Genomic DNA, 126,114 nt, shown 5'->3' with positions numbered 1-126,114 from the left:
CCATAGAAATACCAGTCATGGACATACCAGCCATGAAGATACCAGCCATGCAAGGATATACCAGCCATAGCGATACCAACCATAGAAATACCAGTCATGGACATACCAGCCATAGCGATACCAACCATATAAATACCAGTCATAAAGATACCAGCCATAGCGATACCAACCATAGAAATACCAGTCATAAAGATACCAGCCATAGCGATACCAACCATAGAAATACCAGTCATAAAGATACCAGCCATAGCGATACCAACCATAGAAATACCAGTCATGGACATACCAGCCATGAAGATACCAGCCATGCAAGGATATACCAGCCATAGCGATACCAACCATAGAAATACCAGTCATAAAGATACCAGCCATAGCGATACCAACCATAGAAATACCAGTCATAAAGATACCAGCCGTAGCGATACCAACCATAGTAAATACCAGTCATGGACATACCAGCCATGAAGAGAAACCAGCCATAGCGACGCCAACCATAGAAATACCAGCCATAGCGATACCAACCATAGAAATACCAGCCATAGCGACGCCAACCATAGAAATACCAGCCATAGCGATACCAACCATAGAAATACCAGTCATGGACATAATAACCATGAAGATACCAGTCAAGAAGATACCAGTCATAGTGATACCAACCATAGAAATACCAGCCATGGAGATTACCAGCAATAGCGAAACCAATTAATAAAGTCACCAATTTAAAGCGTATTTAACTTTGCAAAGTCAGTTATGATACTCAGTACTGGAGAAAAAAAATCAAATTGAGCGCTTAGTCATTCTCCCTATTTTTGGTTATTTTTACGTAATATATTGGCATAGAAGAATCAATGTGTAAAAGATCACCACATTTTATTTAAAAGCTTTAAAGCTTTAAAAAAAAATCGAGCATCTTTGATCCCGGGGATTTAAGATACGCGGCAATGACTTTAAAGTTCACCTTTCAAACACTTAAAACAGGAAGGAATCTGAAGTCATATTTCCGAACCAAACAAAATGTTGACTTTGTAAACATAATAATCAAATAATGCCTCGCGAAGTTAACAAACATTGAAAAGAATTCGAAATCAAGTTTTAATATATTCAGTAATCCAATATTTATTCTACCATATCCTATCAGACTAAGACTGATTTTTGTCAATTGATAAATATTTACTCCAGCAAAGTTACTCTAATTACATTATTGCCTATTCAAAATTAACATTTCATTTTGTCAATATCGGAATTTCGAATCCGCATGCGTCTATTTTTATATCTGGTCACGTGATCGGTGTTGACATCACGTGACAATTTGTCATAAGTCTGGTTTACTGATTAGTTAATCTGATGTGTTTAGTTTAAATGGTACTTGAACGCCGTAGTGTCGACAGTTATTTATATGTAGTTATGCAGTGAATTTAAGGAAAACCTTTTCTTTATCATGATTACATATATCTTTATAGGAATTTACGTCGCTCTGCAACTGTCAGGTAAATTTTTTATTATGTATACATTGTCTTAAATTTTCATTCACCCCCTTCTCTATGCTTGTATATACTTTCTTTTTTTTTAAAATAAATATTTCAATTTTAATTACATAGCAGAAATAAAAGCTTACATGAACTCATATTTCTTTTCTGATACACATAATTAATATTTTACCGGCAAGTTTTTTTAATGTGTTATAGGGTAAAAAAGCTAAGTAAAATCAGTGTTATACGTTACTGGTTTGGGATCAGTTTTCATTTTCATTTGTTTTTATTATCTTTAAGATTTGTTTGGGAGATTTTTCAAGACATTCGGGTCTTTTTGAAACACTATCTTATTTTGAAATGATATGGGCCATTGGTTAAAAAAACATAATTTATATAACTTCCTTTATCGTTACAATTTAATCAGTGTCGAGTGTCGATTGAGAAAAAAAAATAACATACACAAATGATATTCTGCCTTTCCATCTCTCCCAATAAATAAATAAAAATAAAAAATAGAGAGATAAATAAATAAACAAATAAATAATAATATGCAATAAATAAAGAATAAGTAAATAAATGATTTAAAAAAAAATAATAAAGAAAGAAAGAAGAAAGAAAGAAAGAAAGAAAGAAAAAAAGAAAAAAAGAAAAAAAGTAAAAAAGAAAGAAAGAAAGTAAGAAAGGAAAGAAAGAAAGAAAGAAAGTAAGAAAGGAAAGGAAAGAAAGAAAGAAAGAAAGAAAGAAAGAAAGAAAGAAAGAAAGAAAGAAAGAAAGAAAGAAAGAAAGAAAGTAAAAAAGAAAGAAAGAAAATAAGAAAGAAAGAAACTAAAAATGGTAATACAAAATTAATAAAAATGAGATACTTAAACAATCTGAAAAAAGTGGAATGGATCAGAATAAATGACTTTATAAATGTATTTATTATTTGTTGTCTACTGTTTATCCAATCGTAGTGATAGGTTTAAACATTTATTATACGACATAAAGTTTTTGTTTTAAGAATTAAACACAATTACTTATTTGTCAGTTTTGATAATAAATAACTGTATAAAATAAAGTATATTTACTTATGATTTTATTTCATGCAATACGTATCATGACATTATATTAAAATAGCTTATCGGATTAGGGTTAAAATCTACAGGATTAATTTTCCGTTGTAAAAGATTCCTAATGGGCGGTTACATACTATAACGTAAAAAATCGTCTTTAGTTTTATAATTATGTATAAATTTTTGAATCTATTACTCATGGTTGACTAACATTATTATTACATTGTAGTTTGTCCCATGAAAAGAACTTAAAAATCATTTAAAAAAGCAAGGATTATCTCCGACTTACAAGGCATCGATGTGTTCTATTATGTTTAAAAATGCCCAACAGAGTTTCAAATGTATCATTATTAAGGTTTAAATCCATGAATAGTCATAACTGATTTGTTATACAAAAATGTCGTAACTCAATGAAGATACTATCTCAAGTTATGTCAGCTTTGCTTTAAACTAATGGCTAGATTTTACTACTGAATTTAAAAACAATGGGAATTATGCCGTCCGTTTGTAATAATATATACAGTATACATGTACATGTACGTATATTTATAAACACACACCTTGAAGTTTAAGTGTAACGTACTCGTAAAAAATATTTTCATTTCCGAATGAATCTAATATGTAGCATTGTCCTTTGTTTACATCTGTCAACTGCTTATTGATACAAAAAGATACTTCGTTTTTTAACATCTGCCAAGATAAATAAATCTGAACTTCTTTAATACATTCAAATATTGAGGTTATTCATTATCAAAATTTGTCAAATATTGTATGCAAAACAAACATCGAATTTACCCATAGGTTTCTACGTAATAATACAATAAATAAATAAATGAATAAATAAATAAATAAATAAATAAATAAATAAATAAATAAATGAATGAATGAATGAATGAATGAATGAATGAATGAATGAATGAATGAATGGATGGATGGATGGATGGATGAATGGATGAATGAGTGAATGAATGAATAATGAATGAATGAATGAATGAATAAATGAATGAATGAATAATTGATTAATAAAAATAAAGCAAAAGGGTACTTAATGATAACGAGATTCGGGTGGGGAAAGGGTTTTTGGGGCTCAGAGGTAAAGACGCAGTTTGTCCCCTGTGAAGCTTGACATTGGTTTCCCAAAGTAAAATGCGTGTATATAAAAATATAAAAGAAGATTCAAAATATTACAATACTATGCAATATAACGAGCAGCGTCAGGGAAAAATTTCTTTAACTTAGAAACGTTTTGATGTCATGTATATACATATACATTTGTAGATTAATTATCATTAGTAAAAAAATATTTCATATAATTTTCTTATAAACATATGTCGATAATTAAATAAACGTTAAGACAATTCTTTTACAAGAGCTGTTTTCATCTATAATAAAGTGGCACGAGAAAAAATGTGTAAAATAGAACTAAAGAAAGATATGGTAGGGTAACTTTTTATCACCTTTACTAACGTAACGGACTGTCTTGTGTATTTATTCACCTGACAACATTCAAACCAACCGAGACAAATCTAGAGAAGTTGTGATTTAAAGGAGGAAAGGGTGGGGTTTTCTTGCGTATAACGCTCGACCTTAAACCAAATAATTGTGAGTTCGTTATTAATTTATCAATAAATGTACATGTATTCCTGTTTTAGATGTTTTAAATTGGACTATTTACTTGTGCTGTACACTTGCACAGAGAATAAAAAAAACACTTTTGGGGTTTTCCGTCATGAAAGGTCCTCCGAAGGTCCTCCAAATGAACGTTCTATGTAATAGAAATAAACTACAAATAAATCAAATTTGAACAAGGATATGTGTATGTATGTACCAGTACGTGACACCAAGAAACAGTGTCAAGATAGACAAGTTTTTATGTATGAGCATATACCATTATCATGTACATGCCATTTCGCAGATGTTTAATGTACTTAATCACGACTTCTTTGATGTCAGAGCACGTTCTGCCGTTGAAACAATTAACACACATGTCGCAGTGTCTACATTTTACAAAAGTCATCAAATGAGTACAAAAGATAATTGACAATGCAGTATAAATAAATGTTTGTTTTAAATTTGCGTGTACGGATCGATGGCATTTACATTTGGTTTGTATAAAAGAACAGTTCCACGGTTTTCGGATTGTTTTGTGTCTACGGGTCATGGGAACTTGGTTGTTTGGATATTTATCCGCATGGCCGATGACATTAAACAATGCCTGATATTGAGACTAAAATAATATTTTTGTTCCCGTTGAGAAAATATTAGTGCCATCATTTGATATTTTCGATATTTGAACTTATCAAATGTCGATAACGTTATAATTCAATGTTTTGATAAAAATTCAATAGCAAATATGAGTGACAGATGGTGCAAAAATGATAGTGCATTTTTCCAGAAGAAAAAAAACAAAACATTAAGGCACATTAAATATCTTTTTCTTTCTATAGAAAATGCAAACGTTCTTGTGTTTTTTTATTGCTATAATTATTTGAAGTAAATAGTGATGAGTGTAAAATGGTTTGTGGCAACAGTAGGAAACTCAAAACAACATTTTGACCTCCATACAAACAAAAATCACTAAATTTAATAATCGACAAAACCCAAAAGAATATTCAGGTGTATAACCAACTTTCTAGAAACTGTATCAGACATAAAATTATTTTTATCACCATTATTATCATTATTATATAATTTATTAAATAAAATTTGATAAAAAAATACAATTCATTTTTTGAAAACATCATTTCTTAGCTTGACAATCACAAAGATATTGGTTTAAGTATTTTCAAAGATCTATCGTTTATGAATTAAAATACATTTATGACATTTAAAACTCCTTTTAACCTCCTTTTCCCTTGTAAGCAACAGACACCAACTTCCCTCCGAATTCCCCAACAAAACAAACATTTTCACCATGCCTTTAAATTATTGGAGTGTTCATTACACAAAGACATTACAAGAGGGGATGGACATTTGTTGACTTTTTAAATTATTGAAGGTATATATATACTTATATGAACTAAAACACACAAAAATTCAATATATTTAAATAAGATCAAGTACAAAGTTGACATGACTTTAATAAGCAAGGAGGTACTAAATATAAAGACAAATTTGTCTTAATGCTCAAGGAGCGACTCTTAAACTAATCGCGTTTTTTTTTATTTAATCGTTTTTAAATATATAATATATTTTTAGATTTCATGACCATCTAAAATGTTTAAAAATATCTAAGGATATAATTTAACATGTGGAAGTTATTAGGGACGAGCCGCCGAATTAAAATACCCTACAGATTGGCAGAATATACAAGTTACTTAAATGTCGTATTAGAGCAAGTTTCTTTTAACTGATTGTATTACATATGCAGAAATTAGCCACATATTCATACTGTTCAATCCATACCATTGGTGTTGCTTTGACCAACATTATATTTTGCACAACTTTGCTTTCTTCTGCAGTCTCCCGTCTCTCGGTAGCTATAGTCTGTTTTACTAGATTGATAGGTTTCGAATTTGTCATGATCTACGAAAACGCAAGACTGCGTCACATCTTAGACTAAGTCACATCTGGGACCGTAGAAATAAAATTATTAATTATCGCGAGTTGAACAATATTCAGAAAAAACGAAGTTTGTGCAAAAAAAAGTGGATCCAGGGGTTTGAACCCTGAACACATCTTGCATCATTCACCCGTTTCAACTCCCAAGTCTTTATAGAGCTTGGAATCTGCGGAAATATAAATATTTATTTTCTCAGATGTATTCATCGGTATGGGAATTATCGAGATCGATTTAACACCTCTCTAATAGGCATTATTATGTTCTAGTGTAGAAAGATTGCAGTTAAAATGGCCAATGTACAAACAAGCCAATAAAATCTCCCACGAGAATCACAACACTTAAAGTTAACATCAGTTTTCCATTAGCTGTCCATTTAGAGGTTATGAAATATCTCTTTTGAATTATAATACATCGTTAGCGAAATCTTAAGAGGCTGCACCGGCGGGGCTCTTGTATCCATTACATAACGTGTATCGATGCAACAGTTTTATAAATTGCCTGTTGTGAAATTAATCAATTTATCACTTAATTGAGTGCTTAAGTTCAATAAAATGAATAATCTGGAGTTAATGAGTTACATTCATATAGTCTGGTCTTGTCTGTTCTTGTTTATTTTGTCACAAATTCGGTCCCGCATGACGGAATAATGATTTTCGTTGCGAAACATAAACCATTTACTGCTGAATTTGTGGAACGGATTTGTCCTGCTTTGAATTTGAAACAATCTAGATGAAATTTGGGGAATTATAATATGAAATACTAAAGAATTACAATATGAAATACTAAAGAATTATGATATGAAATACAAAAGAATGGGCTAACAGTATAGAGCCTGGTCAGACTGCATGATGGCTAACCACTTCCGGTTCCATCAGGGTGAAGCCGAACACGGAAAAACTGAACATGTTTAAGCTCGGTGTGATTTAGCCTGGTCATGAATTAATAGCAGAGGTAAATAGATGGCATAGTCTTCTCACCGCCCCCACCCCGCTAGCACCGGTTTAATAACAGATTTTGTTTTTCATAAATGGTACACTGACTGTATCTGGTAAAAAATAATTTAATATTTTCGAGTCCGTGCCTCATACCGATATGAACCCAAAGAAAAATAAACAGTTATATGAATATAAATCATTTTTTAAATATACAATGGGTGCCTAGATATAATTAAATGACTTGCATTAATAAAAACTTTATGCCTAGATATTCCCTAAAATAATTCTTTATTTTTCAGTATCATACAAATGGTAATCTATTTGTTAAAAACAACATACAAATGATATTCGTCTTCTAAGCCATATTCCAGACATAAAGTACATTTATTTTACTCGTTGAATAATCATTTCCATATTCTTTTCGTATAAATTTATGCTTTTGTCTATGCTTCAAGTCTTATTTTCAACCTTTTTATCGAGTTCTGTAAATGATACTGTTATACAAACGTGTTTGAAGTAGAAAAAAGCAAGCACTCTGTTCAAAGAAATCACGGATCTTTCGATCAATCTGAAATCAGTTTGAAATTGAGAAAAGCTCGTTTGCAATTAAAAGGCTCTCACTGCGCACGGAGACTGCTCATGAGCGCGTGCAACGGAAGTAGAACACAATTCGCAGCTTCCGGCTTGGAGACTTTGGTTTCCATAGAAACCACTTAGCGTCTCCGTAGTGGAATAATATTCGGGAAATGGCGGTAGTTAAAACTGACGTGACAGCACAAATATTTTCCATTAAGGAATGATTTATTTGAAAATCGATAGAGAAAACGACGTTTTAACTAGGTTTCTAATCTGAAGATAAGGGAATTAAGTAAGAACGGATGACTTTTTCCTAAAAGTCTTTTCTAGACTTGACATTAACTTGCTTAGATAAATATTGTAAATCACGAAATTCAGGAAATTCATCCGTTCTCCAATGTCTATAGCAAATTCAGGGACAACTTCATGTAATGTTCGCATTTATTGAGTAAATTACACCCATTCAAATCCGGAAAACGTTTGATGCTTTGTAATTTTAAATTCGTTTTTAGTTTTTTCTCCATTTATGACATTTAATGCTTGTATATACAATACCATGTGCAATTTGTATAATTATAAAGCTATAAGAACATGCAAAGCATAAATCGTGAAATTCCATCCGTTTTAAATATGTGTATCTAAACTGAATGAAGTACTTTGATTTTCATGGTTTACTTTTTTTTCTTAACCTCTGATCCTCTTTCAAAATTCAACTTTGTTTAATTTCGCCCATTGTTTTCTCGTTTAGGACACACGCATTCTTTGACTTTGGGACCATACGCCGCTTGTTTTGGAATGGTACGAAAGTGTCACGTTTTTAAAGGTTACATAAAAAAACGCCATATGAACACATTTTCGAATGTTTCTAAATTCAAAATTTCACCATTTTTATGTTTAAATGTTGAACGGTGCTAGGGGGCGTGAGCGGTATCTTGCACTTTCCATTACCGTCCATGAACAGGCTCAATTAAACCGAGCCGGCAACATTTTCAATATTGTCAATTTGGTAGTTCTTTAGGGATTCTGTTTTTCTCTATTATACTTAATAATTTATAATGTCAATGGTGGGCAGAATTGAGATGTTGCGAGGGTGGTGTTAAGGGTATGGGTGTAGCTCTTGCATACACGTTGTATATGAAAAAGTATACATGTACATGTATACATATTTGATAAATGGTCATAAATTCAACAATTTCATTGAATAAAGAAAATTCAATTTGCACAAGACGTATTTATAATAATTAAAGAAATTTAAAACTTTCATGAATTTGATAACGGAATCAGCTGACTTTTGCGATATGATTCAAACTTACCGTCTTTTAGCTGGGGAGCATTTTCTCTTATCATATATAAACACTAGAGTCAAATATATCGCGATACTATATAAATATACCGTGTGCTCTACTGTTTAAAATGCAAATGAGAGTGAATTGTGCCGCGCAATGATTTCTACATAAAACAAGAGTTGTACATTTAGATTTACATACAGGTAACCAACATTTTGTGGGTTAAGGTTACATATTAAACTGAATACTCTTTAATCTTTCAAGATATATAACTTTCAAAAAGGAAATTTCAGATAATTTTATCAATTTTATCTTTGATTTAATGTTTTTTTTATTTTGTTTGTTGATTTTATTTATTTATTTTCTTTTTTTTCTTTTGGAGAATAAATGTTCAAAGATTACGCAACTAAATTCTTTATGGCTATTAAACAAAAGTTACAAAACATTTTTTATTAACCATATACAACACTATAATTTTACATGCATGCATATGAAAAATAGAAACGTATATCAATCAATAAATTAATGAGAGTCGATTCAAACATTGTCCGAGTAAGCTAATCTAACTGTTATGGAAAAAAAATTCTAGCACATGTAGATGACTTTAAATAAAATGTTTTCCAGAGATTTTTTTTATTCGTGATATGTATCATTTTTACAAAATATTTTGTATTGAAAAAAATAATCTATTGTAAGTCATGGGTTATGCTGCATATAACATGTATTACAAGACGGTGAACAGAACAATGCTAATATTGTGGTGTTAAAACCATTTTCCTTTTTCACAAAATTACTAAACCCTGAAAAAATATCATGCCCATTTCAAACAAGAAAATAAAAATAAATATAAATAAATAAATATAAAATTCTTACAGTTAAGAAATTGATAATTGTCACTAAAAATGTTTGTTCTGATGTACTTTTTATTTTACATGTAGGATTTGATTTGAAGTTAAATATTTCAGGCGGAAAAAATATCGAAGAAAACGAGAAAGAGGAAAAACAACCACATTTACATTTATGAATTTATTATATGATTCACAATTTATAGCTTTTAGTAGAGTCAATGTTTAAACATGTCTTTTTTCATTCCATAGAAAATATCCTCGTTCTCTTTCAGGCTTAGCGATTTCTCAAACAAAATCTAAAATAACAAAACAACACTGTGGGAAAGGGACCCAGATGCGATAATGTAATAATATATATACCAGTTATAATAGCATCATTCATTACATGTCATGAATTCCTGAACAACTCGTATATTTTACATACAGAATGTAAAGATTCATAAAATGGGAAACTCTATCCGAAATCAATATTAGTCGAAAATATGTATTTCATCGCCTTGATTTAATGCTTAATTAATTTCCGACATCTGACATCTGTAATATTAGAAATATATCAATTGAACAAAAATTTATTCCGTCGCTTTAACATCCTTTGAAGTATATACGGTAAAGGATGAATATACGTATTCATAAATTCCTGCGTCTTTAAATACGTATCAATAACTCATGCATATTAATACGGCGACGTTTGAATATGACTTTGAATACCCTATTGATAGCATACCCTAATATCATATCCAAATAAATTATTGTGGACGTGAGATTTATGTGCTCAAGACGCTAATAAATTGCCGTGTAATTCAATTACAGCTCGGAGTCTATTTTCTCAGTGTAATGTTGCAAAGACTTGTTCGAGAAAGTTATATATTCTAATCGTTTTTTATACCCACTATTTCATCGTTTTTATCTAATCTGAAGTTCGCAGCTAAAACATATAAACATATAAATGTATTAACAATCCTTGAAGATAATTATTAGTGTTTACAACCAAGTAGATCCTCTAAACATTTTTTTAGAATTAAAATAAAAATAAAAATAAATACATTTTACAGGCTTAATCCTTGCATTTAACGATCTCGGCCTTAACTGCTTTACCTTTCGTCACTTGGCTACTAGGAGCCGTGGTGAGTTTTTCATCCCTATTCTGGGTGCGCAAATATTTTTGTGAAGCACTGTAGATTTTTTTTGCTGAATGAATTAAGCCGTTTCCTTCAATAGACCAAATCACAGGGCTCCTCATACATGGAAACGCATGTTTTATAACAGGACCAAAGAACACTGCTTCATACAGTTAGGATCCTACTTTACTCAAAGACCAGCTACTTTATAACCGGATAAGACCCCTTTGTAGCCAATTCCATTGTTGTTTTGTCCATTTTTCGAGTTCATCTTGTTTTGTCCGTTGTTTTTATTAAATAATGTACATTTTGTACTTGCAAACGGTCACAAAGATGTGAACTAGATACGTGCACTGTAACCGAAAATATACTTGCTTAGTAATTTGCCTCATAAAAAACTAATGTCATGCGTGGGGAAAATCTATTAATTTAAATGCATTTACACATAACTTTCATCTTATTAAATAGTTTGAACTATTATTTTGACTTTTTTCCCTTTTAAACTTAACTTTCTTTAACTTTTACTGTAACTCAAATACGACACGCATAGTTTTTATAGAATTCTTGTGTTTATTACATAGACTGAAACTTGGAAGTTAAATGGAATCGTCTGCTTTGTGACGGTCAGCATATATTTGAAGATTAAGGGCTGTATTTCATACAAATAAAAAAAAGAATACTTACGTGCCACTGCATGTAAACGGTTGATTAAATATGTAAGTTTTTTTTTGTTTCAGAATGCAATCCAGGTCATCACACACCGCACGGATATATGACCCACTATTATTTCAACCGCCGTAAGGTCGAGGTGAACGACTCTCTCGTGCTTGAACTCACCAACAGATTCTTACCGGACTACCGGAAAGACTTCCTCACGTGCGACATCAACATTGTGACGTCACCGACGCGCAAACTCCTTGTGCACTTTTTATCTTTAGAAATTTCAGACAACGAAGAAGATCTTGACAGGTAAGAACGGAATAGAAAAGGTACAATGTTCAAAATTATTTTCAAACATACAAATAAGATAAACGTACTTGATGAAGGGGTATTTTACAAAAATATACTAGTAGCTTGTTCCCGCCGCCCCTGAATATATTTAAAGATACAAAATGGAAAACTCAAATGCCCCTAAATAAAAACCAGTAACACTAGTTTGAAATAATGACAGATATCCGCACCCAAACCCAACTTTTTAACTGCCCTAATGCCATTAAGACAAGTTGATTTGTTAATGAGTTCTTGTAAACAACTCGATTATTCTCGTATTTCATTCTTATCAGTTACAACCAAATAGCACCTTATTTAGTGTATCTCGAAACGTCTTTTTAGTTGCTTTTGTTACGCTGTTAGTTTGCTTCTGGTGCATTGCAAGTGTTCATCAAACAATTCCAGCTGTTTTCTGAGAGTACATTTAGTCACCACTTATGTTGACAATGTTGAAACTACTGCATCTAATCGCCATAAACACAGAAAAAAGTCTTATCAAGAAGCAAACAAGCGGTTTAATATGCCGTGAATTGTTAACAAGCGATAGCTTTAAGTCTTCAACATGTCCTTACACACTAAACGATAATGATAAATAGCATTTCTGAAATATGAAAGTGAGAAACATAAATATAGATGTAGGGTAATTCATTCAGATTACCTATCGAGTGTCAACATCGTCAACAAATACTTTATCTTTGCTTTTGGTATTTTTTGTCTTAACAGAAAAAATACGAATTTAGATAGAATCTAGTGTGCTTTTAAAAGCGAGCATTGCTATGCTTCGAGCGAAGTTTCAGCGGACATTGGTGTATGCTTTGAGCGAACATTGGTGTGCTTTGAGCAAACATTGATTTGCTTATAAATAGCAAAAGTTTGCATTGCTTTCAGAGATTATAAGGTTTGCTCTTTGCAAACTTTGGTTTGTTTTGAGCAAGCATTGTTATGTTTTGAATGATCATTAGGTAAATTAATTGAACTTTGGTCTACTTTCATCAAACATAGGTTAGCTGTGAGTGAATGTTGCGTTTGCTTCGGGCAAAAAGTTGGTTTGCTTTAATTAGCATGTATAGGTTAGCTTTGAGCAAACGTTGCATTTGCTTCGTTTGCTTTAAGCGAACGTTGTGTGTGCTTTGAATGGACATTTCAATAATTAACATAAATATTCAACATATTTTTAATAATGTATTTCAGGTTGCATATTTATGATTACAAAGGAGGCAATATAGCTAGGAAAATATCCCCAGCCCAGGGACTTTATGGAGTTTATGACAAATACTATAGTAAAGTATCTGGTGGGTTGTCTGACTACGTCACAAGTGGCAACAAACTAAAACTAGACTATCAAGGCAAACCAACACTGGTGTATGATGGTTTTAGAATCCTCATCACTTCTTTCAAAGGTAAGAGAAAACGCCAAATCTTCAAAATTTAATGATTGTGTCGTTAACTGTTCGATATATTTTAAATCTTTGTCCTCAGACAAGAAATGATTGTCTGTGCTTAAACATTACCATACCATGTGTAAATTGCAATAAAATGGCACACATTATTTCGACTAATTTAGATCGGAGTCAAAAGTAGGTCACTGTACGGCGGTCAATAAGAATCTAAATACATTAACCTGAGACGATTATGAAAGGAGGTAGCCATTTAAGGGCCTGTTTTGCCCTCCCTTTCCCGAATTTCGTATCCCTTTCCCCTATATCCCTTTACTTTGTGGGCTTTTTAATCAATCATTTATTTGTTTTCTTTTAATTTCCTTGTCTGTTACTATTATTTCTTTTAAAGTATCATTTCAGTGATTAGTCTGTCCGTGCTCTGCCATGAGCCCTGTCCTGTTTTGTTTGGATTCCTCCTGGGCTCCTTGCCACTGGTTCTTGTTGCTGGGTCGTATTGGGGTTGTGTTCATTGAACTCCGCCTTTACTTGTTGATCTTGTTTACCATATTTTGATTTTAATTAAGAGTTATTATGTACACTTTTTTCTGTTCAGTTTAATTTGCAACGACACACAGAGTAAATAAATCATTATGTTTGTTCTATGATTCCTCCATAATTTAGAATATAGTTTGTGAATAATATTTAAAAATACCAATGATCTAATACAGCTCCGAAAATTGTTATCCTACGGATCGTTGTTATCATTTTCAGAGTCACGTGGCGGATGTGGACCAGGCTATTTCCGGTGTAACCGGAAGGACATATGTATTCCTTTAAGCACGTGGTGTGATGGATACAACAATTGCGGCAATAATGATCTGAGTGATGAATTAAATTGTGATAAAGGTCTTGCAAACGCGTGGAAACCATGGGGTTAGAATCTGGTTTTGTTCTGTTCAAGCAAGTAAAAATACAAAAAAAAAACTTCGTCGATTAATAATATTCAATGCAATATGCACCTTGCTATTTAATAAACATTACACTATACATAAGTTGGATAAACAATGAATACATGGGCAAACGATTACAGTGAACATATTTTTATTTGAGAAAGAAAATGAAACAAACTTTTTGAAATCCCTCTTCCAGTTCAGGAGATTTTTTCTTCATGGGTCTATCTAAATATAGTTATTTGAAATCTTCAGATGTAACTATATAAATACATACAATAAATATGATGTCTGTATAATTTTCAGATGGACAGATAACCGCGGTAGTGGCGGCCTCGGTAGCATTTATTGTGTTCCTTCTCACAGCAGGAGTTATAGTTTTTGTCGTGATGAGAATTAATAAGAGGTATTTGAAAGCAATTATATTTTGTATATATCGTAATAAACTAGCTGTCGAGCATAATCCTAACAGTTTGTCTTAATGCATCATTCTTGACAAGTTCTCCGTGCAAATGAGACCTATATATTCTCCATCACTAACTGAAAAAAGCTATTAATGGACAAGTCAACTGAATCTAAACATATTGCTTTTTGTAATAAAAAGTCACCGTCGCGTGACTGTGCCGTATGTATAAACTAGCTAAGGCTTGCATAAAAGTCCATACTGAAGAATAGATTTTCACATTTTAAAGATAACATCAGTATGGTTATCAAATTAATTTTCTCATGCTTTCAGAATGGTGATCAACACAAACATTACCGTTGAATTTAAAAAGAAACGCAAGCCAACCCGGAAGTCAACAAATGGTGACGTTTTGACCCGCCTTTATGCACCTCCGTCTTATGAAGTCGTTGTCGGAATGGACGAGGAGCCACCTCCGTACGATGCTGTTGATTACGACACAGAAACTGACGATGAAAACGACATTTTAAATGAACACGTGATAGTGAACACCGAAGGCGCATGCGCGTCTTCACCGGAAACGGATGTTCAGACTAAAATCCGCATCACGTCTGCCTTAGTAACATGTGATATAGAAGGGAATCATATAAAGACTGCTATAGATAAATCAAACGAAGATTATGCTAACAATCAAAGTAAAGAGTTTCAGGAACTTACTAACTATAAATTGTGTTCATCCGCTGGAGAAAGTAGTTCAAATAGTTCATCTAGTCTAAGTACAAGAAAAGCTCAATTACAGAAAAGTGACATTGAAGATGAAATAGAAGTTCTAGAGAGTGAGGACAGTGAATCATCGAAAGATGAAAACTGTAATAGTAATAGTCCAAAGAAATTTGCCAACGGTAATTTGTTAGGAAACGGCCATATAAGTTCAGAAAATACCAACGGACATTTAAAAGTAAAGTATAAAAGAAGTCCTTCCAAGAGAGATGGTGATAAAATAGATTATATGGACAGTGACTGATATTTAAATCAACTTTTCTTTTAAATATGCAAATAGCTGTATCATGCCAAATCCGAAAATAGAACTCATTTCATAAGTCCATGTGGCAACATATAATGTTGTCGCTTAAATATTGCCTAATGTAACAGAACATTTTGTACAAATTTTCTAGCGTATTTTTTTGTAGTTAAATTTGATTTAATTAACTTGTGTTTATCACAATAAAAGTTATCAAGTAAATAAATGAGGATTTTTTAAAGCCGATAACCTACGCGAGTAGTAACGTGGTTTCATAATTTTTACATTTATTATATACTCGTAACACAGTGCATAAATTAAGTACATGCGGAATATGCTATTGTATATATAAATAGCACATGAATTTATGAATTATATTACATCATACGTTGTGAACTTAATTTACTGTCCAAATAATCCAAGTCGGGTACTATTAAAAAAATCATAATAATAAGTTAATTACGGGAAAAATTTGACTTGTTTGTAAATTTTTTAAGATTCTTCATTTTGCAGTGATCTTCAATTAATTCAAATATGAAAATATATGAAAAATATGTATGAATCTGAAAATCACCTTTCTCATGGAATGTTTACGAAGCTTAACCGAGACTCATTTACGCATCATTTCCTTCATTTAATACGGGAAAATAAATGAATAAAGTCCGTTGCATCTAAATGTTTTTCGTCTAAACATTACCAAGAAACATTTACATATAAACGAAAATAATTATGTTCATTGGCCTAGCGATCAAAGGGAGGTAAATTATTTACCATATAGTACACTCATGTTTGCATTACTTCCCCTATTAAAGTTTATCATCGGAATCTGTTTTTGCATTGTTTTATGGTCATCTGCAAAATGTCAGTCTTTATGTACAAAATGAGGGATATGCCACACAGTTCCGATTCCCAGACCTTTTCTATTTCACTGGTCATAGATCTTTATTACTAATGCACATGTGCATCAATATTTGCCTGCTCTGTTCAGAGCAAAGCTATTGGTGCTACTCTTAATAAACCAGCGCCTTTTTGTTCCCAGCAAAAGAACTTAAAATTCTGATTGTTTGTTTCTTTTAAGTCACGTCATTTAATCAAAAGCGCTGTCTCGCTGTCACGATTCAAAATCAGTGACCCTTAAAAATCACAAAAGCCCTAAAATACTTGATTTATTGCTTCGTCAGTTTAAGCACATTTTGGTCATACCTCGGCGTTCAGTCTGACAGGATTTTCTGTAATTAACAATTTCTTTGTAAGAGTGACACATCGTATGCATTCAAAATATTCACTAACAGACATAGGATGTATAGAATCATAATTAAGGCACTCTTGGAGTTACTTATATACTCTAGAAAGGACTCAAACGAACAAGTCAAATATATACTTTTTATTTCTATATAAACACAAACAATATAAAAGAAGCAATGACACTTAACAATATAATCACTCATTAGTAAGTAAAGGATTGATTGAATCCCGGATCTTAATCATGGATCTTAATTACACTTGATTTATATCACTCAGCCTGCTGAAGCCTGTCAAAAATAATTAGCAGACGACAATTTTTCGTTGAGCATAACTGGTTTAGCAGACGATATATTTAGCAGACGACTAAATTTTTAAGCTAGAATGTATTGAATTACAGAAGTATATTAATTTACACTGATATTATGAAATATTAGAACAAACACATACATGTAGGCTGAAGCACTTTATAATTTCAGAATCATTTATAATTGATTGACATGATGGATTATGCAATCTCAAAAGCCTATGAAAATAGTTTGATACCGAACCAGTACCCCAGTATCTTGTCAGGAACCATGTTGTTCGACTGTTATTTTTTAATGTCCAGCATCATTGGATAAAAATACATAATTAAGCAGACGGTATAAATTATATAGCAGACGACATTTTTTCCAGCATGCATGTGGTACATGAATATAACCTTACACTGATGTGATCAGTCACTCTGTGCAGGACCCTGAAACATATTTTTTTATGGTTTTATATCATAAATCTAACGCTCAAATGAACATTTATCAATATTGTAAATTCCAAAAAGCATAATTTGGAAAATATTAACGAATTAAACATTTCATGTAAATAAAGGGAGGTAATGAGATTTTTTTTCGATAAAGTCTAAGCCAGTTTTTTTTTCAATAAAAAATGAATGCAATAATTTTAATTTTTATATAAGCAATTGTTGTACATATTTAACATATTCTTGGATGTTTGGAAATTGTTTTAGAAGAATAATTATTTTCATATATAAAGCTTCGCTTAATTGTATGTTACATCCTTAATTACCCATAAGCATCATTAAACAGTCTAAAATGCATATCAGCAATACCGATCTCTAACCAAACAATCTAATAATCTAATAACAGAATCAGAACAATGTTCGTGTATACATATATAAGTTAGTTCTTCGTAACAAGGGCATCAGTATATTACAGGTGACATATCCGTGCAAAAGTTAAAGTTTTTTTTTAAATTGTGTTGTTTTCTTTTCTGGAAACTTCATCATACAAGTACATGAAGTCCTCGATTTTAGAAATCAGTGGTCATACATTCAGATAAAAACAGTATGGATTTACTGTTACATGTATATTACTTGGAAGTTACAATGTGACAATATAATTAGCACAATAGCTATTCCTTCGACTGAAGAGTAAATGTTCCTTAGCACATTTTGAGGAAAGTCTTTTGATCATCCTGTGTAAAAATACAACTCATGATCTATGGCAGATTTTGCAGCTTGACTGTAAACTTTTGGATCTTCGCCGTGTTCTCCAGCGTCCTTCGCCATTTCATAACAAACCTGCACGAGCTTGTAACAGTGCTCGTCTCTATCAACTTCAACAGTTTTGGCAATATGTTCAGTCCAATCTTTATCAGTGAACTCATTTTCCGAAAGAGGAACGTTTAGTTCCGGTGACCCCACTGCAACATATACGGCAAGGAGTACGGTCAAGTAATCTCTTGCAGTTTTTATCCCGTTTTCTTTTGACATCAATGGCATAATCATATGCAGGCCCCAAGCACACGTGACACCATGGAGAAGGAAGAAATCATTTCTGTTTGCTGCCAGAGCATAAACTGTCATACTCAGATACACAAGTCGTCTGCCAAATTTAACTGGATCCAGAGACCCGTCAGCGGTTCTTACTTCCGGTCCAAACGCAAGGGACAGAACCATGTCAGTGAGGAAATCGCCATGGTCTGTTAACATGTAGAACACACGTAGCTGAAATCTTCCTAATTTCAAGGGCTTCCAGCGATCTTCTTTGATAGCAGCTTCCATATTGACAGAGAGATCTTTTTTCAGATGAAGACTTTTAAGGGCTTCAGTGATGTCAACAGTGCCTTTACCGAACGCTGCAAGATCCTCTTCCGACTTTGTCATGACGATTGGCCGATATGAGTGGTACGTATACGCTAAGCCTTCCAATATGATTCGTTCATTTTGAACGGAATAACCATACCCAAGATGGATAGTTCCATGCAATGCCGAACCACAAAGACCGTTTGACACATCAGGGTACTCGTGTTTGATAAGTTCGTCGACCGTTTTGTATTTCTCCCTTAGTAAGTTTTCGTAGTGCTTTAATATTGTGTAATAAGCAGAACGCTGGCCTTTCAGCTCTTCGAAAGGTCGATCGTCGATGACGTCAGATTCTGTCGACTCCAATTTCGGAGAATACCATTTAATGAATCTTTCGATTCTCTCGTTAGGGACTCCAAGCCTGTGAAGAGCTACAACACCATGCGCAAGATGGTTACTGAAGAATCCTTTATATTCAATGAAAAACTTTTCAGTAGAATTTCGATCTAATGTCGACCCAATTTCCAAACTAGACATTCTTAGGCCTCGTTTTAAAATAAAGTGATGGAGATAGTGTTTGAAACACCTGAAACGAGAAAAGTAATTCTCAATATCATTTATTCATAATTTTAACTAAATACTCCTTAAAATATACAAAATTAACGACGGGTTGGTAAAATGTTAAAATCCTTTTGTTGATATTTGAGAAGGTAATATTAACTTTACTGGTAAGAAAGTTCACTAGTTTTGTTATAAACAGAATTAAAACTGTTCCATAAGATTTATTTGAACTTTCCATGATTTTTGAAGAAGAATATAATAGAAAACATTTTAAGTTAACAAAATCGGGGAATGGGTTATCTGCATTTGAATTTGACAATTTTGCTTATTCTAATAGTCTTAGTTATTTTTAATATAGATCTATATATTTTTTTCATATAATAAAGCTATTCAGTCAGCTTACGAAACGTCGGTAGTTCTACATTAGTGAGGGGCACATGGGGTCTTCGATCCTCCACAAGTAAAATCTGGAATCTCTGTATAACGTGCAAGTTTCTCATTATATGTTGTATTTACAGGCTAACTTCAGATAATTTGTAAATAATACGTTTTGTGTTAGATAAACGTGGAATATGGATCCGTGCAGCTGTTAAACGTGTACGCTATACCAATTTTGATGTTAATTTATATATTCCGGAAAGTTATAATATCCGCAATTTATTTCTACTACAATTTTGTAACAAACGACAGATTAAAATTATGATATCTATCACGTGGGGAACAATTTAAACGAAGTATAAACTTCCTATTTTCGGTCTACTTAAACTTAACCTTAATAATATTATTTTGAGTACATCTTATCACATTACAAGTACGTATAGTAAATAGCATGTCAAAAAAGGGAACATTTATAACATATAACATGCATGCATATCATCAATATATCTATTATGATAATATAAAAACACACAACTGAGAATCATATGGATGAATATATGCAAATTAATACAACACATAAATTTATCAATAAAAGAGATAAATACAGAATCCCTGAAAACATAACCAACACAAATATCAAAACAAATACTAACCTTAAACTGTAGATTCTCCTAATAGTCTATAATTAGAACAACTTTTCGCAAAACGTAGTTCGGTTTTTATAACAAATTTAAACTGGGTTAAAGATAACCAGAGCATATGTTAAATGCAAGTGAACAAACATTACCTAGTATTCGCAACTTTTCCCATTTATTTACACCTCTTAAATGGCGCACATAAAACTAAGGGAAGTAATCCTATGATTACAGAACAACATAACTTGGGAGGCAAATGGTTTTGTTGTTGCTGAGAGGTGTTACACTAGAAAGGTTTAGTATTTTGAGAAGTCTTACTTTGGAAAAAAAATAAAAATGTTGTAGTAGTTTAAACATGGTTTATTTCAAACAAGTACAGCATACACATTTACAATTTACAAATAAAACTTAATACAAGACATGAAATGAATGAAAAAGGATCAGAACCGATATAGGTCGTCTAGTTTTTATTTGCTTAAATTTGGCAGTGTGTATGTATATGGATATGCTTGGAGGTACAATGAGTAATTACTTAATAAGAAGAAAGTTCGTAGTTGGTAAAAAAGTTTGAAAAAATTATAATGTAAAAAAATCAACTATCAGAAATAGAGAGGAAAAGAAGAAGTAAGAAAGCAGAGAAAAGACAATATTCCCAGACGGCACTAACAGTATGGCATTGATAGAATAAGAATATCGTTCTTACGGAAATCTCTTGCTTTTGCTGATATAATCTTAAATAGCAAGAAAAATATTACAGTTACTATTATTACTCATGTTACAGTCGCCATATAGTAGTGTTACAATACAGTAGTTTGATAAGATGTTCATGAAACCTTCTCTTATTCCATTATAAAGTGGGCAAATGAAAAATAAATGGGATGTAGTTTCAGTAAGACCACAGCTACATACTCGTAGTTCTGACTGAGAAAAAGTTTTGTTTCTGAAAAGTAGGTGAATAAGTGAACTACATCCGGTGCGAAGCCGTGTGTGTAAAACTTGCAGTTTTCTATTCCAAATGTAAAAATAATTGGACATTTTAAATTATGTTTCAATTTTCATTTGAAAGATAACAGTGATGAAGAATTCCGAATTTCGGAAGAAAGTTCATTCAAGTCCCGTGTTACAAAGGGTAGGAATGAGTATCCATGAAGCTTTGTTCTTGTGCGCACAGTTTGGATGTCCTCCGCATTACGTAAGTTATATCTAGAGGTATTGCCTACGGATGGTGGTACTAGAGAAAAAAGATGTTTGGCGTAAGATCGTGAGTCATCCTGTAAAAAGTATAAGCTTGTGATTTTTTCCTCGAGTATGGAGAGTTTCCCTGGGTACTTCCTTTTGAAGTTCATGGAGAGAAACAAGTTTTGTAGCCCAAGAAATGATTCGAGCTGCTTCGTTTTGAATTTTGTCTAGTTCTGTTTTTTCATATTTGGTACAATTGTCATATAATACGTCTGCATACTCTAATAAAGGTCTGATGAATGTAAGGTATAGGGTTTCAAGGGATCTACCTGAAATTTAAATGATCCCATTATTTGATTTTTTTATCAATTATCATCCAAGCTCGTCCTTTTATAGAATTGATATGTATAGACCACGATCCGTCGTTTGAAAAGGTAACGCCAAGTTGTTTTTGATCGGTATCAGAGTGCCCGTCATGGATGTATCGAGAAATGACCATAGTTTCTGATTTTGATGGATAAAGGGTTACTAGCCAACGAGAAGCCCAAACTGAAATTGTATCAATATCTGATTGCAAATTTTTGGCAGCTGATGATATGGATACTCGTATCGCCAGCAAATAAATGAACAACTGAACCTAGATTATCGCCAATGTCATTGACGTAAACAAGAAACAACAAGGGACCTAAGATGGAGCCTTGGGAAATTGACAATTAACAAATTTGGCATTGTACCAGGAAGAGTTACAGCTTGTCAACGATCTGAGAAGTAGTTAGAAATCCATGCAGGAAGGCGTCCATGCAACCTAGCAGTTTTTAATTAATTTAAAAATGAGATATTTTTGCCAAACTTTATCAAGAGAGCTTTGCTAATATAAAAGAAAACTGTCCTGATTTCTTACCTAGAGCTTAACAAAAGGGACTTAAGGTGATTGATGGATGAGTTGCCTGGTGTTAAACCGGACTGTAAAGTGGAAAGAAAGTTGTTATCCCGAAAGAAATTATAAAAATGTTTAAATACAACACGTTCAAAAACCTTTTTAGGACAGAATAGTAGGGATATTGGACGATAGTTATGTGGCATAGAAGGATCGCCTTTCTTAAATGCAGCACAAACATGTGCTTCCTTCCAAGACAATGGAACAGTGCTGTTGCAGTAAAAATACTCTACAGACATGCTGCTCTGTACTAAATGTCGCGGGAACTTATAAACCTCGTTATTTAATAACAAAATTGTGAAACAGCAAGTAACATTTTGACACCAGTGGCCGGTAGCGTCCATGGTTTGACTCTACGTTTTATCCCTCATATGTCTATAAAAAGTCGAGGAACAGAAAGAAATCCGCGACATTTTTTGCAAACGTTGTAGAAATTCTACAAACTGTCGAGGGGAACAATTATTGGCCTCGACGTTTTTTTTCTCAACAACGTTCTCAAAAGATTTTGCGGCGAGTAATAGGAATTTCAGCCGCGACTTTTTGCACAGAGATATTTCCCGAGATAAAAAGTCAAGACTTATTGCTTAAACTCGACTTTTTACGAGGTATGCATCAAAACAAAATATCGCGGATTATAATGGCCTCGATCGGCTACCTAAAGTAGGCATATGTTTGCATGACTTAGCCTACTATTTAGACAGAAGAAGTCGCGATTTCCTTCGTAAAACACCACATTTTACGACATAAAAACTCAAGTTTATATAAGCTGCGACATTTTTTACAATTTCAATATCAAATATCGCAGATTTAAAAGTTGCCTGCGACATTTTTAAACGGACTGTCAAATTTCTTGCTGCTGGAAAATGGACCCTACCGGCCATCACAGGATATAGTATTTATAGAGAGAATACGGTCCAATTGTCTGATATTTCTTCTCACTTCCCCTCGGAGCGTGCACGTCGCCGAGAAGGCACAGCACACCGGCAGAAGATTTGAAGAAATTGTGATAAATAAAAAAAAAGATAAACAAAGTCCAAAACTACAGACCAGCTGCCAGTGTCCCGACTTATGTCGTGGGGAGTGGCCCTAAGATTTAGGCAGAAACGACGAGGATGGTGTGCTAGGGTACGTGAGCCCTTAGCACAGATAGATGCCTTGTAACGCAGGCCCTTTGCTTGGTGCCATTTTAAGGGCTACTTCCTTTCATTATTGTTTCAGGTTTCTGTACATTTTCGTTGACTGCCGTACAGCGACCTACTTTTGGCTCAAAATTCATATATTTGGCTAATACTACGTGGAAATTGCATGGGGGTGGGGTGTAAATTATGACCAATTTGTGGTTCAAAGTTAACTCTTTAAGGGCATGATTCCGGGGTCCGTACTCAACAACGAAAGTGCCTTACCGGGCGGATGGACCCTCATTAAACATAGAATACATACATACATACATACATACATACATACATACATACATACATACATACATACATACATGTCTGATATTTAATGTTTTACCTTCAGTAAAGACCATGAGTGGGAACAGCGGCGGCATGGGTTCTGCATATCGCCTTGTTGAGTCGAGCATTTAAGCAAAGTTTGACGAAAATCTTTCGACATATATAAGTTTTACAGGGCGGACACGAAATTAATATTTGACCTTCAAATCACGGGTGAACCTGACCTTGAGCTGGTACAGAGGTGACATGGGTTCCGCCAATCGTCTTTTTGAGGTAAATATGTGAGCCAAGTTTGAAGAAAATCATTCTAGGTCTATACGATTTATAGAACGGACACGATTGAGACTGACGTTGATGTCGATTGAGGACGGACCGTCTGACGCACTGGCGGATGTCCCGACTGACCAACTGATCGACGCAACAAAGTGAGGTATAATTATATTCAATGACTAAATGACTAAGCGATCGAGGTAAATAATTTAGTTATATAGAACACTGCAGTATCTCTCTGATTATTCTCTCGGAAGCTTAATTTTAACATTGAACCGTTAGACTGCAAATTTATTCTGCAAGCCGTGCAGAACTGTAAGAAATATCTAGTGTGTGTTTGTATATGTCTATGGACAACCCGAAAATGTTCCCGATTGACAATTACTTTATCATTTGATTAAGTTTTCTTTACAAGTATAATTGTCTCAACTTGTCTGCAATGGAACTTTGAGGCATATTTTGAAATTCATATTAAATTATAAAACGAGTCTTGTCTTGTAAAACGACCAGTGGGTAAAACAGTGGATAAAACAATGTAAACTGCGTTATATTTCAAAGCGGATTAGCAAAACAAATGGACTTAATATGAAGCGAAGAAATGAGAAGAGTAATGGACTAAAACATAGATTTTGCCTTCCACTATGGCATACTTTTGTTTACAAAATGAGGGATACGACGCAGTCCCGATTCACAACTCTTTTTTGTTTACTTCCTATAACCAAAGGTGTTCATAACAAATTCTTAAGCAATGCTGAACATGTAAACTAATATTTGTCCGCTTTTGAGCAGTGTGAGGTCTTACTCTAAACAAACCAGCTACTTTTTATCCCGATAAAAGACAGTGTCTAATTGTTTGTTGCTTTTCAAGCCCCCCCCCATCATTTTTATTAAAAGAGTGCATGCTAGCAAGTGGGTAGAACGATCATCATCCCATACGCAAGCTACCTGATAAAAATATATAACTACAAGTATTGACAAGTTTCAAACCGACATAAATCAGTGCCCCTAAAAATATCACGAAAGCCCACTAATTTACACTAATTTAACTGTTGTTAGTTGTTGAATACAAAATACTAGCAACATATTTGGTTATGATTGTATTACAGACCTTCCATTACAGACCAATTCATTTTGACAAACATGGAGTCATATCCTATACAATATTCTAAGAAAAAACTAATATAAACAAGTCTATTACATACGTTTATTTCCATATAAAAGCAAATAATATGATCGATACACTGGACTAAAGAGTTAAAAACATAAAAGAAGCAATGACACCAAGCAATATGAGCACTCACAAGTAAGTAAAGGATTGAATGAACCACTTGATTATCACTTAGCCTGATGAAGGCGATTTCAGTAGCCTATCAAAAGAATCTTGATTCCAGGTCATTACCTCGGCGTCTTGTCACAAACATGTTGTTCGACAGTTCGTTTTTTTGTGTGTTGCATAATTGGATAAATTAAATACATAACAGACCATACATTTAGCTGATATTAAGTTTCTTTATCTACACTGATTTCATGAAAAATGATGAAATATTAGAGCTAAACATACATGTAGGCTGTTGCACTTAATAATTTCAGAATTATTAATTAATTGACAGGCAGGATAGATTTCGTATTCACTTTGCTAGGTTTATACAATTTAGATGGCAACATTACATATTTACAGTCGTAATTAAGAAATAATGAATATCTCATAAATGCAGTTGAATCATAATAAGGCCGATCTTTCATTAGCTGCCTATATAGATACTCTCATTTTTTAAAAATCAAAAAGAAAATCCTGATAAAATGTGTGCAGCATGTCATCGATCCGCGTCCTCAAGCATAAAGTAAGGATTTTACTATTGCATGGCTCGTAAGAAAGGAAGCAATTATAAGTTTTATCACCAAAGTATGCAGCATGTGCTTTAAAAAGCCGAACTTGCAAATCAACAAGTTTGATCTCCGGCAAAGCAATCCAGTAATCCTATATCAAATGTGTCTATAAAAAAAAAAACTCGAACAAATGTTTGTCTTTGTGTATATTTCGTAATAAGGGCATCAGTATTACATGTGATATAGCCCTGCAAAAGTGGACTTATCATTTCGGATTCATTATAAATGTGTTATTTTGTTTCTAGAAAAAATATTTTATCAATTGATGAAGTCCTCGATTTAAGTACAGTCGACATTGTATTAAGAGACCACTCAAGGGTCTGCCAAAAAGTGGCCTCTTAATAAAGTGGTCTCTCAATAGAATTCTGGAAAATTCGAGACTTTTTTATGTTACAAGTCATAGATATAATATAAAAACAAAAATTGTACAATATGATTTATTTGTATTACAGTTTCATAATTACATTTATGCCTTTCGTTTAAAAAAGTCATCAATATGTGTTTGGGTTTTTTTAAGTAGAACTTATGTACAAATGTGATCTACGCTCATAATACTATTAACAGGTCATTTTGACCTTGAAACAAAGCATATTGTCATATATTATTAATATGTTCATACACATCTCCTGCTGAACATACTTTCAAATCATCGCAATGAGTTTTAAACTTCTTGATTTTTTCAGCAATTAGTTTTCACACTACCCCGATTTCAAAAAATTAAAGTTTTATCATTATTTTTATTTTATTTTATTATTTTTTTTTGTCGAAGTGTCATATTTAATGGGGTACTACATGTTTTTTTATAAAGCATCAGATGAGCACCTACACCATCAGCAATGAAAGGCTCGGTTCTGTAATGTTTAGTCCACTACGTTTCACGATTTTATTTCGACTACAAACGATGGCATTTGCTATTTACTCAGACTCAATTCCCTGCACGATTTCCTCATTCAATTTATCCGGTATCATTGGGTATGTCATTTTTTCGCTCGTTCCGACGATTTTTTTTTTGAAGGGAGGTCACTCTGAGCACATGACAAAACTGTGCCAATGCGGTGTTGTGATACGTTATTGCTCTGACAAAATATGTCACAATAAATATTACTATCGGAAAACTGTTTCTTTCTTTCCGATTTTAAAACGATTGCAATTGTTATTCAATTCGTTTTTAAACGACAATTATTTGTGACGGTCTAATTGACGGCCGTTTAATAGATACTTTAAGACCAATGACCATGAAAAATATTTGTTTGTTCAAACCTACTCGCTAATTACACAGGTGAGAATGTCCGTAGGGACGATTGTTTGTCACGGCCGTTTAATAGATACTTTAACACTGAATTTTGTACATTTGGGCCGACATTTAGTGGCCGCTGGCCGCGATATAAAATCGTCGTTTAATGGAATTAATTTATATAGTAAAAATCATCGGGAGGGATTTTATGTGGCCGCTTAATAAAAATGTCGCTTAATAAAGGTGGACGCAAGTACGATGCCGACTGTAATCAGTTGTCATACATTCAGATAATAAAAGTATGGACTTACATGTATATTACTTGGAAGTTACAATGTGACAATATAATTAACACAATAGCTATTCCATCGACTGAAGTGTAAATGTTCCTTAGCACATTTGACGAAAGTCTATTGATCATCCTGTGTAAAAATACAACTCATGATCTATGGCAGATTTTGCAGCTTGACTGTAAACTTTTGGATCTTCGCCGTGTTCTCGAGCGTCCTTCGCCATTTCGTAACAAACCTGCACGAGCTTGTAACAGTGCTCGTCTCTATCAACTTCAACAGTTTTGGCAATATGTTCAGTCCAGTCTTTATCAGTGAACTCATTTTCAGAAAGAGGAACGGTTAGTTCCGGCGACCCCGATGCAACATATACGGCAAGGAGTACGGTCAAGTAATCTCTTACAGTTTTTATCCCGTTCTCTTTTGACATCAATGGTATAATCATATGAAGGCCCCAAGCACACGTGACACCATGGAGAAGAGAGAAATCATTTCTGTTTGCTGCCAGAGCATAAACTGTCATACTCAGATATACAAGTCGCCTGCCAAATTTAACTGGATCCAGAGACCCGTCCGCGGCTCTTACTTCCGGTCCAAAGGCAAGGGAGAGAACCATGTCAGTGAGGAAATCGCCGTGGTCTGTTAACATGTAGAACACTCGTAGCTGAAAATTACTCACTTTTAAGGGCTTCCATCTTTCTTCTTTTATAGCTGCGTCGACCTTAATGGAGAGATATTTCTTCACATGAAGACTTTTAAGGGCTTCAGTGATGTCAACAGTGCCTTTGCCGAACGCTGCAAAATCCTCTTCCGACTTTGTCATGACAATTGGCCGATATGAGTGGTACGTATACGCTAAGCCTTCCAAGATGATTCGTTCATTTTGAACGGAATAACCATACCCAAGATGGATAGTTCCGTGCAATGCCGAACCACAAAGACCCTTTGACACGTCCGGGTACTCGTGTTTAATAAGTTCGTCGACCGTTTTGTATTTTTCTCTCAGCAAGTTTTCGTAATGCTTTAATATTGTGTAATAAGCAGAACGCTGACCTTTTAGCTCTTCGAAAGGTCGGTCGTCGGCGGCGTCAGATGCTGTAGACTCTAATTTCGGAGAATACCATTTAATGAATCTTTCGATTCGCTCGTTAGGGACTCCAAGCCTATGAAGAGCTATAATACCATGTGCAAGATGATTGCTGAAAAACCCTTTGTATTCAATGAAAAACTTTGCAGTAGAATTTTGATCTAATGTCGACCCAATTTCCAGACTAGACATTCTTAAATAGTCCTCGTTTTAAAGAGAAATGACGATGAAAACGAGTGTTACACCTGAAATGTTAATGAAATTGTGAATACTAGTATTATCAATCTTATAATCTATAAATAATCCTTAAATTGTACACAATTTATAAAGTTAGAGTGAAATGTTTGTTTTGTGATGTATACAGTAAAACGGGTCGTAAGTAAAATGCCATAAAATGCATAAAATGTTTCACTTTATTGATAGAGGAGAACGTAGGTGTTCAAATAAGGCAGTTTGTTCAGTTTGCATAAAAACGTACAGATGAACCGAAAGGGTAGAAATCGTCCAAACATTTTACATGGTCATCGAATCTGATAAATGAAGCATTTTTAAGCGAATAAATTGTGAATCGAGGATCTGCAACATTTAAATACGTTTGGCAATTTATTGCGACATCACTGCTATACTAACTTGGCATGAATTCTAGTGAAATGATCTATACTTTTTAATAGTCAGTTTTATACCCTAAACATATTCTTGAAATATATCATTTCATTTGTTGAATTTAAAGTGTACTGAAGTTAGAAATTAAAATTATGAGCATGTCAAGAAACATAACATTTACTTATTGACAAATAACGAACTAAATATAGTTGATCTATATGCATGAATATAATTCATGCTGTACTCGGTCATCGTCGGATACCCACGGCCGAACCATTAACAGTTATGTGACATGTTTATCAATCGTGGGTATCCGACGATGGTACTCGGTGTACTTTAATAATTATTATATATACATATTTTTTTATAATATAGATATGCAACCGAGATTTTCTACAGACTGTATATATCTATTAGATATTTGGGTTCTTTCATTTCAATTCACCTAACACTGTGCTCGAATTCACAGTTGCACATTAACACAAGAACAAATACACCAATTAATCTACATTAATAGTAAAACAGATTGTAACATTATTCATAAAAAGCTAACGTACCTTTTATAAAAGCCGAGCTTGAAAACCTCCCAGAACAGATAGATAAGTTCTCGATCCTTTTAGGTTACGCTTAATGTAACGTACTTGGTATTTGTAAACAATTCAAAATGGGTCAATGATAACCAGGCACATAAACAAACATTAAATATCTGATACTTGAAATATTGCAACCTTTCATTTAATTAAACATGTATAAAATGGCGTACATAAAACAAAGGGAAGTAATATCCCAAACCGTATGGGTAATGGTGCCAATAGTGAACAATGCTAAAGGAAACCAAGGTTGAAAGTTTTGACCCCATTTTTTAACGTTTAAGAATCGACCCTGCCAACATTTTAACATTAAATTTTGTTTTAAAAGCCGTTGAAATATGACAAGAACCTCCAATGAATGGCATATTCATAGCAGAGGACAATTTTGTGTTGCATGTTTTCGCGAGTGTATATAGAGCTGTGAACTTCTTTCACATGATGTGTATTCAGTCACCTACGTTTTTCGTTGCCGACATGGGCTTATTCAGGTCTATTATTTAGTACTTTAATTGTTCGGGTAAATTTCTTATAATGGATTCACTTGAACTACAAATGCGAACAGAAAATAACTTACTAGGATGTCATTTTCCCTTGCGTCTTCGAAAAACGTCAAACGTCAACAGCTGATCTAACGTGTATTTGATAAATAGAGTCTATGTTAAATACTGAATTTATTGAACTTGTTGAATGTAATTGTATCATTTTTCAACAGCTTTAATAAATTCAGTAATGAACCTACCTGAATATGATATTCTTTTATTATCACATACCCAAAATATAACTGTTTAAAGTGAAAAACAGTTTTGATTGATGCGCCTATAGTGTAACGCTAATTTTTAGCGCGTCTGTACATTTTACGTAAAAAAATCGTAAATTTCAAGACCCCGGGTCAGTTTGAAGGATGATGACTAGCTCTACTTGATCGCTTGTTTCTTTTCCTAACAGAGAATTATACCAAAAAGGAAACTGCCTTTGTTCGTTTTAGATTATGGTGTAAACATCATTATTTGTGACTGAATCGCTCAAGAAAGTGATGTGTCCGTAACAGCGCACACAAGACATTTAAACAGTTTTTTCGCCCGTTTACCAATATCATTCTTAAATTATCATGACACCAGAATTGCTATTACATAGTTTATCGGCCCTAGTTTTCATATAGTTAAGGAGGAGAAATCGTTCCGAAGTTTTTCTGTTTTTTGCTTTGGAAGCCATCTTGTTTAGCTGACAGGAATCGATTATTCTTGTATAGTTACATCACTATTTGTGCAGGGGTTGATGAGAAGATATTCTTTTAATAAAAATGTTAACGACGGTGGCCGGTCACATGGGGTATCAAAATAGCTCACCTTGAGCATGCTGTACTCAGTTGAGCTAAAAAAATCAGACAACAACTCAGAATTCAGATCTCAGAAAAAACAATCTTTTCTAAAGAGATGGTCGTAAATTAAACAAGAACGATCAGTGATAACATGTGTCGCCTCAGCCAAATGCATGTTGCAGCTACTGTAAATCAGGAGACACAAAAAACATTAACAGGGCAAAATTCGATTCTTTATTCAAGGATCATAACTCAGCCACAAATCATTCGGATAAACCATGCGCAAGTACTTGAGCTACAGATCAATGCTGTAAAGTTTTCTTTGAAAATGCATTAGTGGTATAAAAGGTGTTGTCCGGACAAATTTTAAAAATAAAAATTGTTAAAGGGTTATAACTCTGACAAAAATCATTGAACCGGTGATAATGCTGACGATATGAACAACTAAATTTTGTATTGATCATTTTGTGAAGTTTTGATGAAATTGCACCAGTAGTTTTTGAGAGGTAGTCCGGACATGTTTTGTGACGGACGGACGTACAGACAGACAGAAAGACGGACTAACAGACGACGGAGAAGTGATCACTACTCTGTAGAGGCGACACAAAAATGAATTATTCGTACAGGGAAGAACAAAAGTCGAATCTGTCTTTTTCAAACTCTTTATTTCAACAATATAACAAACTTAACAACAATAAATAGTTATAAAAATATAATTACATATTCATCTCGTTATACATGTACTGCCTTTAAATCCGAACAGATTCAAAGAATTTCAAAATGAAAAGACATATGAGTCGCGCCATCACAAACCAACATAGTGCGTTTGTGACCAGCATGGATCCAGACCAGGCTGCGCATCTGCGCAGTCTGATCAGGATCCATGATGTTCGCTTACAAAACCCTATTACAAGCAGAGATACTGATAGCGAACAGCATGGATCTTGATCAGACTGCGCGGATGCGCAGGCTGGTCTGGATTCATCCTGGTCGCAAACGCACTATGTTTGTTTTGTCATGGCGCGGCTCATATTTCTCTAAAGATGAAATATTCTATTGCTTTACTTCAAAGTCACTGATTGTCATACTCAGAAAGTTAATTATAATTTCAGCAGAAATATGCTTGTAAATACACTATAAGACCATTCCAAATTTGCATGTAGATCGAAGTGAACTTGTATGCAACTTAATGTATGTTTTTTCTATATACTTTATTTACCAGGGAAACTATTAACTTTTCCTTGAATTTTTTCCTTGTCAAGTTTAGAATTTGATTTGTTTGAAACCTAGTAAACTAAATTTCTTCTTAATGTTACAGCCAGGTCTAAATTTAATATATAAAAGATTGTACATAAGACTGATTACAAATCAATTTTGAGTTGATCGATTGTATTCTAATTCAACATTTAATAACGTAAAAATGCGATATTTAGAATGGAATAAAATGTGTTTATTATAAGTTGTAAACTATGTCAGTGGTAGGATATATAGAAATGGTAAAAATATTATCTGCAGTTAAACTGTAAACGGTTGGATTAAAGGATTCGATTCGGTAGTAGAACGTGTCAGTGGTAAACATGTACAGTCAAACCAGTGAACAAAGGCCATCGCAATGAAGAACCAAAACATTGCTGTTATAGACAAGTGGTCTGTATTTAGAGATTGTTCTGATCTATGTAATCAATAAACGTTTGTCCGAAAGTGATCTTTATAAGGATGTCGTCTTTAACACAGGTTTAACTGTACATGTATGTAATCAGTAGTAAAGCTTATATTTCAACGGCGCCTTTTTGTATCCGTTTATATCCTATATATTTATCTTTTTTAAGAAAGAAAAAAATAAAGAAACGAGCAGTGTAGTGCTAGGTTGGTTACCCACGGTATATATTTCGTATTTGGTATAAATTAATATGTTGTATGTACGGAATACAGTATACCGTGGGTAACCGACGATGGACTTTGCGTTGCTTGTACTGAAATGATGATATATTCATTATAGGCTGAGTTAAAGGTTTGATAGCTTAAGCAGATTAACAAATTAAAGGTTTTGGATCGATTGCAGAAAACGCAAAATTGATAATAAACTTGTTCCTTTCATGACTTGAAGTGTATTTATATTTGTAGGAGCACATGAAAATCATATCTAAAGCATGATAACTTATGGTATCAAATTAAACCAATCTAGTGTCCCAACCATTAGAACAATTGTAGTAAACAAAGCATCATTTTAGCTTCAAAATATACATATGTGTTATGTGAAGTCTTGGACAAAAAGAAAAACAACATTCAAACAAACTTGCTTTGCAATAATAACAATAAAACTATAAATACAAAAAGTTTGTCTCAAACATGTAGCAAAAAAAATTATCACATTTGATGTAGAGAATCGCGTCCCCACAATGTACAAGGAAAACATGAAATTGAACTTAATGATTAAAGTTAACAATGCATAAAAAACATTTTAAATAATGCTGAAGTAGGAACAATACTTTGATATTTATTTGGGAAATAATGGCGTTGACCTATTCTACATCTAAGGCACGTGGCAAATTTGATTCAACAATATCTGTGAATAAACAGCATTTAAATTCCCTTCGACCGTGTAATGGAACCCTTCTCGCATTGAACCATGCTTATTCACCTAAAAATAGAAAGAACGAAAATAATATGATGGAATTTGTAGCGACTTTTGGTTCCTAAATATTATTTGGCTGACATTGTGCAGTGGATGCAGAATAGTCCATTTAAAATTAAAGGTATTTCAATATCAAAGTACAACGATTTAGCTACCAATAGTACCGAGCTTGGACGTGAACATTGGCCCCGGCTCTATCCTGGTTACAAAGGATAATCACTTGCGGTTCAAGCAGTGAGTTAAAATATACATAAATTAAGTGTAGAAACAAACAAATATATTGAAGACACAACATTTTAAGGCGAAGAAGACGAACATTAAAACGAAATTCTTAATACATGAATAAATCACTTGTCATAAAGAAATGCACAAGTGGATTAAAATAATGGAAAATAAAGCAATGCTTATATTTAAGAAGAGATACGAACAAAGCTTTTAACTTTATTTCATGTACTTTAAGATGTAAATGAAAATATGAATATTGTTCTTACTAAAGAGTTACTAATGTTATTAAACATACTAATGTCAGAAAAGACACAAAAATCATAATTATCTAGCTAATACTGGTGCATTTAAATCAAACAATCCATCAAAAAACATACCTTGTGAAAATGACATGCACAATTTCCTTCCAGGAAATCTTTATATCGTGAAATAGTCATATTAAATGTTGATACAGCATGAAAACCTTTGCTCTTTGCATAGTTTAAAACGTCAGTCTCTCTTTGTTGAAGTTGAACATGTTCCGACTTTGGAACGTATCGGACATTTTCTACAGGTTGGTGGAAGCCAGCTCCCAGACCTTTCACAGCTTTTGTGATGCCAGATAAACCCTTCCTGAAGAATTATGTATATAAAGTTTGTGAATTAATCTTACATTTCTACTCATTACACGTATATGCTCATTGGAAATATTTGAATATCATTATTAATGGAACTCCACTGAGGTCCAAAAGACTAAAATAATAAAATTTGATTTTTTTACATAGATCTGCTGGGGCACAGAAATAACTTCAAAAGATAATTGAGAAGTTTACCAAGAAATAACTTGAAAATTATATGTGTGTGCAATTCTAAACCCGATTTGGGTGAAAACTTTGAGTCATTTTTCACAATTAGAATAATTATTCTGGGGAAACGAAGAGGGCGAATGATCTGAAATTTTGTACAGAGTCACTTTAAAATTAAGGCTTTTTATACGTCATTTAGGTTATGTGAAGCTTCCAAACCTACAAAATTAATATTTTCAAGTATTAGTTTTATCTCAGCTTGTTATTAAGATGATTAAGAAAGGCTGTGATATATTCAAAGCCCACTCGAACCCACTTCATGGCATACATTAGCACAGATGTTATAACTGAGACATAGATAACATGTTCATCTCTGGTTATAATAAGAACATGGTCGTGGTCCAAGGAGCTACGGCTCCAGCCCACGATCCTTGGGCTATGAGTCAGACACCCTAACCACTTGCAATTGGACACTGCTCCTATCCAAATATTATACGTATCACCTCTGACTTTATTATTATTATAATAGTGTAGATGGTGTTTTAATTTTCATTATTTTCTCTTCTTTTTGTCCTTATTCAAAAACAAAACATTAACAACATAAAATATAAGGCATAATTTACCAATGATAAAGTTGGACTTTCATAAACTATTTATATCACCATAAAACCAGGCAATTTCCGCACAATATCTTTTGTACGATCTTCTTGCTGGCTTTACTCGTTGAAAAATGTTCACAAAATAAGTGAAGAACATGAAGAATCAACAACAAAAAGAAGACATTAATCGAAATAGCACATGTGCATCATATGTGCTTACCGTTGTAAAGCTTCTACAATAAGATCAATATGCTGTTTCGCAAGCCACTGGACACCGCCCACCACAAGAACTGTGTTCGAGTTGTTTTCCAGTGGTAAAGAGCTGAAAGTATAGTAAAATGAAATGCATTGATTTTGATTAAAGAATCGGTGAATAGGTATAAATTTTATTATCAACGGTATCTTTGATTTGTGAAGGTTGGTGTTAAAGGTCGATTTCATAAAATCATTATCACATAACAACCACACTTTAAAAAATCCAACACTGTTAAACATGTATATAATTACCACATATCACTTATAAGCAGTTCTTATTTTCAAACTTTCATGTTTACATGTATTTAATTCTATATCTTGTTGTTTTTTTATTTATCTATTTTTTAAATTTATTTATTTATTTGGTTTTTATTTTGTTTGCTTTATATTCTAGCTAACATTTACCTTTTAATAAGTTGATAAATAACTTTGCTGAACCTGGGTCGATGGTCGGCCGGCAGCCAAAAATGTGGATAGTATGCAAACGTAAACTGTGTTCTGTCGTGGTTTATATTTGAATAAACCCTTGTACTGTGTGTTTTATCCCAGTCATACAAGGACCCATTAATTTGCTCTATAATATAATTCGAGACCCCTCTGTTTGTAGAGTCCCCGATGAACAGAAGTTTCTTTCCTGCAAGGCACTGTTTAAGGCGAGACGCTGACAACTGTTCATATTGACAGTCACGTGGTTCCCATCTAGCGTTCTCCCAGAAACATTCTTTGTCATTGGAGCAACTTCTACAAGGAACAACCCATTGTGCTGTATCGGGAAAAAAAGTTGATGTATTATACAATCGGATAAAAAAGATATGCTTCAGCGTTTGGTACATGTAAATGTACTGGAAATATTGTACTTGCTTTCCGTGTAATAAGGACATGAATTGGATGAACAAAACAAACGAACATAAAAAGGACAGGAATTTAATAAAGAAAACAAACGAACGCAGAAACACAAAAACAAATTTGCATGAAAGAATACAATGAAAGAATTTACTAAGAGGTTAATATACATTAAGATGATTAGTACATATTAAGTAATAATTGCTTATTTATAAATATCAAAAATTTTATTGGAAATTTATAAAATATTCTTGAGGAAATGAGAATTAACAAACCTTCATGATCGCCAGATGAACACCTCCTTTGACTCAAACTTTTCCGGTTATTGCTTAGCCAAGGGCTTTTCAAATCAATGAGACCACATTTTTCCTCATTGTTAAATTTTAGAGAACAGTCCTGAAAAGAAGGTAAAATGCACATATCAGTACACCGGTAATAAAAAAATATCACAATTTATAGAAACAAAATGGAACAAAATGCGGCTGACACAGACTTTCAAAGCTCATTTGGACTACAATAATCTCATTGCACAAACTGTTGTGTGTTCATATGATTCATATATGCTTTCATTATTCCAAGATATATTTCTTTTTTTTCGATATTTATAAAGACAATTTAGTAATTTTACCTGTTTCAGACCACACATTTTCATCATCTTTTCATTATAATGTTGCTCGGTTATTCCTCGGTGCTGTCTCCTTATGTTAATTGTTACTGTGTTTACAATATTCATATCTGTTCCTGTTGTGTCAACTACATATAACATGATCTTATTATCCCCTAATCCTAAAGTTATATTACGTGCACTGAAATAAAAGGAAAAATCGTTTTTGAAAATTTATCTGAACAGACAGTGGTACATGCTTTTTCAAATATCACTCCACATGGATAGATTTTTTGTACTCAATTTATTTATGCATTTCGCATTTTATCCCAAAGTAAATGACAAAATACTTGTAGCTTCTGTGACCGAGTCGTCAACGTGACACATTTCTGACAAATTTGTGGTTTCGAGTACCGCTGAGGACTCTTGATAGCTTATTCATAGCCCCACAATTCTGGCGATGGGAGTCAAGTGGTTAGGAAAGGTATATCAAGAGTTATCCGATACCATTGATACTTGATTTTTTTAAATATTACTTTACATATTGATTCGTAAATGGTAAAAAAATTCTTACCCAGGGTCATTATATTTGTTCTCAAGCCTCACTTGGCATTTACAACTTTTAGAAACTCCCATTATTCTCACGAGGATTGTATTGTAGCCCACAGTAGCATTGTAATAACTGGTTGACACTTCGTCTAGAACTGCACTTGGGTAAATAACAATTTCGTCAATTTTACCACAGTCTTGTGGATCTGGAGAAAACAAAAACGTCAATTTTGTTGTGATACCAGTTTTTGTCATATCATATCATAAAATCATTTGGATCAAACCTTCTGAACTGCAGGTATTTCAGAAAAAAATGTAGTTTTAGGTTAAGTAATTTGTGACTTAAAACGCATCACTTCTAAGTTCAATAATATTTTATGAAATATAGGTTAAGTTTATTTGCATTAACTTTTCTATATAATATATGAAAGTGTTGGGCATAATACTTTGTTAACATTATTGGTGCACTCTTTTGCTCAGAAAACAAAAACAGAAGAAAAATGGTGGTTCTAAAAATGCAATACCTTAAAATGACAAGCAATGTATATTGCAATTTTAGTATTTCAAATGAATGTTAAATTTACACATATGTCAATTCCCTATCTATATTTTTTACATGAATATCAAACTTAGAGTATAAAATAGACGGAACTTAAGTTTAACTTACCATTACTACAAGGCACTGCCAGATCTGAAAAAAGAGCAAATCATATTCATAATAATATTTTGATATATATATTATACGGAGTATACTTACTATTGTTTAAACCGTTATGCAGTATATTACAATTTATATACAAATAATGTTTAAAATATTTCAAACACGTACGTTTATAACGAGGTAAATGGCCGCGTACATTAATAATAACATTAGCATGGTAAATTCGTGTACATGTTTCTAATAAAATATCATGTTCTTAAGATTCAAAAATTAATGACATTCATGTTTAATTTTATATTTAATAAATACTTAATATTCCTTGTATTTAATGCGTAAATATAACTTTCATTATAAATGTTTTTACTTCAAAGGGAGGCAACTCCACAAACCTTGTCACAGAAGTTTACTGTTTTATGCACTGAAGATTTTTGTCCCTTAGCTACACACATTACATGTCACCTTCGTTATATCAAAGTTATTCTTTTAAGACAATTTTGAATAAATACATTAACTAGACAGTGATCTCATATTTTAATGTCTAGGGAGGTTACCATACATCTGCTTTCAACAAGTCTCCAATTTAGCACGAAGTACGAGGATAAGCTTATAAGTTCTTACTATTGCCAAGGCGACACAAAGTACCATGATAGTAAATGTTCCCGTCTTTAACTTACCGCCGATATTTCTTCCATGTTTAGTTAATCTCATGTCAATATAATCGTCGTTGACCCTAAAATGGTAAATAAAATGATTGAGAAAATAGGTAAGTTTGACGTCGCATCAACACAGAAAAGGACATATGGCGACTGTCCAGCTTTACTGGTGAAGGAAATCCTCAGGGGTACCTCCGTGCATTTTTTCAGGTAAAGCAGGCACCTGAGTAGCACAAACGAAGTTCCGTTAGCTAGCTGGCTTCCTCACATAAAATAACCCATTGTCTCTGGCGGGATTCAAGCCTACAGCGTTGTTAGGCGGGTGGTTTGAAGTCAACCACATTTAACACTCAGCCATGAACGACCCAGACAAATAAGTATTATGATGTTAATATGGAAAGATGTACCCGACAATGATTCTGTTATACACGTGTACAAACATATAAAGGCTATATGCAAATTTACAAAGTAATCAATAAAATCCAACCATAAAAAAGGACATATGACACTCTATTTATAACATTACTAAATCCCTCTTCCAGCAATTTTTTTTGTAGTGAAGTGTGTAAACTTTTGATTACACTATTATCAAAGAATGAAATATACACTTTACAAATACGGTGCTGGACGACACGAACTAGATCTGTAGCACGAACTATAGGAAGAAAGACAACATTTCTTACTATAAGCAAGCTTAATCAACAAAAAACTGTAACATTTTAAATTTTTGCTGTGTCGAACGACCTTATTAGTTCTAAATTCATTGCAGAAGTGACACTTATTGTGGTATTCATTTTTGTTTGTATGTTAACTTTAGAAATAAATACAATATACATACTCGTCCAATAAATACTGAGATTCAGTGGATGGCTTATCAGCCCACAAAAATATCTCCCCTAGAGTTCTTGTAATAGCATTCAAATTCACCGTGTCACTTTTTACAACTGTCAATGGATCTCCTCTGCTTAATTCCTTGCATCCAAGTACAGATGGATATATCTGAAAAGAATGAATTATATCATGAGAGAAGATCTTTATAGCCGAACACCTCGACATTCATGCTATTTTTATGAAGATTTATTTAAAGGAATCCATTTCTGTTTATTGACATGTCGGGAGTAGAAATAATTTCCTGAGATTTGTGTATAAATCGAGGTCCTGTGCATAATCACTTGGCACGCTAAAGAACCAGGAGAAGCTTCTGGAATTGGGACATCTTCCTGAACATACTCCAAACTATCAAATGACTAATACTCTTCTGGACAACTCGAACATATGGGCAACCGGTGTCGAGAGCACACACACAATGAAGCCCTACACTAATATATTATCTACCCGGGAATTTGGCTGTTCTGGTAACACCGAAAGTGTTACCCTCCTCCTTTCAACATAATCACTAAAAATACAACATAAGGTTTTAAATAATACTTTTCATCTGAACATGGTAAATAAATCAAATCTTCGAAAGGAAATCTACTTACCGGAATAAACTCAGAAGCACTTTTTATCTCTCTCCTCGAATCTAAAAGATACATCAAATAATCTTCAGACACACAATCTAGCTGGCTATCTTGTTCTTGTTCATCAAATGATGTGCTTTCACAAACCTGGATAGAAATTCCAAAATAAACAATACATGTGTTCTGTGTCATTTTTAAGCTGATCATATTACATTCAATGCTGTGAATATAGCCAAGTTAAATTTAAATTTGTAATAAAACTGCTGCATCACTATTTCATCGACATTAAAATCCTTAGAAATTATTTTTTTCTTTGTTTCTAGTGACAGAAACACGAATAAGTCATATGGACGACTTGGCAGATAAACTTCAAGATTAAGGTAATAAATTGTCGTGCCTTACCTCTATAGATGATTGTTTCAAAGTACGCTCAATTTCTTCAGAAACCTGAATTTGCGAAGTTACCAACTTAAACGTGCTTGCCATAATCCCTGGATTCATGTTTTGATCATTTACGATCTGTTATATAAAGAAGACAGTTAAGACATTCGAATGCTACATGAAATAACCACAAAATACATTGTATATATGCCATAAGTATTAAGCCAATCTAGCATGTTCATTTCTACTAAATAATGCAATCGCATCTTCTCGGCCCTTTCCGTCAAACTTCGGATGAAAAGTTATTATTGATAATAGCTGAGATGTTCAGATTGCTACATAATGTATATGACCAGAGTGCCAAATTATTATCAGCTTGATTGTAAAGTAATTTGACCTGATAATTCCTGTAATAGAAGGGCATTCCCACATCCATTTCAAAGATATAGCAAGATAAAGGTAATAATATCTTTTCTTTATGATAAATGGCAGAGTAAAAATCAGTTTCTTCTCTAGTAATATCCTTTTTTCAAACGAAATTGTTTCTTTGGGTTAAAATTTTATACAGAATTTATTTTAGCTCGATTGTGTAGGAAGCTTTAGTCTTATTTAAGACACACTTTCGAATCCGTTACATACTGAGCAATGAGTGAATAGTTTTTTGCTCAAGGAAACAACGATTTGCCCAACCCATGCTGCCAGCGATCATAAGGTTAATAGTAAGACGCGTTAACCACAGAGCCATGCCGACACATTCTTTATAGTTGTTCCACCACCTTTCTTTTCAAGCCGTCCTATCATTTTCTTAGAATCAATTTGTCTTTTTTTACTTTTAACAATGTATTCATTTTCCAAACAAAACTGTTTTTTCCTAGCTCTTTAAGTTTTTAAAAAAAAGAAAATTCTCTATCTCTGTCCATTTCATTAAGGTTTATTATATACATGTATTTTACCTGGATAATCTGACAATGCTGTACAGACGGACAAACAATGCTGATACTAAGAGACTGGAAACATCGCTTACATCTGCAAACACAGTTGTTAATAATTGTATTACATAATGAAATAACAATTATATCATAATGATGAAAACTATACTTTGTAACATAGATTCATACGGTTTTTTAACATGACAAAATACATCGAGGGTTCAGATTCAGGTTCAAGTTCATTTTCATGGTTTGGCTACATTTAAGCACTAGCAACACATCTTTTTATGATATAAAGTATGATATGTTATGTTATTCATCTGATGTAATATACTTAATTACATGTAAAACATGTTCAAAACAATATGTTGGACAAATTTGTCAACAATTTTTCTCAACGTTATGAATGGTCATAAATTTGATATAACACCTGAAACAACTACAAATGTTTCTTAACATTTCAATACCCAAGGACATATATACTACCCAGGATTTCTCTTTTATGCCTATTGATAAAGTAACATATCTTTGGAAAAGATTTTTAAAAGAGACGTCCTTGATATATCACTTGGATTCTTCATCACCAAATGGCATAATTATTTTTGTATATATCTTAATCAGTTTTACCAGTGTTTTGGCTTAATATTTGCACCTTTACTCTTTTTGTAGAACGCTACACTTTGCGAACTTCCGTAAAGCGTTTTGAAAACTGGCATGCAAAAATTTTCCAATTTTCAAGACGCCACTCGAAAGTTCGCAGCGCCGCGTTTTAAGCTAAAAACCATGTTAAGGTTATTACAACTTTATGTTTAATCATTGTCACTTTGAATATAAATAATTAACTGACGTACGTTTTATATACGTTGTTATATTTCAAAATCTCATCTTCTAGATGTATGAGGTAAAGAAGTAATTTCCTCTGCACCTCCGTCCACCATCTTGATGATACACCAAGACCATAAACCTCGGAAATATACTGTAGCAAGTCTTCTATAGACAGCTGTAATAATTCGTAAGGTATGAATTCTTTAAAATAAGAAAAAAAAAAACATATAAGTTTCGCTGACACTGGTTTTAAAAAATGTGAAATTGAAAGTGTGAAATTGAACATCTTTTTATTATACTTTCGTTTGCACACTGAGTTCATAAGACATTCAGCCGCTACTTCCACACCATCCGTCTGATTCCGTTGCCGATTCAATTTTGTGTGCAAAAAGATTCTACTGTAATGCATTTTACAAAAAACCTTTGTCAGATGTCTAAATTCGGTGAAGTCTGGTTAACTTACTGGTGAATTCCATTTTGAAATTTACATTTTCTCGTAAAGGATTACTTTCTTTTCGAAAAAAAAAAAACATAAAAAAGAGTTATATTTGTTAAGTAAAACAAAAAGATCTACCTTTTTAAATAACGATGGATGCTCCAATGCTTGTAATGAACCAGTTAACATTTCAGGATGAACGAAAAACCTCAGTGGGGAGACTGAAGTTATAATACTATGTAGTCTTAGTACTTGTCCGTGTGGAAACAACATAGTTCTTCCTGGTAGATACCAAATATACGATTCGGGAGCACTGAGGGTGCCGACTTGTCTTGAACGAAAAATATATGATAAAGGCAAGACAAATAAACCATAAGTTTAAAAGAAACAACAAAAAAGGGTAACACTGAGAGAGCCGACGTGTCTTTAACGAAAAATATATCATAAAGGCAAGAAAAAAATCATAAGTTTAAAAAAAAAAACAAAAAAAAAAAAACAACAGATTTTTGTTTTGTTTTTCTTGCATGGAAGAAAATGTATTTATGTATTTAGAAAAAAATGATAGTGATATAAGCCAAAAACACATTTCTCATGAAATTCATGACATTTGTTTTGATTTGGAAAATAATCTGTTAAGATAAACAGAAACCAAAGATTACTTCAATGCATCACCTAGATAAGACTCTCATGCAAAATACCGTACCAAATCACAATAAATCACACTGTATGCGTATGAAATAAACAAAATGTGAGTGTTACCTTTGGCAGAGAACTTTGCTTGATTTATTAAAATGTATTGTGTTTCCAGTAATAACAACAGTGCTTTCATTTAGTTGACTGCTACATTTGAATGGTTCACATTGACCTGGAATATAATAAAGAATCAAATAGACTACATATACCGTGATGCTTGCAATTCTTTATTAATATAGTCTTATTTTTTATTTATTTTTTTAATATGATTTATTCGTGAGATTTTACTAATTGTAAAGGATCAATTCAAATGATTTTTAAAAAGATATTCAACCTTACTTACTCGTGTGTTAACAACAAATTACTTGTATTATATATTAATTTAATGAGTTACTACAGTGTATTAAAATTTGACTTTTTTGTTCTTTACACACTACCTCAGTTCAATTGCCATAAAAAGTTAGTGAACAGTTGTTGTTTTACACTTATATCTTTTTTTAAATATTAATAATATTCAGTAAAGCAACGGAAACATAAAATATTCTGAAAATACAGGCAAATGTATGATTGAAGCAATAGCAGATCAAAGGATTTTGAAACCTCATAAATAGACAAAACATTTAACTAAAATATTATCAACAAGATCAACTAGGAAGGGCGGCATCCGATGAACGCATCTCCAACACAGGACCACTGCACTGGCAAAAAGCCCAGCAGGACACCAAACAGGACAGTTCCAACGAGCAAAAAAACGGACTGGATGTTATAAAAATCAGAGTTCAATACCATACATACCATTATCTTTTTCAATTTTCTTGTTTATTGAACACATTATCTTTGGAGACTGTATAACAGCCATAAGAGCCGGTATTCTGTCAATCTATTTATAAAAAAAAAAGATACATGAAAATTAAGTCCACAAAACATGTCAAATACTAGTGAGTAAAGTACATGTAACGACATTTCTGATTGGTAAGTTAAGATTTTTGAAATATTGAGAACATCTAACTCTTTGCCTGCTGATTTTCTTGCTCAAATACAATATTTAAATACGTGTATTTTTATGTCAGTTGGGGCAAAACGGAAACAGATTGGATGTTGATCAGTCAACAGTGATTGTATGGCTCCAGCAAAGTAAAGGTGTTTGTGTTTTGTATCTTTGACAAGATGCTTCGATGAATTCAAATTTAATATCAAAGCAGCATACCTCATGAATCATGATTCATGCTAATTTTCATGGAATTTTTGAAAATTTATTAAAAGGTAAAATATATCAAGTGAACAAAGCGGGTTATTAACACATTGCAAACAGTACTTTCAATATACGTAAATTAGCAAATAAATCCAAATGCGCAAAAAGGAATTGCATTGAACAGACATACGTCAATCTTGAAGCTATTAATGGGCAAGTTGTACTCATAAGAGGTTAAATGGACTTTTAGAGTTTCACGATTTTCAAACTTAAGAGCCATACTCCTCACAAAATTGAACTAAAAGTTTTTACATGTTTAGCAGTGCTATTTTTCATTTAGCTGATAAAGGTAGAAAAAATCACAAAAAATACCTTTTGTGAAATATCAGTTTGAATCGTTGGGCACTTTCTGTCGAAACAAAATAGGACCGACCAATTGCCTTGTACAACAGTGTCATTATCGATCCATGAGAGGGCTTTGTCTGGAAAAAAAAGAACGATAGTATAACAAAAAGACGAGAAAAACCCAACCTAATCTATTTGTAAAATATATGACGTCAAAAATGGAAAGTTATGTATTAGGAATTTTAACATCACCGGCTTATATTCAATGAATAGGTTAAAATGGTAATATACAAAGTACACAAATTTGTCAATAACAAAATGTCTACAATTATAAGAGCAAATATCTCTTAGAAATATTGGGTAGTTTATTTACAATTTGCATGTACATAAATATATATAGTATTTTAAAATGTTTATCAATGTTAATCAATCTGAATTAAAGGTCACGTAGAGTGAGGCATCAAACTATTGCTACAAATACAAATACTTAGATAAGAAAAATATCTAACATATACGGAATTATATCAATTGCCATTGAAGAATTGGTGAATTTCAGTTACAGTTTCGTACCATTTTTCTCAATTTTCTTTATATCAAGTTGCCCGAGTCCACTTATCAGGCCGTTACCAGAAGTTTCAGCCCCATCATCTTTCACAGCTACAACATGATGATTGACCTTCAGTAATCTTTTCTCTAGCTGTTGATATAAATCATTATCCAGAATTGATATTTTAAACAGCAGGGCTGCGTTTCAGAAATATTTATTTATATTTAAAATATGCAAAAAGAGTCCTTTCTGTTTAAGTCACGCAGCAGAAATATGGTGATTAATACTGCAAAATCAGTCAATAATCGCATATTATATGTAAGTGTTACTTGAAGAATCTTATTACTTTTCTTAAAATCTTAGTAAATTTGTCTAGAGTTTAAATTTCTTGAAATATGTTGGCTCATCTGGAGGCATGCAGCTTTAAGACACAAAATGCAATGTATATTCTAAGAACTTTACAAAAATGTTCATCATATTTAGCTTTATATAGAGTTATAAAACATGCACTAATAACATGGTCCAAGCGATTTAACAAAAAGGGTATGAATATTTGAAGACTGCATATATAATAGATATACTAGAAAATATACTGAAAAAGAGTAATTTGTGTTCGACATATCCTGTACCGATTGCATGTGAATAAACATTGTCATGACTCTAGAAGGGCTTGAACCTGAGACCCCTCGATTGAATGGAGCCTTCAACACAGGACGACAATTACCCCTGGTAATTTAAGTTCATTTAATTTGACAATAAAAAAGAAAGAAAGAAAACGGAATCTAAAGTATCATATTAAAATCTCAGCGTTAAGCATTTAGTTGAAGTAAAATATTGAAATATGTGACATTTGAAATAAATGTAAATATTTGCTCTCTTGTTTCTTCTACAAGTTTTAAAATTTTAATAGACAATGCACGACTTCCTATGGTGTGACATGCCAAGCACCTAGTTCAATATCACCGATACCGACTGTCATATTAGTAATGTCATTCTTTCTACCTTTTTACTATTCAAGTCTGAAACATTTATCTCCGGTTACAGAACTGAACAAGTATGGCCACATGACACCACCCTGTGTGTCAGATCATTTGTTTTGTTGACCATGACTTTAAGAGGATGATGAATGAGGGATTAAAAGGATAAGTCACTCTATAGGTGACATCCTGACAGGTTAACCTATTACAACAAATAGACAAAATAAAACACTGGTTATCTTTGGTTATCTTGGGGAAAAAATCATTTTACATTTTCGAAAAAGGGTATGAGTCAAAGCTTCGAGTAAGAGTTCATACTGTAAAACTTCGTGCATATAAAAAATATTTATCCGTTGTTTTAAAAAGGGCAAATTTAAATGTTATTCATTATTTATTTAAACATGTATTTTTCATTCGCCGTTATAGGTAGCCGATATCAGCCTCACATAAAGTTAAATTACTTATCGGAAACGAAGTTAAGATAGCTTTTCATATACACGAAGAATAAAAATAGATGAAGAAAATTTTTAGCGTAAATAATAGAATGCTCTATTCATTGGACAGCGAATTAAAAGATATATATACAGTAACTATATATCCTTTTATCACCCTTTCTGTTGAATCAAATCAATAGTAATATTTGAAATGTATCAGTAGCGTGTATACACTAAAATGTACATGAAAGCTTACATTGTTAAGCATAACAAAAGCAGATGTGGACCGAATAATAAAATGTCAACAAAAAGTATTACCTCATTCAGTTTCGTAAGTAATTCAATTCTTTCAGCTGACCTGCTTTTCAACAAGTCAGCTTCATGTTGATTTAAGGAACGTCCAAATATTTTAACATCGTATCTACCGCTTTGTTCACGTACGAGCTGACCTCGAAGCACCTCGTCAAGTGGTTGTCGTTGGTCAACGAAGGTCTTTGAACCATAATAACTTATTTGGAAGTTGAAGAGGACAGACAACGAGGCCACACATAAGATGAAGATGAAAAGATCTCTCGATGAATGAGAGCATCTGGAGGTTGCCATTTGTTAACTCATTTAACTCTGAAAATAAGAAATACAGAATATAAAAACATCTAAAACATAGCATGAAAAACACACCAACACACGATACTTCCTCTGTGTAAAAGAATCAATCAACTCCTTAAAGTAATGCAATCGGATGCATGTTGTGAGAAGAGTTTTCGAATATTTACATCGTTCTTTCTGAGAGTAAATTGGCATGAATATACGTGAATACATTACGTAAAAACATAACATTAAATATCCAGTGTGTTAAAACATACCATGTTGACAATATCTTAAAAATATTAGTTTGAATTAATGAAAAAAATAACGTGGCGAGGAGCTCAATTGACCAACCATACTGAAATCCACTCTCTAAAAATGATTTTTGTCACGCATATTTACATACTCAATCCACATCAAAGTCATTATAACTCTATTTTACTTATATAGCATAACTTTTTATTCCTGTTAAATAGAATATAAAACATATCTCGTTTTGAGCTAATGCTTTATCAAATTTGTCATTAAAACTATTCCTTTAGCGAAACACACCTGGAATATGATCAACTTCCTTACACAAATAATAAAATTACGTGCGCGAAAGAAGATATAGCACATCAGGTTCCTGCAGTGAAAGACGAACCCAAACTACAAGCTTTGACAGTCAACGCCGTTGCTAGAATTAATAAACTACGCAGCAACGTGAGTGATGGCTGCCTCAAGACGCGCTGTTTAACGCTCGATTTCATTTTCAAAATCTAATTTGGTTACACAAAAACCTTTCCCTGTAACATGCAATTACTTTCGATATTTTACATTCTTTTTTGTCCAAAGTCTTTTCATTACATGTCTTTTTTATACAATTAAATGATACATGATCACGGATTTAATCATTTTTCTTCACGAGTATGGGATTCAGTTTCAGCGCCGGAGTAGTTTTTATTCACCCGATGAACAACTGCTTACTTTATTTTTTTCACGGTGCACGTGTTGATATTTTTCGTACGCCACCTTTAGGCAGCTTGTACATTACATAGTTGGTCACCGAAGCAGGGTCATGATATATGCAAGAACCCTGTATGTAAGAGTACATGTACTGATACCAGTGTTCATTACTTATTCTTATTTAAGATTTATACTAGTTTTATTAGTATTTCTAATTTAATACTACATGCAATACTAATTTTACTGCGAAAAAGTAGGCTTATTTCCATAGGCTTCGAAAGCGTATCATATTGGTAAAAAAGATTTTTTAAAGCAGCATGTTTCCACATTTATGTTAACTTTCATGAAAAATTTAAAAAAATGTATTTATAAGTAAAATTTTGTGAAGAGAACAAATGAAGTAATTTACACATTGCAAACATCACTTACAGTCCATGTGAATAACCAAAATGAAGTCAAAATATGCAAAAGTCTGAAACCATTTTACTACTTTAAAAAACTTAGTATTGTTTTCTCAAGAAACATTTTGGCTCATCTGGAGGCATGCAGCTTAAGAAAGTGTTGATTTTTTGCCCAAAACCCTATCGTTATATAACATGATAAATTATGCTGCAGTACTCTTTATATAAGATTACGAAACGTAAATGATTGTAATATATGTGATTTACTAAAACGAATTTTTATAAATGAGAAAATAAAACATTCTTTATTTTATAAGAGAAACAATCTTTATGGTGTAAAAAAACAACAGTGCTTAAAAAGATAAAAGTTACGGCTTTAGTGTACAATGATAAATTATACAAAAACATAACATGATTTATGTAAATTATGATTTATGTAAATTATCAACAACATAATAACTGTAACCAGGCCAAGGGACATTAATTTCTGTATTTAATTGTCGGAGAGTAATGTAACAAACGTTATTTATTGACCCTCAAAGAAAGATACCGTATACTTATATAATCAGTGACAAATTAGACAATTAGCTTAGTTTCCACATACGCTCCTGGATAATACAATTAATTTCATTTTTAACCCTTAACCTGTAGATAATTTTTATACACTATACTTCAGGGTCGATTAAAGAAAATGTCCAATTGAATACTATGATTAAAGTTTTCACGTTAGTCCGCAAAAAAAAGAAGCCTGGTACGCTAAAAATATAGAGCCTGGCACGCCAGAAGTATAATGCTTGGTACGCAAAATATATAGAGTCTGTTACGCCAAAAATATAAAACCTGGTGCGCCTAAAGTTTAGAACTTGGTACGCCAAAAGTATAGAAAGTAGAGCCTGGTACGCCCAAAATATAAAAACCTGGTACGCCAAAAATATAGAACCTGGTACGTTAAAAGTATAAAGTCTGGTACGTCAAAAGTATAGAGCCTGGTACGCCAAAAGTATAAAGTCTGGGATGCAATTTAAAATATAGAGCCTGGTACGACAAAAGTATAAAGCCTGGTACGCCAAAAATATAGAGTCTGGTACGCCAAAAGTATAGTGCCTGGTACGCCAAAAGTTTGGAACCTGGTACGACAAATGTATAGAGCCTGGTACGTCGAAAGTATAGAGTCTGGTACGACAAAAGTATAGAGCCTGGTAGGCAAAAATATAGAGCCTTGTACGTCAAAAATATAGAACCTGTTACGCCAGAAGTATAGAGCCTGGTACGCTAGAAGTATAGAATCTGGTACGTCAAAATATAGTGCCTGGTACGGCAAAAGTATAGACCCTGATACCACAAAAATATAGAACCTGGTGCAACAAATATACAAGCCTGGTAGGCCAAACATATAAAGCCTGGAACGCCAAAAATATAGAGCCTTGTCCGCCAAAAATATAAAGCTTGTACGCCAAAAATATAGAGCCTGGTACGCCAAAAATATAGAGCCTGGTACGCCAAAACTAAAAAAGCCTGCTACGCTAAAAATATAGAACCTGGTACGCCAAAAATATAGAGTCTGGTACGCCAAGAAAACAGGGCCTGGTAAGCCAGAAATATAAAGCCTGGTACGCCAAATATATAGAGTCTGGTACGCCAAATAAATAAGCCTGGTACGCCAAAAATATAGAGCCTGGTATGCCAAAAGTATACAGCTTGGTACACCAAGAGTAAAGAATACGCCAAAATATACAGCCTGGTATGCGAAAGTAAGGAGCCTTTTCAGACTTCAGAGACGTGAAGGCTAGCATTGATTTATACTGGTGACAAAGACTTATCACGATCTGGTACAACAGGTTATGGGTTAAACTGACATTATAGAGTACACAGGCTTTAATGTACTGTAATATACAGGCTTTAATGGACTGTTATATACAGGCTTTAATGTACTGTAATATACAGGCTTTAATGTACTGTAATATACAGGCTTTAATGTACTGAACATTGAGAAAGAGTTCAAACAATAACTCCTGATTATCAAAAACAAATCATTACCAAAACATCTAATCGATATGTTTATACATGTACTCGTATTATACAAAAGTTAAAAACAGTATCTTATAAACAGTCTTTTACTTACGTCCACTTAATACTATAATTTCCTTTATTATTAAAATTGTAAGCACACAATTTTCATTTATCCATCAATCTTATACAACACGCTAATGTTTTAATCTCAAGTTAAAGTAAATTTCAAATTTTTTAAATCCATGTTAAAACCGTCATCCGAGATTGACAATGGTAACGGAAAAGAGTTTTAAAACTTTGATGAATTTCAAGATACATTTCACAAGGTTAAACAGTTGTAACTTCACACTGAGAATGTTTCTATTGACAATTAAATGCCATATCCATTTACAAGTGTATAATAATAGTATATTGTTAACAGCACATAAGGCGCTTCTTTCGAATGTGACGAAGAATGAGAAAATGTAAATCCGTCAAGTCGCCCCGCTGACACCGTGATCCAAACATTTCAACATCTTAATTGTATTTGCTTTTTTATATAAACTGATGTTATACTGTTGAAATATGACGCCAGGCTTCAATTCTGATTTTGATTCCAGCTACTCTATTGTTAATAACTCTATAATAGGAAAACAACTTTGAAAATCAACAAAAACGAAACAATAAGTAAAAAGTAAAGACTTGGTAAGATTGAGTTATTTTCATAAGATGTAGTAATGAACGATTTTCACAAAATGTAGTACATGTAGTAACGAACGATTCAACAAGATGTAGAAATGAGCGATTTTCACAAGATGTAGTAATGAACGATATCACAAGATGTAGTAATTAACGATTTTTACAAGATGTAGTAATGAGAATTTTTTACAAGATGCAGTAATTAGCCATTTTCATAAGATGAAATAATGAACGATTTTCACAAGATGTAGAAGTGAACGATATCACAAGATGTAGTACAGTAATGAAAGATTTTCACAAGATGTAGTAATGAGCGATTTTCACAAGATGTAGTAATGAGCGATTTTCACAAGATGTAGTAATGAGCGATTTTCACAAGATTTAGTAATGAGCGATTTTCACAAGATGTAGTAATGAGCTTTTTTCACAAGATGTAGAAATAAGCGATTTGCACAGGAAAATCAAATCCACTAAGACCAACAAAAACAAAACAATAAGAAAAAACTTCAATAATTTACGATTCAATATTTTACTAACATGTATACTAATATTCAGTTGAGGTAAACTTTCATCAAAGATATTGACGTGTCCGTGAGATTTGCGATTAAGAGTTAAAATTCTAATATAAAACTTATCGCAGATGAAAGTGTGGTTTAACTGATCCCTTAACAAACAATAACTGACCACTAGGTGGCGTATCTGACAACGAGAAGGCATAAACCTTAACCAAATTACAATAAACGAAACAGTTGTCTTATGTTCAGAAAAAGAAAGATCTAACGAGACAGAAATTGGCCTTAAGCAATTCAAAATTGACATAGATACAAATTGTTTCATAATAACATACTATTTGGTCCAAATTAAAATCGTTTGCTAAAATAAGACATATACAAACATAAGTTTAACATTCTAAGTTAATCAATACTCGTAAGTGAATGAAATATAAGAAACAATGTAACACTGTGTTTCGTGTAAAATCCCATTAGCTATTTGTGACCAAATTAATCAAAATCATTAATTAACTAAAATACTTTGTAAAGGCCAAGGTCACTAAAAAGTAATACAGTATAGTGTTGCTCGGAGCGTAAAAAAAGGACATCAAATTCATAGTTTGCTCAAGGGGCGTGAAATCTCTTTAACTCAAACGCTACTTTTAATGATCAAATTAAATCAGCATGTCTTTATCCGCGTGCGCATCTTGTAAAAATAGACACGGTGTCGATGTATTTTTCTATACCTGTATAAAACACTTTGTTAATTAGACAGACATTAGCCAAAACTTCATACGATTACATGTCATGCATAATAAACTGCTCATTGTGTACACTGGCACAGAGGTGTATTAGATATAAATCTCAATTACATTGCTTTGGGCAAATGAGGACAAATATTAATTATCTATAGCTATAGGTGAATTCACAGCCGTTATCACTTTATCTCGATGCAATCTGTTTTTAAATGTGTTTCAATTAGGCCATTGAAATAAAACATTGATTCTTAAAGGCACATTATGCCACAAAAAACAAATATTTTCTTTCTTTTTTTAAACAGGGTAAACATGAGCAGTAAAATGTTTGAATAATGATTTTAGAGCTTGTTGGATACTTATTACTTGGAGAAAGTAGCACTGAATATGAAATCATTCGTCAGAAAGTAGCAAAATGTAAAGTAGTAGATTTTTATTTTGACTTCCATACAAAATAATAAATCACTATAACTGTGCTTAATTTCAGAAAGAAACGGAAGCAAAATATGATTCAGGTTATTGTCTAATGAGTAAATTGCAAAATTGTAAAATTAAAAAAGCTACAAATTATTTCTGGCGCATAATGCGTCTTCAAACTAATATTTGGTATCTACTAATTCAAGGATGTTTCGTACAACACTTTTGCGTTTCTGTTTAAAAAGAAATCAGGTAATACTCTGTCCACAAGCTTTGTTTAGTATAAAGCCCGAGTTGTCATAATGCACAGGGGTGCAGGTCGGCCTGATTATATATCGGTGGGCAAAGGTAATAAAGAATTCTTGAACTTGAAAACAATGGGAACATCAATCATACATTGATGAAATCTTACTTTTCTCATGACTTGGAGACCTGTAATCCTTTAATCATTCAATTTTTTTATAACGCTTTCAGAATTTCTTAATTAGCTAGGAAAGCAAAAATAATGGACAAAATCAGCAAGCTAACTGTTGAAAGATAAGCCTGCTTGCTCTATTCATCAACGTCATTTCATCTTGAAAACTGCATGCATTGTTAGGTATTGGTTACAAACTGTGTAACTTATAAGACAAAAACTAGCAAAATGATTACGACTAATCTCTCCAGGAATTTCAAATTCATTGCTTGTATGTATTGCTGCTTAGTGATAAAGATTAGAATTACATTTTTTGTGTGTGTTTGTGGAATTGTTAAAGTCAATTACACGTTTTGTGTTTGTGGCAAATAGTTTATAAACGCACAATATACTGAATGACATTGCTTGTTTGTTAACGTAATAACAATGAAACAAGAATCTAATCTTTGAATTAATGCAAATTGTAAATAGATTGCCATGCTGCGAATTATCAAGCGGTGCATGTGTGCGTTGATATTTACTTGGCCTTGGAAATGGATTTGCTTTTGAGCACTATCCGTATATTTACCTGGACAAGATTTGTTTTGTTTTCTGATTTAGATATTGTAGATGTGGGAAATAGTCTCGCTATTTTAAGTTTGTGTCTACAAAATTCCATTTTACGCACATTTGAAATCTATATTTAACAAGCAGATAGGCATACACTATTGGGGCAAACAAACAACATTTGATATATAAAAAAATATCCGCTAAATTACCTTGAAAATCAAAATTGTTAAGAAAACTTCTCCCAATCAATCAAATCAGACAATTTTCTTTAATTGTTTATCTAAGATTAACCCAAAAACACCCTATTATGTTTTTGTATGATAAATTGATACCGTATCTTCGACTTGAACATTTCAAATTTGTCAGGCGGTGACAGCCGGCTTAGAAAGAAAATAAACTAATCGAGCTAGAAAAAAAAACACCAAAAAGAAAAAGAAAAGAAGAAAAAACACGAAAATTTAGTACGTAATCTGAAAATCTCAGTACGACCAATCGGAAATTTCGGCTATTACCAATTATCCGAGGTTTTACGGAAAGGGCCGAGAAAATGCGATTGACGGCAGTGTATACATAGAAGCGTCATAATTAGTTATTGCTATTTATGAATAACATATTTATTAAAATATTAATATTGCTGTTTCATTAACAAGTACCATGAGATAGATTGAATATTAGAGAACATTTCCATTCCTTACCATATTGGTAATAAAAACAGATATATTTGTCATTTCACCCTTTAAACTGATTTATTTTCAAATTAGTTTTTACACATATTATATTATTATGTTCTATGCTATTCTGCAGAATAATATTTATTCAACTTTGAATACTGTACCACGTTGGAATAATTGGACCCGTCTATGTTTTTTTCCCCAAATATATTTGTGAAAATACATGAATATATCCACAAATGTAAACTATTTCGCTCTTTGATCTTTAGTACTTTTGTAGTGACCGAAAGTAAATGTGGTCATCAATTATAACACCATTAAGCAAATAAAATCGGATTGTCAATTTTGACAAATTTTATATCAATATAATTTCTACTGTATTCAACACTTATCAAACTTATTACTTAAATTTCTATTAAAAGATATCAAATGTGTTCTATTTGTGAATGTTATCTAAATATTATTTCAAAGTTTTTCTATGCAACATGCCGGCAAATTACCTCTAATTACAATTTAGAGCACACACTTATTTAAAGTACATTGTTCTTATTATACGTACAAACCATGCAGATAAAGAACTAAAATGTTTCATATACGTAAAAAATATATTTAAACTGCTATATCAAATTTATCAAAGAACATGTAAAATTTCAAAAACTTACCAAAATATTGGTAACTCCGTTTATCATATATACAGAAAGAACTGATAAATACACAGTTCAAACGTACACAAGTTTAAAAATCCTATACTTAATAACTTTAATCAAAAACACTTCGCAACACCGTGCCAAACTAGTTTGGTGTTTCTGCCTTATCGCTTTATGAGATTTGAAAAATTTTGATCTTCCAACTAGTATAATATTATGACAGTATTCAAGTTTCTCAACGCGATGTTTAAAAATTCGGTTTATACGATACCATGTTAAATAACAGTCTATCCGATTTCAATACAAAAGGCTATTAATTTAGGAACATGACATGGATATTGGGTTTGTTTTTCTCCAAACATCCAAGTTCAAACATCCTGTTTTGAAAAAATAAACCAAAAATCCGAATTATTTTTCGGCACATACTAAACATCACTTGTATCCGAATTGAATTATTCGAGCGATTCACGATTCACTTACGAATAAGAGATTTAAAAAGTTGTATACGCGATTTATGAGTAAGAAGACAGTATGTTTATATTTATCCTTTCACAAACAATGACTGGTCATCTATCAGCGTCACCTACTCCAGTGCAGCCAGTGGTTACCATGGTAACTATTTATATATCTATTAAAATGTATTAAAAGCGAAGAATAGGTAAACATGGCCAGTGATCAATGAATTTATATACATGTTATAACATACTGAAATAGTTTAAACTATACATTCGTATAACTATTGTTGTCGTCTGCTGTATTAATTAATTAAATTACCTCATTCGGCAAAGTGAAATATGCAGTATGTAAATTAACAATGACAAGTTAAAATGCAACATGAATGTATGTGTCTGCATTGGCTGCGTTTATTTCGAATTAGCTGACATTGTTTTAAAATAGTTCGGGATATCAAAAAGTTCGGGATATCAAATAGTTCGGGATATGAAATAGTTCGAGATATAAAATAGTTTGGGGTATATTTTACTTGTATACCAAATTAGATAAATGAAAAAAATAAAATGTTATTTTAAGTTACTATCAATTCATGAACATAATTATATATGTAATCGTAACTTAACTTAGAATTCAAAATATGATTTTTATTCAATTCATTAAAAACTAAAATGTAAGACCTTCATATTATGAAGTGCATTACTGTTGCTTCGTTTGAGGGAGGGCAGTTTATAAAACCTTATCTTATTGTTGTGCAGGTATTAAAAATGTAATCCAAATGATGTAAACTTACCAACAATTGTGTACGAAAATATCTAGTAAATCCTATGTTATTTATAAGTTACTTAACACACGTAATATTCAGTAAAGTATCCTTCTCAATAGAGATTAATGAATAAACCACTTTTATTTCCGTTGGGTTTATTAACACAAACAAATACATGTAGTATATTTTCCTTCAAGCCTGAAGAGTTCTTGCGCAATACATCTGCACTTATGGAGTTAAAACACTATATAGTAAGCGCAGTACTCTTTAAAAGTTTAAATAATACAACTCAACAACAGTTTAAACAATACACAAATGATGAAACTATTTGTTTTATTTTGTAGCTTGTGTATTGCGAAAGTAAAATGATAACGAATAATGAAACCGACAGAACGTGACCTAAGGCAGTTTTTGGAAAGGCTATGTTTGTAATTATGACGTAGAATGACCACACCAAATTACACCTTCAGCGTAATGTGTGTCATTTGTCAAGTGTAAGAGTGAAACTACACAGCAAGTATATCTTTAAGACATTTTCTTACTTTTCTTGCAAATGAATTAAACCATTAGACTTAAAAGATAATTGTTGCAGATTGGCGAATAATTTCTGGCATAATTTTACTTCTTTTTGTAGAACCCATTTAAATATTTATTTTGTAGCCGAACTTTATTTTTGTAGAGGTCATGAAGCTGAGCTTTATTTCATTGTATATCAAATTAAACTTAATACACCAAAGTTTAATAGGAGTCAAAAAAGGCACTAAAGAAGTACTGTTCAGCCATTGATTAAAAATCCCCGACGTATGTTTCTGGTTTATTTATCAGTAAACGTTATCACTTAAATATACACAAGGTTATCAAATTGAAAAAAAGATCAAATTGAATTAAAAGAGTTTTTTTTAAGATACGCATGCTTTTAGCACATTAACTGCATTTCTCAAACATAACAGCGAATCATATCCGAAAAATTCCACATTAACCAAACTAAAATTGGAGACGAAAAATAACATGTGTCATAGGTGACTGAAATGCAGCCCATCGTAAATAACAATATAAATGATAACTGCAAGAACAAAGACGTCTGTGCTCTTCTTAAACAAACATAAATGTTATCTTTGTTTTTTTAAGTATAGGGTTAAAGGGATAAGGGTTACAAAAGATTTTCCCGAGCCCAAACTCATATGCCAGGTACTTAATTTGTTTACAAATGGGCACAAAATGTAGTCTGACCAATAAGAAATTTGAAATTGAGACAGATCTACGTCCCGCCCCTACCACCCCCCCCACCCCAACTGTAACATTTTTTTTCAACTGACACTGAAATCATGTATAAGCTATTCTTATCTATGAAATGATACTCAAGGTACATGTAGCACCAACACACCAACATTTACCTACTTCACTTAAATATCAAGTGTATAATTTTCATCATATTTTACATCATCATTACAAAACTTCGACAAATGTATTTTATAAAAGTGCACTCACTGCCATAGTAGACGTTTGAATACCTTATCTTCCATAATCTTCAATTTTAGAGAATAAAGAAGAAAAAAACACACACACAATAGAGTCTGTATTTAAATCAAAACCGTTCCCCATATTACTGTATAGGTTAGACTAATATAAAACGAGTATTATCGTACATTATAGAAGATATCCTCTCACGGTCCGAGGGGTTTTTGGTGAGATATACAATATAATGTATTAATACTGTACCAGTTATGTCAACAAATGTAGCCTAAGTGTCACATACTGCCGTCTAATACTAGGTATAAAGTTGCATAGCCATTATAACAAGGAGATTGCAACAGAGGACAGTGTCTATTTTAAAAGTTTAAACGATTTAAATAGACGTTATAGTATTCAAATGCCTTAATGATACCTTGTTTGTACATTCGTCAATTCAAAATGTTTCATTGATTGAAATTAAGCCTCTTTCTTCTTTCCGACGTAAAGTACCTTCGATATAAACATCGCAAAATTGTAAGATTTAGTACAACTGTTAAAGTGGCTAATATTGTTCCATAAATTATTAAAATAAAGATTTTTACTATAACAATGTGTATATGGATAAGCTAAAAGCGGACGGAACAGTTTAAATGAATAATGCATGTTAAATGCAAAAAGATTTTAGTAAAGAATTGACTTGTTGAAATCTGTGATGGCAACATGCGTGGAATTATACAAACTGAAGAAATATCAAGGCATCTCTCTCAACGATAAGAAGCGGGTTTTCTGCAAAACTTTCAGATATATACGACTACTAAACAGCCCATATAATATACATTTCCTTGCATTTTCTCCAATCCCTTAAGATTTGAATACTCAAATATTGATGTATTCTATATAAAAACAAAACTTTAAAAGATGATTCAAAAGGAAATCTGGCTATTTCACGCATTAAGCAAGACAATGATTAAGACAAAGAAACTTATATTCATGTACGTTTAAAGTGAAAATCACATACGTTCTAAGTTTTATTTGCGTACGTTCTTTTAAGTTATGTTCACGTACATTCTAAATCATATTCACGTTCGTTTAGTTATATTCGTGAACAAAACGGGGAGATCTAGTAAATAACAATTCAATGACAAAGCTAAAAAATATAAAATAGACCGAAACGATATGAATACATCAAACTATGAAAATTATAAGCATGAGCTGTATTATGTAAGAAAACTAGCAGAGATTAATCACGCAAAAACAACAGTTTCACAAAAATATCAACGAAATTAAAGTAAGCACTAAAGCGGCCATGTGTTGACTTTACAGCATTAGTGATAAAAGAAGACTACAAAGTCCCTCCATGCATTGCTGCTGGCCTATAATTCGCATATAATCAAAGTAAATCTGCTTTATGCCTTTTCAATTCTTTAATACTTTAGCCTGATTTTTTAACGGATTTATTTCAACGGTAACGTCGTTTTAATTTTTAAGATTTTTTATTAATGATGCACGTTCAAGTTTTGGAAAGGTAAATGTTACATGTTATTCTGGCAAAAAAAGTTAAATTCATTGTAAAAATAACAGAAAACCCGAACTTCAACCTCACGTGAAGTCTTTGAAGTTAGGCCTGTTTCGCCGCTTCTTATCGACGCCAGAAATACTTGTTTATATCATGCCTAATTATACTTTAACAATGCATTGTTTAGCGAACGCCTGGGAAATTTACCTGAATTTTATCCTCATTTAATATATAGAAACGATCAAAGTTTCACTGAGTAGTTTTCCATATGATTCAAAATAAAATGAATTGATATTCACCGTGCAAACGCAACAAATCTATAAATGCTTTCTTTACGGTTCATATGGAAGAAAACAAATCATTTACTATTACTAATTTTTTGTTTTTGTTTTTATATTGCTGTGAACTCGTTTAAAAATTTCAGTTTTGAACAGTTTTTACACTCATTCAACTATTTACCCTCTACTATCTTGTGAAAAATTAATATTCTAAGATGAACCGTGTAATTCTTCGACTGTTATAAAATAGAAATATACGAACGGAACACACTTCTTAACTAGGACCAAAAAAGAACTTTTACATTTTTTACAGAAAAACTGTTTTAGAGAGGGAACATGTTTATCCTTTTAGCATAATTATTTAGTAAATTGAGTTGTTTTCGTCCGACCATGACAATGCCCCACACCTTGAAGCAAATTTTAGTACTATTTTATTGCTCCTTATGTGTCGTAAACCGAAACAAACCTACTATAATTGTCAATGACCACCAATCAAACATAATCACAGTACTTAAATATGTTAATAAAATGCGCGCGTTCGTCAAATTAGGCCCTGTTAAACATGCCAGCTTCTTTCTAATTCTTTTCTATCTTTAGGATCTCTTTAAAAACCATTAGCTAGCTATCTGGCAACCACTGAATCTACCCATGCGACCAGTGCAGACCATGACCAGCACATGGGTGCCTGCCCTGTTTGATATTCAGTTAGTACTTATCTTGGATTGTTCCTTTAAATGATAAATGGTTTCGTCATGATTGAAATACGGACAAGTCCATTTAAGATTGTTAGCGTGGTAAGGGTTAAGATTCCTCAAAATTAAAGAATCGCAGCAGACGCTACTCCATACGACAGAAGCTGAAACGCACGGTGTTACAACGCACTGGTCGTTTTTGTTTCGAGAAAGAACATTTGTATTGTATAAAAGATAAAACGAAAGTTAATAGAGACATTTTGGTCATATTCGACCTAACCGTCAATAAAAAATATATATCTACCAACCCGAATTTATTGAAATGAATAATGTTTCAGCATATGACCGACTACTAATCCAACATGATCCAACTTTATTTAGGAATCAGTAGTTAAAGCCAATTGACCATTGATTAGACTCAATGTTCGATGTCAGTTGTCAGGGAGAAATTTCTCCTCGCCCGAGGATGAAAACAGCGACTCTTGGAGTACAATGTTGATGTTCTCCCTATTGTGTTTAGCAGATAGACACGAAAAAGAATATACTCAGTAACAATCAAAATGTTTAATCATTTGTATTTTTGATTTTATCTAGTATTTTTAAAGTTGTATAACGATAGTCTCCTATAAATATGCGATAGATTGGCCATGTTTTTTTATATATGTATTATGTAAATGTTTTGTACTATGTAAATATGCATGGATGAGACGTAAATAAACAAATAAACGAAATGTTAATAAGAGTAAAAGTGATAATGGACAGAACTATGGTGTGAAATATAAAAATGAAAAAAATGTAATAATGATAGTAAAAATGATACAATTTATAATAATAAATACGTTATTTGAACGCTTACGTTCTTTTACATACTTTTTGTACATAGATTATGTTCAAAAGAATGATTTCGCTACTGTTGTTGATGCTTTTATTGAAATAGCCGGGACAATAACCGTGGATGTCACATTATTAGTGCTAATTACTTCATTATTTCATAACCAGGATCATCGTGGTTAATATTAATTATTCATTATCACAAATATCGGTAATGATAAAATCTATGTATTCGTTTCAATGTTGATATGGTATCAAACAATAAATTGGACGAAAAAGGTCCATGGGCAATTGATGATATTCGTAACGGTATGACGAAAAATAACCCTGGAGTGTTAAATTATGATCTAAAGGCAGGTGGTAAAATAGAATTAAACAAACTGCCCAATTCATAAGTATTTTCAGTATAAGATGAATATAAAGTGTGCAAGATCAATATCACGCATTAATTATGAGGTTTCAACTTTAATACTGGAACATTTTTTATGCAACTTATCGAAAAAAAAACCGAATAAATAATTCAGTGTGCGCATGCTTGCTTGAGCGTGTATAGCGCGCGTGTGCGAATGAGTGAGCGCGTGCGGGCGTGCGTGCGTGTGTGTGTGAGTGAATGAGTGAGTTTGAGTGGTAGGTTTTTTTTGGGGGTGGGTTTGAGAGAGTGAGTGAGTGAGTGAGTGAGTGAGGGAGGTATTTTGCTACCACTTTAAACGAAATATCACATCATTCATAAAAGTGATTTTCACATATGGATAAAACGTTGAAGTTTAGCGGTTTCTTTAGATACACTAATAAATATAAGGCGTTCTATGATTTCTCACTTTTTTGAACAAATAACAAATAAGTAGCTTCTTTGTTTCACAGTGAGAATTTTCAAAAGCTCTATTAATATCAATTATTGAGGAGAATGTAAGTCGTGATCTACCATTAACATTCACTCTACTTGTTTGATAAATTTGCCCACGCCAGATATTCTTGTACATTTCATACATGATTATATTTTTGTAGCAAAGGTTTGTTATTTCTTCTCATCAGATGTGTTTTTATTTTTCTCTCTCTCTGTCACTCAGATTACTGTTCACCACAATTTGCCGAGAACAATCTCTATTGTTTGTACCATTTCGTAGAACCTGTAAGATTTTGCTGAATTGTTATATGAATTATCATAGAATTCCAGTAAATAAGAAACGGATTGATCAAAAATGAAAAATTAGTGAAGCAAAAATGCCTTTATTCATTTGCTTAAAATGCTATGCATCAAATTTTTCATATCTGGGGTACATAACTTTTAACAGGGAAATTTTAAAAAAATCCAAAATTTCACTTTATTTTTATTTTTGAATAAAATCTATCAAAATTTATAAAATTTCTTCCGGGAAAATTTTAATTGGGACAAGGATATAAATTTTGAAAAATTTTATGCCCCAAATTTTTAATCGACCTTATTTTACGGATATCTGGTTTGTAAATTTCTGATGGCTTAAAAAGGAAAAAAAACAACAACAAAAAAACAAAACACCAAAAACAACGACATTCAAGGTAAGGACTTGAGGCAAAACAAAACAGATCAGAGGGTAAATGAAGCGTTTAAATATTATGATTTATCAATCAAACATTGACCCTTTGAACAACAAATCTGATAGGCCTTGGTAAGGATATAGTATTTGCATTAGTACATTTTCCGACAAATGGATCACTATGGGTCACAAATCAAAGTAGCAAAGTTAAAAGAACCATTGATGCAACCTGTTGAAGTTAACGCAGCTGATTTACAACGCGCACGTAGCGTGCGCACAAGAGAAGAGTATTCGAAGTAAAGAAGTAAGATTATTTGAGATAATGTATCCAGTAAAATGCTATATTACAGTCTAAATTATGGACAAAATTAATAACTATATAACGGGCAATAGTACTTCTAACAACACCCTAAATTAGGGAAACAAATTAATAATTGCCAATTTTGACAATAGTTTCTATAGATCGTTCTGCATCTTTTGGATGCAGTAAGTGTTATTCCGATAAACAGCTATACTTTTAGTACGCCGACACCATGGAGCTAAAAGTACATGGAGAAAAAAATGTGACGTCACAAGTTAAATTCAGTATTGGAGGAATTCTGTTCACGCAAGATATCATAATACGTTGCAGGATTTTCCGAGATTTGATGCATCCTGGGTAAAAGTAGCCAAAATACCGCCATATTGAATTTCTGGAAGTACATCAACAAAAAGACTCATTTTCAATTTATATACATGTAATCTTGAAGCAATAGTTATTTATTTTAAATGTACAATACACACTTTTCCATACAAATAATTCTCCGATGAAAATCCATGTCGGCAATGTAAACAATAATAATAATAATAATAATAATAATAATAATAATAATAATTAACATACTAGCGGGAAAACTCGATTATCACCGAAGCGCGCAAAGGATTGTGGGTCTGAATCTGACTTTCGTCTATTTTTGGATCTTCCTATCCGTTGTATATTTACTATACCATTAACAAGGAAATGAAAATGTGCTGCATTGTTTGTTATATTTAAAAAATATGAATGCATTTCTTAGAAACCCCTATTCAAATAACAAAAAAAATATTGATTTCTATAGAAATAATCACAGAATTCTGTAAACTTAATAAAATACCAGTATTATTTAATAATAGTTCTGATATATTTGCTATTACGCATATATCAACAAAACATGCAATATTAACATTTTCTTCCTTTTTTTATTCTAATAAAGAATTTAATCCTCATTAAAAGCTATAAAAACTCATATATATCTATAAGTAAAATAACGATACTTTCTAAAGTATATGTGTATACTTTCTTATATCATGATTTAATGGTGTAATAATCGTATATCTAACAATCATGCTATATCAAAAACACCATACGTATCTTTTCATTATTTTTTAAATTTATACTTGAGTGTGATTTATTAAATAACAGAGTTCAACCCGTTGGCTACAAACCTCTATTTTATGTCAGTGACTAAAGAGATCTACGTTTAAAGATGTTTTTTTCCTAAACTTAATAGTATTAAAAGAATTAGATTAGAATATTTAACTGTAAGAATGCAATAAATAACTTAAATAACTAAAAAAAAGGGAAACTATTATATTCTTCGAAACAGTAATTTTATGTCAATTGTATTGAATTAAACATTACAAAATAATACTTTTAGATGAAATAAATCTAAGATTTTACAGAAAATTTAATTAAATTTTATTTCTGCAACGGGGAAAGACGTGTTGTTTTCTAAAGGGTAAAGTTTTCGCAGAATAATATTATTTCAATTAAGAATTAAAGGGACTTCACAGTTTTTTTGTTTTGACATGACGGGTATGGAAATAATTTTTCGAGATAAATGCTCAATTTGATGCAGATATAGACCAATAATTTGTGTGAAAAATTTTAGATCCATTTTTCAAGAATAATTATACTTAATGTGCAAAATGACCCAAAATTGAAGAGCGTTGCAACGTTTTTCACTCAAACCGGGTTAAGAATAGCACAATGGTACGATTTTTAATTTAATCCGAACATATTAATGGTCAATTTCAAGTGTACCAGCTGATCTATGACGGAAGTATAATATTTATAAGCTTTAGGACCTCAGTGAAGTTCCTTAAATATATAAGAATAACACAAATCTTTCGGCATGCTTTTAGGGAACAAAAAAAAAAAAACTAAGAAAAAAAACTTAAGAAATATTTCGCCATCTAAATATTTATGAATCTGGATATGAATATTTGCCAAGCGTTACCAAAGCGTCAGGAACTATTCGTTCTAAAGAACCTCTAGTACAGAAAATCTAATATTCACGCGATCTTTAAAATATATATTAACGTTTTTTTTGACATTTTGTCACGCGGTGGTTTAACTAAATCTTTGTACATTTCAACGTCTCTCCCCCCCCCCCCCCCAAGTGCTTACAAACATTGCGATCCCAGTGTCGTGCGAATGCTAGAAACACAAATATCTTACCTTCCTTCACCTAGTTATATAAATATACTCTTGTTCTGGGAAAATATCATGAATTCATATTTTATCTATGCTTAAAAATTTCTGAAGCAAAAAAAAAAGATAAAAAATAAGCATTAACCAGTACTACATAGCATAGCTAAATTCTCACAATCAAATAAGATCATGGAAATTCACAGCATGTCTACAGCACCCACATATATAAATTGCCTTTTCAAACAGGTGAAACAAATAATGTGCAGGTTCGAAAATACCATTTTCACGTGATCTTTATATATAGATATTTATATATTGTATATATAATAATAATAAAATGAATACAAATGTATATTTAAAAAACATCAAATTAAAAAATATAAAAAAAAACAGCAATAAAATTCCTAGCTATTTAGACATAATTTCACGAAATGGAAGTAACGACATCTTGAAATAACAATTTACTTGTCAGTCACTTTATTTTTAATTCAAAGACAAAGTCTAACGATTGAAAACCCGTTTCAACACTTTTTCATCGCTATGTATACGTTTATAGAAACAAACCTGCTATATTTTTTTCATGCAATCGATTCATAAATAATTACTGTTACAATACTTATTTATCTTTTAGCCTGCTAGCGGCACCTGCTTCTATTCATATGACAAAGTGCAGATTAAGGACAGCTGACCCATGCGATCTTGCTCTGCACTGGTCGGCAGGTGATATGTAGAAAAGAGAAAAACGCAAATAACTGAATGTAGGTTATATCATATTTTATTATGTTATGTTATGTTATGCTATGCTATGCTATGCTATGCTATGCTATGCTATGCTATGCTATGCTATGCTATGCTATGCTATGCTATGCTATGTTGATGTATGAATGAGATGTGATGGGGTGATATAAAGTTGTGAAAATTGTGTGTGAGTGTTATTTTAACTGATGTAAATTGTTTGATAGTGAGTGCTGCGATTACTGTGAGAAAGGGTCTCTTTTTTGTATTGTATTATTGCATTGTATTGTGTATTATTGTATGTATTATATTGTATTATAATTATTATTATTGTATCGTATTATTGTATTGTATTGGGTATTTATTGTATTGTTTGTATTGTATTATTACATTTTATTGTATAATTGTATTGTATTATTGCAGTATATTGTATTATTGTATTGTATTATTGTATTGTTTTGTATTGTATTGTACTGACGACTTATAAACTGGATATTACAACATCATTTGTTGGCTTGTTTTTTTGTCATTAGAAGTAATATTAGTTATATTTCCGGTTCCTTTTTTAAACGTTTTGAGGTAATGCAGATTAATACATTTGTGAAAGATCTAACAACAATACTTAAACTCTAATAAATACAGTCTATTAACATATAAAATACTTCAAGTAATTTCAATTAGACAAGGCTCATAAATTTCGACACCATGTCCAATTTAAACGACCATACACATGCCAGGTGTGTAAACAGGTAATAATAATCAAGAGCGCAGAACGAATTAAAACAAACATTTAGAACAAGGACTTGACGTGAAACAATACACGTCTTCAGATAATTGAAGAGTTTTAGTGCTCTGATTATTCGTTTATCGATAATTTAACAAATAACAATTTGATATTTGTTGATTTGTTAACCAATAACAGATATATTAAGGGCCAATTATGTACTAGATATACTATTTTTTTCTAAAAAGCTTTTTATTTTGGTGTACTGCTAAAGTTTCCAAAAAGCTACTCATTTGCCAATTATCAGAAAAATCTTTTTTCTGCTGTTGCTTTTTGGAAATAAGTACACTTATAGCGATTTAGTATTTTGTATGGAAGTCAAAATACTACTTTGTTTACATTTTGCTATTTTAATGACAAATTATTACAGATTTAACGTCACTTTCTTCAGGTAACAGACTTCTGATATACTCTTAAACTCTTTTTTCAATGTTATAGAACTCATGTTTGCCCTTTCTAAAAGAGTACAATAGTAAAAATTTAATCGTTGCTGAAGCATAATGTGCCTTTAATGTAAAGTCCGTTTTTACCCATAATCCTCATCCAAGCATTTCCAAAACACTCCTCGACCAGTTCAATAAATCAAAGATATCACGGAACGGTTTTCCATTAAGATATCATTTAAGCAGATAACAGGGCTATTATAAATTACATATTTGCAGTTTATGATATACTTGACCAGCGTGTGAGAAATGATATACAGAAACAGGCACAGCAGAAACTATAGACTTTTTTAACAGAGTACTGCCAATATCAATTCCGAATTACTTTGTGAATGATGTCCTGTATGTCATTTTGTCAGTGTGAGTACTGTCTTGTGTGTCATGTCAGTGTGTGAGTTATGTCCTGTGTGTCATCATGTCAGTGTGTGTAAACTGTCCTGTGTGTCATGTCAGTGTGTGAGTAATGTCTTGTGTGTCATCATGTCAGTGTGTGAGTGATGTTTTGTGTGTAATCATGTCAGTGTGTGAGTCATGTCATGTGTGTCATGTCAGTGTGTGAGTTATGTCCTGTGTGTCATCATGTCAGTGTGTGTAAAGTGTCCTGTGTGTCATGTCAGTGTGTGAGTAATGTCCTGTGTGTCATGTTAGTGTGTGTAAATTGTCATGTGTGTCATGTCAGTCTGCGAGTAATGTCCTGTGTGTCATCATGTCAGTGTGTGAGTAATGTCCTTCGTGTCATGTCAGTGTGTAACTTATGTCCTGTGTGTCAAGTTAATGTGTGAGTAGTGTCCTGTGTGTCATGTCAGTTTGTGAGTTATGTCCTGTATGTCATCATGTCATTGTGTGTAAACTGTCCTGTGTGTCATGTCAGTGTGTGAGTTATGTCCTGTGTGTCATGTCAGTGTGTGAGTAATGTCCTGTGTGTCATTTCAGTATGTGAGTGATGTTCTGTTTGTCATCATCTTAGTGTGAGTAGTGTCCTGTATGTCATGTCCGTGTGTAAGTAATGTCATGTGTGTCATCATGTTAGTGTGTAAACTGTTCTGTGTGTCATGTCAGTGTGTGAGTAATTTCCTGTATGTCATCATGTCAGTGTGTGAGTACTGTCCTGTGTGTCATGTCAGTGTGTGAGCCCTGTCATGTGTGTCATGTTAGTGTGTGAGTAATGTCATGTGTGTCCGTGTTGAAGTAGTGCCCTGTGTGTCAGAGTGTCATATGTGTAAGGTTAGTCTGCTAGTAGTTTTTATGAATTAATTTTAATGTTTATTAATTTTTCATGCGAAAGAATATTAGTATTTCGTGGAGTAGCGGGGGGTCGAACTCGCAACCCCTAGACTTGTAGTCAGACAGTGTTACCACTGTACCACAGCGCACGCTCTGATTTATAATTATTTTGGAAGTCCTATATACATTATAACAATAGTAAACATGAGATTGAGTAATGTAATTGAATTTTCACACCTAAATTGTTAATATAGCTGTTAGGTCAAAAGTGTTTAACAATAACTATCATTGGTGTCCTTGCTCGAGTGGTTATGATAAAGGACCTTACACAAACGAGTAGTAAAAGGAAAATAAGTAAGACTGTTGCAGGTTATAAAAAAACATACAAGAAAAAGCCATGTTCCGCTAAATACAATCACAGTTCTAATATTGCAATAATTAAGCTGAAACCAATACTTGTTGATAATGATGGTTTCAAACTTCCATTTTATTTAGTTCTGCTCTTTCATTGTTTTTTCATTTAGAGCAGACGCATTATTTTACTTGGGGACCATACGCCGCTTTTCAGGGAATGGCACTAACGCGTCACATTGAAGTTTCCATGGTAACACATTTGCGTATGTTTCTCAATTCAAAATTTCGCCATTTTCACCATTTTCGTGTTAAAATGTTGAATTATTTTTGGGCATGTGTCAGGGGGCGTGGACGGTAACTTGCACTTTTCAGTACCGACTTTAAACAGACTCAATCAAACTGAGTCTGCAACATTTTCTAGTTTTGCCGTGTTGGGCTTTCTTTAGGGATTATGTTTTTTCTTTTATTTGAAACAAGTCTATTTAATCTAGTTTCACTAGTTAAAAATATTTCTGTTTGCGGACATTAGGTGAAAAAAGATGCCAAAGCAGCAAACCTCCAAAGTCATGCTTATTTTCATAAAAATCATTTGAGTTCAACCACAATTACCAACCAAAAGATAGTTGGTAATTCGAATTTTGTATGTATTCCCCTACAAAAAGAAGGTACTTTTCAGAAATAAATATAACATATATATAGCAAGATAGATGTGTTCTACCGAATGGTATCATACCGCACTCTACGTCGACCAGGGGACTGGCTCATGAATCCCTAACAACCTACCAGAAGCTAGTTGGAAATTATATATTACATATTATCATATCTACGACGGTATGTTTAGTCATCAGTTACAAATAAAAGAAGGAATAAAGAAAACAGACTAAATTGAAGACCAAAAAAAAAAAAAAAAAAAAAAAAAAAAAACAAAAAAAAAAACAACTAAAAACAAGACCTTTCTTACTTACATGCAATTAATGCAAAGAAAAAGGTATTTACTGCTTAGATAAATTTTAAAGATTTGTTACCCAAGTTTACTCAATATGTTTAACATAGGTTATTACCATTAATACAAACAAATATTACTTACTACTATTTTGTCAGCATACTTTAATCCTCATGTTGTCTTGACAGAACGTATTTTATACACATATATTTGTAAATTCGGTTATTTATTTTATCAAATTAGTCCATAAAGGCAATATGGTTTCGTAAAGTTTTATCGTAAAGAAATGAATCAGATCAACTTTCACACTGCTACAAAATGTTTCAGTTTTAGTTTCAGTTTTTATTAAACCAAGGCATATAATATGCAACTGGTTATAACAACAAACAAACAGAAAAATAACAGTCAAAAATCACTAATATCACAATATAAAAATACAATTATGACTAGCTTAATAAACAAAAAGGAGATCATATTGTTCATTTCAAGTTCTGAATTCAATACAACATGTATTTTATATTGTAACAAATGAGAACGGAGAATGAGAAGTATTACTTATCTAAATTTTAACATAATGTTTTTACAAAATAAAGATAATTTTAGAAGAATATTTTTATCACAACTATTCATTAATGTGTCAAGTTTAAAAATATTGGGATGAGTGTAAAACCTGGGAAGAAGAGATTTACGTCTTATGTCATTAAAGTACGAACATTCAAATAAGTAGTGAAATTCATCACCAATAGCTTGATACGGACATAAGGAACAGACCCTATTATTATGATCAATTGCCAAATGTCTGCCTTTTTCGATTGGTAATAGGTGATTCATTGTTCTAAATTTACATAAATATTTGCCTATGTCAAAAGGAAGTACATCTAGATATTTTTCAAAACAATGAGTATTTTTATATGTACGATACAATAAACACTTAGAGGATGTATCAATAGTACTATGCCAATCTTGTAAAAATTGATCTTGTAGTCTAAGCTTCACAACATTTTTAAAGTGATTAATATTATCTACCTTCTGTAAATGAAAATATTCTGACATGCCAAGATTACTAAGTGTTTCTTTCACAAAATTTATCCATTTAGAATTAACAATATTCCTAGAGGACAAAGACAACATTGTTTTATAAAGAAGTTTACATATCTTATTTTCCTTAGCATTTATAATTTTACTCCAGAAACACAAAACTCTTGCTTTCACTTGTAAGGCTAATGGGAATATGCCTAACTCACCATAAACCATACAATGAGGTGTAGAAGCTTTTAAATTTAAATACATTTACAAAAATACAACAGAAATTTCTCTAGAATTTGAACTTGTTTGAATCCCCAAACTTCACTTCCATAAAGAAAGATAGGTACAACCATAGAGTTAAATAAATGTAGTTGCAAAGAAATTGGTAAACATAATTTACGGGACTTTAAGATCACAGAAAACATTGCTCTTCTAGCATAATCAACAAGAATTTCTTTTTATTTCAAACATTTACCATTATAATTAAAAAAGTACTCCAATGTAAGTAAAGTTATCTACTAAATCAAGATTCTTAACATTGTACATAAAATCAAAATCATCCTTAGGTTTTGACTTACTAAAAACCACTACTTTAGTCTTAGCTTCATTTACAACAAGATTCCATATATTACAGTACTCACTCATAGCATTTAAGGCATCTTGCAAATCAGTTTTGCTTTCTGCTAAAAGCACTGTATCATCAGCATATAACAAAAGAAACAATTTAACATAAACATCAATGACATCGTCACTAAGACATTCCCGAGTTGCGTTAGAGATATTTACAAGTCCTGTATATTTATTAGATACAAATTCTGACAAATCGTTCAAAAAGATAGAAAACAAAATTGGTGAAAGATTTTCACCTTGACGTACACCGGTAAAACTACTAAAGAAACTAGTCAACTCACAGTTTACTTTAACACAAGATTTAGCCTTACTGTACATATTGTGGATTATACCAAGACACATACCATCAATATTATGTGACAAAAGTTTGTGCCATAAATGAAGTCGATTGTAAAATTATGATTTTTAGCAATAATGATTATTTTAACAAATTTACTGAACGTGCCATGCTTTATGTTTCCAATCTAATACCATTCTACTGTAAAGCAACAAAACTAGTATAAATAAAATGTTTACAGTTCATACGATATTTTACTAACGTGTAAAAAATGTGTAAAACATGGGTTTTAAATCTATTTTCTCGACAATGTTAGAATATGTCTCCACTGACATATATGCATATTAAATATTATGTTATTCATTATTAAGTGTATTTTTTTAAAATATGCTAATATATGTTGTTTAGAGTTGTAATGAATTTACGTCAACAAAATAAAATGTTCAGGAACAAAATAGTATGCTTAGCAATGATTTCGTGCATGCGCGATTTTTTTAATGAAATATAACAACGTATTTCTTTCTTGCAGTCACTTTGGACTTATAAATCCCTCGTAAAACAAATCTTTTTTGTAAACTAAAGGTAACAGAGATATAGCTTTAAATATTTTAAACAAGCAGAGTTTTGTGACTTAAAGTTTTGATATTTATTTAAATGTGATGTTGTCTTGCAAAAAATGCTTCAATATGATAACTACATGAAGACTACATGATAAATTTCATGACAACAACTTGATAACCACATGATATCTACATTATAACCACATTGTAACTTCATGATAACCACATGATAAATACATAATATCGTCATTGTAACCACATGATAACTGCATGATAACAACATGACAGCCTCGTGGTCACTGCTGTATAGCTACATGCTAATTACACGTTAGCTACATGATAATTTCATTACAGCTTAATGTAAATTTCATGATAACTACATAATTATAATCTATATGATTTATACATGATATCTAGTGTACGATAACTACATGTTACCATCCTAAACAGCACTGATAGAATACATTTATTTTTTATTATCAGACACTTATACAAGTATACATGTATAAAATACGTTTAATCAATGGATGTAACATTAAACTAGGCTGAAGGACCACATCAATTTGACACAGTGGAAAAATGCAAGATACCATGTGTGTAATTCTCACAGGTAAACTATACAGCTCGGACAACTTTGAACAATCATTAACATAAAGGGTATCATGATTATAGTAACACAACTCTTTAGATTAGTGAACCGCCTAATTGCCATGGCTATTCATTAAACCTTAATTAAAATCAGAAGATCCTATCCGCGTTTGATCACTCTAACAAAACAAGCACAAGTCCAAATACATCTAGAGTTGATAACATGTGTAACTAAAAGATGTTTAATATTCATAAGTTTAAAGGGACTTGACATAACGGGACTGGGACTATGTTTTCGAGATTAATGCTCATTTTGATGGAGGACTAAAGCAATAACTTGTATGCCAAATTTCATTTCATTTGCTCACTCCATTTTTTTCCAGAATAATTATTCTACTGTGAAAAATTGACCCAAAATATAAAAACGTTGCAACGCTTTTCACTCAAATCGAGCTAAGAAAAACACAAAAATAGGATTTTCAATTTATTTCTGAGTATATTTCTTAGTCATCTTTTGCATATCTTCATGTTTTAAGTGTCCCAGTTGGTGTATGTAAGAATATCAAATTTTTATGTTTTCAGGCTTTTGAACCACAGTTGAGTTCCTTTAAACCTTATTACTTTTAAACTCGATAGATAAAGCATGTGAAGAAAGCTTATACAGTAGTTCATTTTCGACTTGGTTTCCTGAAACTTACAGGTACTTGTGTCATTGCATTTATACATTTCCCTTCTTTTGCTCTTTCGCAATCGGTATAAGTATAGAGAGTTATATTTTGTTTGGAAGTCACAATACTAAATTGTTAACATTTTCCTACTTTTAAAACACATTACTACACATTCATCCATACTTTCTACCGTTATTTAAGATGTCTAAGATGCTCTAAAAGCATTGTCAAAATATTATAAAACACATATCAGACCCTTCTAAAGAATTAAAAGATAAATGATTTCTGAGGCATTATGGGTTTTATGGCAAAGAGTTCCATATTTTGTATAGGATGTAACAGTTTTGCAATGCCTACTTTCACACGACTGTAGCACCAGAACGTTGCTTGGTTTTCTTTGGTAAGCAATGTGTTTGCTACAACATAATAAATTTAACGAGAACCTGTTCTATGTGCTTACATACAGTAAGCAAAAGTAATACTTTAGTTTGTGCTTAATTTCACAATGCATCGTATTTAATCAGTACGTTAGTACGTTGCAATGGCTAACAGTGCAGTAGTTGAATTTCTCTTTTTCCAAAATGTACACATTAAATTTCATACTTCATCAATTACATCTCTTATATTGAAAAGGTTAATGCATTTCAAAAGATACATGTATGTAAACTATTAAAGCATAATAGCCTCTTGTACAGAGATGTTATATTTCAAAGTTTATCTCGACCGTCAGCGGATTTACTAAATGTATTTATTGTAACCTGTTTTCTCTCTTACGTCATATTTTAATTCTTTTTTCATGCACTTTACGATTTCCTCGCTACTTGAGTTTAAATGAAATGTATTTATCATGCCCCACAATTAATTTTTCCTGTTTTTCTTTTATATCCAAAAATATTTTGAAAATTAATTCAATACGCTTTCAAGAAGTAAACACACGTCTTGAACCGCTAGTCATGCTGTCGTTTTTGATAAATCGTTTTTTCACTTGGTTGACGTGAATTTTGCCAGACCTTTTGAAAAAAAAGAAATACTATTCTAATACTTCTGTAAGCGCAGGCATACAGTAATCAAGACCATGACAAATAACTTTCAGAGTAAGCAATTATTTTCAGTTTTTAATACAGAGTAATAATAACGTAGCGACATTTCTAGCATCGTTAATAAACATACCTCAGGTGGACTTTCTGTAGATGTCTATATTGTTTAAATGCACGTGTAATTTTCCGCTAGTCAATGCTAAGTTATAATTATTTTAAAAAGCAATACAGCATAGAGTATAGCTTTAGAAAAAGAGGAATTACCTGGTAATGGTTCTTATGATTGGGTCTTTATTTCAAGGTTGCCATTCACAGTGCCCTATCATTATGTTTTAATATCAAAGATTAACGGTGGTTTCTTTGTTTTACTACAAGTTACTCGAGCACTTAGATAAAACCAGCCATCTGCCAGTTTTATTGTTAAAAGCTCTTTCATTTGTAACATGTGCTTGTTTTCAATAACGGTAATAAAGATAATGTCAAAAGCTCGTTTTTACAAGCCATTTTATTATTATGAAACTGGCGTAGTTTATAGTGTGACTTATTCAAACATCAACAAATAATGGTTATAAAATGTGAAAAAAAATGAGAAAAATATTAAATATGAATGGAAATGGTAAGTTGTGATTATGACAAAATGTGAAAACAAGCAAACGTGTGTTAAAATACAGGGACAATTGTTGCTAATTTATTAGAGAATTGGTCCATAATGTTCTGGAACAAAATATTTAAAATCAACCATTCTAATGATCATATTAAATCATATAGAACTCTATCAATTTTTTTGCTATCCAGAAATATTTTATAAGAATATCCAAATGAAACTTTCTATTGGTAATATTATTATAAATATTTTAAAACGTGTCTATTGGCGTGTCCATTGGCGTGTCCATTTTAAACTAATCTACTTTAGGGACCGGGATGCTGATAGATATCTTGATAGTGTCAAAAACATTTTACGATTCTGTTTATTCAATGTTGGAGAGAAGAAAACATTTTAACAGTTGAAAAGATAGTGATTTAAAACTCACGATTAGAAGTAAAACGGACGAATTCGTCTTGCTGCTTCGTGACAAAAATATAATATCTAAAACATTCTACAGCCAATGCAGAAATTTTTTTTAAAAAAGTAATCTAGTTATCTGATATCAAACATGATATAGCTCTTATTTATCTTTAGATTTCAATGATGTTGATTTGAAAAGTTTTTAATCTCAATGCAACGTGTTTAGATGCGATAAACGGAAAAAACAACCTTGATACCAGCTATGTTTATCAAAATTTGATGTTAAACATAAAAAAGATAAATTTATATAACTAGATTTATTTAGTTGATAATTTCTTTAAAAATGTGTCATTGGGCAATATGACATTTATTGGGCATGGTGACATCTTTATTAGTCAATTATATCGGTTTATATCCGTTATATCACGTGAACATGATACACACATTGCGTGCATGATCAAACGATTGAAAGTTCTAAATTCTTCCAATGAAGAGATAAATAGCATGTTTGACGATACCTGTGACTTAAAGTCTCAGATTATACTAATGTTAAAGCAGTAAGTCGGTTGTTGTTTTGTCGCTAACTTCCACGATCTTTGTTGTAGAATGTGAGCAGTAACATCGTCTTTTTATGTAAAAAATAAACACATGTATGTTTGAGAAAATTCTACGTTGCGCTAAGAAAAACCAAAACAATTAGCTACAATTTGTACTAACACAATGTAACTAGTTTGCCCTCCAAAAAATATTGAAAACGAAACAGACTCAAAATCGACACATATCTGGTATTTTTTGTTAAAAAACACAGCGTAAAAATATTATTCTTACATATTTTAATTTAATAACAATATACTATTTCCGTCAAAATGAAATTGTAATATACTATCATTTTATAACATCAATTTTTAAAATGATAATATATACCTGACTGATTTCCCCCCAAATTTTTACAGCCCGCCTTCCCCAGATACCCATCCACCCGCCGATAATCGATATCATTTCTCTTCATGTGTTCATTTGAAAGCAACAATTTATTCTTAAAATCTATCACATAATTACTACACATCATAATAATGATCATCATCGTCATCATCATCTTCAAGAACAAGAACAACAACAACAACAACAACAACAACAACAACAACAATAATAATAATAATAATAATAATTATAATTATAATAATAAAAACAACAGCAAAAGCTTACCAGTGTGATAGTATCATTGATGATAAACCGAAATATCTGAAATGTAAATGTTACAATTTATATAGATTCAAGATTTCAAGATTTTCAAGAAATTGCTAAATACTTATAAGCATTTTCTAAAAATTTTATTTCATTAAAAAAATGTATTTTTTTTATATTTCATTGGCTTAGTTTTCTCTAGCACTTTCGTAAAGATTTGTTTTGTTTTGTTGTTTTTCTTTCTTTCTTTTTTGTTTTTTCGTTGTTGTTGTTGTTGTTGTTGAGTAAACAACCCTTGACATCAATTTTTCTTCCATTTCATAACGCCAATTGTGAAGGAATGGTTGAAGCCAAGTTAGTTTAACCAGTACGTATTGTTCATATTTTGGGTACTTGATGAACTCTAATATTTAATGCCAGTGATATATGGTGTTATATGCATTATACTGTTACAGTTCTAATAATGTGTTTAGCTATCACCAAAGATGATTCATACCCCCGCTCACCACTATAACTTTTGAAATATGAGTGGATTGAACCAAATTTGACTTTGGCCCATATTTTATGATGTTATACTTATTGCAAAATATAATAACAATCCATAGCTCCTTCTCATTCATAACTCTAGTAATCCATCAAAAGTTGTTGTTTTTTATTCTAAGTAACAGTGACCTTGACCTTAGGGACCACAAAAACAAAATCCTATTCCTAACTATATTTATCGATCGGAACCTATTCTTAGATTTTTAATAATAGTAATATTGACTCTTGCAATCCCAAACGACCTGAAAATACAAAGTTCCATTGCAATATCCCACTCCTGAGTTAAGTTTTTTACCGGAAACCATTTGTTAATGTTGAGTGTGTCCTTGACCCTTGGTGATCCAAAAGCAATCCCGATCGCAACTTGATATAAACTAAATTTAAGAACATCTCCTTGGAAACTATTTTCTAGTTTTAGTAACAGCGACATTGTCCTTAAGGGATCAAAAAGCAGTACCAGGCTAGCTAGGTATCTACATAAGCTTACTAAATACCATTGATCACTTTTCCTCATTTTTAATCTTAGTTATCATATGGATACCATTTTCCTATTTTAGTAACAGTGACCTTGACCCTAATCTTGGAGGGTCAAAAAGTAATCCCATGCAAGATCTTCACATAGGCTTGTTATATAGCAATTTTGGTTACAATTACTCATTCCCAATAATAGTTCTTGACATGAAACCAAACTTGTATTTTACGTATCAGTGACCGTGATCTTAGTGGGTTCAAAAACAGTCTAAAAGTAGGTGCTCACATTTGTTTGCTATATAATAAGATTGATGGCAACATTTCATTTCTAAGTCTAGTTATCGTCCGGAAACGATGGGATTTTTAATTGATTTTTTTAGTAATTTTTACATTAACTTCGACCCTTGGAATACAGATGCAACCCACATAAGATTGCTAAATACCATGTTTGATTAATATCTCATTCATTACTCTAATTATCGCCTGGAAACTGTTCTCTTTTTTTAGTAAGAGTAATTTTGACCTTGAACCTTTGGGTTCCATACGCAATTCCAAGCTTGGTCTCCACATAAGCCAGCTATATGCTAAGTTTGATTACCATTTATCATTTCTAACCCAAGTATCGTCAGGAATCCATTTTTCTATTTTTAGAAACACTGGCCTTGATTCTAGGATGTCCAAAAGCAATCCTAAGCGAGGTATCCCCATAAGCTTGCTATATATCAAGTTTAATTTCAATATCTCATTCAAAACTCTAGTTATCGTTCGTAAACCAAGTGGAGACATAGACGGACGGACGGGGCGGACCTACAGAGCGACAAGCTTTACTGCCAAATACCCTCATCCCCATTTACTTCTTAAAGGGGTATAATGGCCAAAATTATAGGTTTTTTTTTTTTTAAAAGATAAATCTTTTTTGAATGGTACAAGACTGATGCTGTTCAATGTATCTCATAACTAGTTCAGTCTCACTTCCATAATTTATCATGCATCATTAGTAGATAGGTTGTAGACATTTTGGCGCTATTGCTGTGTTTAAGGTTCATCAACAATTGTAAAATTGATAGCTATTATTTCATCTCAAGACATAAAAACAAAACAAAGCGCTACTGATTATGTTCTTCTTATCATTTTCATGAGTAAGATAGATGAAGTCTTGTTAACAAGACATAACATAAGACAATTAATTATTTTTGCATTAATGTACATGTATTGACATTTAACATGAACTAAGGGCACATAATACATATTCACATCAATTTCGCGGTCAACACAAGCGAGCTTACTCAATTGAAGCGTGCCTAAACTGCAATTTCGTATTGTTGGAAGAACCTCAAGGTTTCGACATCACACAATTGCAATTTGTATGTAAATGCAACATTCTTCAATCCTTCTTGACAATTCAGAGTGTATCAACGAAGATACTGCATTGTTATTACAGTTTCGTGACAAGGAGTGATTTTAAATCGTATAGTTTTCACATATACTCACGTATCAGTTTCTGCAACACGTATCTGCTTATATGATACATATATCGTGTTCCTTTTCATTAAATAACATGAAATTACCCTGGAAACTTTATCCTTGCAAAAACAAAGTCGAGATGAAGTCAGGGAGCAGAAAGGGTAGAAAAATATATTGGAAGGAAAGTTTTACATTAGTTAAATAACATACTCCATTTCAAATCGTAATGTGGGGCATACGATTTCTTCTCTTGATCTACGATATCATTATTTGGTTACAAAGCTTTACACACCCTTTAATTATATCTTGATATAAGGACGAATACGAAATAAACAAACCTCTAACCATGAAAAGAATAGAGCATTTAAAACTGATAAGACTTATAAAATATTGTCAAATGTTTTAAGAAAGGTCATTCCGCTGATCTCTTTTAGTATTTGAAAAGTCAGATTTATAGACAAATGTTAGACACAGACTAATCTATCAATCTTAACAGTTTTATTCAGGCTTTGTTGCGATGGATAGCAGCTTATAAAGTGTTGGAACCTCTTCTTCGAAATAACATGTTCGTGTGCTACATATGGTAAAATATGACTGATACCCAAGAAGGGCTCTAACCAACGATCCCTGGTTTGTTTGAAAGGAAAGCACCACCAAGCAAAGTCTCTCCTAATACCTCTGTAATGACAATCATTCATTAATTACTTTATCGACATATGGAATTTCAAACAAGACCAAGGGATAATTTCTATGAAATACGTACCTGGCTTATAGCATTTGCAGATAAGCTTAAAAAATGGAGCACAAAGATCAAAACGCAGAGCGACATTCAGGCAACGTAACCCCCGACTACATACAGTCACTTAAAATGTCATAAAACCACAATAACACAATGTCATAAAACCAAAGAACACAATGTCATAAAACCACAAGAACACAATGTCATAAAACCACAAGAACACATACAACTAGAGCACAGAACAAACAGGGGATAAACCAGTCAAAAACAATTCAAAGTTTATAAATACAAATGTATATAACATACAACGAACCAAAGTAAAGATTTGAATTGAAAGCATTAGAATAATTTGTTTTTGATGCATCTATCTTTAACTCACTAGTTATTTTTGCTTGCCATAAAAGATGTTTCAAACTTGTTTGTTATCCATTAATGTTTTCTTTTACGCTGATAAGATTTATAAAATATTGTCATATAAATATGTGGTTCTACAGAAACAAGCACTCTTTGATAAATTGGATTCATATCAAGCGTAAAAGAACTAAATGCTCAGAAATATTGTACGTTCTAACATAATATTTTTTTCAATCTATTCTCACATTAATTCTATTATTATCCAAACCAAAGGATAAAGTTGAATGACTTCACAATTACTTCCGGGAAAAATCATATATACAATTATGTTCAATTTCACATTACAATCTATTACAATAAACGACGTAAAAACAAACATTGTCATGAATAAATTACATAGAAATGATATTTTATAATGGCACAGAAATATTTATCTACTTAGTATATTTTGTATTTGCAATTTTTATCCTTTTACATTAATAACGACGTCAAAAATAAAAGTTATGAATAAATTTCGTATACATGTGTTATTGTATAGAAATATTTAAATATTTTGTATATTTTGTACAATATACAATACAATGTATAGTTTCTACGATTTAACTCGCATCCAGAAATCAAACCATAGTGTTTGGTTAAGGGCTAACATTAATTTTATAATGTTAGGATAATTGTTTTAAAGAATGTTAGATGCTTGGTACCTGAAGACAGTAGCGATAAATGTAAAATAATTTGTTATTAAAGTAGCAAAATGTATTTTAAATTCCATACAATATACTTATTTACTGTAATTGTACTTATTGCCAAAAAGCACCAAATGAAGAAAAAAAGGGTTTAGGTAATTTACCAATGAGTAGCCTTTTGGGTATTATAAAAGTACACCAAATTCAAAAAGCTTTAAAAAAACATTAGCATTTTTTTAGGCAAATAGGTCTTTCACCTATATGGTATGCATCACCGAATAAGGTAGCATGATTATCAATTCCTAATACGAGTATGTTTCACTTCACACATATGATGTAAAGTATTAATAATGTTATCATCATATTTTTTTAACTATAAGAATAATACTCATAGTACAAAATGATGTAAGCAATAATATAATGACATTCTTTTTAGATACCGCTACATAAGCTTAATCAAAACACATGAATATATAGTTACATGTGACAGAAACACTGACAACTCAATTATTTTCTGCCTGATTTTTCATAGAAAGACTCGCCTATATTTAAGAATTGATATCTTTATAATAAAGGCATCTGTGGTTCCATGTGCAATTTGTATTCTTATATTCAATCTTTACATGTACGTGCCTTACTCTCTTGTGCTTATTACATTTTATGTCGTTTCAAAACCAATGAAATTACAGTCCGCGTTCTAGTGAATAAATTTTAATAGGTTTATTGGACTCATAACTTTATAAAGTGTTATAACACCTTTGAGTTATTTTATGTTAGATACGGAATATCGAGGAAGCGATAAGAATATTAGTCATGAAACTTATTTTGTTATTATTCTGACAAATTGCAACGGTAGGGCGTTTTCAGTGCATCTTGCATCATGGACTGTGTAAAAAACAATCTAAATATATGAAATTTGTGAATCATCTTTTCAAACTTGGGACACTGACGTCTAGGAATAATGCAGATACATGTATTACTTTTTCTAAACATCTGAAAAAGGAAAGGTTCCCTTGAACAGAAAAGATATTAAGTGGTATTTATTTGAGATAAGTAGAACATTTCTACCAAAATAAATAAATCTGAATCAATTTATAAAAGTACAAAGTGTATTAACGAAAGACGAAAACATGACTTAAAAAATAGTCATACTATTTAACTGTTTTAAATTAAGTCATATGAGCACAGAAATAATGACCTCTTGTATTACTGGATGCTTCATAATCATGTTTAAATTTTTGGATAATCCTATTTTCTGGAAACAGCGCAACTTTTTTAATTGGAAGTAAGCGTATATATTTGGTACGATATTGTAAGTGATAACATATCTATAATGCTAGGTTCGTGTTCAGCATAAGATAAAAATAATTATCACAAAGTCAGACCTTTACTCCAAATAATTTGGCAATTGCTTTTTGGCACATAAATTCTTTTCTCAGTTAGATATGTTGATTATAAGCTTTTTTGTTTCAAATTTCAATCGGCAACTTCAAAATTAAAATAACATAACATGTTTAAGATATCAAGGTAAACATTTTCTAAAACTAAACATTAGTTTATTGAATTATCAGTCTCGGCTCAAGTGAATGAAAAAAAAATTGACCATTTATCTACGACGTAGTATCACTTGCAGTTATATCTAAACATCCGGAGTTGTTGATTGAAGCAATTTTATTTTATTTTGCACTATGAAACAACACCATCAAGTTTTGAAATATTTTTTATTCATGAAAGAGTTAGCTTAATGAGCAAATGTTGTATGATATTCTGTTGAAAATGTGTCAGACTTAAATCGTATCCATATACATGCAAACTGCGTTAACTTGAGTGCAGCGCACTCCAGAGCATGCCCGTTGATTGGCTCATTTTTTCTGTGGTTTACTTATTGTGACGACAGAGAACGGGATAGTGATAAAAATATCACATTGAGATGCTCAGTCATTGGTTACTTCTTTTTGGGGTTTCATATTCTGACAACAGGGAACGTGTTTCTATATTTGACTTCGATACAAAAGAGAAAGAACATCAAAATACTCGGTAATCTAATTTTCACTCGGGGTCTATGTCCCCTCGTACAATGCTCTTTCTATTACATAGATAAGGTAAATAAAAATATTTCTTTCATGCAACCCCAAAAAGTGATAACATGACAAAATGGGACTTTTAAACGTATTGCTACTACCGATCAGTCATTTTGCATTAAAGGAATAAGCAGTATAAACACCAACGTTTGGAATAATACATGTACTTTCTTTTGAAGAAATTATTAAGTACAATGCATTTCAAGAGTAGATTAATTCTATTTTTCTTTCCGCCTAATCATAACGTTTGTACTTCTCAATTATTACAACAGTAAGTATTTAATAAGGTCACAGCTACCCAAACAATAAATGATAAATCGTTAAAACCTAAAATTTTATTGCTAATTATATAATTGAAAAGTAAATATAGCATTGTGGTAACAGTTTCCCGGCTTATCAGAATTGATTATCTAAACGATAAAGATCACCATAAAACGAAAGTGATTGTTACAATTTCATTATGTTCATAAGAAGATTTAGAGAAATACGCCGGATTAAAAGTAAATTTTCAATTATTCCTGTTGATTTTTGCTAAACCGTATTTTGCTAAGTCGTAAACAAATTTAGAGAGGTTTAACAAAATTAAGAAAACTACTTTAAATTTTGGTCTAATAGTTCTTAATCCGTGACAGTGTGCATAGGAAAAGATTTTAAATGTGATTACATTTTGGATGTTTCAGATAGCATTAAAGTGTCGCTTAAGTTTAGAAGATACTTTAAGCAGTTTCAGCTTAAAATACTTAAAGTTTGAAAATCTTACCAAGATCAACTGGGGTACTAAGAATGGAAAACTATGAAAAAAGAGGGAAAAGGAATATACTCAAAATTAATTTAAAAATCTATATATAATTACATGTAAGTGCAACTATGCCAAAAAATGAGTTAAAAATGTTTTAATGCTTTTACATTGTAGGTCTCTAAGCACTATTAAAAATGATTGTTCATGAAAAAACAAACAATATATTATCATAAGTTTTGCACACAATGTATTGGAATATACATCTAACAAAATGATATAAAATCGAGAAAAAATGTTTCCAGTCCAGTCATGACCAAAACAAATCTATGGCCTTTTACACGATAGGAAGGTTAAATATATTCATGGAGCTATGTTATCAGAGTCTTATTTAGAACATCAACTAATGATTAAAATGAACTCCAAAATACCGTCAACAGCAATATCATTCGTTCTTCGGTTTGTAAAATAAGAAATCTACATTTAACTCAAATGTCATATAAGTTCATCTTTAATACGATATAATGAAATAAGATGCTTCAGTTATTTAAGGCGATTATTTATTACATGATATGTTTATTTTTTGTAGCCCACGATTAACCGAAGAAGTGTGCTCGAGATAATTATCCGATATTTTACGGAATTGGCCGATCGGAATGTTCCGAATGATCGAAAATGTCATGTTTGATATGAACATAAAAATATATATCAGTACATTAAAAGCTATGATAAAGCCATGTTCATAAGATTACAAAATTATTACAGATCTGTATATTAGATATCATCAAGGTTTATTTGACATTATTTCAACATTATTTAAGTTGATAATTATATATGAACATTTACTCTGGCTGTTTCAGTTAACAGTATTCTAACATACATTATTTTATTGATATTAGCCTTCATATAATGTTCTTTTATTAGGTCGGGTGATAGCGTATTGAAATTACACGCAATGTTCCGAATGATAAATTTTTATATCTATTCATTTTTTATGAAGTATAATAACATTTTTATGCACAGCAGCACATGTGCTTTTTAAAGTAACCATGTCCTATTTAGAAACCATCTACTTTTGTAATGTTTAATTTCTTCAGTCATACTGGCAAAAACACTTACATACCCCTTACCAATTTATATTATTCACAATATAAACAAATACATTGTAAACAAATATTTTCAAAAGCACCTAAAGTTATTTACATACATATGAAGTGCCGTTTCTGCCTATTTGTATCGTTTATGTCTTTTAGAAGTGTCAGTAACATTATTCACTCAAACAGTAACTTAGAAGACACAATCCTCTATGTCTTGGATAAGATATTTCTATGTTCTTTGAATTCTTAAAAATGGACAAATTACCAGAATTTTAAGAGTATAATACAAAAGGACTACTGCTTTTACTTTTCCAGCTGTCTTCGTTACACGAATCTAACAAAAGTTATAATGTTTCATTTCGAAACATTGACATAATTGTTAGTCTCTTTGTGCCTTTCTCGTCATTTCTCTTTGTCACTTTCAATCTTAGGTTGTCGAACTAAATCCCCTTATAATCAAAATATTAATCATGATCAATATGTATTCGATCTTCTATAACTTTAATTATACATTTAAATGAGTAAAATTATTTTCATCTCGTTTTATACATGAAGCGATACTTATATTTTTCATTAAGCACTGGAGTAAAAGACATATTAGAATCGTCATCATCATCATCATCATCATCATAATCATCATCATCATCAGAAACAACAACAACAACAATATCATCATCATATTAGATAATTATATTTTTCATTTAGCACTAGAGTAAAGGACATATTAGAATAATCATCATGATCATCATCATCATCATCACATTTATCTTTATCATCATCAGCAGCTGCAGCAGCAGCATCATCCTCATCATCCCTAATCATTTAATAAGGTATTTTTCTATATCACCATGCACAAAAGCTATGTTTAACTGTCACGCTCATTCACTCTGTATTATAGGCTAAACTTTATTTACAACATGCTGATTTGCTATTATAAGTTCATGGCACGGACAGATTTCTAATTAATGTATCATTTTCTAAAATGCCCGAATGTCAGCTTACGCAATTAGTATCAGTCTATGAAATACCTTATATCGTGTTTCTTTTTATCTCAATTGAGCGAAAGTACCTGGGAAATTTTATCGTTGAAAATACTAACATGGGCAGGAAATACACATGTGAGCGGAATATATTTAAAACTAGTAAAATTACTGATCGCGGTATACGGTGTATAATGTAGTAGTTTTCCCCTTGACCTAATACTAGATCACCATAATAATGTAACTTTGTGAAAGATTCCCTGTCATTACGTCATTATATAAGAGTTATAGATGAAAGTACAGTCAAACCTGTGAATAAAGGTCATCTATAGAAGATATCATACATGGCCTTTATAGATAGATGGTCTGTATTTGGTGTTTATTCTGTTGTACTTTTAAAACTGAAAGTAAAGTTTGTCAAGGAGTTGTCTTTATTTATAGTATGGTCTTTATTCAAAGAAGGTTTTTGACACAGGTTTTACTGTATAATAAACAGAAAGAACTTATTTGAAAAGCAGAAAATGAAAAGATCTAAATGTTGCCATTTTATGTATTGTATTTTTCACATTTTGCATATAACAGGCAGCGTCATTTTGGATTTTGAATAAATATATATTTCTTGAACGATTGAAAAATATCTATTTAATTTTATCATTTTGAATATAATTTTTACTCATCTGGAGGCAGTCCGCTTTAAATCAAAATCTTATTTGGCTAAAAAGCGCATGTAGGTCGTAGAAAATAATTGAGTTTACCATAATTTTTATTATGTGGATTCTGCAAGCCGAAAATACCACAAGTATTCAGTAATAATAGACTCAACTATTGGATAAGTTAAGAATAAAAATAAAATATCTAAATATTTAATAATACCAATAGCTTGCCCCTCCCCCATCACTGTTTTGACAATTGACATCGCAAGGGAAAAAACAATTTCATTACAATATATTTTTGCAATAGCGATAGGATATTTCATTCTCATTTTATAACAATTACAAGTTGTTATTGTTGAAGCAAAGTTAAAGAATTACAGTTTAATGTCAGTGTAATACGTTTGACCCGTGTCATACTCGGTATCTTAACAAGAACGGATAATTTAGGCAATACCCATTTATAAAATCGTAAAAACATCGGAATAAAATTAACATATCAAATTGCTAAGAGTTGTTTAAAATACTCCATGTTGCGAAAACAGTTCTTTTCAAATCCTCTTATCATAAAGCAATCACCACAAATCTATTAAATGTTTAACTCTCGCTAGTTCGAAAATGTTTCATGAATGAAAAAAATGATGTTTTTTATATATATATATCATGTAAAATATTATATTTCAGAAATTCTAAATAAACATGTAAATAGATAAGAAACAAACATTACTAGGTACCAACCTTAAGCTTAAAAACTTCTCTCGTTCAAATTGCAAATTAGATTGAAATTATTCCACAACATTTCACTTTAAATTCCGAATGAACATTGAATTTTATAAAGCCCGTGTCAAGTGAGAATGAAGTACGTCCTTTAAGCACTAACTATTGTCAATTTTCAATGACTATATAGTTACTTGAGGCTAAGCTATAAACCCAACAAAAATCGTTTAAATTTTTTCGTGAAAATCACATTAAAGAAACCAAGTTAAGATTACATTTCAAACGATTAGCATGGCGATGTGTCGCGATGAACAGAAATTTGATAACCTTTGTTTAAAACGAAATCTTGAAGTATTATTTGTGAGTATGCATGTGTTTTTATCTAATGAATAAACAAAAACAAACAAACAACAACAACAAAAAGAAAACAACATTTTGTTGAGTTGCTACATTTATATAAAATGCCCCATAAATGTACCTCTTTGGTTGATTATCGACATACGATCGCAAGTAAATGAACATTAATACTTATAAAGATTTTTGATAGGTTATATGGCATTATATAAGCGGTTGTTTGCATATACAATGTATAAACAATCTTTTAAATACGACCATATAACCTGTCAGGAATCTTTATAACGAATTTGTAATAAATTTGTACATCAAAACTCCTTTTTGAGAGAATAAAATGAGATTTTTTCATAAATTGACGGTATCCGTGTATATAAAACTATATTAACATCATGATTATCCAATGAAAAACGACGTATTATAAAATTCAAGAGTGGTTTACAGACTGTATTGCCATTACATGTATAACAAATGATGTTAATTTGCTCAAAATGATAAAAAGATTAGGGAATGAGCGAAAATATATACTCGTATATACCGGTATTTGGTAATTTTGTTTAATTTGACATTATAGCCTATTACTGTAATATGATCCTAAAATACACATAGAATATAACATATACCATCGGTATAATCATAGCTTGGCAAATATTTATGAATTCCAGGCAATTGTTTACAAAATGTTTACGAGTATGGTTTTACAAAATCAACTTTCAATAAATATTTTCTATTACAGACAAATATAAACAAAAAAAAAAACAGAATTTCGTCATTGAATATGACAGACACAGAAATACTGAGAGTCAAAAAGATTATGTGAACTTTGTGATAAGCGAAACGTTGAAGATGAATGTCATTTTGTGTTGGGTTTTAACTTTTTCAACGATCTATAGACTTGATCTAACAATAAACATATTTCTCATTGCCCCACATTGACTCATGTATTAAGCAATTATTTGTAGTTTACGATTATCCTTGTGCATGTTGCATTACACATGGTTTGTAAATATGGGCTTAATTTGTGATGTCGTATAAAACAGAAATATACAATGCCTGCTGCAATAAATTCATATTATACTTAGAAACTTAGCGAACAGTTGTTTTTTTTTTTTTCGTTTTTTGTTGTTTTTTTTTTTGCGAAAATCTTGTGTTCGCGAAATAAGAAAATTAAATCCCCAGCGAAAATGCGTGATTTACAGTACTGACAAAACTGTATGTACCCCTTTCTATTTATATGTTTTTATATCTTGTCAAAACGCATTAAAATACACTAAATGTTGCGGATGATAAATTTAATACCCTTTCAACCCATTAAAAAGTATCATAACACTTGTTGGCCATACTTTTTCTCAATAAAGGCAAATATCTAAATAATTCATTAGTCAATTTTTAATGACTTACAAAGTCTACAAAATCATTCTTTTTAAATAATGAAAGTAAATGTAGAAAAGTCACTACATTTTTTTATAAACAAAAAAAAAATACTAATTAGAGTTCAGTTCATTTTTCTATTTGCTTATTTTATATTGAAACAAAATCTATATGACAATATTTGTAAACAGATAAAAGTGGACATTTTGTTATTTTATCTCTTTATTCAACGTTTGCACAACAAATAATGTTCAATAGGTTAGGTAACAACTTCATTTGTAATAAACAGGAAACTTGCTTCTTTAAGAGTTGTTAAACTAATATTTATACAAAGATAGACCGCCTTTTAGAAGTAAAGGATTTTTGTAATAGCCTTTGTTAGTATTATTAAGTCAGTATCAAACAGAATAGAATTTCTATTTAATGGCACGTGACTGTATTCGCTCATTCTCACTAATAAGTAACAATGTATTATTTAACATGTCGCAAGACGTGCCCAAACAAATGTGATGAAATTCAGAAGATTTATATTCATCATATATGAGCACATACTTACGGCAATAAAATCGTTTACGAAGCAAATTCAATACCGCGATATGTCTCTTTTGACATATGCCACTAAACCTATTAAAACATGCCTACGTGATCTGTCGCAAATGCATTTAACAACTTAGGGGTGCTCTTAAAATATAACCTGCTTGAATAAAGCATTGGTTCAGACAAGAACATTACCCTGTATGGACTGTCTTACTAAAATAGATACTTATTGTTTCATTTCGGCTTTCATTTAAAAAAAATAAATAATTAATTGTTTGTCTTCAAATATATAATACCTACGTTACACCAACCTAGTTATAACCAAATTTAACACAAATGTAAAATAAACCAAACATTTTTTAATTTCTTTTGTCAGTAAAAAAGTCTTTTTTTATAATTGAGACCTAAAATTTAGTCAAATATAATAAAAAGGTACCTTATTTGTGTGTTTTCATTTTTACAAACATTTTATTAAAAAAATGCAATACCTACGTGATATGCCTTCAATAAAACAAATAACGAAATACAAGTAGATATTACATCTTTTGATTAAATATATGTTGTAATAATGTGATCCTAACTTAAATTTTTTATTTCCAAAAGTTGCCAATAAAATGTGAGCATAGCAAAGTGCTATAAATGCCTACGTTATTGATGCCTACGTGATGGCTTTATCGAATTCTTTTGAGTACGAATGCATTTTATTAAATAATTACGTCACAACTATATTTACGTCATCAAGTTCATGGAATTCAACAAGGAGAAAAAGTGAATCCACATTTTATTCGCTATATTTATATGTTATTTGGAGACATTTATATGTTATTTGGAGACATTTTTGGCAATATTTGGATAATCGGAGGTAAGTAATTGTTTAAGTGTCAAACTAAGATTATTTCTGTTATTTGTATAACGTATGCATTGATGTTTATTGTCTGTTTAAAGTTAACATTTTTAATCGCATATTTTAGCTATATCATACCATTTACTACCATTTACTTTAGAAAAAAAACTTAAATAAATGAGAGAAAGATAAAATTTGCTTTTCGCGTCTTTCTTATATGTTATATTATCTTATATAAAGTAAATATAACTGATTATGGTTTAGGAATATAGTAATAAAAGATGTTTGTTTTTTCATATGTTTTTTTATTTTTCTACATTTGCACTTACATACTGATTTTGTCGTCTAAAAATGTAGGATCTCATTTAATTATGTAAAATCTATCTATTCAAAGTCAACATCATATTTACGTCACTTTTCTATTGCAGTATGGGGAAGACTAGAGCTGAGATACAGCGGGAATATAGAGAGAGAAAAAAGGCTTAGTTGGGAAAAGAACTTGAAAAAGGAAAGAGAACGAGTTAGGAACTACTATGTACCAGCTTTTGAGCTGAGCAATAAGAAAAGGAAAGAGAGAAATGAAAAGATGAAAATAAAGAATCGAAGGGCAAGAGCAAAGGCGAAGGAACTATTAGAAAGGCTTCAGATAAGAGAATCAAGTGATGACGGACCAAGTGACAGTGGCTATGGAAGTGTAAATGAACCAGGCCCGAGTCTAAATGAACCAATGATAGTTAGTTTGCCAGCTATAAGAGTTGCAGCTAGAGCTAATGGGGCAAAGAAAAAAAAGGCAAGGGCGTTAGCAAGGGCGTATCATTCTATTAGAGTGTTGCAGAAAAAGAAGATGGACCTTGAACGTAAGTTAAAAACAAAGTCAAAGCAAGTAGAACGAATGAAAAAGAAGATAATTTTGAATAACAAAATACCAAAAACACCTGAGTGTACTCAAAAAGCTGTTGCAACAACTCCTAGAAGCAAAACAAAACATGAAATTGAACAATTGCAACTAACGCCCAAGAGGAAAAGATTTGTAGCCAAAAAGTTGCTTTTGACCAACGTTTTATTAGCCGAGATAAAGAAAACTAAAGAAAGCAGTTCCAAGAAAAAGAGAAGAGTAATACATAATGTAGTTGCTGGCAAAATAACTAAGAAATATAGATGCATGAGAATAGTTAGTGAAGAAACAGGCTTATCAAGAACGGCATTGTTGAAATGCAAGTCAAAATGCATTGTTGTTCAGCGAGAGCAGAGAAAAAGCATATCAAAGAAACAGGCTTATAAGGTTGAAGAATTTTTGTCAAGAGAAGATAATTGTAGAGCTCAACCCGGAAAAGCTGATGTTAAAAAAGGGAGACAAACGAAAGTGCTTACAGACTATATGCAAAATTTGTGGCAAAAGTTTTCTGCAGAGAACCCTGATCTTAAAATGTCCTTATCAACGTTTTGTCGTCTAAGGCCTCGTCACATTTTACTTGCAAGATTTATTTCACGTAATGCGTGTCAGTGCCTCAAACACCAGAACATGTCTTTAAAGGTACAGGCTATGAGAAAAGTTGGAATAAGAATAAGTGAAAACCCTGAGACAATATGTGAACACAAAGACGCCATTGCACAAATATTTAACCAAGTACATAATGATGTTAAAACAATTAAATATAGAGTGTGGAAAAAAGTTGAAGTAGAAAACAAGTTGAAAAAAACAATGGTGGTAGAAACGGAATTAGGACGCCAAGAGTTTATTAATCTCATAGAAAAAGAAGTGCTTGAGTTCTGCGAACATGTTAAAAGGGTAAGAGCCCAATATCATCAGCTGAAAACAAACAAAGAGAAAACGTTATAGTACAAATGGACTTTGCGGAGAATTACTCCTGTCGCACTGTAGACGAAGTACAGACCGCATACTGGTCTTTGACTCCTGTAACCCTACACCCTACTGTTGTTTACTTCAAGGAAGAATCCACACTGAGACACAAGAGCTTAATGGTGGTCTCAAATACATTAACACATTCCGCAAGCACAGTTTCAGCGTTCATGGATCATATTGTTCCTGAAATAAAAAAGTTAGTACCTGAAGTAAAACATATCCATTATTGGACTGATAGTCCATCGAGCCAATATAGGAACCGCTTTATTTTCAACGTTATTGGCAATCACAGAGAAAAGTATGGTTGTACAGCGCAATGGAACTATTTTGAAGCCGGGCACGGCAAAAGTGCGTGCGACGGCTTAGGCGGAACAACTAAACGAATGGCTGATGAAGCTACCCGACAAGGAAACGTTCTCATCCAGAGTGCAGAAAATTTTTACAATTGGGCAAGTAAGTCGAGTATGAAAGAAGTTAAATTCTTGTATGTGGACAAAAAAGAATGTGAGCAAATGCAAGCGCTCTTTTCGAGCTTGAATATTAAATCAATTCGTAATACAATGAAGCTCCATGCTATTGCTTTTGATTCCACAAAGCAAGGGATTGTTAAAACTAGAGAGACGTCTTGTTATTGTGATACATGCTGCACTGGGAAGTTTTGCCAAAGCTGGTCAGAAGAGAAGTTTGTTGCTTCGGGGGACATAATTAATAAACGCAATGAGGTAAATTCAAATGTAAATGCAGAGCAAGGCAGTTTAAATTCCGATGATAGATCACAAGAGTCACCCAGCATTACAAGTGAAATATCTAGAAAGAACAATGAACATGGTGTCACAGTCATGACAAATACAGAAAAACCGCCGGCAGCCTTTAATAAGGACGCTGAAGAGTCACACGAAACTGTCTTCAGTAGTTTAAAACCTGGTCTCTACGTTGCAGCCCTGTATGAAAGAAAAGCTTATGTAGGTAAAGTACTTGAAATCGACGATGAGGATAAAGAATGCAAGGTTAGTTTCATGGAAAAGGTTAAGGAAATGTTCAGATGGCCGAAGAGAGAAGATATTATTTGGATAGAACAGGACAATATAATAACCAGGATCGATGCACCCAAAGAGACAGGCAAATCAAAGAGACTGTTCAAAGTTGGAGAAGATGTACAATCCATACTTAGTAATTTTTGTGGTTGAAATAACTGTTAGATGAGAACATCAGCAATAAAACTTTGATTTAGTCTATACTGCTCACTAGGCAAAACTTAAAATGCGTATACGAGGCTCTAGACTTTAGAAGATACCTACGTTACTTATCTAGATTACTATTTTGTAATATTAATATTCTTAAAGTGTACTAATTACTTATAAAATACCTAAGACCTAATACTATCATGTATTACAATAAGTTCTTTTTTTAGTTTAAACAGTTTACATGTAAATCGTTTAAAAGTGTTATTGTTATAATTGAAAGGTAACGTAAAATAAAATATTTTGTTAGACTTATTATGAAATTCAAATATAGGAGCAGTATGCCAAATCATTATCAAAGACATACTATAAGTATTAATAGTAAGAATTGTTGTTGTTTTTTACTTAAATAATGCTGAGTTTTTGCTAGTTAATCAAGTTTTAGTTCTATTTGTACTTTGGTATTTGACCGATACCTACGTTACTTTAACCGATGTTGAGAATATTCGTTGTAAGAATTTGCATAGATGATATTATCTGTTTTATTAAAGTGTTTTATGTTAGTTGTTCCTTCTGTTGGTATAAAAGATGTAAAAAATCATAAAACAATGTTGCATACAGTTGATTTATCATGTATAAAAAACAAGTTATTTCAGTTAAATAAATTTCAATTTGTTTTTGGTGTGTTACTTCTGTGTTGTCAACTCCACTCATCACATAATTGATCATTTAAGTATAACGACTTTTCATATAAATGTTTATGCTTATTGCACTGATTTAGAAATATAACTTTACTTTAAAGAATGTATCAATACATACAATCGCAATTAAGCAAAGTGACCGTTTATAGTAACGTAGAAATCAGCAAATGTTTGGTATGTTATTACAGTTGACCACCATTTTGGAAAAATCTCTGTCATGTACAGAAAAATATATAATTAATGTTAGAAATAGATATAGTTATGTCACCAATAAATGATAAGAGTGAATTAAAACCTTAAGTCATTTACTCATTTGATTATTCAACAGTTTCTTATTAATGAGAATCTGCGTATTATATTGTCCTCTTGACTTTTTGTCGGGATATAGTTTATACAAATTTATTTGAGTTCCAATGCAAAACTTAACCTTGATGTGGCCTGGTAAGTCCGCATAGTACAGGCTGTCCGGTGGCAAAAGGTTATGGATTAAATCAAGTAAAACGTCTGTCCGATTTGATTTTTAGAATAATTTTGAATTGATTAAATTATCTAAATCATCTGGTATATTCAGAGATACATACTTTTTCTTATATTAACAGAACAAGAGTATGGCACGTTGATCTGAATTGTTTAGGCAAAAACAAAAATCATAATCATTCTGGACGTATAACTCCTATATCCTCATTTCTATAAATTTCTTAAAACAAAACTTCAAAATGTATATGTCGAGAAAAAAATACGGCACATAGCAACAGAAAAAAATAAATATTTTGATATTTTCAGTTAACAAAAACCATTTATCATAAGAATTTATTAAAAGATACAATCACAGATATTATCAAAAGGTTTCACCACTCCGGGACGTGTTTAAATGCGATAAACATAAAACGTTCAAAGGTTATAATCATGCTTATCTAATGCTTCCTATAATCAAAATAATCAAATTGCTTAAATTTGTAAAGCGTTATTTAGAAACATGACACTTTTTGCGTGTGATAACACAACTGCGCATGATAACATAACTATCAACAAAATATCATATCTGATTGTAACCTTAGCTTCGTATCATAAGTTAACACAACATTCAATGATTTAACAATCTTATTTCTTTCTTAAAAGAATGCTAAATGGATATGTAATAAAATACAAGTATGATTTAATTATAGTTCTGATACTACATCAACTGTACATGCGATATTAATATTCTCCTTGTCTTTTAGATAATTCTTCTATAGAGTATTTAATGCTCATTAAAGTCTATAAAAACTCATATATATCTATGAGTAAAATACTATACCTTCTTAAGTATATGTAGAATAATATATGATATACCTTCTTATATCATGATTTAAGGATGTAATAATCGTATATCTAACCATCGTGCAAGAAAAACACATCCCTTACCTTTTCATTACTTTTTAATTCAAACTGGAGTGCGATTTATTAGATTTACAAATTTCATAACGCTAGCTACAAAATCGCTCTTTTTGTCAGTGACGTTAAAAGATTTTTTTTAACTTAAAAGAATTAAGAGAATTAGATTAGAATATTAAATGTAAGAATACAATAAATAACCAAATACGCAAAACATTATTTTCCTCGAGATAGTAATTTTACGTCAATTTTATTAAAATAATATATCACAAAAATACTTATAGATGAAATAAATCTAAGATTTTACAGAAAATTTAATTTAATATCAATTCTGCAACGGTGAAAGTCGTATTGTTTTCTAAAGGGTTTCCTTTTCTGCTTAAGTTTTCACAGAATCATATTATTTCAATTAAGAATTAAAGAGACTCCACAGTTTTTTTTTTGGACATGACGGGTATGGAAATATCGTTACGAGATTAATGCTCCATTTGATGCAGATATAGCCCTTTAACTTGTGTGAACATTTTTAGATCCATTTTTCAAGAATAATTATACTTAATGTGCAAAATGACCCAAAATTGAAAAGCGTTGCAACGTTTTTCACTCAAACCGGGTTAAGGATAACACAATGATACGATTTTTAATTTAATCTGAGCATATTAATGTTCAATTTCAAGTGTCCCAGCTGATCTATGGAGGAAGTATAATATTTTAAGCTTTAGTGAAATTTTCTTAATGTATAAGAATAACACAAATCTTCCGGAGAGTTAACGATAAACGTTCAATTGCATGGTTTGCATAGTTGAAGATGATCGAAGCCAAGTAGTCAATTATTTAATAGTTAAAAGTCAGGAATAATTTACAGAAATGAAAGATTTTGAACTAAACACATATCAGTTTTGCGTCGGTACAAAAAGAAACTAAGAAAAAAACAATGCAAGAATTCTTTCGCCATCTAAATATTTACGAATCTGGAACCATATTTGCAAAACGCTATCAAAGCGTCAGGAACTATTCGTTATAAAGAATTGCTAGTACAGAAAAGTTTATATTCACATGATCTTTAAAATATATATTTACGTTTTTCTGACATTTTTGTCACGCGGTAGTTTAACTAAATCTATGTGCATTTCAACGTCCCCCCCCAGACAAATTAACAAAGTGATTACAAACATTGTAATCCCAGTGTCGTGCGAATGCACGTAGAAAGAACACAAATATCTTAACTTCCTTCACCTAGTTATATAAATATATTCTTGTTCTGGGAAAATATCATGAATTCATAATTTTATCTATGTTTCAAAATTTCTGCAGCAAAAAAAAAATAAATAAAAAAGGTAAAAAAATAAGCATTAACCAGTACTGCATAGCTAAATTCTCGCAGTCAAATAAGATCATGGAAATTCACAGTATGATGTCTACAACAACCACATACATATAAATTGCCTTTTTGAACAGGTGAAACAAATTATATGCAGGTTCGAAAATACCAGTTTCACGTGATTTTGTCAGGAGAATGACTGCCTTGATGTTATGATTTATATTTATATACTAGAACCAATTTCCAAGATATGGAGGCTGGGCAGCACCGCCTGACTTAAATTTGAAATATTATTGGAAAAACTAGCATGTAATTGTTTAGTTAACACTGATTTTAGGTGTTTTATCTTCTTTTTTTTCTCAAATCCATATATACATTTAAACAACAAACTCTGATTATTTTATTTACTCCCAAAACGACTTTGATCATTAGAAAACAAATTCTGATTATTATTCACCAGAAATCGACTCACACATTTCTAGTTTACGCTATATTTATTAGAATCTGTTAGTTTCTTCAAGTCAACAGTATTAAATCATTTATCTCAAAAGCAGTTCTATTGAAGAAGAGCCTTGACAGAATGTTCGAATTTGAAACATTGCATTTTGAAAGTTATATTTCCGGTTCATTTTTAAACGTTTTGAGGTAATTCAAATTAATATGTTTGTAAAAGATCTTACAACCCTGCTTAAACTCTAATAAATACACTCTATTAACATATAAAATACTTCAAGTAATTTCAATAAGACAAGGATCATAAATTTCGAAACCATGTCCAATTTAAACGACCATACACATGCCAGGTGTGTAAATAGGTAGGAGTAATCAAGAGCGCTGAACGAAATCAAAACAAGCATTTAGAACAAGGACTTGACGTGAAAAAAATCCATGTCTTCAGATAATTGAAGCGTTTAAGTGCTCTGATTATATTCGTTTATCAATGATTTAACAAATAACAATTTGGTATCTGTTGATTTGTTTACCAATAACAGATATATTTGCATTAAGGGCCCATATATTGTCCTAGAGATACTATTTTTTTTCTTTCTCAAAAGCTTTTAATTTGGGTGTACTTCTATAGTTTCCAAAAAGCTACTCCTTTGCAAATTATCTGAACAATCTTTTTCTGCTGTTACTTTTTGGAAATAAGTACACTTACAGCGATTTAGTATTTTGTATGGAAGTCAAAATACTACTTTGTTTACATTTTGTTTGTTTAAATGACAAATTGTTACACATTTAACGTCACTTTCTGCAGGTAACAATTATCTAACACACTCTTAAACCATTATTTCAATTAATGCTATAGAACTCATGTTTACCTTTTCTAAAATAGTAAAATAGTAAAAATTTAATCGTTGCTGAAGCATAATGTGCCTTTAATGTAAAGTCCGTTTTTACCCATACTCCTCATCCAAGCCTTTCAAAAACACTCCTCGACTAGTTCAATAAATCAAAGATATCACGGAACGGTTTTCCATTAAGATATCATTTTAGCAGATAAGAGGGCTATTATGAATTACATACTTGCAGTTTATGATATACTTGACCAGCGTGTGAGAAATGACATACAGAAACAGAGGCAATTGTTTATTGTTTCAGAAAACTATAGACTTTTTTTTAAACAGAGTACTGCCCATAACAATTCCAAATTACTTTGTGAATGATGTCCTGTGTGTCATGTCAGTGTGTGAGTTATGTCTTGTGTGTCATCATGTCAGTTAATGTAAACTGCCCTGTATGTCATGTCAATGTGTGAGTAATGGCAAGTGCGTCATCATGTCAGTGTGTGTAAAATGTCCTGTGAGTCATGTCAGTGTGTGAGTAATGTCATGTGTGTCATGTCAGTATGTGAGTCATTTCATGTGTGTATTGTCAGTGTGTGAGTTTTGTCCTGAGTTTTATCATGTCAGTGTGTGTTAACTGTCCTGCGTGTCATGTCATTGTGTGAGTAATGTCCTGTGTGTCATCATGTAAGTGTGTGAGTACTGTCCTGTGTTCCATCTCTGTCTGTGAGTGATGTTCTGTGTGTCATGTCAGTGTGTGAGTCCTGTCCTGTGTCAGTATGTGAGTGATATCCTGTGTGTCATGTTAGTGTGTGAGTCATGTCCTGTGTGTAATCATGTCAGTGCTTGAGTAATGGCCTATGTGTCATGTGAGTGTGTGAGTAATGTTTGTGAGTGATGTTCTGGGTGTCATGTTCATGTTCTGTGTGTCATGCCAGTGTGTGAGTGATTTCCTGTGTGTCATCATGACAGTGTGTAAGTAGTACCATGTGTGTCATCATGTCAGTGTGTGAGCTATGTCCTGTGTGTCATGTCAGTGTATGAGTAATGTCATATGTGTCATGTCAGTGTCTGAGTAATGTCATGTGTGCCATGTCCGTGTGTGAGTGATATCCTGTGTGTCATGTCAATGTGTGAGTCATGTCCTGTGTGTCATGTCAGTGTGTGAGTCCTGTCCTGTGTCAGTAGTGTCATGTGTGTGAGGTTAGTATGTTAGTAGTTTTTATTAATTTATTTTAATGTTAATTAATTTTTCATGCGAAAGAATGTTATTTTTTTAGTGGAGTAGCGGGGGATCGAACTCGCAACCCCTGGACTTGTAGTCAGACAGTGTTACCACTGCACCACAGCGCCCGCTCTGATTTATAACTATTTTGGAAGTCCTATATACATTATAACAATAGTAAACATGATATTGAGTAATGTAATTGAATTTTCACACCTAAATAGTTAATAAAGCTGTTAGGTCTAAAGTGTTTAACAATAACTATGATTGGTGTCCTTGCTCGAGGGGTTATGATGAAGGACTTTACACAAACGAGTAGTAAAAGGAAAATAAGTAAGACTGTTGCAGGTTATAAAAAAAAACATACCAGAAAAAGCAATGTTCCGCTAAATAGAATCGCAGTTCTAATATTGCAATAATTAAGCTGAAACCAATACTTGTTGTTAATAATAAATGATGATTTCAAAATTCCATTTTATTAAGTTTTGCTTATTCATTGTTTTCTCGTTTAAAACACACGCATTCATTTACTTGGGGACCATACGCCGCTTTTTATGGAATGGCACTTACGCGTCACATTGAAGGTTCCACAATAATCGCCGTATGAACACATCTGCGGACTGACTCAGTTGGTTTTTCGCGTGAATCCCCAACTACCTACCAAATCGTATACATGTATTACATATTATCATATCTCCGACGGTATGTATAGTCATCAGTTACAGATAAAGGAAGAAACCAAATTGATGACCACCCCAACCCCCTTTTTTACTAACATGCAAATAATGCGACGGAAAAAATATTTACTGCTAAAATAAATACTAAAGGTTTATTACCTGAGTTTACTCATTTGTTTCTCCATTAATACAATCAAATATTACTTACTACTATTTTGTTAGCATACTTTAAATCCTCATATTACAGAACGTATTTTATACACACATATATTTTAAAATTCTGAATTTTTTTTTGTAATCCAATAATTAGTCCATAAAAGCAGTATAATTGGTTTCGTAAAGTTTTATCGTATAGCATTGAATCAGATCAACTTTCACACTGCTACAAAATGTAATGTAAAATTATGATTTTTTAGCAATAATAATTATTTTAACTTAATTTACTGAACTTGTCTTGTTTAATTTTTCCAATCAAACACCAGGCTACTGTAAAGCAATGCTAAAACTATTATAAATTAAATGTTTACAGTTCATATGATATTTTACTAACGTGTACAAAATGTGTTAAACACGGGTTAAAATTTATGTTTCTTTAGCAATGTTATATTAGGTCTCCACTCATATATATGTGTATTAAATATGATGTTTTTTTTCAATATTAAGTGTCTTTTTTAAAAAGGTGCTAATATGTGAATGCAGTTTTAAGGGCAAAGAGATTATCAGATGATATATTTATATAGTAATTGAGTATCTACAAACGGTAAATTTATGTTGTTTCCATAATTTAATGGTCCATTCTCAACAAAATAAAAAAGTTTTGAAACAATATATTACGCTTCAATTTTAAGTAGCCCCTTAGCAATGATTTCACGCATGCTCTATTTATTTTTATGGAAATATACCAACATATTTCTTTCATACATTGTCATACAGTCACTTTATCATTCTTCTTCTTAAAACAAATCTTTTTCTGCGATATAGCTTTAAAAGTTTTTAACAAGCGTTTTTCTGTGATTTAAAGTTAATGTGGTGTTATCTTGCAAAAAGGCTTCATAATGATAACAAAATGATAACTACATGATGACTACATATGATGATACTGATACTGATAAATTTCATGACAACTATCTGATAACCACATGATATCTACATTATAACTTCATGATTAAAACATGATTACATAATATCTTCATTGTCACCCCATGATAGCTGCATGATAACTATATTATAGCTACATGAAATTTACGATAAATTCATTACAGCTAAATGATAATTTCATGATAACTACATGATATATACATGATATTTACTAGTACATGATAACTACATGTTGACACCGTTAACAAGCACTGATAGAATATTTTTGTCTTATTAACAAAAACTTGTTCAAGTATAAAATACGTTTAATCAATGGATGTAACATTAAACTGAGCTCGACGGACCACATCAATTTGACACAGTGGAAAAATGCAAGAGACCAGGTGTGTAATTCTCACAGGTAAACTATACAGGTCGAACAACTTTAAACAATCATTTACATAAAGGGTACCAAGATTAGTAACACAAATCTTAAGATTAGTGAACCGCCTAATTGCTATGGCTATTCATAAAACATTATTTAAAATCAGAAGAACATATCCGCGTTTGATCACTCTTACAAAAACAAGCGCACGTTCAAATACATCTAGAGTTGCTAACATATTTAACTTAGTAAAAGATGTTTAATATTCATTAGTTTAAAGGGACTCCACTGAGTTTGTTTTACATAACGGGACTGGAAATATTTTTTTCGAGATTAATGTTCATTTTGATAAAAGGTCTAGACCAATAACTTATATGCAAAATTTCATGTCATTCGCTCACTCCGTTTTTTTTTCAGAATAATTATTTTTATGTGAAAAAATGACCAAAAATAGAAAGAAAAGCGTTGCAACTATTGTCACTCAAATCAAGCTAAGAGAACCACAGAAAAAGATTTCAGTTTATTTCTGAGTATATTTCTTAGTAATCTTTTGCATATCTTCATGTTTAAGCGTCCCAGTTGCTCTATGTACATGATGTAAGAATATCAAATTTCATTTTTTTAGGCTTTTGGACCACAGTGGAGTTCTTTTAAAACCCAATAGATAAAGCTTGCGAAAAAAGGTTGTACAGGAGTTTATTTGAACTACTTTCGACTTGGTTTTCTGAAATTAACAGGTATATTTGTCATACGGGAAATTATGGACGTACCCAACGTGGCTTTAACCCATGTTCCCTGCCTTTTGAGACTGGCACTTTAACCATTAGACCTTAGCTCCGATTTTAATATTAGAATATTGTGAAATACATGTACTTTCTTTTATTTAAGTGGGACAACGTGATTTCGATATTGACAATTTATCAAATATGATTATTGTTTATCGTTATTTTTATGCTAAAGTGACGTTGAATATTAAGAGGTTATTACACGGCAGGAGAGGGCCGGAAGGTGATAATCGGCCCGCAAAATGAATAATGGACCCAAGGGCTTTAGCCCGCGGGCCATTATTCATTCAGGGCCGATTTTCACCTCCCGGCCCTACTCTGAGGTGTATTAATGTCTTTAATACACGTTGTAGATCTAATAGTAGCATTTTTTTAAAAAAAATACAACAACAAAGTTCTTTCGTTGAAATTCTTGTCTACTCTTCTACTGTTCTGTACAGAGATGTTTACTGTTTGTGTGTTGAAAGCCGTAGAATCTAGAAGCAAGTTTTATTTTCATTTTTTTCGGAATGAATTTGTCATATTATTTCTTCAAATTTCAATAGTAACACAAATGTGTTTGTACTAAATACGCTTAAGCTCTCATAAAATAAAAATAAAGCAATTCGTGCTGACAACCTACTCTCACAGTTAACTGTTTGATGACGTAAAATATGACGTCATTGTTTCAGTTTGTGCACGTGCACATGTTCTGCGGGCTGATAACTAGTTCTCGGCCCCGGGCCGCAAACTCATAATAGGTCACGTGACACTCATAATCAGTTGAAATCATAGGCAATTTTGTTACTATATATAGTAACAAGTGTATTAAGGTAAAATAATATCGTAGAGTTGGATTTACTTTGACATACAAAATCCTTTTTGATATTATATAGTATAAATACAATTCATATGTGTTTTTATGGCAAAGTTTCTATATTCTGTTGTATAGCATGCAACAGTTTTGCAATGCCTACTTTATTACAAGAACGATGTTTGGATTTCTTTGGTAAACAATTTTTGGCACAAGACAATTAATTTAACAAGAACCTGTTCTATGTGCTTATCTTCAATTTGCGCTGATTCTACGATGCACCGCACTTTATTAGTCAATCGGAACGTCTTCGGCTATTATCTTATAGTCCTTATCCAAGACAGACGGAAATGGCCGAAAAGTTGCGATTGTTTATTGCTAACAGTTCAGTAGCTGAATCTCTCTTTTTTCAAAATGTACATATTTAATGTCATACTTCATCAATTACATCTCTTGCAATCAAATGTTATATTGCTTTTAAAAAGAAACTTAAACTATGAAAGCATAATAGCCTCTTGTACGGAGATGTTATATTTCAAGGTTTATCTCGGACCCTCAGCGGATTTGCTAAATGTATTTATTGGTATCTGTTTCCCCTCTTGCGTCACGTTTTAATTCTCTTTTCATGCATTTTACGATTTCATCAAAAAAGACTACGTGAGTTTAAATGAACGAATTTATCATGTCCAACTATTGTTTCTGTATTTTCTATATCAGAAAAATATTGAGAAAAGTTTATTTAATTCGCTTTCCAAGAAGTAAGCACATGCACGTTTTGAACCGCCAGCCATGCTGCCGTGTTTGATGAATTGTTGTTTTTTTATCCAGCATGGAGACCCTTTGAAAAAACGACCATTTTGCACTTCTGTACGCACAGACGTATAATAGTCAAGGCCAACAAAAATTTCATTTAGATTGAGCAATTATGTTCAGTCTTTAATATAATGTTAATAATTTAGTGTTTTCATAATGTCTTGTTATTGGGCTGAAGATTGTCATACTAGCCTAAGGCCAAATTCCGAAGGCCAATATGACAGTCTAAAGCCCAATAACAAGGTCATTATGAAAACATTTAAGAACATTTGTATTGACAATTTTATTAATTAACTACACACAATCTAAGCAAGTTAAGTACTTGGTGAACAAAAAACATAACTAATGTGAAATAGTGTTGTTGTGTCGTATTGCAAATGAGATTCTTGTTTTAAATATGTATCGGAAACCTATCTTGCAGCAATTCAAAATGGCAACTTTTTCAATGAAAATTATTCAAAATATGCGAGCTGGAGAGACTAAGGGGCGGAAAAGTTTTAAATTGATTCTAAGTATTACCTTAGTTGTTTATGACAAGATCTGACAAGTTTTGCACAATGGCCTTGTTTTATGTTCATAATGAGGTGATGAACTCCATACTAACCTTACATTTGAAGCAAAAACGTGCATAATACTGAAAAGTAAATTAATGATACACAGTAATAATGACGAAGCGATTTTTTAGCATTGTTATTTAAAAAAGACCTCAGGTGAGCTTTCAGTAGATTCGTTATTATTCAAAGCACGTGTAACTTGCTGCTAGCCAGCATCAAGTAATAATTATAAAAACAATACAGCATAGAGTATATCTTTATCACCTGGTAATGGTTCTTTTGATCAGGTCTCTTATTTCAAGGTTGCCATTCACAGTGCCCTATCATTATGTTTTAATATCACAGATTAACGGTGGTTTCTTTTTTTACTACAAGTTACTCGAACACTGAGATAAAACCAGCCATCTGCCAGTTTTTTATTGTTAAAAGCTCTCCCCTTTGTACCATGTGTTTGTTTTCAATAACGGAAATAAAGATAGTGTCAAAAGCTCGTTTTTTATGCAGGTCATTTTATCATTATTATGAAACTGACATATATATAGTGACTAATTCAAACATTTTATCAAGAATTAATTGTTATAAAATGTGAAAAAATGGGGAAAAAATATTAAATACGAATGCGAATGGTTAGTTGTGATTATGAACAAAATGTGATAACATAAAATACTGGGACACTTGTTGCTAATTTATTAGACAATTGGTCCATCATAGAAGGTTTGTTTTACTATATATAATATTGGTAGTATTTAGGATCATTCATGACAAGAAACCATGAAAGAATTATATATATTATTTAGATGATGTTGGTAAGTGTGAGCATACATGATCCGATATGATATATATCTACATATATCAGATAATAAATTATTCTAGAACAAAATATTAAAATCAACCAGACAAATCACCAGTAATCTATCAAAAACTTTGCTTTCCAGAAATAATTTATAACAATATCCAAATGATACTTTTCTGTTGGTTATTTTGATATTTGAAACTGATATTTGGAAAACGTGTCCATTTTCGTGTCCATTGTAGACTAATCTAATTCAGGGACCGTGATGTCGATGGCTATCTTGATAGTGTCAATAACATTTTACGATTCTGTTTAATCAACATTGGAGAGAGGAAAACATATTAACAGATGCTTAAGATAGTGATTTAGAATTAGTAACTCACGATTAGAAGTAAAACGTTGCTTCGTGACAAAATATAATCTCTAAAACATTCTATAGTCAATGCAGAAAAAAATAATTTGAAAAAGTAATCTAGTTATCTGATATTAAACATGATATAGCTCTTATTTATCTTGAAATTTTAAACTTTAGATTTAAATGTGGCTGATTTGAAAAGTTTTTAACCTCACTGCAAGGTGTACAGATGCGATAAACGTAAAAAAATCTCCAATACAAATATAACACCAGCTATGTTTATCAAAATTTGATGTTAAGCATAAAAAAGATAAATTTATATTACTAGATTTATTTAGTTGATATTTTCTTTTAAAATGTCTCATTGGGCAATATGACATTTATTGGGCATAGTGACATATTTATTAGCCAATTATATCAGTTTATATCCGTTATATCACGTAAACAAGATTAACACACATTGCGTGCATGATCAAACGATTTAAAGTCCTAAATTCTTCCCATTAATTACAGGAATGAAGAGCTGGGTCTTAGATTATACTTATGTTAAAACAGTAAGTCGGTTGTTGTTTTGTCGCTCACTTCCACATCTTTGTTATAGAATGTGAGCAGTAACATCGTTATTTTATGTAAAAAATATACACATGTATGTTTGAGAAAATTCAATGTTGCGCGAAAAAAAAACAATAAGCTGCAAATTGTACTAACACAATGTAACGTGTTTGTCCTCCAAAAAATAAACTCAAATTAACACATATCTGTTATTATTGTTATAAAAAACACAACATAAAAATATTATTCTTACATATTTTAATTTCATCACAATGAACTATTTTCGCCAGTATGAAATGGTGATATACTTTCATAACATTTTATAACATCAATTTTTAAAATGATAATATATACCTGATTGATTTTTACCCTACATTTTTACAGCCCCACTTCTCCAGATACGTATACCAACTCCCCCCCCCCGCTGATAATCGCTATTATTTCTCTTCATGCGTTCATTTGAAAGCAGCAGTTTATTTCTAAAGTCCATCACATAATTCCTAAACATCGTCATAATGATAATCATCATCGTCGTCATCATCATCATCATCATCGTCATCATCGTCGTCATCATCATCATCGTCATCATCATCATCATCATCAACAACATCATCATCATTATCAACATCATCATCATCATCATCATCATCATCCACCACCATGAAGAAGAAGAACAACAAAAATAATGATATTTAACAGCAAAAGCTTACCAGTTTGATAGTATCATTGATGATTAACCGGAATATCTGAAATGTAACTGTTACAATTTTAATAAACATGTATTGGCATGAATTCTAATTTGCATTTTTTAACATTAACGTTAAAGTTGTTTTAAATATGCTATTTCAAACTTTTAGACACAGGTAGAAAGATTTCACAAAATATTGCTAAAAAACTGATTAGCATTTTCTAAAAAAAATATTTCATTTAAAAAACTTCAATTTTTATATTTCGTTCTCTAGAATATTCGTTAAGATTTGTTTGCTTTGTTTTTCTTTCTTTGTTTTTGTTTTTTCGTTTTTGTATTTTTGAGTAAACAACCCTTGACATCAAATTTTCTTCCATTTCACAACGCCAATTGTGAAGGAATGGTTGAAGCCAAGTTAGTTTAACCAGTACGTATTGTTCATATTTTGGGTACTTGATGAACTCTAATATTTAATGCCAGTGGTATATGGTGTTATATGCATTATACTGTTACAGTTCTTATAATGTGTTTAGACATGCGTACTATAACAGCTATCACCGAAGATGATTCATACCCCCGCTCGCCACAATAACTTTTGAAATAGAATGGTTTGAAGCCAAATTTGACTTTAACATATAATTTATGATGTTAGACCTATGTACAAAATATATAAAGTTCTTGACATGAAACCAAATTTGTATTTTACGTAACAGTGACCTTGATCCACATAAGTTTGCTATATACTAAGTTTGATTACAATATCTCATTTCTAAATCTAGTTATCTTTCAAAATCTGTTTTTATTTTTTAGTAACGACCCTTTGGTATTCAGATGCAATCCACATAAGATTGCTATATAACATGTTTGACTAATATATCTCTTTCAATACTCTTATTATCGTCTGGAAACAGTTTTTTAGTAAGAGTGACTTTGTCCTTGGACCTACGGGTTCTTAAAGCAATTCCAAGCTAGGTCTCCACATATGTCAGCATTTAAAAAGTTTGATTACCATATATCATTTCTAACTCTAGCTCATAACGTCCGGAACCCATTAAACAGTGACTTTGATTCTTGGATGTCCAAAAGCAAGTATAAGCGAGGTCTTCTTATAAATTTGCTATGTACCAAGTTTGATTTCAATTTCTCAGTCAAAACTCTAGTTATAGTTCGGAAACCACCAAGTGGAGAGACGGACGGACGGGACTGACCGGCAAGCTTTACTGCAAGATACCCTCACCCCATTTACTTCTTTCAGGGGTATAAAGGCCAAAATTATAGGTTGTTTCTTAGAAAAAGATAACATCTTTCTGAATGGTACAAGTCTTCTGATGCTGTTCAATTTATCTCATAACTAATTAAGTCTCACTTCCATGATGTATTATGCATCATCAGTAGATACGTTGTAGACATATTGGCGCTCTTGCTGTGTGAAAGGTTCATCACCAATTGTACAATTGATAGCTATTATTTCATCACATGACATAAACAAAACGCTACAGATAATGTTGCTCTTATCATTTTCATGAATTAGATAGATTAAGTCTTGTTAACAAAACATAACATAACACAATTAATTATTTTGCATCAATGTATCGCTAAAAAATAAATATTCCTCTCTGTCGAGAAACCTATCCAATTTTTAGAATGATTAAAAATGATGGAACACCGATCAAACATTTGTTCTTTGTTGGAGCCTTACCAATTTTAACATGAGTATGATTAATGAGATCCAAGCAATTATTGTTCTTGGAGGCTTACTCAATTAAAACAATGAAGGTTAAATTTGACGATGTTATAGTAGTCTTATAAAAAGTAAGTAGTTTTTTCATTTTGTTTATGCATACGTTCTTATAATCTAAATATCAACTGATTATAATCAGTGATATATTGATACATGTATATTGTTTCAATGAATTAAAGACGTCTAGCTATGTCCTGGAAACATTCCTTTTTAAACATGAGATTTAAAATGGTACTTTTCATCCCATTCTACATTAAACATTTTGGTTGAAGAGTATTTTAAATTTGAAACTAATTATGCAATAACGTTTTATTTTTTATTTTCTTTCTTAAAGTTTATTAATTAATTTTTTTAAAGGCATTTTTGACACGAACTAAGGGCATATGATACATATTCGCATCAATATTGCGGCCTACTTATTCACAGCGTGCCTGCAACATTTGCAATTTCACCGGGTTCGAATAACCTCAAGATTTAAATATCACACAATTTGTGTATAAATACATTATTCGCCAATTCCGACTGTATCAACAAAGATACTGCATTGTTATTATAGTTTCGTGACAAGGAGTGATTTAAATCGTATAGTTTTCACATATGCTCGCATGTCATATTCCTTATCTATCTATATAACACCATACATATATCTTGTTCCTTTTCATATAAATAACATAAAATTTCCCTTGAAACTTTATCCTTGCAAAAACAAAGTCGAGAGCAGAAAGAATAGTAAAATATATAGGAATAAAAGTTTTACATTAGTAAGATAACATTCTCAATTTCAATGCGTAATGGGAGGGTATACAGTTTTTTCTCTTGGTCTACGACATCATTATTTTGTTACAAAGCTTTATACACCCTTTAATTATATCTTGATATAAAGATACATACGAATTCGAGATAAACAAACGTTCAATCATGAAAAAGAATAGAGCATTTTACACTGATTAGACTTATAAAATATTGTCAAATGCTTTGAGAAAGGGCATTTCGCCGCCAACCTCTTGAAGTATTTCAAAAGGCCAGATTGCTAGACAAATGTTAGATATGAGACTAATCTCTTAATCGCAACATTTTTATTTAAGCTTTGTTGTGATGGATAGTAGTTTATTAGCTATTAAAACCTCTTCCTCGAACTCAAATTTACTGGTGCCATATGGCATAACATGGCCGAGACCCAAGTAGGGCTCAAACCCTGGTTTGTTTGAAAGGAAAACACCACCAAGCAATGTCTCTCCTAATACCTCTGGAATGAGACTAATGACAATCATTTACTACTTTATCGACATATGGCATTTCAAACAAGACAAGGAGATAATTCCTATGCAATACTTACCTGACCTTGGGCATTGTCAAATAAGCTATAAAATATGAGTAGAAAGGATCAACAAGGTAGAGTAATGGTTATGCAACGTTATCCCCGACTACACCCAGTCACACAAGACCACAAGAACACCAGCAAGTAAAACACAGGAAAAAACACGAAACAAACTAGAGAGAAGTTCCTAAAAATAAAAACACTCAACGGACCAAAGTGAAATTATTAACATATTCTCTCTTTTTTGATGCAGCATTATTAACTAACTAGTAATCATTGTTTGCTATGAAATATGTTTCAACCTTGTTTGTTATCCATTAATGTTTTCTTTTACACTGATTATATTTATAAAATATTGTCATAAAAATGTGTGATTTTACAGAAACACTCTTTGATAAATTTGCTTCATATCAAAAGTAGAGGAAGAAAGGCTCGGAAATATCATACATTCTAACATAATATTTTTCCATCCATTTTGCTATTAATATTATTATTATCCAAACCAAAGGATAAAGTTGAATGGCCTCACAATTACTTCCGGGAAAAAAATCATATATACAATTATGTTCAATTTTACATTGCAATCTATTACAATAAACGATGTGTAAAAACAAACATTATGAATAAATTACATAGAAATGATATTTTATAATGGCACAGAAATATTTATCTATTAAGTATATTTGTATTTGCAATTTGCAATTTGACATTTTCATCCTATTACATTAATAACGACGTCAAAAATAAAAGTTATGAATAAATTTCATATAAATGTGTGATTGTATAGAAATATTCATACATTTTGTATATTTTGTACAATATACAATACAATGTATAGTTATACGATATAATTCGCATCCAAATAGCTTTAAAAATAGCAGAAATCTAACCTTGTTGTAACATACTAAAAACTACAGTTTTTGCTAAAAAACACATTATGCCTCGATCAGACAGAAAAAGAACTCATTGCCAAAAAGCAACAAATGAAAAAAAAAAGGTTCAGTTAGTTGGCCAATGAGTAACATTTTGGGTACCATAAAAGTACACCAATTTAAAAAAAAAAGCTTTTGAAAATTAAGATAAAAGCATTTATTTGGTCAAATGGTTTTTTCACTAAATGGTATGCATCTTAGAATAAGGTAGCATGAATATTAATTCCTAATACGTGGGTTTTTCTTTTACTTCACAATAATTATGATGTAAAGCATTTGTTATGGCATCGTCAGTTTTTTAAACCTTAAGATTAATGCTCCGGTCTTCTTTTTAAAAAATGATATAAGCTTTAATGTAATTCTTTTTACATACCGCTACCATATTAAAAACATTGTCGTGTTTTTGTTTTTTTGTTTTTTGGTTTTTTTGTTTTGGTTTTTTTATCGGAACTTTAAAAATTAAAGTAACTGTTATTAAACATTTGTTCTTGACTGTTAGACTTTGTTAATTCAAAACCTAAGATAACTACTTTTTAATATTTAGGTTCAATTGTAAGATTTTCATAAAATGAATCGAATTAATTAACGTTTTCTTCTATTTTTGTTTTGAAATTCAAAAGCAATGACTATTTTTCGTTTGATATAAATTTTAAAAAAAGTGTTTTTCCTCAGGACGATAGTTTATATGAATAATTATTTTGCCTTATTTTTGAGGATATATAAGAAAACAAAAGATGATGTAAATACATACTGAACTTTTAAAAATCTGGAAAAAGGGGTAATCCACCGGAGGCAATGAATAGAACAATATTGTATGAACAGCACAGCCTCGGTTTGATTAAGTCTGTTTTTGATAGATGATGAAGAAGGAAATTTTATTCAACCTGTACATTTTCATGTATTTCGTTATACATCAAAACTACTAGTAATACATACAAAATATTTTGTTACGATTGGTTTTAAAACGTAACAGAATAATAAATGTTTTATTTTATAAAACCTGGAGAATAAGCTCTTAATAAGAATGAAATAATATATTGCATAACAGTAATGTGTCACTAATAAAGTGTCTAAAAATGAATATATTAATGAGCAAATTTTACAGTCTAGGATATGAATTCCATAAATCATTTCTTTTCTTGTTGGCTAAATAAATACTTTTGCTAAGCTCGTTGTTTGACCTTAGCATGTCTATAAATTTGTACTACTAGGTCCATGATAAAAATGACGTTTAGATATTGTATGTGCAACATCTTTCTAAGTTTGTTTAAAACACATGAGCAGAATGAAGAATAGTTACACATAATAGAAACACTGACAACTCCATTCCTTTCTGTCTGACTTTTCATAGAAAGACTCGCCTATATTTTAAGGTAATATTGAAACCTTTATAATAAAGATACCTGTGGTTCCATGTACAATTTATATTCTAATATTCAATTTTAACATGTACGTGACTAACTGTCTTGCGCTTTATATATTTTTTTCGTTTCATAACCAATTAAATTACAGTCAGTGTTCTGGTAAATAAATATGTTTTTTGGTCTCATAAGTTTATAGAGTGTTATAACACTTTTGAGATATTTTATATTTGATACGGAATATCGAGTAAGCGATAAGAATATTAGTCATGAATCTTATTTTATTATATATTAATCTGACAGAATTGCAAATGTCAAGCGTTTTCAGTGTATCTTGCATCCTGGACTGTCTAATAAATTACAGAACAATCAAAATATATGAAATGTGTGTATCATTATTTTTAAACTTTGGACACTAACTTCTAAGAATAATGCACACTTTTTTCTTATCTGAAAAGGGTAGGTTCCCTTGAATAGAAAAGAAATACTTATGAATCACAGATCTGGTTTTATTGTCACAGAGGTAACGGTAAATGCAGCATCTCTAACACTATCTAGCACGGATTTAATTTGTATTTATTTGAGATAAGTAGAAGATTTCTACCCCCAAACAATCAATGTATAAAAGTACAAAGTGTATAAATGAAAGACGAAAATATAACGAAAGTCATACTATTAAAGTGTTATAAATTAAGTCATATGAGCACAGAAATAGAGACCTTTTGTATTACTGAATGCTTCATAATCATGTTTCAATTTTTTTTGATAATCATATTTTCTGGAAACAGCGCAACTTTTTTCTTCGAATTGGAAGTAAGCGTATATTTTTGGTATGATATCGTAAGTGATAACATAGCTATAATGCTAGGTTCGTGTACAGCAGACAGATAAAAAATAATTATCACAAATTCAGACGTTTACTCCATTTAATTTAGTTATTGCTTTTGGCATATAAATTCTTTTCTCAATTAGATGTTTTGATTATATTTTTTTTTAATTTGAAACTGCCAACTTTGAAAATTAAATTTCATTAATTTTTTATTTCATTAATTTTTTAACATACCAAGATAAACATTTTCTCAAACTGAACACCAGTCCATTTAATTATCAGTCTTGGCTCAAGAGTATGAAAAAAGACACCACATGACCACAATATTACTTGCAGTGATATCTGAACATACGAACTTTTGGCTGAAGCAATTCCACTTTGTACAATATACAACACTATAAAGTAAAATGTTCTGTTCTTGAACGTAATGTGGAAACATGAAAATCTTAATATAGCAAAGATAAGTTACGGAAATAAAGAAATATTGCTCCAAAATGTGATAACATAGCAACATCGGACTTTTAAATATTTTGTAACTTCCGGTCAGTTTTTTTGCAATAAAGGAATAGGCAATATAAACATCAACGTATCCCTTTCCCTGTTTGGTATTAACATTCAGATGAGTACGATACCTATTAAGAGCAATAAATGAACTCAATTTTCCTTTCCTCAAAATTAGAACGTTTGTTAAATGTTTTCTAAACTTTTGCAGTGTAAAGTATTTACTAGCTTAAAGATTAACCGCTACCCAAACAATAAAAGATAAATCGTTAAAACCTAAAATTCCTCAAAACATCACATTTTTATCGCTAATTATATAATTGAAAAGTAAATAAAGACTTGTGGTTACAGTTTTCCCGGGTTATCAGAGTTGATGATCAAAACGATAAAGATCACCATCAAAAGAAACTGATTGTTAAAATTTCATTATCTTCATAAGAAGATTTAGAGAAATGCGCCGAATACAAAGTAAAATTTCAATTATTCCCGTTAAATTTGGCTAAAACCGTATTTTGGCTAAGCCGTAAACAAATTTAGAAAAGTTTAACAAATTAAGAAAACTACTTTAAATTTTGATCTTCTTAATCCGTGACAGTGTGCATAGGAAAAGATTTTAATTGTGATAATATGTTGAATATTTAAGAAAGTCTTAAAGTGTCGATTAGGTTTAGAAGATACTTAAAATCATAAACAAAGTTTGCAAATCTAATCTAGATCGACTGGGACATTTAGATTAAGTAGTTTCAGCTTTAAAACATAAAAGTTTGAAAATCAAACCTAGATCAACCAGGGCACTTAGAATGAAAACCTATAAAAAAATAAAAAAGAGGAAAAAAGAATATACTCGGAATTAATTTAGAAATCGATATTTGATTAAGTGCCAAAATTGTGTTAAAATGTTCAAGTGCTTTAAAATTTTAGGTCTTTTAGCACTATCAAATTATTGTTCTGGAAAAAAAAAAACAAAGAAAAAAAACAAATGATCATAAATTTTGCACACAAGTTAGTAGAATACCTCCAACAAATGAAAAACACTTACATACCCCTTACTAATTTATATTTTCCACAATATAAACAAATACATTGTATTCAAATATTTTCAAAAACACCTAAAGTTATTTATATACATATGAAGTGCCGTTTCTGCCAGTTTGTATCGTTTATGCCTTTTAGAAGTGTCAGTAACATTATTCACACAAACAGTAACTTAGAAGACACAATCCTCTATGTCTTGGATAAGATATTTCTATGTTCTTTGAATTCTTAAAAATGGACAAATTAAGGACTACTGCTTTTACTTTTCCAGCTGTATTCGTTAAACGAATCTAACAAAAGATATAATGTTTCATTTCGAAACATTGACATAATTGTTAGTCTCTTTGTGCCTTTCTCGTTATTTCTCTTTGTCACTTTCAATCTTAGGTTGTCGAACTAAATCCCCTTATAATCAAAATATTAATCATGATCAATATGTATTCGATCTTCTATAACTTTAATTATACATTTAAATGAGTAAAATTATTTTCATCTCGTTTTATACATGAAGCGATACTTATATTTTTCATTAAGCACTGGAGTAAAAGACATATTAGAATCGTCATCATCATCATCATAATCATCATCATCAGAAACAACAACAACAACAATATCATCATCGTATTAGATCATTATATTTTTCATTTAGCACTAGAGTAAAAGACATATTAGAATAATCATCATGATCATCATCATCATCATCACATTTATCTTTATCATCATCAGCAGCTGCAGCAGCAGCAGCATCATCCTCATCATCCCTAATCATTGAATAAGGTATTTCTCAAATTGCAACAGATATATCACCATGCACAAAAGCTATGTTTAATTGTCACGCTCATTCACTCTGTATTATAGGTTAAACTTTATTTACAACATGCTGATTTGCTATTATAAGTTCATGGCACGGACAGATTTCTAATTAATGTATCATTTTCTAAAATGCCCGAATGTCAGCTTACGCAATTAGTATCAGTCTATGAAATAGCGTATATCGTGTTTCTTTTAATCTCAATGGAGCACAAGTACCGGGGAAATCTTATCGTTGGAGAAACAAATATGGACAGGAAAAAGATTAATTAAATACACGTGTGAGCGAAATATATTTAAAACCAGCGAAATTACTGACTTCATTATACGGTGTATCAGCTAGGTAGTAGTTTTCCCCTTGACCTACGAGATCACCATTATAATGTAACTTTGTGAAAGATTCCCTGTCATTACGTCATTATATAAGACTTATAGATGAAAGTACAGTCAAACCTGTGAATAAAGGTCATCTATAGAAGATATCATACATGACCTTTATACATAGATGGTCTGTATCTGGTGTTTATTCTGTTGTACTTTTAAAACTGAAAGTAAAGTTTGTCAATGAGTTGTCTTTATTTATAGTATGGTCTTTATTCAAAGGTGGTTTTTGACACAGGTTTTACTGTATAATAAACAGAAAGAATTTATTTGAAAAGCAGAAAATGAACAGATCTAAATGTTGCCATTTTAGAAAGATCTACATGTATTGTATTTTTCACATATTGCATATAACAGGCAGCGTCATTTTGGATTTTGAATAAATATATATTTCTTGAACGATTGAAAAATATTTATTTAATTTTATCATTTTGAATATCTTTTTTACTCATCTGGAGGCGGACTTTACATCAAAATGTTATTTGGCTAAAAAGCGCATGTAGGTCGTAGCAAATGATTGAGTTTACTATAATTTTTATTATAAGGATTCTGCAAGCCGAAAATACCACAAGTATTCAGTAATAATAGACTCAACTATTGAGTAAGTTAAGAATAAAAATAAAATATCTAAATACTTAATACTAGTAATGCCAATAGCTTGCCCCTCCCCCCATCACTGTTTTGACAATTGACATCGCAAGGGGAAAAAACAATTTCATTACAATATATTTTTGCAATAGCGATAGGATATTTCATTCTCATTTTATAACAATTACAAGTTGTTATTTTTGAAGCAAAGTTAAAGAATTACAGTTTAATGTCAGTGTAATACGTTTGACCCGTGTCATACTCGGTATCTTAACAAGAACTGATAATTTAGGCAATACCCATTTATAAAATCGTAAAAACATCGGAATAAAATTAGCATATCAAATTGCTAAGAGTTGTTAAAAATACTCCATGTTGGGAAAACAGTTCTTTTCAGTTTTTATCACAAAGCAATCACCACAGATCTATGAAAAGTTTAACTCCAGCTAGTTCGAAAATGTTTCATGAATGAAAAAAAATGATGTTTTTTATATATAATATATAAAATAATAATTGATATGTAAAATATTATATTTCAGAAATTCTAAATAAACATGTTAATAGATAAGAAACAAACATTACTAGGTACCTACCTTAAGCTTAAAAACTTCTCTCGTTCAAATTGCAAATTAGATTGAAATTATTCCACAACATTTCACTTTAAATTCCGAATGAACATTGAATTTTATAAAGCCGTGTCAAGTGAGAATGAAGTACGTCCTTTAAACACTTACTATTGTCAATTTTCAATGGCTCTATAGTCACTTGAGGCTAAGCTATAAACCCAACAAAAATCGTTTAAATTTTTCGTAAAAAGCAGAAATTTGATAATCTTTGTTTAAAACGAAAACTTACTATTGATGCATAAGTGTTATTTGAATGTATGCATGTGTTTTAATTTAATGAATAAACAAATAACAAACAAACAACAACAAAAAGAAAACAACATTAACTTTGTTCAGTTGCTACCTTTATATAGAATGCTCCATAACTGTACCATCTATGGTTTATAATCGACATACAAGTACATGTATGTTATTAGGTATAAAGATATTTTACAGGTTATATGGCCCAATATAAATAGTTGTTTGCATATATATATAAGCAATCGTTTAAATACGGCTACATAACCTGTCAGGAATCTTTATAACGAATTTATAATACATTAGTACAGCAAAATTCCTTTTTGAGAGAAGAAAATGAGATTTTTTAATAAATTGACGGTATCCGTGTATATAAAACTATATTAACGTCATGATTATCCAATGAAAAACGACGTATTATAAAGATTCAAAAAGTGGTTTACAGACTGTATTGCCATTACATGTATAACAAATGATGTCAATTTGCTCAAAATGATAAAAAGATTAGGGAATGAGCGAAAATATATACTCCTATAACCGGTATTTGGTAATTTTGTTTAATTTGACATTATAGCCTATTACTGTAATATGATCCTAAAATACACATAGAATATAACATATACCATCGGTATAATCATAGCTTGGCAAATATTTATGAATTCCAGGCAATTGTTTACAGAATGTTTAACAGTATGGTTTTAAACAAGCAACCTTCAATAAATATTCTCTTTTACAGACAAATATAAAAGAAGAATAAAATTATAGTCAATGAATATGATGTGAGAATGTGTGTGAATTTTAGTTTATGTTAGAATATGACACAGAAATATTGAGAGACAAAAATATAGGCAAAATTTGTGATGTCGTATTAAAATAGAAATAAGCAATGCCTGTTTCAATTAATTCATATTATAATTAGAAACTTAGCGAACTGTGATTGTTTTGTTTTTTGCGAAAATCTTGTGTTCGCGAAACAAGCAAAATTAAATCCCCAGCGAAAATGTATGATTTACAGTACTGACAAAACTGTATGTACCATTTTCTATTTATATGTTTTTATATATTGTCAAAACGAATTAAAATATACTGAATGTTTCGGATGATAAATTTAATACCCTTTCAACCCATTAAAAAGTATCATAACACTTGTTGGCCATACTTTTTCTCAATAAAAATTAAAATTTAAATAATTTATTTGTCAATTTTAAGTGACTTACAAATTCTACAAACACATTCTTTTAAATAATGAAAGTAAATCTAGAAAAGTCACTTTTTTATAAGAAGACATACCTACACAGTATATTTCAATTAAAGAATAAATATATAAATTTGTTGTTTTAAATTTAACATTGTTTAATCGGAGAAAAAATAACTTACAATCCGAAGACTGACAGAATGTCCGAAACGTTGCGATTGAAAGGTTACTGCTCATAATCTAGAGCATCAAAAGCTTTCATATCCAATCACACGCCTCTCTGATAAAAAAGATAGTTAAAGTTTCGAGTTTATCTCGACCAATTGTCCCAACTTAACGTCATGGGATCGAAAACGAGGACCCGTTACCAGCAGAGTCACTGCGGCCTGTTCATCCGTGCAGTCTGACCAGGCTCAATACGGTTGGTTGAGAAACTTAAATATTGATATCTCTAAAATTTGATAATGAATATTTTCGAAAATAGAAGCTGAAGAAGTCCTAAAGATATATAGTAGATAAAGGGTTTAAATTCATACTATTATGCCTTCTGACAAGTCACTAACATCACAATAAATATTTTATTTTTTGAATTACCAGTTTATACGATACGAATGCTGAAAATTTAATGCTTATGTTATATATTTTGACATCTTATTGTTAACTATTTTAAGGAATTATCGATTCATCAAACAAAAAATAAACTGTATATTGATATTGATAGAGCCACATGATATGTGCATGTTACACTTTTGAAATACATGTATAAAATAAAACAAAATACTAATAAGAGTTCAGTGCATTTTTCTATTTGCTTATTTTATATTGGAATAAAATCTATATGACAATATTTGTAAACGGATAAAAGTGGACATTTGTGTTGTTTTATCTCTTTATTTAACTTTAGCACAACAAATTGAGTTCAAAAGAAGGTTATGTAATAAATTCGTTTGTAATAAACAGGAAACTTGCTTCTTTAAGAGTTGCTAAACTAATATTTATACAAAGATAGACCGCCTTTTTGAAGTAAAGGATTTTTGTAATAACCTTTGTTAGTATTATTAAGTCAGTATCAAACGTAAATTGAATTTCTATTTTATGGCACACGACTGTATTATAATATCCTCTTGACTTTCGGTTAGTTTGTGCAACCAATTAATACAGTAATCCTTAACCGGCTGAATTTGTGAAACAGATTCTACTTCTTTCAATTTGGGACTGCCGGGATTTAGTTTATACAAAATTTGAGTTCCAATGCAAAGCTAAACCTTGATGTGGCCTGGTAAGTCCTCATAGTACAGACTGTCCGATGGCAAAAGCTTATGGGTTAAATCAAGTAAAACGTCTGTCCGATTTGATTTTTAGAATAATTTTGAATTGATTAAATTATCCTAATCATCTGGTATATTCAGAGATACATACTTTTTCTTATATTAACAGAACAAGAGTATAGCACGTAGATCTGAATTGTTTAGACAAAAACAAAAACCATAATCATAACTCCAATATCCTCATTTCTATAAATTTCTAATAACAAAACTTCAAAATGTATATGTTGAGAAAAAAATTACGGCACATAGCAACAGATAAAAATAAATATTTTGATATTTTCAGTTAACAAAAACCATTTATCATAAGAATTTATTAAAAGATAAATCACAGATTATATCAAAAGGTTTCGCCACTCCGGGACGTGTTTAAATGTGATAAACATTAAACATTCAAAGGTTGTAATCATGCTTATCAAAACCTGATATAAAACATAATTTTGTAATTTTTCCTATAATCAAAATAATCAAATTGCTTAAATTCGTAAAGCGTTGTTTTGAAACATGACACTTGTTACGTGTGAGAACATAACTGCGCATGATAACATAATTATCAACAAAATAACATATCTGATTGTAACCTTAGCTTCGAAACATAAATACACAAAAACTACTTACGTCATCAAAATGCGTATTTCGTAAATTACCAAAATGGACGACTGAGTCACTAGTATTTAAAAAACAAGCTCCGTCTTTAAATAACGGTCTCGGCAATAATTGATGATGTGTTTGTGATTTCCTATCACAGGTCTAGTCTACCAGTTAATCAAAACATTGATAAGATACTCAACCGCATGACAATATGTAAATATTAGATTAATAAGTCTAAACATATGTTTATTTCTCAGAACATATATATATATATATGTATAGGTTAGAGTGCATATTGGGTGTTCTTCGTAAATAGGAAAGCTAAAAAGGAGCGGAGCTTGCGAAGCGACTGTAGCTTTCTTATTTACGAAGAACATCCAATATGCACTATAACCGGCTTAGGGCTCCGCCCACTTGCGTTTTATAATATAAAACGTCCAGTTTATATAAAATCTGTTCTATTAAGATTTGAAACCTGAAAATTTGAAAAATCCTCGTCGGTGATTGGCTAAAAAAATTGGCGAGCACTAAATATACATATTTCAATTTACAATATACACAAAGCATTTCAACTGTTTTTAAAACAACAGGATTAGAAAGTATCTTATGAATTTCTTCTCTGTTATGGTAACAAAATGTGAAATAAGTAAATCACAGAAATTATATAAAAAAGTAAACCCAATGATCACAACAAAAGTACTCAAAGGAAGACAGAATAGCTAAAAAAAACAAATCCAAAGGGCCTGACGAAGAATTTAGTCGCAATGGGTTTTAAAAAAGTGTCCATCATAGTCTCCCACTTGGTCCGTCAGATGTAATCAAAAAAGGAAAGCGTAGTGTCCAACTATAGAAGGGCTGAACACTTTTCATGGGCTATGTCTTAATACATGTACTCAAAATGTCATCGAACTATACACTGTCTTACAAAACTTTTGTTGAAACAGTTTCCAAGTTTAGAGTCTCTGGTTTAAAGCTATTTACCGTCAGTTTTGAGAAGAATTTACATGTACTGTTACACCCCAACTGAATGTCCTTCGTTCACTATGACAGTAACTCGAGTTATTGTTCTTATAAATCACTTTTTTTCTCATGGGAAGCAACATGTAGTCATGTTACTGATTCACATATGGACTCAATCGTCAAATCATTATAGACTGTCGGAGTGTTTGTTCTAGCGTAAATAGTGCCTAATGTGTCCTGGTACAGGGACACCTATTGGTGTATATGCCGCAGCCATGCCTATTTTTTTTGCTTTGAAACAATGTTCACATCAAAAAGTCCCCTTTTATATTGACAGCATTTCCCCTTTTTACACATGCATCCTCACATTCACAAGGTTTGCCTTTTTCAGCTTTGGAGGAAAACTGAAACCTCCTTCTGTAAAATCACCCTTAGGATATGATGCTTGCATTTTAGAATTTGTTATTTCACGTCTTGTTTGTGATATGCAGGCTTCATAACCTCTGGCCCCCTTTCCAAATCCCATTTTATGTTCCGTACATTGTTTTCTCGTTTAGTCTACACGTATTCTTTTACTTTCGGGGCCAATACGCCGCTTTTCATTGCAGAGTGACATTGAAAGTTCCATGATGTGGACTTTAACTTATACAGCACCGCCAATGAACAGACTCAATCAAACAGAATCTGCAACATTATCAATTGTGTCTTTTTGGGCATTCTTTTGATATTTTGTTTAATTTCATTTTGCAACAGGAAGGTAACCCCCTTTTTTGATTTTTTGTGGGGGAACACTTTTATTCAAATACTAGTAGCACTATGATGCGACGGGGATGTAAAAAGTATGAATAAAATTATGAAATAATTCTCCGTTATGTACTTTATCTCTAACGTTTAAGTTTATAACTGTATTCTACACAAATCGGCAGGCGCCTGATAACGATTTTCGAAAACATCTGCTAAACAGGTGACGTTTTTTATTTAATTGCTTAACAACAATAAGTGACTATGTCAAATTACCACAATCTGACTAATATTTATTGCAAGACGTTAATAAAAACATCAGATTCATTTAAAAAAAAAACATAATAGTAGTGTGGCTTGTCTAGTTTAATACAATTATTTAATACGTTATTGCTAATAAACAAGTTTTATCGCCAAGAGGAATAAAAATGTTAAGATATTCGAATCATTTACTTCCTATCAATTAAATCTTATTTGTTGGTATTATAAATCCACGGATTTTCAACATTTACAGAAAGAAACATTAAATTAGGGGGAAAGAAAGAAAGTCCAATAAAATATCGTAAGTAACCTTTTTTATGTAAAATTTTTTTTTACAACTGACAGAATAACCAATGGTAAGATTTGACAATTGCAATTAACATAGAAAATGGAACACTGAAAGATGTATATGGTCATATATGACTTGTCGTGTTTTGGAAAAGGAACTCATTTTCTAACACCAACATCTGCGCAGTCTGTAGGATATTGTATTTATAAATACTTGATTAATATGAAGAAATATCATGAACATTATCAACATCATATCAATTGAAAACTAAAATATACATATGAAAATTATCAACATCATATCAATTGACACTAAAAAAATCATATGAAAATTATCAACATTATATCAATTGACCACAAAAAAATACATATGAAAATTATCAACATCATATCAATTGACACTAAAAAATACATATGAAAATTATCGACATCATATCAATTGAACACTGAAAAATACTTATGAAAATTATCAACTTCATATCAATTGAAAACTAAAAAATACATATGAAAATTATCAACATCATATCAAATGAACACTTGAAAATACATCTGAAAAATTATCAACATCATATCAATTGAACACTAAAAATACATATGAAAATTATCATCATTATATCAATTGAACACTAAAAAAATACATATGAAAATTATCAACATCATATCAATTGAAAACTTAAAAATACATATGAAAATTATCAACATCATATCAATTAACGCATCAATAATCATATTGTTATATAAAACATTCTAAGCTGGTACGGTTGGATTGTGTTGGCGCTTACGTTCTCTGAATCCTTGCCGTGAAAAGTTTTTTCTTTCTTTTTTTCGTGGGGGGATGCGGGGTTAATATTTTAACGTGCACAAAGAAACTTACAAGGTCGTGGCCGAACATTGCATAAAGAACACACACTTACATAGCTCACTGTTAAAAATGTTTGAAAAAACATCAAATGACGAATATATAACGGTATTAAGTAGTTTTTCCATTAACAGTGCCAAAATTGATCATTTGCCAGAGCGATTATAATAAGACAGGATTGTAGTCATTTTGTTCTTATTGGAGTTCTTACACTTATATTTTACGTATTTTTAAACTAAAAATATCTTTTTTCATATGACTTGATACATCAGTACAAGATTTGTGATATTTATGACAAAGCACCAGTTAACATATGCCTTAATGTGTCAAAGCACCATTGAACACATGTCTTAATCGATAGTATGCCATAGCATCAGTGTCAATAGCATTTAATTTATTACATAGATACAATAATGAATTGTCGCTCAATGACGTAACTTTACTTCCCAAGTTTTGTTTGAATATATTTGTATATATACTACTAAAAATTTGCTAAGGATCACCTTTTTGACATTGCATATTTCAGTTCTATTATCATCATATTAAAATCATATTTCCGCTAAAGATACACCTGTACAGGGACCTAATAATCGTGTACTTAAGTTATCGATTTGTCATATACACCTTGCACGATAAGCACTTGGAAAAACATACCCATGGAAATTTGGTGTTTTATGGCCATGTACTTTCACTTAAACGTGTACAAGCATCGTTTTATTGTAAATCTGTGTACTGTGGCAAATCGACGTTAAACGTCATCTAAGTGAAGATGAGATGAACAGGGGTATTGGAATGTTGGAGGCTGGCCGGTTACAAAGGCACGTTGCCCATGTCCTTTGGGTATCCCAGAGCGTTGTCTTCAGGATGTGTACCGATTCCAAATGACTGGAAATGTCTTGCAGTGCCACGTCGGAGGACGCCGGAACGTTCAACGACTCAAGACCAGGACCGATTTATTGTCTTTCAGGCCCGGCGCTAACGGTTCTCGAACGCTACGACCTTATGTAACGACTTCCAGAATGCAACTGGTGTGTGTGTAAGCACACAAACTGTTAGAAACAGCTTGCATGATGCTGGGTTGATGTCACGGAGGCCAGCAATTGATCAGTCAAGGTTTTGAGTGGACTTCACGGACAGACGGGCTAGGGTTTGGAGATGTCCAAATGAACGCTTAGCTCCAGCATGCGTTGCAGAACACGGCCGTTTTAGCGGGGGTTCAGTCATGGTGTGGGCGAGAATAAGCGCTCAGGTGAAAACGGACCTACACATCATTGAAAACGGTACACTGACGGCAGTAAGGTACGTCAATGAAATCTTAGACGTCCATGTATGTACGTGCGCTGGCGCAGTCGGCCCTGATTTTATTCTTATGGATGACAACGCCCGTGCACACAGAGCCCACATCAAAAACCGGTATCTTGAGGAGGCAACTAAAATCCGCATGGATTGGCCAGCGAGGTACCTGGATTTAAATCCAATTGAGCATGCTTGGGATATGCTGCAGAAAAGCCATATCTTCACGCCACGTCCAACCAACAACAGTTCAGGAGCTAAGACATGCAATCATAAAGGAATTTGCCCAGATTCCTCATCACAAGGTTCGCAGGCTCATCAGCAGCATGCGGCGGCGATGCCGTAATTAATGCCCGTATACACCATACTCGGTATAAAACACCCTACCCCAACCAATTCCTGATTTGCAAGATTTTTTTATTCCACAATGTGATCTCCAAAATGTTGATTTTCGTCAAGTACACTCTTTCGCAACAGACACACGTCAAGAAACACTTCCATTGTCATTTTTTTCATGAAAATCAGTTCATAACTTATTATATTTAATTCCTTTTAATTTATTTTCACATTTATTACAAAAACGCAAAAGTAACGCACCATAGAAAAAGTGATCCTTAGCAAATTTTAGTAGTATATAATAAATGCTGCTGAAGAAGGCCTTAAGGCCGAAAACTATGAAAAATTCAAAACAGCATTTTAAATTTATGATATAATAATAGCAGGCAAATCTGAAACATAATTTAAATGGGTAAGTGTTAAAAGGGAGGCTAATGTTGCGCTAAAATAATTTTGATTAGAGTGTCCTCCCCTGATAACATTGTAAATGGCTTGAGTGTTCAAAGGGAGGTAACAGT

At 31.6% G+C, this 126,114-nt stretch overlaps 4 protein-coding genes across 9 annotated transcripts; 1 reads left to right on the top strand and 3 right to left on the bottom strand.

Annotated features, from left to right (window-relative positions):
* Window positions 1–1,321: 1,321 nt before the first annotated feature.
* LOC132748173 (uncharacterized) lies at window positions 1,322–15,775 on the top strand. Its single transcript, XM_060737728.1, has 6 exons — window positions 1,322–1,487; window positions 11,587–11,818; window positions 13,031–13,239; window positions 13,990–14,151; window positions 14,475–14,574; window positions 14,905–15,775. The coding sequence occupies exons 1-6, from the start codon at window positions 1,439–1,441 to the stop codon at window positions 15,593–15,595; spliced, it is 1,443 nt and encodes a 480-aa protein (XP_060593711.1). The 5' UTR covers window positions 1,322–1,438; the 3' UTR covers window positions 15,596–15,775.
* A 1,186-nt stretch (window positions 15,776–16,961) lies between these two features.
* Window positions 16,962–20,697, bottom strand: LOC132748172 (uncharacterized). 2 transcript variants are annotated; one of them, XM_060737726.1, is made up of 2 exons: window positions 20,644–20,697; window positions 16,962–19,503 (listed from the first exon to the last, which is right to left on the bottom strand). In XM_060737726.1, the coding sequence occupies exons 1-2, from the start codon at window positions 20,664–20,666 to the stop codon at window positions 18,303–18,305; spliced, it is 1,224 nt and encodes a 407-aa protein (XP_060593709.1). In that variant the 5' UTR covers window positions 20,667–20,697; the 3' UTR covers window positions 16,962–18,302. The 2 variants fall into 2 exon arrangements, with proteins under 2 accessions (XP_060593709.1, XP_060593710.1); XM_060737727.1 differs by having other exon boundaries at window positions 20,510–20,687.
* Window positions 20,698–27,728: 7,031 nt separating this feature from the next.
* On the bottom strand, window positions 27,729–30,149 carry LOC132748170 (uncharacterized). Its single transcript, XM_060737725.1, has 2 exons — window positions 29,993–30,149; window positions 27,729–29,077 (listed from the first exon to the last, which is right to left on the bottom strand). The coding sequence occupies exon 2, from the start codon at window positions 29,022–29,024 to the stop codon at window positions 27,873–27,875; it is 1,152 nt and encodes a 383-aa protein (XP_060593708.1). The 5' UTR covers window positions 29,025–29,077; window positions 29,993–30,149; the 3' UTR covers window positions 27,729–27,872.
* Window positions 30,150–31,991: 1,842 nt separating this feature from the next.
* On the bottom strand, window positions 31,992–117,495 carry LOC132748169 (cadherin-like and PC-esterase domain-containing protein 1). Of its 5 annotated transcripts, XM_060737723.1 has the most exons (22): window positions 117,478–117,495; window positions 107,411–107,446; window positions 47,690–47,992; window positions 45,984–46,110; window positions 45,441–45,550; window positions 44,672–44,756; window positions 43,943–44,048; window positions 43,322–43,514; window positions 42,774–42,922; window positions 41,947–42,019; window positions 41,015–41,131; window positions 40,634–40,759; window positions 39,991–40,151; window positions 39,174–39,229; window positions 38,506–38,529; window positions 37,864–38,044; window positions 37,314–37,491; window positions 36,961–37,081; window positions 36,248–36,605; window positions 35,808–35,909; window positions 34,581–34,815; window positions 31,992–33,984 (listed from the first exon to the last, which is right to left on the bottom strand). In XM_060737723.1, the coding sequence occupies exons 3-22, from the start codon at window positions 47,972–47,974 to the stop codon at window positions 33,877–33,879; spliced, it is 2,895 nt and encodes a 964-aa protein (XP_060593706.1). In that variant the 5' UTR covers window positions 47,975–47,992; window positions 107,411–107,446; window positions 117,478–117,495; the 3' UTR covers window positions 31,992–33,876. The 5 variants fall into 5 exon arrangements, with proteins under 5 accessions (XP_060593706.1, XP_060593705.1, XP_060593703.1 ...); XM_060737722.1 differs by lacking the exons at window positions 107,411–107,446; window positions 117,478–117,495 and adding an exon at window positions 57,179–57,334; XM_060737720.1 differs by lacking the exons at window positions 107,411–107,446; window positions 117,478–117,495 and adding an exon at window positions 55,951–56,638.
* Window positions 117,496–126,114: the final 8,619 nt, after the last annotated feature.

This window comes from Ruditapes philippinarum, unplaced genomic scaffold, assembly GCF_026571515.1.
Source record: "Ruditapes philippinarum isolate M1 unplaced genomic scaffold, ASM2657151v2 ctg3175_1_1_1_1, whole genome shotgun sequence".
Lineage (NCBI taxonomy): Eukaryota > Metazoa > Mollusca > Bivalvia > Venerida > Veneridae > Ruditapes > Ruditapes philippinarum.
This window is presented reverse-complemented; position numbering and strand designations above follow the sequence as displayed.

Excerpts from the sequence above, each read along its gene's own strand:
- LOC132748173 (XM_060737728.1), top strand. The coding sequence starts at position 1,439 with ATGATTACATATATCTTTATAGGAATTTACGTCGCTCTGCAACTGTCA. Across the intron at positions 1,488-11,586 it reads CGTCGCTCTGCAACTGTCAG|AATGCAATCCAGGTCATCAC; the intron begins GTAAATTTTTTA and ends TTTTTGTTTCAG. Across the intron at positions 14,575-14,904 it reads GTGATGAGAATTAATAAGAG|AATGGTGATCAACACAAACA; the intron begins GTATTTGAAAGC and ends TCATGCTTTCAG.
- LOC132748172 (XM_060737726.1), bottom strand. The coding sequence starts at position 20,666 with ATGGGAAAAGTTGCGAATACTAG. Across the intron at positions 19,504-20,643 it reads GGAAAAGTTGCGAATACTAG|GTGTTTCAAACACTATCTCC; the intron begins GTAATGTTTGTT and ends TTCTCGTTTCAG.
- LOC132748170 (XM_060737725.1), bottom strand. The coding sequence starts at position 29,024 with ATGTCTAGTCTGGAAATTGGGTCGACATTAGATCAAAATTCTACTGCA.
- LOC132748169 (XM_060737723.1), bottom strand. The coding sequence starts at position 47,974 with ATGGCAACCTCCAGATGCTCTCATTCATCGAGAGATCTTTTCATCTTC. Across the intron at positions 42,923-43,321 it reads ATCCATCGTTATTTAAAAAG|CTGTCTATAGAAGACTTGCT; the intron begins GTAGATCTTTTT and ends GAATTATTACAG. Across the intron at positions 38,530-39,173 it reads ACATGGAAGAAATATCGGCG|ATCTGGCAGTGCCTTGTAGT; the intron begins GTAAGTTAAAGA and ends CTCTTTTTTCAG.